General features: G+C 43.2%; 1 protein-coding gene and 1 long non-coding RNA gene across 2 annotated transcripts; one reads left to right on the plus strand and one right to left on the minus strand.

Annotated features, from left to right (window-relative positions):
* The first annotated feature begins 34,962 nt into the window (after positions 1 to 34,962).
* ARRDC4 (arrestin domain containing 4) lies at positions 34,963 to 44,303 on the plus strand. The gene is made up of 8 exons (XM_080397238.1): positions 34,963 to 35,435; positions 36,676 to 36,742; positions 37,036 to 37,183; positions 38,999 to 39,101; positions 39,818 to 40,074; positions 40,649 to 40,811; positions 41,346 to 41,500; positions 41,618 to 44,303. Exons 1-8 carry the CDS (start codon positions 35,093 to 35,095, stop codon positions 41,672 to 41,674), a joined length of 1,293 nt encoding a protein of 430 aa, XP_080253364.1. The 5' UTR covers positions 34,963 to 35,092; the 3' UTR covers positions 41,675 to 44,303.
* Positions 44,304 to 44,876: 573 nt separating this feature from the next.
* On the minus strand, positions 44,877 to 110,478 carry LOC308067805. Its single transcript, XR_013929743.1, has 3 exons — positions 68,519 to 110,478; positions 56,949 to 68,451; positions 44,877 to 44,942 (listed from the first exon to the last, which is right to left on the minus strand). It is a non-coding gene; the product is annotated as an uncharacterized lncRNA (long non-coding RNA).
* Positions 110,479 to 144,179: the final 33,701 nt, after the last annotated feature.

Here is a 144,179-nt window from a genome sequence, read left to right on the forward strand (position 1 = left end):
TCCCACTTCTGTTCCACCCCAAGTGTGTCATCCAGTGTGTTTTCTCTGCTCAGGGTACCTCATGCACACTGTGCTGTGCTAACTTCTTTGTCCTTTTTGATTTTATTTTTCACCTTTCCCAACCACGACTCCAAAGAATAATATTAATCTGTCAGTCTAGAAAAACGTCTTACATGATAAATCCCTGCTTATTGGCAGAGTAAGATGGTAGACTATTTTTCTCTTGTAAAAAACTTTTCTTTTAATAGCCTGAAAACTAAGAATAGAAAATAAAGCAATAGTGATGGTAATGGTGAGATTGTGCTGCTAAATCAAAGCATGAGAATGTGAATACACCCTCAGGAGGGAGATCCTACAGAATATAATAATTTGGTGATACACTTCTCCCTGCCCAGCTCTTTGGGGTAACTCTCTGCATAATCTCATTCTGGAATAGCATTCCCCCACCCCTCCCCCCCCCCCCCCCCCCCCCATTGTGGTCCTACTCTGCTGGGACAAGCAGTGGCTTCCCAGGTAAGGCTCTCCCCTTCTGTGCTTGCAGCCTGTTTCTCCATAGCAATCAGTGCAGCCCTCAAATCTTGCCCCCACAGGTGACAAGTCCAATTCTGGAGAGGTTTATTCCAAACCAGAACAAAATATTCTTATTTCAAAATAAATACATCTGTAAATCTCCTGATTTTAGAATAGAGTTTACAAAGCAATACAGAGAATACAAGGTCAGCACCTCCTAAGCACCCCTCCCTCCCTCCCCCTCAGTCCTATCCATAAATAACAGTGCAGCTATAGGAAGAAGATGAGAATATTATGGTTTGTTTTTTTTTTCCCAAAAAAAGCCATCAGTTTTACCAAATTCCCTCCAGTAATTCCCTGGACACATCCCTTTTACCCTGCTACCCAGGCGTATGACTCCAAACCATTCTCCAATTAAGTCAGTTCTGCTTTGCCTGGTTGTTTGCTCTAACCCACACCACTTACAGCTATTTTCAAAACTGGGAAGCAATACAAAGCCGCATTTTGTATGATCATGCCATATCCTGCAAACACAAGTAATCATTAAAACAATAGTCTAGGCGCTACAACTGCTAGCTTCTGACTCCACTGTGACACAGGCAGATTTTTTTTCCACCAGAGGATATATTTTTTTTCATTATGCGACACTGAACAAAAGTCATGAGCAGTTCCTCTGATCAAAAGACATCTCTGCTAGAGTCTGAGGCTTGTTCACCCTGTCCCTTCATGCTAGCCACTGTTCATTTCACTGATTGTTCGCTCTGCTCTAAAATTGGCTCTTGAGAAAGTCAAAGAAAATTCTGCACTGCAAAGTAATACATTGAGAACAAATGTGTTGTTTCTATCAGTGGAAAAGGAATTGAACTGTCCCTGGGACACAGAAACCTCATACACAGCAGTTAGCAATGCCAGGATCTGTTAATATTTTGCCTATACAATCAATATGGGTATACCTGGCCTTGTTCTGGTGCTAATCAGTGTTGTAAATAGAAACAGTACTAATTTAAAAAATGCTTTGCTTTTATTTAATAGATCAATTACAGTCGGGGGGCGCGGGAATAACCAATATGTCATAACCAGTTTGAAAGCCTTCTAAATCTTAAGCTCATTTTCTCTAAAGATCTTGTGACAATTCATTTAAACACAGGGTCAGGGTAGGATTTCAGTTTCAGCGCTGCATCACCTCTATCTGCTCCCCTCACTCTTAGCATCTCTGCACTCTTCTAGTGATTTCAGTCTGCTTCGTATGCAGCTGCTGTGCCATAAATAACTAGCCACTTAACACTTTATAGTTAAATTACTAAATCAGCCTAGCCTAAAAGGTAGAAGTGTAGGAGGTGAGTTTTGTGAGGACAGGAACAGTATTTGCTGAATGTACTTTGGATAACTTCATAGCCATGAATGAGAGTGCTTTGGTTTGAGAGAGCTACAGAAAAATGTATCTGTTTCGCATGAGACTTGGCTATTTTTTCCATGGCTTCCATGCTAATTTGGAGCAAAATCACAAACATTTTGACTTTTTCTATTAAAGAAAACAAGAGTGTGTCTCTGAGGCAGTGGGAACCATGAAATGGGGAGCTAGAGTCTAAAGTTGTGGCTTCTTTTTAGAAAACTGAAGAGCAGCTGGGAACCTCAAACCCCCAGAAAAGCCAGGAAACCTGAACCACTGTCCTTACAGCTTGCTGACTTCCAACATATGGATGTGTGAAGGAAAAAGCCCTGCTGTAGCAGCCCATGAGAACCCTGAAAGTCTTGTGTTATAAGCTCCCAGCTGACCATCTACAGCTCCTGAACAGAAGCCATGTCTTGTAAAACCAAATGTCCATTCAAGTCTTTCCACTACAGGGAAAAAAAAAAAAAAAAAAAATAGGCACCTTGGGATCTGACGCTACCAAAGCTTCCCAGCTCCTCATTTCTCCCTGGCTTGCCAGATGCATTGCAATGGAAACAGAAGCCAACAAGGCTGGTGCCTCCCAGCACCTCCCCAAGCAGCTGTGACAAAGTTGGCTAATCGGAAGGGAAAAGCAGGCTTTCTTGTAACTTGGACAGCATCTGACCCATCAGTTTTCTTTAATGGAAAACTGTTCCTTGAGGGGATTGCACAGGCTCCAGTCACTAGTGTCATGATAAACACAAGGGTAACCATAAGCTCTATATCATGTTTGGGCATAAAAGTCCATGTCCTTTACTAGAGAAAAATAAATCATTATCCAAATTTCACATGTGGTGAGACTGAGGCACCAAGAGGTGAAGTTTCCTAGCCAGCGTTGTTCACAAATTCATGGTCCAGCTGGGTCTGATTGTCAGCTCTCCTGACTTCTGCTCTTTTAGCAGAGGCTGTGTTTCCATGTCATCACTGCACACAGGTAGCCACAGTGGCAAAAGACCATGGACTTTACTTTCTCACCTCTTGAATATTCAGTATCAATGCTCAAATATGGCTTCAAACGCTCTAAATACTCTGAACTTTTTATTTAAATGAAAGAGTGCTCTTCAAGGTGATGGAAGAATGAGACCCTTACACTTTCTTTGTCTGGAAAAAAAATTGTAATAATTTGAAGAAAATAGCCCTCCTCATTGATTAAAATGGAATAATTCAAACGCCGTTAATAGCTATCAGTTTGGTGATTGGAAGGCCCTATTTAGTGAGGCTAAAGGATTAAAGAGGAAACAATCTGAATGCCTCAAGACGAGCTCCCTCTCTCACAGCACACCCCCTCCAAAACCTCCTCCTCAACTCCATGGCTGCCTGGCTGACTTTAAACTGCCAACACCGACAAAAAGGGGATGTTGCATCTTTTATAAACAGCCTTTTGTTTGCCGCTCTGACACCTGCGAAAAGCAAAATTGTTATTTTCTTGCTGCTTGTTGCTAGTTTGATGCCCGCTCTGGGGCCCTACATCAGAGACACTGTTCAAAACAGGTTGCAGGGGTCCGTTTCCATGCTGTCTGCCGATGGTGCTGCCTGAAGGAAAACCATGGAAACGGAGTTTGACAGGCTCGTGGGGACCCACGGCTGCCAGAGCCGCTGCCTTTGAGTGCCTGATGAAGACATCACAGAGCAAACACAACATTAAAACACTGCCGGCTGCTTTGCATCACTTAGAATGCAAATCTCTTTGTTCTGCTCGGCCCTTGTGTTTGGTAGCCAAGGAATCTGTACCGTCATCTAACACGGATTTGATGACCTTTTTTTCCCTCTCTGTGCACCCCACCAAAAAAATAATAATCATTTGTTGCGGGAGGGAGGCTTGCGTGGGGATGTACATGTGAAATGCCCCTGTTTTTTTCAGTTCCTGGGATTTGTATGCACAAATTAAATGCCCATATTGCACAGCAGAGCAGGCTGGGTTGCTTTGTTGCTCCCTGTGCATTATTTGACTTGGATTCATTTACATGGCAACTCGCAGGGGTAAATTTTATATCATCTTTTTGTCACAGATTAAAAGGCAAAAGTAATCCCTTATTTGAGCAGCACGTCCTTTCCAACCCTTCAAGCCGTACAGATGAAAACAGAGGGAAGAAACCCCAGACCCTCCCACCCCCATAATTCCAGTTTTATAACTTTTTACGCTAAATTTGAGCTGTGTGGTTATTAATTACCCCCTCTCTTTGTAAGTAGCCTGTATTTTAGTTGCAGTTGCTGATGGCCTTGGTCAAGGTCAAAACTGAAATGACCTATGCCTTGGTGCTCAGATGCACCATTTTGGTAGCTCCTGACAAGCTGTGCTAAACGTGGGACAGCCAGGAAGGCTTTTGTGCTGATTGGGAAAACCCTGATGAATGTCTGCAGAAGGAAAGAGCTGATGGGGGACAGCAGACAAACTGACTATCCTCCCAGAAGTGGTAATCTATCATTTCGTTCTTCCTACGCAGCCTAACACGTGCATTACTCACACTGGGAGAGGGCTATCGTCGCTAAACTGGCAGCAACGCCCAACTGAGGGCTACAGCTTGCAATCAGGAAACGATTTAAGCACATGTTTAAAACAGCCTCTACCAAGATTCAGTAAACCTAAATCTCCATGTAAGTCTAAGACCATTCTCAAAGGCTTTCCTAAAAATATAGCTAGAGGCCTTATATAAGTAGCTTCTCGGGAAGCTGTGGGACGCTTGTGTGCAAGGGCCCCAGAAAGCAGCCTGTCACTGGTCCCTGGCTGGACTGGAGGACTTGGCAGTGGATAAGCCATCTTCATGGACATACCTCGGGGTTACACCAAAAGGAAGCTACTGCCTCCTGCCCAGATCTTTTCCTAATAAAGCCAGTGGATGTTGGGAATAATCCACAGAACGGCCACAGTTTTGCCACCCTCATTTTTAGTGGGATCAGCTCTAAAACTGGGAACACAGGATAGACCTGAGACTAAAGACATTTTCAAGTCGTGGCCAAGTCCTTTTCCTTTCCTTACCACTGCCACAGTGGGTGTTGGTCTGTCATCTGCAGGTCCATCAAAATTAAGCATCTTCATACAAACATGGAGAACACTGGTCTGCTTAGACAAGGTTTTCTAGCGAGCAGCTCTTTTCTGCTTCCAGTATGGGTCCCAAGCTGCTTTGAGTCTCTTTTCCAGCTACAGCCTGGGAAAAGACATGCTTTGCAGCATGAGTTACCTGTGCCTGCAGAAACTATTATTTGTGGGTGAAATCAGTGTGCACTTACTGGAAAATACAGCTACAAATATCCATGCAAGTGTTGCGGCGATGTCAGACAGTATTTTGGCAGTCGCCAAGGAGATCCAGGTGCTCTTGTTTCTCTCTGCTTCCTAAGCCCCTTTGGGTTATGCAAGTCTTTCCCCTTTCACACCTTTCCACCCTTTTTCTTTTCAGGCTGACTCCTGGAAAGACCTTTCATTTTATTACGGACTCACTGATTGGGCTTTCCTGGCTCAAATCCCCCTGCAAGACTTTGCAGAAATGACATTAAAAAAAATCACCATTATGAGGCCAATATTTTTTTCCTGCCCATTGATGTCCTCTGAGTTTGAATTGCAGTGTTTAGTTTTGACTGTTAGGCAAAGTTGGCAGTTTCCCGACTAGCATAAAGTCAGGTCAGAAAAGAAGAATGAAAACCAGAAAGGTGCCCCAGAATGTCTAAGCAGAAGACAATCAAATTTCTGTGTCAAAAAAGGGCAAAACTGAGGATGTGGGACTTGCATGAAAAATCTTGTAGACAGTTATTCTTTTCCTCTTCCTTTCTCTCACAGTGGGACAAATTCCACTTTTATTTCAGTTCATCTGTAAAACATGAGGAGCCAGCTGAGCGTAGCGTTGGTTCGGAATGAGGGCAGCTGACAAGGGAAAGGTAAAAGGAACTTGTAACTGCTGCAGTTCTCTCCAAGAAATTATTTCAACTTGAAAAAAACCCTATAACTTCCAAAGGATAGAGGAAGGCACTAGGACATCACCTAACATTCCCTGACGTAGGAGACTCCAAGGTATAATTAATGCATTAGTCATTTAAATATAGGCCATCCCCTCCTGTTGTCTCAGGTTTTATAGAGGTACATGATCACATTGTCCTCTGGTGCTGGCTTATGAAGGACTGCAAACGAGGAGGCAGTTCTATGGTTAATGGTCAGAACTTGGGTGCAGGTGGAAAGGCAGCACATGAAAGAACAGCTTGGATAGAAAAAGAGTGGGACCTGCTTTAGCTCATACATAAGATATCTGGGGCATTTTGGGGGTGAATTCTAGCTGCCATATTTCTTTATATCTGTTAGAGACCACTGTGTGTTACTTTGATCCAGGGATCATGATACTCAAAGAGTAAAGCCTGCATTTCATATACAAGGTACTTTCCAATTGTTCCTTACTTGTCAAAGACTTTGGAAATGAATCTTAAAGGCAAGCTGTAAAAGACTAGTTCATCAACAGTGTGTGACACTTCCCATGGAGTGCCCTGCTCCTCTCCAGCTGCACCTCCTTACACCTGGAACCCTAGCTCTGTTTCTCCATCTCCTTAACATGGAGAGGTATCATGGCACAAGGCATTTCCCAGGGAACTGTCCCCACTAATAGTGACACTGCATAAGTGGAGCCTGAGTCCCGTCAGTGGGGAAGACCCCTCCCATCCAGACAGCAGCACTGACCAGAGTTTGGGACTCCCAGTACGTTACAATTTGCAAGTGCACAGCTATTAGACAGAGAGGGATATTCAGAGACAGCCTAATTAGTTGCATTTTCTTTTCTAACCTCAGTCAAAAACCAGTCAGACTATGCTTTAGATTTTGACATCCTATTAAATGCAGAACACAGGCCAATAGCTTTCATTTTCCCTTGTGATGCTACAGACTCTTGTTTTTATAGTTTGACAGAGAGACATAATTAGGCCTCAAAAAGGACAAGTCTAGACTATTAGTTCTCCACAGAGGCTCCCTGGAAAATCAGAACCCACAATTATCCCCCACTTTCCCACTGCGGCAAATTTGCGGGTATCTGTTCTCCTGCCTCAGATATCCTGTGCACAACCTTTAAGCCTGTGACTTTACAGTTTTTTCACTTGAAGGGCACAAGGGAACAGACAGGGAAGGATGATGCCAGTGTTGGACTTTCCAAAAGGACAAGAGCAAGTTAAGGACAATATATGGCAACACTAATGCTATAGGTGTGAGTGCTTTTAGCAAAGAAACTTACTGCCATATTTCTGCCCCCTTCATTGCCACCCAACAGAATGGGGCTATGAAAAAAAAGAGTTAAAACTTTTTGTCTCCATCACATGTAAAATGAACCAGACAAATCAGCAGACTGAGCATGATTCCTTTCCTGGTAGCACAGCAGCCGTCAAGGCATTTAAGTGACACTTGTTCACTGGAGTCCCTGTCCATTCTCCTCTGCTTCTGAGTTACCTGGAGCTTTGGGTTTTGTTTCTCAACAATCAGGAAGCAGATTCGGTCTCTGGCTACTACAGTCTCTCCCTCACATGCAATTCCTTAGTCTTTCTTTGCCAAGTAGTACATACCAGCTCCCTCTCGCTCTTAGTTTCCAAGTGCTTGGATGGTTTCTGTACCTCTCCTGTTGAGCTGCAACCTTGGGCGCACCCGATTCAAATGGGCTCCAAGACTCAATACGAGCATGGAGCACTGGTCCTTTGTTTGGTTTTGAAACAGCATCATATTTAAGATGCATCTTCAGTTTATAACCCCCAGTAATCCTCATATCCTGGTGTGCCTAGCCAGCAGTCCCTAATTCTGTGTAAACTTTCCACAGTTATCTTTATTATATCACACATTACTGTTTTCAAGCCATCTCCGTAATCTATCGGCACTGTATTGAATTTTAATCCTATCTTCCGAAGTGTTACTCAGCACATTGGCCAGGAATTTAACTCACAAGTAGCATCAGCTTCTGTTCCCCTCTTGCCACCTGCTTCCCATCACTAACCTTGGTGCACAGCCTGTTCCCGTGCCAGGGCCATGCAGTGCAGAACACACTGATGGTGCCTGTGGTTTTGTTGCAGCATTGTGAGATGTCAAACCTACTCAAGACTATTTTGCCCCATGGAAAACCCTGGACACTTGGTACTACAGAAATGAGCAGAAATTCTGGGCAGAGCTTATTTGCCTCTCAAAAAGTGCAAGAAAATGTTTTCCATTTCTAATAAGCAAGGTTTATTCTTCACTTTGGTCATGGGTTATCACGTCCCTACTAGGATACAACAGAAACCAAAGCACTCCATCACCCAGGGGTCTGCAGTTGCTAGACATCTCTATCACTGACACTGGCACCTTTTCTGGGCCAAAAGAGCATCAGTTCCGGAGAGCTGTGCAGACACCGACTACAGCACGGTGCCCTGAAAGGAGTCAATTAGCCCAGCTGGTTGTGCTCAGCCTCTCAGTGCTTGGTGGAAGTAAAATGCTTACACGATCCCTCTGCCTACAAGGCCTTGAAATCTTTAGGGGGCTTGGCTTTGCTGCCTGGTTTTCCATTGACAGGCTGATAGAGACATCGCAAATCTCTCCAAAGGCCAGTCACTAGGCTTCTTTCAACATCAAAGGGTGTCAATGTTCACTCTGCCTTGGAGCCTGGGGCAATATAAATCACACATGAATATGTGAACTGAGTGTTTGAGGTTAAATTCTCTCTGTATATACATACATTTCTCCTTGGGTAACTGATATTATTTTATTGTTTCCCCATCCACATTAAATATTTTCTATAAATATTAATATTCAAATGGAAAACAAAACTTTAAAAAAAAAAGTATGAACTTGGGTGTTGTGAGTTAAATACATTGTCATTTTCTTGGAAAAAAAATCAGTAAACTGATGGGGTTTTTGTTGGGCTCTTTCAATGTCCATAGTTACATTCATGTTCTCTTGGACTGAACTGAGCTTCTGGTCACAGGGATGTGGACCACCTTCCCTGGACCATCTCTGGTGTGTTTCTTCCCAAAAGCTTATGACCCCCAGCCGGGCTCATGACTGCCCACGGAGCACCTGCTCCCCACACTGCTCCTACCTCTGCACAGCACACAGTGTGAGCCAGGCTGCACAGATGCCATCTCCTGGCTCAGGTCATCAGCTGGAGAAGGCAAAATGCCTGGGTGGTGGCTGTTTGGAGAGTCTGATTCACCCTGACTGGCACAGTTGTGGCACCTCTGCAGGGGGTCTGTACCACCTCCAAACAGGAGACAGGACAGCTGGGGCTGTCAGTAAATTACATTGCACAAAGATAGCTCTCATGCCTGCCTAGCCTTCTGCAGACAGGGCCCTGGCAGGAGCTCCTATGTCAGTGCTACATCAGCACATTTGCATGACGCCTGCACCACTGCCAACTGGCCCTGCCTGCTCCGAGCAGCAGTTGCAAGCACCTGATGCTGCTGCGGAGAGAATTTGGTCCAGCATCTTGCAGAGTATTCAACAGATCATCCTGTGGGAGACAGTGCCAAGTCCCCAGGGGTTTTTCTGTTCCCGGGAAAGAAATGGCTATTAAATTCAGGCCATTGGCTACTCAATAGATTTGCTCAGCCCAATCCTCCCTGCATCTCATCTGCACTCTCAGCAGCCGGTTACATCCCCCTGGTTCAGCAGAGCAGGGAGCAAAGCAGACGGCAGCTCGGCAGCCTCTGCATCCTCCTGCAGAGCACACAGCTTGCTCTCCCCACCGCGACTGCTGTTCCACAAACCAGAGAGGGACTTTTCCCTTGGGCAGCCACCCAGCCAGCCTCCTCCAAGGCTTTGCACCAAGGAGAAGCGGGAACTGGGAAACTACCTGGTCTTAAACAGTGTGGGTTTAATGAGGTATTTTTTTTATGACCTCTGCAGTAAATTGCCTGTGCTCAGTATTGTGTTGGAATAAGTAACACCTAGCAGAAATTGTAGTGAGGCAGTAATTGCAGAGCAGCTAAGATCCCTGTGCTATCAGGCAGGAATTTTCATTTCATACATTAGTCACAATTTGCTGTCATAGTTGCATATAATCAGTACATCCCTTTGAATGCGAAGAAGGAAAAAGCACAGAAAGCTGCCAAGCACTGGGGAAATGCGTGGAGTTGCTGTGGGTTGTGTGGACCTGCCCATCACTCCTCCAGCCAGCCAGAGGCTGCATTGCTGCTTGAGTCACATACTCTTTAACACAATCTCACGCATTAAGACAGGAAAAATGTGTTTGCCTGACCATTTCTGGAAGGTTTTAGTGAGCATCAGTTGGATTATACACCAGATTTTCCATTACTGCCATTGCCCAAGCTGCAATAACAGCAGATTTCCAACTATGCTAACACAAGTATTGTTTTCTTCTGGAAAGCTGATCCTTGGAAATATGGTCTCCTCAAAGGGATGGAGGGGAGCATCTCTCCACTTTGCTCAGTGATGCCTAAGCACAGGCACTTACAGCATTACAGGTACCTCAGTAACAGTCATTTTTGTTTCATGCTACACTGGATCCCTTCCTTCTCACACCAAAATCCTCCTGGCCCTCAGGACCATGTTTGTATTCTGATTGCTGTCAAATGCACCCAGCAGTTTTCCTATCTTCAGAGCTCTGAGATTTTGGATGCCATTTCCTGAGTTGGTTCTGAGTTATCCTCCTGCTGCTTCTCATCATTGCAGCCGTCACAGCATGAGTGAGGATGTCACTGTGTGATCTTGGGAAGTCATCAGAGCACCCTGGCAGGAGACACAGCCACGTCAGGGACAGACATGCAACCTGAAAAGGCCATCACTTCTGTTGTGTGTTGGTGAAACAGCCTGTGCTTTGGCAAGCAGGGGCAGGCTGGTGTCGTTAGACAGAACGCAAGCTAAAAAGTCAGAGCTGATGGTCAGAAAAAATCCTGCATCACCTTATTTAGTGCAGGAGATATTCATCACCTCAATCCTTTAAAGCCAGCAACTACAGCTAGAGAAGAACTATGCTCTGGCACACATGATCTTAATCCTTTTTTGGCACAATAGTGTTAAGAGTCAACGTTTCAGGCTGTAACTACTGGGGGAATTGTGCTTCACCAACAGCCAAAGTATTTACACCATTCTGGTCTGTACTCTTAGATGTTAGATGAGCCCATCACTCTGGTACCTCCACACCTCAGTCCTGTCTCTAGCTTTTCACACAGCAAAAGAGAATGGCTTTCCCTGAGATTTTAAATGTTCTTAAAATGACCATCATGGGATTTTTCATTCATTTGCATCCGCTACTGTGAAATCATGAAGGGAAAATCTGTTTCAAATAGCGTTTGACTCTTTCTGGATATTTTTTACAGCACGCAGCCTGCTCGGCTGCGGTCAGGGAATGATTACCTCACAGAAGTTGTACCTTGTCCATTGACTCGCTGGGCCTATCTCACGTCTAGCTTAAAATCTGCATAATGAGAAGAAAGCCATTTTCCTTGCAATCCATTCTCCTGTTCAAAGCTTCTCATGTGCCAGGTTGTTGTTTTTTAATCACACAAAATGGTATATATTAATGAGCTCTGAAGTTACATAAAGATAGATCTAAAGCATAAAACCACTAATATGCCCTGTAGCATTCAGTGCTTTGAACACGGAATGGCATCTGTGTGAGAGTGTGATTGCACACAGCTATGGAAAGCAGTGCCAAAAAATGAGGAAATGCTGAACAAGTGGTGCGAGATTGGAAAAAAACTGGGAACAAAGATATTCAATTTGCATAAAAAGGCCTAGTTCGCTAGCAGCCCAAATTGTGCAACTTTATGTTTTTAAATAATTATTTTCTGGTTCTGCTGGCAACATGTAGATTGTCTTTTTTCTGAGAGAAAATTTCCCTCTCCCTCTAGCCCCCTAACAGAAATAAAGGGCAAGCCAGTTCCCAGGTCAGATGTGGCTACTCCAAACAGGACAAGTTTCGCAACCGTGGAAAAGTGCAAGGCCTTTTCTTGTCTTTGCGTTCATCCTGAGCAATTTCCTTCTCACTTCCAGATGGTGCCAATTAAGAGTAAGAACCCCTGCCCTAACAGTTGTTAACAAAACAAGCACAATCTGAGACTTCAATGAGTAAAACTAGAGTCACATAATATGCCCAAGAGAAGACAAAATTAAAAGAACGATTGCAGTTGGCAACACTTAGGTTACTGTGCCTTAAAATGGTAAAATGCTAGAGCTTTTTTAACAATTTTAAAAAATTGTAAAATGCTAGATTTTATTTTTAATACTAAGGGCTGCCTTCTACTGCTGAGCTCAGTGGGATTATTTTGAGGCTTAAAGATAAGCGCTTAGATAAAACATTCCAATCAGTGACTGAGGCAGTAAAGCTGAGGCATATGCAATTCATATTAGAAAGTATTTTTTTAATATATCATTGAGTTCATTTTATTAATCAGTAGTTGGTAATCAGTACAGCATCCATGCTTTCAAAAAAAAAACCCCAAAAACTATCAGTCCTGGTCAAGAGGGGCTCACCATCAAGATGTAACTAAAACAACCGGCTAGAAATAGAAGCTACGTGAACTCAGGCTATAAACCAGATTCACAGGGTTCATGTCATGGGTAGGCAATTAACTATTTTCACAGACTACTTGAGGATGTAATGGATGATCTGCCAGTTGAAAACCTCACATCGAGGATGAGCACCTAGCTAAAGAGCATCCTCTACCACAGCTGTGTGCAACTTTTCTCAATTCACTGATTTCTGAAAATATTCCTGTGGATGTTTCTGCTCTTGGGTAGCAAACTTTAAGCTTGCCCTGTTTGTATTAGTTATCTTTTCCTGACTCTGCACAAATAAGTTGGGAACTCTGGGATTTGTGAACCACAGCCTGAAAAAGTGTCATTTTTCTCAACAAAGTTCTGAAGTTGATGGAAGACTTCCTGAAAAAATCCCTGTATCACAAAGGGAGTCCTTCTGACCATACAGTCTATAAATCCAAAGAGACTTGTTGGAAGTGCAGCTGAGAGGAGTTAAACCAAGCAAATGTTGGATAAACTTTTCCTTTAATAATTTATTTTTGTGTTGGGAAAAATACTGCAGTATTTTTATATTTGAAAATGCTTGATTTTTTTGGTACGACTGTATTCAAAGCCTGAACACACACCAGCTGGTAGGATTCTACATCAAAATCCATACCATGCCCATCATAGTATAAGCCTGTTAAAAATGAAGAAGAAATACAAATATTTCAGGCTATTTTTCCATGCTAGTTTACAATATTTGCTTCCTTTCTTCCATGAAACAGCAGTATGGAGCAAGCAGGTTTACCTTGTTTACATCACACAAGATGCATCCAGTCCAAGGATGAAACCTGCTGACCGAGAGGTGGCACTAACGAAACACACTGTACTGTAATAATTAAGCGAGGGGTGGGCATTTTCCTCCCCTGTCTTCAGATCTGATCTGCACAAATGTTGCTGCTCTGAGTACACAACAATAAACAAAACCCAGTTCAAGTTTCTCAGCACACTCTGTACTGTTTGGGCATATGCTGTATCGCACTTGGTCTTTATTAAAGAACTGGCAGTTCCGCTTGCAAGAGGAGCTGTAACCCTGGTGGGCAAACCTCTGAGGTTGCCTCTCCATAACCCAGGAGCACTGTCTTTCTCTTGAGACACCTATATTCTTCTGTAATTGAGAAACCTGTGCACGTCTAGGTTCAGACGCTCACTTGGGAATGGGACCACCAGCCACAAATGAGAAACAGTAGCAAGAATCACTTACAGCATGAACTGATAAAATCCTTCATTTTAATTTTGCATCCAAATGTAAGATGACCCCAGCAGTTTGTAACTCAGCATACACTATAACAGTATCGCCTCCCCTCTGTTGAAGAGATGGACGCACGTGGTGAGGGGTGCAAAGGCTCTGTGGGCAGCCACCTCGTCTGCCAGCTTCATGCAGTACATGCATAGGTACAGCTTTGGGATTAGGATCATGTACATCTATAGGTACAACTTCACCTCAGGGCAGGGAGAGAGCCACAAGTGGGGTTGCCCTCCATGGTACCATGCCCTGTCACAGCAGTAGAAACATTGCAGTGGATCAGAAGAGGTGAGAACTAGCGAATGACATGAGAGACTACAGAAGTGATGTGGGGCAGACCAAAGGTCCAGCTAGCGCAGTGATTTCAGATGTCCAACAGCAAGTAGGGGAAAAGAGCAGGTATCACAGGTGAGTATTTTGTGGCACACTCTCACAGAGGCTTCCTGAACAGGGATGCAAGCAGATCATCAAGTGTAACACCCACCAATTTCCAGCTGGAGTCTCCTCCTTAAACCTCCTGTTCTCCCCACCCTGAAACCACCAAGCTTATCATGTGGCTTGGGCAGCAAAGCAGACGTGCTCCCAGACTGTCCTTCAGAGAATAAGCCTCTGCCATGGCATTGGAAGATCCAGGGTAAAACCTTAAAACGCAAAACTCCCTTTGAGGGACATGTAGCTACTCATAAGTCCTCATTGCCAAGGAGTTTTCTGAGAAATTCATAAAGGCCATGCCAGTTCTGACAGTCAACTTCTGCTTCCCAAACTGAAAGAAGATAAAACCGGGTATTTCTCAGTATCCCTTATAGTTTGTGCAGCCTTCCAGGTCCTTCATTGCTAGTGTATTTGCTTTGTCATTTATCACCAAGGTGAGACAAGACACACGAGAGATTCAGCAGGTCACAAAGGAGCAAACAGAAAGGAGAAGCTGTTGCCATTCATGCTGAGAGCCTTAAGATGGGGGGTGTGGGTGCGGGGGGTGAGTGCTGTGGGAGTTTGTGTGCATCTGGACAGAGGGACCGAGAGACCCTTTGGTGATCTGTTGTCACAAAGGTCTGCATTACTGCTGAGATGTCAGGCAAGTGGTCATGCCACAGATGTGCTAAAGCCACTGTTAAGTTTCTCCACAGTTGCTGCTAACCAGCACCAGTGCAGAGCCAGCTGCTGTGGATGGCTGAACACAGGGATGGGTTTCCCACAGAAAGTCCAGGAAGGCAGGTAGGAAAGATCCTTTGGTTTAGGAGGAAACCCTGGTGTTTTGTCCAGATGCAAGGAGTCTATTTAGAAAGCAGATTAATACTGTACACAGGGGTTCTGAGCCAGCAAGCTGAGCTGTGCTTCGTACTGCAATCAAAAAAATTAGTAGCAGCAAAAGGTTACATCATCTAAGTCTTAATCCAGAGATACACATAGTAAAAAATGTGGCACATGGTTAAATGCTTTGCTAGGTCAGAGACCTAATTTGCTCCCTGTCAGTAGGGCTGCTCTCTATCATGGATGTTGTTGGGGCTAATTAGACTCTGCTCCTGGCCACTGCAAGAGCAAAACCCAAGGCATGAATCCTCTGGCACTTCTAAGTGCTGTCACTGCTTTGCAGATAACAATAAATAATAACAACCTTTGTGTTTGAGGTCTGTGCTCGGGGTGGTTTCAGGGGTGATCAGATGTGGCAGGGACCTTTCCAAGCCAACCAGGACAGCCCTAGCCCAGTGCAAAAGATGCCCCAGATACAAATATAGATGTAGAGTTATTTTGGGGCACTTTTTTACCTCCCCTCCACCTCCGTTTTCTAAGTATTCGTGTGGATTGTGTCTCCCCAGTTTTGCACTTTAGATGCTAAACTGTCTCTTTGTTGGGTCTGATTTTAGGCTTGCAAAGTACATTTGCTATTGCATCACTAATTTGCATGCACAATTAACTTGCACACACCTGTATCATGGATGATGGTCATTAAGGTGCTCTCCTGTTCCTGGATACACCTACTCATTGCAGCTGGCTTGCCAACTTGCAAAGAAGAGACCACCTTGCACCAGTCCACATGTGCAGTGCCTGTTCCTGCTTCCCTCATGAGCATGCAGAAGCACCACTGCCACACAGACAACATTAATAACGTCAAAATGTTCGCTGCACACGCAAATTTGACACATCATTAAGCATATATTTCCTGCATGAAATTCTACAATTGCTTTCCCAACAACAAGCTCCTTCAGCACGGCCACCGCTTTATTCTCAGAGATCCTGGTTAATTTCTGAACCCAGCTGAAACATCTTCTATTCGATCACCTAATAAGGAAGCTTCATTTGCCTAAGTTACTACAATCACGTATTAAAGACCAACAACATCTGGTTATTAACAAGTGAAGTTTGTTTGCTTGTCTGCCTTCCCTCCAGCCTTTTGAAGCTGTTTGCAGCCCGGCAGTGCTACGTCCCCCGGCCGAGGGGCCGGCAGGCATGGCTGAGAACACTAGATGGCACTTTGCAGCAAGGAAGGTTAAGAGCTTATGCAACTAAACGAAGACCTCATTTATTGCCCTCATTTACAGGGCGAGACTTTTTGCTCACCGTGTCTTTGCTACCTCGTTGGTCCTAATTCAGCGTTTCGTCCACGGAGAAAAATCTGATCGGTTCCCAGACAAATTCTCGCCTTTACTAAAGGATAAATCTTTGGCGACGTGATTATTTCATGATGAGCTCTAGCCTATATTAATATATCAAACTACTTTGTGTTTTGCTTCAAGTTGGAGCATATGCAAGGAGCATCTGTATGATAATGGCTAGGCCAGATACTCCAAAAGCTGTAAATCTTCCAATTAAAAGACAAAAACAGACCCAGAAATGACCTTGTTGCCATTTACCAAACTGCAGCATCAGATAACGAGGGTGCTGCTTCAGGTTTATAGATTCCCCCTGCCTCTTATACCAGGCTGTGTCTGTTACTTCTCAGATTATTTCAAAGGGCCAGATGTTGTCCTCAGTTTCTGTCTGAAACTTGCTGGCCCAAGGGGAGCTGAGCAATGCCGCGTTACTCACAGCCACACAGCGACAGAACAGAGAGAAAATGGTCCAGCCTGGCACAACGGACTCCTTGAAACAGTGACAGGGAGACATGCAGGTGCTTCAGACTCTCCTCTGGGTTGACTGAGGACAAGGAGCTGCCTTTTTCCCTGCTGACACCTGGAGCTGGTACGAGGGCCAGCATTCATGTGAATGTGGCTCCTATTATTTATCCCTGAGGCTACATTGGAATAGTAACCCACAGCCAGCCTCAGCCTGCCTTGCAGAGCAGGTATGTGAACATGGGTCTGGAGCATCCTTCTCCTCTCCTGGAAGCTGAGGTTTCACCCCACCCCCTCCCCAGTCTGGCCTCCAGGCAGCACCCAGCCCAGCCAGTGCCCTGCATGCAGGGCAGGAAAGCAGGCCGAGGCCATGGAAAACAACTTGCTGCTTATCTATGTCGGTGCAAGGGTAAATGGCCACCGATTACATGGTAAACATGATGTGCAGAAGGCTTAAGGCTGCCCTCAAGACACATTGAGAAGCTGCAAGTGCCCACCCTCCCTGCATGCGGGCCCCTCTGCAGAGAGCTCAGGCCCCACAGCATCTGCCTGGGGATGCCTGTGTGGGCTGTGGTGCCACACCAATGGCGGGGCATTGCTTACAGGGCAGTCAAGGCAGAGCTGGAGAGCACCAGCCCTGCGCCCAGAGGAGCAGAAAGGCTGTGTCCCACTGGGCTGCGTACAAACAGCCACGCTGCCAGCCTTCTTGAGCTGATGCCCTTCCTCACCTTTTCCTCCAGACATCTCCCAGTTAACATCCAGGGTAAATCTCCCACTAGTGCTACTTAACCTGTTCCAGAAACCTTTTTCATTCCTTTTATAGCCATTATTCCTTCATTCTTTTGATAAGGCATCCAACCTGGCTGGCTGTCAACTATTGCTACTGCCTTAGAGGAGCAGCGCTCCTGCCCAGCCTGATCTTTTCCAAGGTCTTTCTTAGCTACTTTTCAAAACAGACAACACACTTCCCACCTTTTGTAGCTTTATCTCTCTCTTTCAAATAAAAGATTTTGACACTTTTGAAGTAATCATGTGGCTTGTTTTTTTGCCCTCTCATCCTTTCCTAGCTCCTCACCAAGGGCAGAGTTTCATTGCTTGGAAGTTTTTCTTCTCCCTTTCTCCATCAGATCACTCTACCGGGTCCTCTTTTTTCCCCTAGACATCAGTCAAGAAAGCAACTTGCTTTCTCCCAAAATTTCAGCTATGAAGTTTCTGAATTAGCCAAGCTGTTAGAAAAGCTGGTCACACATCTGCACAGGCTCCCCTTATTCTAGAAAGAGCTAGACAATTCTCAAAAACAATTCCAGTTTCTGGTGCTACCACAAATATTGTCCTCCCCTAATTTAGTAGTTTGAATTCACATTATTCTCTCTGCTTTAATATAATTTCCCAGATCCTCAGACAAATTCCAAGCAAATTCAAGAAGACTTGTGTCTAAGGACTGAATGGTCATCTTGAAATTGTACCCCAGCCCTACAGCTGTGGCTAAACAGCACCAGTAACTACCAGCATGCCGCTGCTGGCCTCCAGTGTTGGCACTGGCTTCATCAGCAATGGCAGAGACAACAAAACAGAGACAGACGATAACAGAAAGGTGCTGGACTGGAGCCTGGATGGGGTCACACATCAGCGGCACCAGTCCAGCATGAGACCAGCCTGGCTAACTGGCTGGGGAGGATGAAGGAAACCTCCCGCTCTCAGCCCTCCCCGGGAAGCCAGACGCAGGGGCTGGAGGATGGCTGCTCCAGGGGCTCCTTGCTGCTGTTGCTGACGCCTAACGCTCACCACCTCCCACACAACACCCATGCAGGGCCTCATCCAGAACAGTCTCTGCTTAAAAAAACCCTCCAAACCAACCAACCAACCAACAGATCATAGCATATTCTTCCATTCTTTCTCATCACAGACTATAGCCCTATTAACCTAATAAAGACACTTCAATCTCTTTTCAGTTCAGGAGAATTCTCCCCATTGTTTCCAAAGAAATCTCTCTGGATGTACTGCCAAGAGTGTGCGCTTGCTGTCGCGTTCCAAGTTGCTTTGAAATAACAAAGAATTATCCTTACAATTAAGATCAGGCTGTACAATTTAGATACGTGCCTTAAAAGAGTTATTATTCTCTGCCAGAGATGTATTGTTCTTCCCCATTTAATTTTATTTACTTTTTTAGTGGATGCAACAGTTACGCTGTCATTTATCAGAGAAGAAGGAAGCAGCAGCTGCAGAGCTGTGTATATAAAATAAACACAATGTGGATGAAGCTATCAGAAGCTCAGATTTCAAGGAGGAGAGGGGGAGGATTGCTTTTAATAAGATCTCATGTCAGTAAAGTGAGATGGAATGGCAGGGTCTTACCCTATTAAAAATAAGAGTGGGAACAACTTCTTTTATTTAATGGAACAGCAGTGTTAGCTGTGTGCGTACAGACAGAGGGCTTAATTTAAAAAGTAAAAGGCAATTTGGTCATTCATGTTCAGACTTTGGGCACTCTGCAAAGCATGCCAAACGGACTCATTTCTTTTTAACCCTTCGGCTGCAAGACCTGTACAGCATGGAAAAGGCAAAGCCAGGGTGTATTTATCCTGTTGAACAGGACTTTTCTTCTCCCTCAAGGTGCTGTGCAGGCAGCTGGCCGATCCCGGGAAAGGCAGGTGGGAGGCAGGCATCGTGCTCCCAGCTCTGACGCTGCTTTGTTCTGTTAGCTTGGGTGAATCGTTTCACTTGCCATCAGTACAAACACAGATGCTGATGCTATCAATGGCTGCGACTTGCTTGTTTATTCCTCTGTATTAAGACGGTGACTAGGAACCCCCCCAAGCATGAGAGCACCCGGACCAGAGGGCTGTAGGAGAGCCAGCTGCAGTTGTATTCTCCAACACAACATCACATGCCGGGACATGACTCTGCCCCACCCCTCGCACACGCACGCAGTGCTGGGGAGCAGGAGCTTGCCAGGATGCCTGAAGTGCTCTGAGGATGTACAGGCACAGTGACAGGTCTGTCCTAAACCCAGCAGGGGCAAGTGCAGACTGGGGCTTGGTGGCCTGGCCCCCCCAGCCCGGTGTTAAGGGGAACAGTGGCTCTGGGGCGTCTGTCTGGGCAGTTGCACCTCCTGCCTGAGTGCACCTCAGGCTGTGCATCAGAACCAAGGGGCACAGGGAGCCGGGCCAGCCAAGCACGAAATCAGGTTGGATGAAAATCCTTATCACAGGTGTTTTATAATAAAGCCGAAACCATTTTGTAATAGAGCTAGATTCACCCACAGGTGAGAACAGTAATAACACACATGCTTCTGCGGTATATCACTGTCTGCTCAAGCAGCACACCTCACTCAAGATGGACCTGTACAAGCCCCTGGATGACTCTGAAACAAGCAACCACAGCTATATTTTCTCAAACATGTGCATACACACACGCACAGTTCTATTGCAGGCATTATTTCAGTAATAGCATAATTGTGCAAAACATGTAAGTATTTTCTGTAATTGTATAATCAGCATGTAATTATATAGAGTAGAAAATATAAACATATATTAAACAGGTGAATGCATTTATTATCCAAATACAAATTTCAGTGGTAGCTGAAATCACACCAGTCTGTACATGCATGTGTAATAGAGGATTGGAATTAAATATGTTGCATTCGTATAAATACCTGGTACAGCTAAGGCCACCTTTGGACTAAAACTAAGAGATCACAGTGACAACACATATAAAGGCACCAGGAGACTGCAGAAGTGCATCAGCATTAGAGGCTTGCTGCTGGTTTGAGGGATCTCTCTCTCGCTCACTCCACTCTGCTGAAACATGAATAGCCGTAACAAAAGGAAATATTTAGAGCTGCTGTTGTGCAGCTACACCTGCACGGTGAGCCCTCCTCGTGCACTGAGTTTGGTGACCACAAAATCTGACACTAGAGATTATGAAATCATGGTCTAGACCTCTTTGGCCCAACAAACTGACCTGATAAAAAAGTATAGAAATTTTGAAGGAAAACATGCTTAGATCTTTGACCTCCTTTTACTCCTGCTTCTCCTGACATCAGCTGTAGTCGGCCACTGGAGGCAAAATTAGGCCTCTAGGGTTTTATGTCTCATCTAGAAGAGCCATATTCCAGAAAAACAAACCCATTAGCCCAGGCATCTTCCAAAAGAAATATTTTATCATATGGAACGGCTCAGGGATTCAGCCTTCAACGAGGGCTGTGCTTCGATCACAGATGGGATCTTGGGAACTGCACTAAATCACAGATGGTATATTTCTTCCTATAATTCACAAAATGGGCTATTTCCACTGCTTGCTGGGTGTTTTTTTTCCCTTCTCTGATTTTTATATTTCGCACATGGCAATTGTAAACATGGATACAATTTTTTAAAAGGGCCCTTGAAAACATTTTCTTTTAATGGTGCATGTAATCTTTTCCTGTTCAGTAAATCTAACACCAAAACGTCACTTCTTTTCAGAAATTAAAACATACTTAATTTTAATAGGATTGCATTTATGTTTTATATGCTTTGCTTATTTATCTTCTGTGTCATTTCTGTTTTCTTGGATAAGCTTGACGTTCCCTTGTTATCTCTTGAAATAGTGCATCAGCCATGAGCTACTGCCTAGACTGAGACATGGCAGCTTCTGCTGCTGCCCACTCATGGGCACGGGCAACCGGTGGGATCATGCACTTGTACTCCTTACAGTTTGTGTTACCTCAATTCTAAACCATGACTAGCTGAAGACAGCAGTGTAGCCCAAATTAACCCCATCTGACTGGCCCTTGAATGGGGCAATGTATTTAGGCACCCTGTAAAATCCCTATGCAGTCAGGGGAAGAGGATGGAAGGAGGGAAGGGGGAGAAGGAGAGAAAGGAGCACCCCCTGGCACATCACATTCTTTGGAGAAGCCTCTCACTCTGTTGTCTATGTAAGGAGCCTAAGGCAGGCAGGTACTTCACTAAAGTTGGGGAAAGGAAAGGAATTTGGATGTCCTCCAAACAACTTAAGTCTTAAAACAACAGATGGAAACAGAGAGATACGAGGGTCCACGAACAGACAATGAGATTGTGATATGAGTTTGCATAATACACGCCTGGCTCTGCACATCAGTGCATCTCCTCTTTCTAGCTGCTAAGTGACAGCAAAAAAAAGCCAAAATTACATCTAATACTTTCCTGAAATTGCTTCATTGCTTTTCCATGTAAAGTGCCGCTATAGCTGGCACAGAGTTTTTATTTGTTTGCTGGTAGGAGAGGAAGGACAGCCTATACAATATGAATAAGAGAAAAGGCAGCTATGAGCAAATCTCTCCATTCAGCCACAATCCAAAAAGATTTAGAGCTCCACATGTTGATATCAGTATGGTAACAACTGGGCTCCTACCATCATCGTGCTGCGATCCAACCTCTGGGGATCCTCTTCTATATCCATTTAACTTTTCCACCTCATTTGCTATCACAAGATGCTCAAACGCTGTTGTCATTTTGTTTCTGTTTTGTATTTACTGATGTTATCAAATATTACACTTAACTGGAGGGTAATCTAGACAGCATTTCATGCCCTCTTCAATACAGAGATGCTCAAAACACTTGTGTGTCAGCCCCAGAGCCAAACAGCAAATCAAACGAAGACTCCATGCAAAGCAACGGTAATCTTTCCACTGGGCTTTGAATCAGCCTTTTGAAGGCTATTTCTAATTCACATGAAATCAGGATTTAATAATCCTTTGGCACTGATTAAGAGGTCAGTATTGTGATGACACTGAATCACACTCAGACTGAGTAGGTGTTTCCCATCTAGAAAGTTAGGCTTTCAGTGTCTTGTGCCAATCTTCTTGAGCCTCAGGAACTGCCCACGGTAATTCCCCTGGGGTCACAGACCATGATTTTGACCCAGCTAAGAGCAGCTCCAAATCCCACCACCCATGCTTGCACCTCAGACATGATCACACCTATTAGTGCATTCTAATTATACAAAATGCACAACCTCACTTCAAATCCTTGACAACATATGTCTCTCACATGTCCACCACTTTTTTGATGTGCATCTAACACAAGGTCGCAGAGGGAGAGCAAGCCACGTTTGCTACCTCAGATCACGCAGCACTCACCCATACAAACTCACAGCATGACAAAAAGCCTGATAACATGGTCCCCCCATACTAGATCAGAGCGAAGGCCCAGTGTCCCATCTTTGATCAGGCCAGTGCTGCTGGTCAGGTAAGTCAACAGCCTGCTCATTAGACGGTCTACTTTCTGTCAATCAGAAGTTAGAGACTTCTTGGCTTAGTGGCAGCTTCTGGACCACTGTGTTTCAGAGCCAGTAAAGCACCTTCCCTCCACTCATTCTGCTCCTCACTTAACATATTTCTGTGGCCTCTACATTTTTCCAAAGCCTCCCATGGCTTGCTCCCCTAGTTAAATATGCACTGTATTAAATAATATTTATTTGTGAGAGGGGTTTTTCTGGACTTTTGTTGTATCCTGCCAATGTGTCCCTCTTCCAAGTCTCCCTCATGTAGAAGTGGTGACATAGGCAACTGGTTTGGAACTTTCTGGCTAACAGTGTGAGAAAAGCCAGGGAAGTGGCCTGGCATCTATATTTTTCACACATCTAGGACACTAAGTAGCCAGTGAAAAGGGTAGTCTTCTGACTGCATCTCTACAATCTTCCCACGAGGGAGCTCCGCAACTGGAATGGCTACTCCTCTCAGATTTTAACGCTTATACACTCTCTCCCATACTGCCCAACTATTCAGCCTTTACGAGGGTGAAGCGGATATGAGCCTAAACATTTAGATGCAGTGAGTTTGTAGTCATGCCACACACGATTTAGTGAGTAACTGATGCAAGGCAAAAAGATGGCAGAGCTCTGTGATCTAACAGCTGTGCAAACAGGCTAGAGAATTTAAAATTCAGGAAGCTGTATCTCCAGGAAAGCATTTAAGAAAAAAAAAATTCCCTAGTGCCACATCTGGTGGCATCAAATTGTCATTATGACATGGTATTTAAGATGATTTAATGGGTTTATTGCCGAGTAAGAACCTTGGAGTTTGCTTAAACTGCTGTGCATTAAAAGGATGTAACTCTTTAAATGATATTCTGACAAAGTACTGCCTAAACAGTTCATTATCTTTAAGGAACACACACATATGTACATCAGCATGTGTGTATATGGAAATAAATAGATCAATAGACAGAAAGATGAATAGAACTGCACATCTACATGCACATGTATTTAACAATACACTACAGCAGACTCACATGTATTGTGAGAGCTATCTTTTGGAAAAATTAATTCACTCCCCTTTCTGCCTCTCTCTTCTACACCTCACACGTCCATACAGCAGGCAAGATTTCTGTCCACCTTAATTACTTCTCACTCAGGGCACTGAATCAATGGGTGGTTTTGAAACAAAGGATTCAGCTACTAAAAACAGCCTGGGAAAGTGCCTGGGAAAGGTCACTGATTATAGATGACTTCTAAGAAAAGTGTCCAGCAAAAGAAAAGGTGTCTCTTTTCTTGCTGAATATTTTTAATGTGACTTAGTGTTTCTCTCACCTTTAGTTCCCAGAACAGTTCTCATTTCCTCTGAATGTTCTGACTTCTTATCTCAGGCCTTTTCAGCTTGTTGATTTTAAATTCAATCTGGTTAATTCAAATTCAAGGCACGCTGCTCCTGAAGTCTTTCACCGTCTTCTGATTCCACAGAATGGGACTGTTAATGGTATGGGGTTTTGTCAGTAAGGAACGGTGCAAACTTCCTTTTACGCTTATGCCTTTCATACTAGATTGACAGGACACATGGCAAGCCAGTCAGACCATCTCGCTTTGGGTGTCTTAACTCAGGTGCTTCTCTCTCCCCTGACTGCATACAGAAGGGAGGTTTCCAACCGAAGGTGCTCTGATGTGCACCTTGGATAGATGCCTTAAGCGAACAATAAGGACTGCCACCTGCAAAACCGTGTATCGTGTGGCGGAGCAGATTTTATCCAATCAGACAAATTCCTGAACAATTCCATCAAGTCACCATGAGCCTTTCTATCATCTACAGCAATTTTCCACCATCAATGCATTTGCCTTTTACCATGCAAATAAACTGTCAAAGCATAGTCTGCCTCTGCTAGTCAGCACTGTGTGCATGTAACACAAAAGTAAAAAAGGCAGTTTTTTTCTGTTCCAGACTGAATTGACTGTTCTGATACCAGAAGTGACCTAGACAGAGTAGCATGGAGCTTCACACATCCCAAGTGAGCCATCAGACCTCTGCAGTGACATGCCTACACTGGCTAGCTCTTACTGATAGTCTGCCCTGCAACACTTCGCTACCTGTTTACATCCCTGACTTTAATTTCTATGTATCTACAACAAATTACATTTATTTTTCATTTATTTTTTCCCTAGGAAAATCCAGCTTTTACAAAGCAGGAAGGAAGATGGAGTTTGTTTCTTCTGAAAGCAGCTCAGCTTCATTTTAGAATTGGAAGGGGTCTTCAACAGCCAAAGGGTCAGTTTTTCTCTCTCTCTCTTTTTTTTTTTTTCTCTCCAGTAAGGCCTTGATAGTGAATAATTGGAAGAGGGGGGGGAAAATCACCCTAGGTTGTATATTGCCACTTCCTCTTGCATTGCAGTTAATGCAAACCTTTGATTAGCCTGCTGAAGAGACCACACATTCAATAATTTGAAGCAAAAGGTTAATGGTGTTATTACAACTATTATCCCTTTTAAAATCATTATCCTCTTGTTTTTTATGTCTATATTACCTTCACCTTTCCATGAACCCACTTTACCAGCTGTTTCCCTCTGTCATAAAGTTTGCTGAACATCATCCTAGGAATAGGATAAATGCCATGTTTTATCAATCAAGCCTAAGGGAATTCTCAGCTTCTCATAACCCAAACTGTAAAGGGAGATTATTACAAAGTTTCTATTTTGATTTTTAAATTGGCCATGAGTGAAATATACACTTAATGTCAAGGTGCAAAATGTTGCAATTATGACACCATTTTTCTTGGGAAGTTTTACAGACTAGCAAAGTATGAAAACTGAAGACTTACAAGAGACTGACCAATTATAATTAATTTAAAATTGGTTATTTATTAAAAGGACAAGCAGTCCAAAGCAAAAATGCACAGAATGACCAAAACAAAGATTAAGAAAATGTGCTACATTGAGGTGATAACCAGCCCCATTTCTAAAGCATCTTCCCAACTTAGGAACCTAAATCCTACTGACTTTCAGGAAGCCTTATGCTCCTATCCTTCATGCTGGAGAATGCGAATGATCTTCCTAAAATTTCAGAATAATATTGACCTCAAAATCCATGGCAGTGCCTGAGACATATCTGAAAATGCTCCTTTCTTTCCAGAGACACTAAGAGGACTCAGACTGCCTAATTTCAGACACCTCAGGTAAGTTGCTCCATCAACGTTTGAGCTAAATATTTATTCTTTGTAAGTTAACTTCCCGGTGCAGTTGTTTTACAGTTGGCATCTTCTACAATCCATTTCTGTGTTTCTCAGCTCCTGCAGATGCCAATAGCCAGTGTCTTCATCAGTTAAACACCAAGACCAAGATCTGGCACTGGGCCCAGAAGACCTTGTCTACACAGAAGAAATTTCCAGTGAACTTGGTGAAGTAAAAAAAAATCAGGTGTGGAGGAAATTAAAGGCCTTAAAACAACCAAATTTATTAAGTGTTCAGATTTCATTATGCCAAATAAAAATACCATATTCTTCCTGGAATTTGAAAAGAATCTGTTAATGATAATGCCTTTACATGAAAATACATTATTTCCAGAACGGCAACAGTGCAGCACTTAGTGAGCTTTTAGTAAAATAAACGAAGTGCTCTGTGATTGCTTCCTTTGAACATGGAAAAATACAGGTAGTGCATACTAATGTTTTCCAACAATAGTGTCTATCAGGGAAAAGCTGTGATCTGTACAGATATTTAAGCAGAACAAAATGCAGGCTCTGCCTATACTGTTTTTATAATCATGGATGCACAGGAGAAGTCAATGCCTGTATAACTTAGAGCATTGGTGGCAGCAGAAGTGAGATGCTTTCTTTTTCTCTATTTTAAATTCTGAACATTTTGCTACCAACTTCTGAGTGGTAATTCAAGAAGAAAAAAGGGGGAAATCTGCCACATGAAAGATGTAATAAGAAGCACATTCCCACCACAAAAGTCCTATGATTGACATGGTCTTGTCATTATCATTGAAAATAATCTTCTGGTGTGTTATAATGACAAGAGGATGTGTAATGTTATTCTGATACAAGGAAGGACTGTGTACATTCATTGATCCAAAGAATTCTAATTCACCCCATACAGGAAGATAAGAATCACAACAGCAGGCAGTTAAAAAGTCCATCTAGCCCTGTATCCTGGCTCTGACAATGCCTAATACTTCATATTTCAGAAGAAAGTGGCAAAATTGCTGCTTCATTGTGCACACTTCTAAAAATGAACAGTATGAATACTAAGTGTGTTCTTATCTCCCATGCTTTTCACGGCTAGATGACCGTTATTGGCTTTCACAACAACAGTTACCGGGGCAAGTGAGTTTTATGTGTGTTCTCTTTTTCTTTTATGCATATATATTTATGCATATACATATACATGCATGTCTGTAACACACAGATAATACACAGGCATGCAATAACTGAAACGACAGAAAGTCCTAACATTTTCTTACACTTAAGAATTATTTCTCTACTTTATTTTAAAAGGAAATACAGGCTTAACCAGCTATTACCAGCCCAGCTTTTTCATTTTTGTTTTAATCACAACTTGAACTGGTTACCAACAAATTTCTCCAATAAATGTCTAAATATCTTTAAATGTGGTTCATCCAGTAATGGTTTTAAAAAGCCACCAGTTTAAACAGAGATTCCCAGTTTTGGAAAAATGGGTCTCATGATATAAGGCATAAAAGATTCAACATCTTCAGCTTCACAGCAAAGGAAAGGTTTGGGAGGGTGATGACTCTTGATAGATAACTAGAAAAAGTCAGTAATGGGAATGATTCAACCTCATGCAAAGCAGAAAAACCTACTGTTCAGAAACTTAATTTCTACCCTGAATTAAGACACCATTCCCTTGAAACAAGATGAATAAAAAACCAGAGGTGACTGGAAAGAATATCAGGGTTGCCATGTCCTTTATGACAAGATTCAGTACCTTTCTAGGACGCATGCTCTGATCCAGCATTTGTGAGAATCTTTGCTTGTACACACATGAAGAGCGAGGAGGATATGACTCAATATGTCCTGGTCCCCCCAGGGCCTATGAAATTATTCGAGAGAGACTCAGATTCACTTCCCATAATGGGACACACTCATAAAAGGTGCAGCTCTACCCTAAAACAGTAATTATAATCAGATTTCATGCCTTGCAGCATCAGCTGGTTACCCATAAATGTAAAGGACTTTTTCCCCCCCTAGATATTTCAGCTTCCATCGCCAGCGGTGCTCTACCTCCCTCCAAAGCACTGGAGGCAGGAGCTCTACGTCCTCTCTGGGACACCAAGAATATCTTTATTGACCTGATGACATGCCTTGCTTACAGGTCCGAGGTTATTCTGGTCACCAGAATTTATTTAAAGGTTGTTAAGGAGCTGAGTTGTTTTGAGGTATGCATGATTTTCTGCCACCTTCTGCCATCCAGGGTTGATTTCTTGATGGGAACATGTGGGGAGACCCTGCCTCCACACACCTTACCAGTGACGGTGCCCTGCTTTCACTTGTTCCCTTCCTGTGCCAGGCACCGCAACTGTACGATGACTGAAATACTGGCTTGGACTTTAAGTCTGAGTAAAGGCACACAAGGAAAACTTAGTAGCTTGTGATACGGGGTTAGCTTGGCTAGATGGACTTCACTTTTGGCAGTCACTATGGAAGTCCAGACCTCAGTGTTATGAAGAAAGAGGTTCCATGTCATGGAACAACTTTGGCTACTCCAGGCATAGCAGGTGAAGTCTGAATGCATTTGTACAACTTCCCTAAAGTCATCCTTTCTCTTGTAACATCCAACAACCTGACATAGAGCATAAGCACCTCATGCCACATATCTTTTTAAGGACAGAATCATACTGCGTCTATATTGCAAATCATGCTGAAAGAGCAGTAAAAGCCAAACAACACTGGTTTAAGGTAAAGCGCGCATTCCCATCAGCAGAGCTCGACTGCAATCCCAGGCTGCTTCCTGTCCTGATGATCACGCGTGCTGTCTCAGGCTGCTGACTCCACTTTACGTCCATTGTAGCTCTTACTCTACATTCCCTTTTGGCATAAAGCATTCCATTATCTCCATTTTCTGCTGAAGTAATATCTTTCCTAAGCCTGGGCAACAACAGCAGCCATCAGAAATGGTGTTGTGAAAATAAATGCTTCACATGGAACACCTCTACATCTGCTAATTGCTGTGTTGCTGGACCATGCTGAGAGCTGTACACAGCCACCAAGGTGGCTGCTTCAACCAGATGCTGTCCAGCAAACAGCCCGCTTGGAACTATCTTTACAAAGATATCGGAGATGCCATCTGTGTTTTCTCAGAGATATGATCCCACGTCATTGCTTGGTGTGAACTGGTAAGGCTACAGTCACCACAAGGCACACATTCCTGTTTACAGGAATGCTCTACCAAACGATGAGTTCAGATCCAGGCATGCACTTCCCTTCAGTGTGAGGTTTTCTGGTATGAGATTCGAGTTCATCTCAAGTTCAAACTTTTTCAGATTAAATTTTTTAAAAGGCACTTTATAAAACCCTCAAAACCCTCAAATTACAGCCCCTAGTAGCAACCAGCTAAAGCAGGACATAACGAAGAAGGCAAATGACTGTCAATTCCTCTTTGCCTTTCTGGCTATTCCTTCCCTTGAGCTGGAACACCAAACCACGACCCACACATGAATAATGCAGCTGCTGTTTCAGAGCTGATTCAACAAGAAAAAATCTGTATTCTCCCTGTGTCAGGTATTTATAGGAATAATTCTGACCACCTTGCTTTGAAGTCAGAGTCACTGAAATGCAGACAGGTACCTGTTACAATTGAGGAAGCTCTTCCTCCAGTGGAGCACCTCCAGAAGGCCACTCTAATTGTGCAGGTGCCACTAACCCCGATAAATCTTTCTGTCCTCAGGCGACAACAGGATGAAGGGATGTTCTAACCACATCCATCCTCCTCTACTCATGCTTCTCGCAAAGCCTGTAGTAGTTGTAAACATCCAAAGCTACCCTGGAGCAGTTCTCTGCTGCCCAAGTGAGTGCTGGATTTAGATCACTGTTAGGTAAGGGAACTAGCTGCAACAGATCCTGCAATCTGATTCACTATATTAACATTTAAGCAAACAACAGATCACTCAAGTGTTTTCTTTACCAGTGCACGAAACAACATTATGTCCCATCCTGCACTGGGATACAATCCCAGTGCGTTGGGCTAGAAACTGGTTTGGGACCCTTGCCCTGTGGGCAGGCTTGCTGCTGCCACCTCATGAGACTGTTCATCTGGAGGTGAAGGGGAAGGTCCTGGCACTGTGCTGCCATGGAAAGTGGAAAGGATCCCTTGCAGTTTGCACCACAATCTTTGCTTCTACCCTAGCCTCTTGACCCAGGGATGAGACACACCCTTCCCACACCTTGGAAGGTAAGGATACAGTAGGAGGCAGCTGTATAAATGAAGCACTCAGTGCTTGAGCCTTGAACAGCTTGGTTCTCAGCCATCAACCTAATGCAACCTAGTCTGCTCCTCCTCTGCCTCAGATTTCCTACGGTGGCTGTCCTACTGCCATTTGTGATTTTCCATTTCCAGACATAACCTTGTATTAGGATTGGTCTTTGACCTTCAAGACAATTGTGCTTTGTCTGACAGGCTGTGTGAACAAACACCTGCCGAGATAAAGCATGCACCCCTAGATTCCTGGGCCAATATCTCAGTATTTGCTTTTTTCAACGTACCACATACAACATGATTCTTAAAAATATGCTTACTGGTGCTTTACACATTGGCAGTAATGACATATCAGGCTGGCTGGGCACTGTGTTTGCAGCAGCACTTGGAAAAGCGTCTCTGGCTCCTTGCAATGTCCTATCTGTAAATGTCACTTAATTGTCTAAGAAAAATTTGGCTGGCCTTTCAATTACTGGTAATAGAATAAAAGCAATAAAAGACTGTACGTGACAGCAAGCACCACCAATACCAATTCTTCGCCTCCTTATGCTGACTGGGAGCGCCAGGGAGAATTCACACGCTGCTCCAGGGCTGCATTTTTCGTGCTGATAAAGGAACTCACTAGTAAAAGGCCAAGAACCAGGGAAAGAAAGGAATCGTCTCCCATCTCTCTCTGTCCTGACTCCATAAACAAACCCAGAAAGAAGAGTTCTGGGTATCTTGAAAAAAGGCCCTATATTCTGAGGGCTTTTGTGGAACTTAAAGAGCCCATAATACCTGCTTTCAGGTATTTCAGGGGTAAATATTGCTCTCAACCAACTGCTTTCTAACATCTGTCAGGCTCGCTGAGACAGTTGAAACTCTTTACAGATAAAGGACGAGGCATATGGGCAAATCCTCCCTACCATGCAGAGAGAAGATCAGCATGGAGTTTACACACTGTCCAGTGCCTCTATGAGGCCTTCATTCAAGCAGAGCCTACCTCATGGCTCTTCCACTGAACTCAGCTGCAGCTCAGTCACTGTTCTTTTGCCCGTCGTGTTTGGTACTGGATAAGAGAGACACTTTGAACGGATGTTACAGTACAGCAATCTCAAATCCGCAGTTTGTAAATCAGCTGTTAGCAGCTCTCATAAACACTTCTCAAAGTCCTCCTCCAACAGGAGAAATAGCTGTTCATTCTCTAAACTGTCAGGGTATTGATTAAGATCAGAAAGGCTTAGTTGGCAAACTCCTGATGTTGGTGCCTGGCTCATGATTAAGAGCTCTGTCTCAGTTCCCTTCAAGCAGGAAGAGGACAGCAAATACTGATCAAGTTTTTCACTTCCTCCCCAGTCACAGCTCAGATCCCTGAAAAATAAGAGATCTTCTTGGCAGAGGTCGCTGTTGCTAACACCACTTCCTATCTTGTATCTTTCATGAAAATGGTTATTTATGTATCAGGTGTCCTTCCTGTTGTGGAAACTTGGAATGTACACAATACTTTCAAAAACTCTTCTGGCAGGTTGAAGCCCTGATAGCCTATTTTCAATATGTGCACTGAAACGAGCTAAAAATAATTACATGTAGAAACTTAGACTGTCAGCTCCATCTGAATTCAGTGATCTGACCACAGCAGTCATTTCCAAATTAACCAGCAAAGCTCGGATATTAGCAGCTGCTGTAGGAAAATGTTTGCCTAGTTCTTTCATTTCAAGGTAAGTCTACGATTACTGCTAGAGCTGTTCGCAGCTTTGTGGATACTCTCAAGTGAAACCCTTCTTTGTGTAGTCTTAACTCTTACAGGCTAACTTGTGCATTAACTAACTGTTCAGGCAGCTCTTTCTCTACGTAGTCCTGAATAAAGTGGCAAAATAAGTGAGATGAAAATATAATCAAACATGTTAATGTATCTCTTGCTCTTTCACACATACACCCACACACAAACATCCAGTCACACACATACACCCACAATGTCTGAGTGTTCAACTTCTGTTCCTTCCTTCCGGCTTATCTGAGACTAAAATAGTGCCGTGGTGATTTCCACGCTACAACTTCACCATGTTGGTCAGTCAAAATGACTCATACACGAGGAAATATTCTCAAGCTGAGTGGATAAGAAACCTATCGCTCCGTGATGATTTCAACAAATTCTGGCCTTTGAATCCTGCTGGGAAAAAAGTATATTAAAGGGCAAACAAACACCTGGAACAAGTATCATCTGACTGCAACAGAATGTTCCTATTAACTGTGTCCTCTATGGGCTAATTGTTCGAGTTATTCAAGCCTCCTAACTCTCACTAATTCTGTATAATGTTTTGTTTCATGAGAAATTGCTCATGTTTATTCATTTCCCTATCTAGCTCGCTTGCACTTGCAAAGAATAAACAGGAGGCAACGTTTGAACAGTCACCTAATACCCGTAAGAGAATTAATTACTTTTATATAGGATCTAATTCATGCAGGAAAAAAGGGAAGGTGTGGGATTTTGGTTTGTGGGGTTTTTTTATGCTTCCAAAATCAGTGGCAAGAAATTGCATACACACATTGTACCTAAGCAAATTTAACAAATAAGTAAATATTCAGTACACACATCCAAGCACCTTCAGCTGACTACAAAACTAACCTGATGCTTGCTAATGTAAAAAACTGGATATAAGGGAAAGATTTGTGCAAAACTAGACATTCAAGCTGTATTAGTTTAGTTCAACTAAAAAATAAAAAAGGTAGCATGATTTTATATACCACAATCCCCACTTATAATGCAATGCTTCCAGTTTCTATAAAAACGGTTTCAAAAAGCACAAAGGGATATGATTATCCAAAAATTCTTTAAACATTCAAAACAACCATCATAGGATTATTTTCTCGAGTTACATAATTCTCCATCACGAGCTGGTGAACCATGGGCAAGGGTACTAATAAAGCCTATGAACTCACCCCATCTGTTACCGCATTACTCTTCTCTCATTGATTAACACAAAGGTGTGCATTAGTCAAGAAAAGGTATTTAAAAGGCCTACCTCATTCTCAGCAAGGACAAGCTCTTCATCACAGAAGTAACTCTAAATACAAGCCTCCGTTTCGTGGGACAAGCATATCACAAATGTATGCCAGGGATTCTGAGAAAGCTTGTGTTACCTTGTCAGTTATTTAAAAGCCAAGGCTCTGAGTCTGGAAGACATCTTTTGCTAATTTCAGTAATTAGCTGAGTCAGCTGGGAAACACCAGGCTGGTGTTTTTCAGTGCTCCAGAGGGATGGAGGAATGCAGGAAGATGCAGCTGTCAGAAGCTTCAAGCAGGCAGGTGACTTGGACCGGGAAATGACTCCTTCATTACCAGTGGAAATGCTGGCAGATCATTCACCATATGCACCTTCAGGAAGATGCACTACTACCAACTCAGGCAATCATAAAGTATGAGACTTCATAGGACAAAATTAATTTTAGTATCTGTCCAGCATATGCAAAGCATTTTGTTTTGTAACATGTATTGTGTTGGCTGGGACTGGGGCACGGTGCTGTAGCAGCCTCACCTCTGTTGGGCACATGGACCTGGCTGTACTCCTCTACCAACACAGACATATTTGCCACTTGCTATAGATGCTGGGGGGGTTTCCTAAATTTGTACTTCTAAAGTACTGGAAATAATAGCAAACTTTACATTTATTCTAGTGGATAAATCTTTCAAGCATTACCTATAGATCATTTATATGGAAAGGTTTATGCCATGCCGCTCCGGCATTAACAGCATGCAGCTGTGTATCCATCCAGCTATCCAATAACAAAACAGGGGTTTGCAGAAACAAGCTCTTGAACCAGGGCACTTCTACATTTACAAAGCGCAGAAGCAGCCAGTATCTGTGCGGAGAGGGAGGTGTCCAGGTGATCCAGGATGGCTCATTCACAGACTGAACCCTTCACCGCCTGCTCGCCAGCGGGGCGGGCAAGGGGCTCCTGCCGGTAGTACAGCGCTCCTGAGGTAACCCCGGGCAAAGCTGGGAGAAACAGCGGCACCGCATTGTTTCACATCCCTGGACAGCCCGGCTGTCTGCAAGGAGCATCTGGGACCGAATGCAACGCGGCGACCAGGCCGGCGCTTGCTCCCTCGGCGCCATGATGGGAGACGATGCCCACCGAGGCGCCAAGGCTTTCCCACAGCACAGGGCCCACCGCCCTGCAGAGACTGCAGCCTGGCGGTAGGGCTGAGCAGGCAGGACCCCCGGAGGGCCCCGATGCCCGGGCTCGCCCCTGAGGGACCCCGCTGCCCGGGTTCTCAGCGGGAGGACAAGGAGCGACCCCGGCCTGGCTTCGCCTCACCGCCCCGCCCCGCCCCGCCCCGCGCGGCCCTCTGGCCCCGCCCCTCCGTCCTGCCCCGCCCCTTCGCTGCCTGTTTACCCACAGGCTGTGCACATGGTAGCTGTGCCGTGCCATTGGCCCTGTCGCCAGGTACCTGCGGCCACTCTGCCAATCAGGGCGCTGTCCACGCGCGGCCACCCGTACCCGATTGGCTCCGCCGCGGTGATCACGCAGCGTGACGCGCTCAGAGCGTGCACACGCCGAGGAACCAATGAGGAGGGGGCCCCGGGGCAGCCCGCGGCGAATGGCTGGGTGAGGAGCTGAGGAGCGGCCAATGAGAAGCGGGCCGGGGCGGGACTATCCGCTGCGGGCGCTGGCGCAGACGGGCAGGTTTTAAAGCAACCGTGGACGGCGGCCGCAGGCTTCCCCCGCAGCCGGGGAGCGATGGCGGCGGCCGGGCCGGGCCTGGGCCCCGGGGCCGGCGGGACTGTGAAGACGCTGGCCCTGGTGCTGGAGGACGAGGCCCGGCGCGGCGGCGGCGGCTACTGCAGCGGGGACACGGTGTCGGGCCAGGTGCTGCTGGAGCTGGCGGGCCCGCTGCCGCTTCGCGGGCTGCGCCTGGAGGCCGCCGGCCGGGCCCGCGTCGCTTGGAGCGAGAGCTCGGGCGCCGTCCCCGGGGCGGGAACCTGGGGGGCGGCGGTGCGGGCGCCGGGGCCGGGGCCGCGACGGGAGGCGGAGGTGCGGTACCTGGACATCCGGCAGAGCCTGCTGCGGGACCCGCCCGAAGGTGAGGGGCGGCCGCGACGGGGGGAGCGGGGGCCGCGGCGGGGGGGTGCCTGGCGGCCGCCCTGTGAGAACCGACGGGACCGCCTGCCGCCGCCGCGGGGTGAGACCGGGGGGGCGCGGGCGCCGCCTGCGCGGGGGAGGGCTCCGGGGCCGAGTGCCCCTACTCCCCGGGGCGGCGGAGAGGCCGCGGGGCACCCGCCGCGGGAAGGCGGCCGCCTCCTATTCCCCGGGGGGGGGCGGGGGCGAGGGTTGAAGCGCCCTCCCGGGGGGGAGCCGGCACCGCAGCGTGAGGCCTGGGCAGGCGCCCTGTCGGCGGGGACGGGCACACCTCCGGCTGCTGCGGCCGCAGCCTCCACCGGTGCGCCCGGAGGGGCTTCCTGCAACTTCGCCGAGTCACTGGGTTCTTCCCATAAACGGCTGGAAAATGCGGAACAAGGCTGGCAGCAAGCGGGTGGCGCTCGGCCTGTCCGACGCTCCGTGCCGGCTGCCGGCGGGGGTTTGGCTGCCCTGGGAGCCACGGGCGGGGGTTTGGCTGCCCTGGGAGCCACGGGCGGGGGTTACACCCCCGGCGCCTTCGTGATCGCCGGGCTCTGTCCCCAGCGTCTGTGGAAGGCACGAGAAGCGGCAGCTCCTCCTGCAGCGGGTTCGGAAAGCGGGGGCAGCCCTTCGTTGCCTGGGTCTCTAGCTGGCGGTTTAGTCACTCGGACACTGCAGCACTGTGGCTGCATTGGAAAATAAAAAGGAAAGGGTGTTTTGTTCTGGAAGGGTGAAACGCATCTCAGGTTTATCTGCAGGAAAAGTAAATGTAGGCCTTTTAAAAATTGTGTAACAGGAGGCCCTCTATGAATATGTCGAGTACGTATATTAATAGCAATTAATAATGCTGACCTTTTTAGCACAAAAATTAGTTAAATTGCTAATTGAAAAAGTAGATTAATGGCTGCCCTGGGAAAAGGAAAAGAAACTTAGTTTATGCTTTCCAGAAGCCATTTTGGATTAGAAATTGGCCAGAGTCCTGAACTGAAACTCAAGGTCTCTGTGTTTCCTTGATTTTTTCATTGAAATTGCATCCCAGCATAAATAAAGCATGGGCTCCAATCCAGAACCCACTGGGATCAATAAAAACTTCTCCTAGTCCCTTGCATCTGGGTGTTTTTATACATAAATAATTTATAAAAGCATCTGCTTTGTTCTTCTATTTATGGAATAACTAAAACATACTACTCATTTTTATCCTACAGGTGAGGAAAGCTTAATTCTTCTAGATGGAAGACATGAATTTCCGTTCAGCTTTCAACTCCCTCAAGAGTAAGTTAAATAATCCAATCTGAATGGATTGTGCTGGACACTGCTCTTTGTGGAACATTAACGTAATGTAACTGGACTTGTGGGTGTTGGTTTTTTTAATATCAAACAGATAGGTCAGCGTTATATGTTTGTCTTAATCAGCCAGCACATAGACATGCCTTGTTCGCTCTGGTTTCCCTAAGGCCCTAAAAGTACCAGCTGTAAATTGGTAAACATTTATGTACACAGGAAGCATTGACGTTTGGAACTGAATTATAAACTTACGGTAATGCTTTCATGACGGCTTGTTTCAGACCTCTGGTGACCTCTTTTACTGGGAAGTATGGCAGTATCCAATACTACGTGAAAGCAGTTCTGGAGAGGCCTGCAGCACCTGATCAAAGTGTACAGACAGAGCTTCAGGTCATTAGCCATATCGACGTCAGCTCACCAGCTTTATTGGTAAGAGGGTCCTCCACTCCTCCCCCCTTTAAAGCCAGCTGCAAAAAAATCATTTCCAAGAAGCATTCACATCCAGCCATAACCATTTCCATGTTATTCTGGAGTGTCATTTTCTGACTTCTGAAAGCATATAAGCTCCCTAAGCTTTTCTCTATAAATAGATGATCTTAGGTTGTGTGAATAGCAAACAGAGTGGCTTTTTTTAATACCATTGATTACATTCCTGCTGGCAGAGATGCTCTTGCCAAAAAGTTGTGCAGGCTTCAGATGCATAAATAAGGCTTAATAATAATAATGCACAAGCCTAAAGTAGTTACTCTTACCAGAGCAACTACATTCACAGGGCTGCAGTGTCCTAAACTCTACAATAATAGTAGGTTGAGGAACAGTAATTATAGAAGAGTATTAATCATGCCCAGCTTGTCATTTATGCTCTGGCCATTATGTTACGTATCCTTCCATTTTGCATGTCGTTTTCTAACATTTAAGTGTGTGCATGCAGCTGCTTCAGAGATCTTTTCAGTTATTTCCTTATGACAGATTTGGCCACATTAAAGCATTGAGTTTCTAATAATCACTAGAAATACTGTAGAGTAGTAAGAAAGATCAGGCATTAAGTAATGAGAAAATAGGCAAGATGGAAGCTAATGAGCTGGATTCTTTTATCTCAACCCATATTATGAAAATAATATAAAATTATACCTTGCACTTTCATGATAGCAACTGGATCTAAATGGTTATCATTTAAATATGAATGAGTAATTTCTATTTTATTTAAAATCCTAGGATAATTTTAACATTTCATCATGATGTGAACATAGCTAAGAGATGTTTTGAACAGGGCTTTTTTCCTCTTTATATGCTTACATTGTAATCTTTCTCTCTAGAAGGAACTTAGAGAAGTATTTTGGCAGTGGCATCTGTAAGCAGAATAGTCTTTATATTCAGCAGTGTGTGTTAAGAGTATGGAGACAGCATATCCAGATACTGCAGGGATGAAGTAGACCATAGATAATTGCATGGGAGAGGGCTGTGGGGCACATACTGTAGGCAGCATCTATCTTAATTCATTCCAAGGCTAGCACCAAAAAAGTGCAAACCACAAATTTTAGACTTTATAATGATACTGACTGGGCCTAGTAAATTGTTTTAAGTAGCTTGAATCCTGGCTTGGACCTTTGATGCGTACTTGTGTATGTTGTAAGTTTATTCTAATGAAAACTTTACAGACAGTGTAAATGTCATCTAATGTGACAGCCTTCTGCGAATAATTAAGACAGTTTTTGTCATGAGCCTAAATTTTTTGGGGGTTGTGTGGCTTGCAAGTTATGAAGATGCATCACTTTAACCCAGCGTGTGTACATTTATCCTTTCTTATGAAGGATACAAAGGTAAAAACAGTTTACCTGCTTAACTATTAGTTGGTTGCAGATGAAACAAATTCTGCATTCTTCCGCACTGAGGAGCGTGGGCATAAATACTGCAGTACTCCGTCAGACCTTTAAAAAAATCACACGTATAAAATTTGCTATTCAATCTTTTTGAAGACAGATTACATTCAAACTCAGATTGGTCTCTGTGTTACCTAGTTGATAGGTATGATGCAGACTGGGATTTTAAAACAGCTGTATGATCAGCTAGCCAAACCTTGGTTCCATTTTACGTCATGGCAAAACTCCAGTTGCATGGAGTAATACAGTGATTCAAATGAAGTGGATTTTAGAGCTAGATTGCAATGACTGATACGCATAACGTTAAACTGCAACTGATTGATAGCTTTATGCCATAAAATGAAAAATGCTCTATGTTTTATAGACACCTGTTCTAAGAAGTCAGGAGAAGATGGTTGGCTGTTGGTTTTTCACCTCTGGGCCAGTGTCTCTCAGTGCCAAAATTGAGAGGAAGGGATACTGTAATGGTAAGAGTAGTTACCTTGAAAATGTGACTGTTAAGCATCTAATAGGTTTTTTTTTAATCTCTCTGAAGCCAACACTTTATAGTTGAAAGAATAGTTCCATTTAGTAGGTAGTAAATTGAGATCTATATGAACTTGCTTTAACAAAAATAATCTTGCCTTTCCCCTCACTCCCCCCTTGGGAATATAAATTGAAAGGAAGTCCTGTTAGTCAGTAATCTTAATGAAAAGCCATGTACATTTGAGTATAAAGAACAACAAAACGTTTTTATTTGGGATAAAATACTTAATTGGGGATGTAATCAGGTTTTTATGTCCTGTTTGTGTAGGCTTACACTTCTGTAAGAATGAGCTTTAGCAGCTTCTTTGTCATCTTGGTAACATTAGATACATTGAGGAAATAAAACATTCTGAAATTCAGTTAGTACTATATAAAAGGAAGATTGGCATTTAATTTGCAAATAAAGCTTTTATAGCTTGTTCATATTACGGTTAATGTTTCAAAATGAATCATTATTTATACGTAAAATATAGTAGGTGGCTATAATTCTGTCTGGATACCACTCTGGGGAAAAAAAACAACTACCTAGCTTGAGGAAACTAACAAGTACTGTTCTCATAACATTGCAGATGATGTACATGCTGCGTAACATGCTTTGATACTCCCAGAGGAAAGTTGGTAAATACAAACTATTCATTGAACTTTTTCTGTCTTTAAGGGGAAGCCATACCAATCTATGCAGAAATTGAGAACTGCTCTTCTCGTTTGATTGTTCCAAAAGCTGCCATTTTCCAAACACAAACTTACCTGGCCAGTGGGAAGACAAAAACTTTCCGACAGATGGTTGCCAATGTCCGAGGAAACCATATTGCCTCTGGGAGTACAGATACCTGGAATGGGAAAACTCTGAAAATCCCACCTGTATCCCCCTCTATACTTGACTGCTGTATTATTAGAGTAGAATATTCATTAGCTGTAAGTATGGATTTTTATTACAAATGTACATATTCTAGACTACTACGTTGAGTTGGGAACAGAAGAATTTTCTCTACTGAGCAGCTATTAGATTTTAAATTCGAGAACAAGAAATATAAATAAATACCACATACCGTATGAGAGGCTGTAGATCATTAGGCGATTCTGAAATGGAGACATAGGAATAATGGAGACAATGGAAAAACGTTTCTGAGGAGGAAGCAGCTTAATTTTAGACCTGCAGAGGTTATTAGGGGAAAGTAGTTCAAGCTGAATGGGTTTCTTTAGTGACTCTTGTCAGAAATGGAAAGATGGGACTGAAAATCAAGTGCATAATTATTTTTGTCAAACTGTTTTGTATTTTTTCAATCTTATCTAGAGACAAGGTATGGAAAGGAGGAGGTTGCTGGAAAATACGGAAAGCTGCCAAGAGTATTAGCTAAACATACCTGGGATGAGAAACCTCATTTTTAGACAAGCTGCAGTATAGGGAGTAGGGTAGCGTCTAGGAGCAGCAATTCAAATGGAGTCTTATGATGTTTTTTTTTTCTTTCATTTGTGGGTTGTCACATAGGTGTATATCCATATTCCTGGTGCTAAGAAATTGATGATTGAAATGCCTCTGGTGATTGGCACTATTCCATGTATTGGATTTTCAAGCAGAAACTCCAGCATTACCAGCCAGTTTAGTATGGATATGAGTTGGCTGGCATTGACCATGCCAGAACACCCTGAAGGTAATACATACTGAACTCGTCGTAATACATCATAGTACTGTCTACAACAGGAGGATAGCAGTGCCCAGTTTAAGGGCGCTTCTAGGGATATAGGCTCATGACTCATGAGAAGTGAGGCATATAAATCTAAGTCAAGAACCAAAAAGATTGGTGAGGATACCCCAACTCCAGCCTTTAAGTCTTTCTTTATCCCTGTCTAATTTCAGCTGAATTTAAAGTAACTAACTTCTGATAGTGGGAATTCTACTTTGGAGGTAGGCACTTTGATCATTACTGAATATACCTTGATACAGTACAGGTTTGTTGCTGGAGTAGCCCTAAAAGCATCTGTAATGTTCCTGCTGAATCACCCACCTAAGCTTACTAAAAACATAATTCTAGTTACAGTATTTGAGTACAGTGCACTTGATACAATTTGACAATTGTACAATATTTAATTACTACAGTCTTCCTGGTCTTGGATACTGTAATACATACTTGTCTTGCTGTGAGTGAACAGTTTGAAATTTGACAGGAGCATCTCTTGTGTTTCAGCACCACCGAATTATGCTGATGTAGTGTCTGAGGAAGAGTTCTCCAGACATGTTCCTGCTTATCCACCACCAATTGACTGTGAGGAACAATTGTGTTGTCCTGTCTTTGCTTACATACAAGAGTTCCGGTTTCAGCCTCCACCTCTTTATTCAGAGGTAAAAAAATAAACAGCAGGTGGTGGTTTTATTGTCGGATGGAAAAAAAATATCAAAACCCGCATACAGAAATGTAAGCATTATAGGCAGTAATTGTTGCTATTATTCTCTCTGTAGATTGATCCACATCCAACTGATGTAGAAGAAATTCAGCCTGTTTCATTCATGCTCTGAAGAGGATTTGTAAAGAGCATCGTTGTGATGAATGTCTTAATCTTTCTGCTGCTTAAGCTGATAGTGCAGCTAAAAAGGAAATGGTTTTCGTTTTCAAAACTTATGTCTGTGTACAAGAAAGGCAAAGGAAAATGGAGAGGGAGGTATGAGCATGTTTGGTGATGGAAAAGAATCTGCTGGATTAGTCTGCACAGAGGATATTGTCGGAGCAGCTGTGCTCAGGATACTTGAGAAGTACCTGAAAACACTGAATGCTTTCTAAAAAGTGGATATACTACATAAAGTACGAGGAGGAGCTGTAAGGATCTTCTGAAGAGAAGAATTTATATTTTGTTCGGAACACTCTGGAAGAATTTACATCGTGATGTTGAGAACTTCTGTAGTAGAACTTGCATAGTAGAGCAGAACGTGGCGTAAGAAAACATTTCCAAAAGATTCCAGTGTTCAAGGGGCTTCAGTTTTGCATTGTCTGCATCCAAAAAAAGGAACACTACTAAATGTGAAGTCTTCGCTCTAGGTTAACTTTGTATTTCATGAGAACCTGCTCTTCTAACAACTGCCAAGCGGTACTATTTCATCATTCATAATGATTCTAAAGACATCATGGATGACAGAATAGCTATTACGCAATATTATGAAGGCAACCATTTACTGAATGAAAGATGCAAGTATGTAAAAGAGAATTGAACTTTAATAAGAGCTTATGCACTGTGCTTTCTTTCAAGGGATTTCTTAAGGGAATTGTTCTAGCCTCTTCTACTGTGAGTTCTTTTTCTGCATCTTAAGCCTATGGATAGCATGGTAAGGGGAAGCATGGCAAGGGAGAATCCTTTTGCCAGCAGCAGGTATACTCGGCAAAATGGACAATACTTATTTATTCAGAAGCCTTTATAAGCCTACCTCTGTTTTGGATATTTACTTCTGGTCAGATTTTAGGCCAAAATAAAGTCTCGTTAAAGCTCCCGTATACTTCAAGGTTCTACAAAGGACCCTAAATGGTTTCTGTGGTTAGTGAATGCGATAGGAGTCATAGGGAGAGGTGTAAATATACCCAGAATAGACATAGCTTATAACTGAAGTGAAAGCAGACATCAGGGGAACAAAATCCTCTGGTAATGGCACAAAGCTTTTCATTACTCCTGCATTTTTGTGTAGAGATCTATTGTCAGGGGCTGCACTAGTCATTTGCTATCCATACTATTTTTTGTTAGTGTGTTTCCTTGTTTGTTTTTGCTGTTTAATTTTGTTTTGGTGCAATACTTTAATGTTTTCTTCCTCAGGTCATTTAGAATAGTGAGAGTTTGTTGCTGCTAAGAGTGAAGGCACAGCATTTTACTTGGCCCTTCTGCTGCCTTCCTTTAAAGTAGAATGTTTGCTTCCTGCCAAGCATTAACTGGAATAAGTAAGCCACCATCAAGAGATCACTTAAAGAAGCAGAAACACAGCATTCTCAGTACACACGTTTACAGTCAAGTATTTAAACTACAGGGGATTTCAAACTACTAGAACTACTCCATACGTCTTACAGAAGGGATTGGGGCTAAAATCTGGTGCTTCATGTGGTAAAAACATTGTACTTTCTGATCACTACAAAAATAGTAATTGAGTTTCCTTCATTTCATCAATAACTGCAGTTAAAAAAAGTTTAAATGTTTTTTTACGAAATCTGTCTTCATTTAAGAAGCAGGGATTTTTCTAGAGGCATACTCGGATACATATTTTTAGTCTTTTAGTATGACTTCCTTACATTGTCTTAATTTGTAGCACATAAAGTCACTTTTCCATCAGTGTAAAAGACTTGCTGATTGAGATTCATGTTTCCAAACTGCAGTTATTTTTTTTCATTTGCAAGTTTTAAGTATTGTCTTCTATAGCAAATGCAGCTTTAACCAAAACTTGAGTGCATGTTTTAGAAAGGATATCCTAAAAAATTAGTATTTAACTTCAGTCTGGAGATGTAGCTCTCATGCCTTTCTATTTAAGTGGTGGCGTGCCCATACAATCAGTGCAGGATTTTCATTCACATCACCTGGAAAGGGAACAAGCATATTTTCCTTAAACAGATACCATTATAGTTACTTGAAAAGTAATGTGGCTGTGTATTAACTTGCATGTTAAGAATTCAGAATACTAGCTTGAAGAACATTAGGTGCTTTTTTGGACTGTAATACCCAATAGGTGATGTGTGCTACCTGGTATAATAAGGGTCAAGCAAACAAGAGCATGAAGGGTAAAGATGTGCTTTCCCCACCCCCCCCCAAAAAAAAAAAATATCTTTGAGTTGTTTGTTATTGTTTGCAGATAAACTGTGGCCTTAGATTTTTTGCTGCAAAAAAGACAAATAGAATGTGTTTCTTAGGAAGCACACATGGCCCTTCAAAGGAGGGGTGAAAACAAGATTAAATTCTGCTCTCTGACACTTGGCTTAGTGCAGAAATTGATCCTTAAAATAATTACTGTTTGCACAATAAGTTCAATATGCAGGGGCTTTGTTTTTTTAACTGTGAAACAGTTTAAAAAAGACAAAATAAAAAAAAAAAACTTGCTGTTTAACATACAGGAACATGATTGTATTTTGTACTAATGAATGAGCCCCATGGGTTCTTTGTTAATAAAAGTGTCAAACCTACATAGTACTGGTTCATCTCTGTTTTGGTCTCTCTAAGACAAATAGCTGCGATGTCAAGAAATATCTGCATTCTACCAGCTTGGAACACATAGGTTGCTTAATTCTTATCTGGGAGCTTTGCCTTCATCTGTCACTGCTTTAGTTCCCTGAACTATACATAACCAAGAACTGGGAAAATTCATCAAACCTGGCCTGTTCCCACCTATAGTTAATATATAATATTCAGGACTTAATTGTGGATATCATTACCTATAATGATTGAAGTGGCAGGATGTGTGCTCCAACTGCATTTCTCATCTCATGAATTAATCTTACAGGGTATTTTATTGTGTTTCCTTTAGACATTATTATCTTTACTACGTAGTTCATTGGTCTAAATATATCCGACATAGTACAGAATGACTATAAAGCAGAGTATCTCATACCACGGGAAAGCAAATGACAAAATGATGTCTACCACATAGCTTACCTGAGTCACAAATGAGATGATGAAATCTCTGTCAGGGTCCTGCTCCCTAAAGATTTGAGGAACAACAAATGGAACAGTTGATTTCTTGTTTCCACTTTTGAGGGAAGACAGGTGGAGATGCTGTTCAGGATCACATGTTCAAGCGCCGGAGCTTGCAGAAAGGGTCATGACTAGAAAGGAAAACGCAAAACCTCAAATTCTGGTCTTAATTTCTAAAATGCCTTCTACTACATAATCCTAAAATATCCTAAGTTCACAGCAGCAATTCCACTTCATCCACTGTTAAGTTTTATAGGGGACTATTTCTGTTGACGCACTTGTCTATTAACATATGTTCAGTGTTTAAACAGGGAGTAAATTATGTGCTCTGCCATACAGGGATAGAGCAGATACGGCAGGCTTGTGTTTGCAGCTCTGGTACTTCTGATGTTCGTATGGGAACACACAATTCACATACAGAGTAAGAGAGATCATTTAACAACTCCTGGGACATGTTCCAAACTATCAAAATAACATGTTCCATTACTCCACCACCCAATTTTAATGGTAACTCATTTTGTAAAATCTCTACTATATTTGTATACATATCAATAAAGAAGTGTTTGGAGAGCACAGTTTGCAGACAAAGTTGATTTAAAGATAACCAATTGCTTTACTACCCCAAAACCACCAAAAAGCAGAAATGCCTACTTTCTAGTAAAATTCTGATTTTCAGTACTCTCCTTAGGGTAGTAAATGAGCACAGGGACATAGAAACCAGGTACCAAACTGCTGTGTTTTCTAAAGCTGAGTTTATAGTATGTTAGTATCAATATGGATAGTACAGGTTACTGCACAAAGTAGATCCTCTGAAGAACTATGATGAACCCAGTCATTCAATTTTAATACTAAAATTTTATATGTGGCGTAGACAGGATGACAGTCTCATTCCAAATTATGTAGTGGCCGTAATTTCTAAACAATTAATATGAAATGATAATACGCCAAAGCTGTACTAGACCATCACATTACTGGCATTTCTGGACAGCTGACTAATAACGGTAAGTCAAAATCCCGCAAAGCACAGTTTTACATGGAATACAAAAAGGCAACTCAAGCAGGACTTTCCTAGGGTAGCTGCTCATGCCAGCAACATGCTGTGGGCTGCCTTAGTTACACAGGGCATACTCCATCTGATTAAGTACGACTGTATTACTGATAAATCTCTGAGCACCCATCCCTTCAAAAGAAAAGAGAAAATCCTTAGTTTGGGCTTACATTCAACCATCTGGCTGCCTGTAGGGTGAGGAGAACATGAAACGTAAGGTGAAAGTGGGAGCAAGTGCTGGTGCTTGACAGACACCTACAAATTGATTGCCTCAATCTGAAGAATGCAGAGCAGCCCAAAATACTTTTATACAAATGCACAAGATAGTTGCTGTGTCAATTGGTGGCCGAGTTTCTTCTTATTTGTGATCTCAAATAACAAGCCACCTTGGTCAGATTTGGATACCCAGTTAGGTCAGTTATATTTTTACTTGGCGCTCAGCAGCTGTGACAACCGAACATCAAGCATCACCCAAACATCAGACCAGCCGTTCTGCTTTGCCTCTCGCTTTACTCAGCATCCCAGACCTTTGCGGGCAGCGTTGCCCCGCTCTCCACTCTCCAGCAAAACTGCTCGTTGATGCTCTGCTTACAGCATCAGACTGGGGTGGCAGTCTCTGCGGGCTCACGCAGATGGGGAGAGCAGCGTGGGGACGTTTCTAGTCTTACTAAATAGAATGAGAACAGAGGTAAAAACAGTAGGCAGTCGTCAGTGTGGGGGCTGTGGGATGGAAGGTGGCCGAGTGGGGAAATGGGGTAGGTATGGAAAGGAGAAGTGGTTGGTGTCAGGCAGAGGACACTGACCCAGCAGCGAGCACTCCTCTGGGAGGGTATTTAACCTGAACATCAAAAACAACCACTCACCCCCGGCTCCTTTCTTTTACTGGCAGGACTTGGTACCAGACGCGGTGACACACAATGTGCGCAGACAGGATGCAGATATTTCAGCTAAACCCAGCCAAACATTTGTGGCTATGAAAACCTCATTATTTTACAGTGCCTTGGAAGAGCATCAGCCTCCCCATAAATAAGGCGTTGGGCACAGAGGGAGGTGGCTTGCCACCGACGGTTACAGAGAACAACAGAAGGTGATTGTACCTGTATTTCAGTGCCCAGTTGTGTGGTATTTATATACATGCACAAAGACTTTTCCAAAAATGAGGAGCATATCTTGCATACATATAATAGCAACTTCTTACAAATTAACTTCAGCAGCTGGGACTGTAATTGTGACCCGACCTTCTGTCATACACGTCTTCAGGTCAGACCTTGCAGCACCGTGTGCTGTGCACAGCGGTACCGCAGTTTTGGGGAGCACGAACGCACACTTCCCTCAGCTCTGCTTCAGGGAGAATGGAAGAGCAGGTGTAAGAGCTGATGGTGGGAAATGAAGCACGGGCAACAGGGGAGTATTTTGACTGCAGTCTTAAACAGGATTGTTCACAGCCAGAAAGATCCCAGGTTTCCTAGGCCAGTCCTATCTGATGTCACATCTAGAACCAGGTTATGTCAGTCACAACATATCAGACCACAGCATGAGGAGAAAGTGCCTATTATTGCTAAACTAATTAGATTAATCAATGCAAGAAAGAGAGGACAAGTGACAAAAAGTTACATTTTCATTTAAATAATTTAAGCCCTGAAGTGCTTTTCTCCTGTGTCTTAATGTGATGTGACCAATGCACTAGCCCTTAACAGATTATAAAGATCCTAAAATGGAAAATACTCTGCTATCCTGAGTGTGAAAGGGGAACAGGAATGGAAAAGCATTAACTGATCTGACAGATTCTTATACACAGTGTCTTGGAGGCAGAGAGAAACATCTGAGAAGGTTTAGTGTCCATACAGACCTACCAAGTTTAGCATGCTGTGTGCAAGGCTGGTACCACTTGCCCCAACAGCGGCATTTCGGTGTCAGCACATCTCTCCCTCACCCTGAGATCCTCGAGCAGGTTGGCCTGATCCACTACCTATCTGCAATGCAGCAATCAGATCTGCTTAGCACAAGGAAGCAAGATCCGAAAGAAAAGCCGTAACACGAAGGGGCCCTCCCAAGCTGCAGCCAGTCTCTCTCCCATCTCACGGCCCAGAGCAGCTGTGCTGTCATCTGCATGGACGTGAGCTTACAAGTGAGGGGCACAACCTGCTCCTCCGACCCCACACAGGAGTCTCGCACATCGGGGGCAAAGAATCTGAGAGGTCTGTTTGCAGGAGGTGTTAAATAGGAAGGTCCCCAGGAAGGGCAGCTTCGCAGGCTTTTCTCATGTGATCCCACCTGCCATCGCTGGGAGAGGACTTTACACTCATCCAAACAAATTAACAATTCATTTCCAACCCTGACATGAAGATTAACCCTGCCAATTAATTCCTTAATCTCTTGCTGCCGCCAAGGCTCACAGTTGCCATGTGGATGCTAGTCCATTGGGGCCTGAAGCAGGGCCATTCTGTTTAATTAACGCTGCGTTCAGGATATGGTGTAGCTGATATTCAAACATATTCTAACTATACAAACCCGAGCTGTATCTTACACTTCACTGATGCGCCAGACAGCGTTTGATGGATAACTCAAAGAGGGCAGAGATTATCTCAACGCTTATGGCAGCTTTTGCTGCATAAAGGAGATACATTAACCCATACAGAGTCATTTAGCCGTTGTAAAGTTGCAGGAAATGCTTCTTGGTCATTTCCACGATAGATGTGATAGCATTACAAGTTCAACGGGATTTAAAGTGGTTTTTAAGATATTTTAGGAAGTAGTCAAACTTGATGATGAGCTGGTGCTGTGACAACAGCAGCCTCCAGCTGAAACACAGGCACACGCTGCATCGAGAAAGGTGTCCACCCAGGTTTCTGGCAGAGAAGTTTCGCTCTTATTTTGCAGGTTTGCGTGCCTGTGACAGACAAAGAAAAGCAGAGAAGCTGGCAGTGAGAGCAAGCAGCGAGCCTGGAGACTTGAGAAGAGCACAGGGAAATCGTTTTCGGGCAAGGCACTGTGTGTATAAAGTGTTTGGATCCACGAGCACAGGCAAAGTCTCACAGTATGCAGCAGCATTCAGAGAAACAGTGTTTTGCACCTTTCCAGGAAGCAGCGAGAAAACAAAACTCCACGAGACTATGTCAGTCGTCTTCCTCCTGCCTAAAATAACTGCCAAGCTGTTGGGTTTTGGCTCGGTGCTGGAGGGAGAAGGAGCAGCCGCACTGCATGGGGAGGCTGCTTCAAGGAAGAGGTTAGACTCCTATCCTGAATTGCCAGGAGCTGGGAAACGTGTGAAATACAATAAAAAGAGAAAGTGATGCTAAGTCACCTCAAGGGCTCTTTGTAAACCAGCTATAACAAATTGGGTCAATTCTCCTTTGTTTCTATAGGTTTTGCCATATATAATTAAAAAGAGACTGCCCATTAAGGTGCTTTACGAAGTTAACTAATACTCAATCAAATCTATGAATAGTATTAAATTAAAGACTACAAAACCTCTCTGGACATATAAACCAGGAAATTGCAGGTACATAAAGTAAGCAAGCAACAAATTTAGTGACTGTTACAACTAGTCTGGCGGGTGGAACAAGTGGAGGTATCGCAGAACTGTAAGGAGCCTATGGATTGTATAAACACCCAATGTAAATGGTGTTTACAGGGAAGCACCAGGAAGGAGGCGGTATGATATACTGGACAGGACGCTCTGCTCCACGTAGAAGCTAGGCAATGTCTGGTTTGGGCGTTTGGTCGGGGGTTTGTTGTTGTTGTTTTTACATATTGGGGTTCAATGCTCATTTATACACTGAACTGCTTTAGCCCAGGAAGGGTCAAGGTCACCCTGTTGCAACAGCCAGCCAGGCAGAGTGAAAAATAAAGCCTGGGTTTCCCTGCAGACCTCTGCCCACCAGCTCCTGACAAGGCGAGAGAGACACCTGCCGTCTGTGAGTTATGAAAGGGGAAACAGCATCTGATGCAAAAATTGCATCGACCTGATTGGAACAACCAGTCCACCAGCTGGTACAGGTACAGGTACCCATTTCCAAGGTCACACTAGAGAGTTTTTGTCTTCTTTAGTAGATCCTTTTTTTAAGATGTGCAGTAAAACCAAGAAAGGGTTGAGGACTGGAAGAGTCCGAAGAACAGATCACTATTTACAGAGTGGAGGCATCTTCCAAGACACTCTGCCGTGTCGCTGGAGAATCAAGTCTTCATGTCCCCAGGGTTTGTTTCCGCAAGATTTGTTAGAAGGACAAAAAGCTCGCATGATCTGTCGCATGGGCTGTTGCTCATGACGTGGTATTTTGTGCAGGACTCAAGCTGTCCTTGTTGATTCTTGGCAGTGTTTCCATCATTAAGCCGCTTGGTACCGACTCTCACTAGGATTTGGGGCTAGTGGTGTGTATGGCAGAGGGGTAATTTGCTGCGCTCTACAGGATTATTTGGCAATTCCTTGTTTTCTAAAGTTGTCACACTCTTCTAGGCACTTCTACTATAAATAGCTCTTGGGTGGGTGCCAGGTATGTGGTTTTTTCCAGGCAGAAGCCCAAACCAAGCAGTGAAACACTGTGCTATCAAACATGGCACACAGCGGAGTGCACTGGTGTGTGGACACAGGGAGAGGGAGGTAAGCTGTTGGTTGTGCACTGCGGGAGTCGGTAGGAAAGCCCAAGCAGTGCTAACAGCACCATCCTGCTCTCTGGTACTCAATTTATGCTTAAAATTATTTAGCAAATGCAACTTTTTCAAAGCCACACCGAACACTGGCGGAGCTCGGAGTCCTGCTCGAACCGCATACGCACAGCCTGCCCCTGCGCTCAGCTGAGCCGCTGTGTCACCTGCAGACGCATCAGGACACATCGCAGGCTGAATCCCCCCAGCCCCTCTGCACCCCCCACCTTGCACCAACCTAACACAGAGCAGCTCCATGAGAACTCAGCCTCCCACTTATGCTCAGATCATCTTTAATCAGCAACCGAAGCAATCATTTGCATCTCCTGTCATTAAGCCTTCTGTTTGATCACAGCCAAGCAGCCCTTATGGGGATCTGGCACAGACTTACAATCCAAGCGTGTTGGGAAAATGACTTCAAGGCTATTTAGAGAGGATTCCCATGCCTACAACAGTTCACAGTTCAAGGGGATCCCCATCTCTGCCTGCAACACACACTGTTAAACACATGCTGCCAGAAAATTTTGCTGAGGGAGGGAGGAAGCAGAAGAGAATGGCCTGACAAGAAGTTCAACAACATCAGCCTTGGCCTGGGATGTTTTAATTTAATGAAGAATGGTAACGCAGGATGGACCAGGCTCAGTTCTTCACTGTCCCCTCCTTCTCTCCCCCCATGCACTCTCCATCCATCTCCAGCAGTGCCACTTTTCCCAAGCGTAAGCGTTACCCCCAGGCCTGAGCCGGCAGCGACCCCTGCCACCAAACTGCACCTCCACGGCTCCCTCCCTTACAGAGGGCTGCGCGCCAGCCGCTGTTATCTTGGCTACCTCACAGCTCCGGTCCCCGAGCAAAGACTGGCTATTCTATTGCCCGCCCTCAATCGCTCACTCCTTCCCTTCCCCCTCACACCTGAACTGCATTGATCTTAAAATCCCTGCACAGAGCAGGGGGTGGCAAAGGAGCCGGAGGAAGGTCGGGAACAAGGCTCCCTGTGCTCGCAACACAGCTCTCCTCGCCAGCTCAACTCACTTGAGCCAACGCTTGAACGAAACCAACAAGGCTGTGTCCCAGTCTCTGCTACACTAAGTGAGAAGCAATCTTGCCATCGCTGGCACGCGTTCCTGGCTCTCTAGCAGACAGAGCTGGCGGGAAGCATTGCGGGATGCCAGGAGATGCCCCTTCTTGCATTGCCCACCCCTCCACCAGCAGCAGGACAACCCTTCTGCCTGGGGTCTGGCACCAGGACGCACAGCTCGCACACTGCGGCGACTGCTCCTGTGCCAACACGTGTTTGAATAATGGTATTGCCAAGCTGAAGCCTGCAGAGGCGTTTGCTTTTTGCTCCCATGCACCTCTGGAATGTCTTCTTTTAATTGATCTCACATTTGGGGATTTTCCTAAAATACTTAATGGTTTCATGGCCTTGCTTCCAAGGAGGACTTTTGTTCTCTTTTAAACAGACTTCAGTGCACAGTAATGTCACTTGTTTTCTTGAAGATCTTGGGCTTTCTGGGCTCTAGAAATCCAGATGCTGGCTTTCCTGCTGTCATCCCTTGGCATCCTTTCCTTACTCTCATCTCTTGGCAATGAAATGAAACCAATTTGCAAGAAAATCTACTGCAGACGTTGTCTTCAGCTGAGTGGAAACTCCCAGTTCCTTTTGCTGTCGCTGGCTCAGGAACATTTGTGGTTTCTGGCACATCCCTAACAGGTATGAAACTTGTACAACTGCTGAATCATGGGCTGTGCCGGGACTGACGCAACACACCACGCAGGCAACTTTCAGAGGTGGCCTTTGGCTGAGAATTCACTGGGAGGAGGGAGAGGTGAACACTGAACACCTCCATGGGTATGCAGGCGTGGAGGTACGGGCCACTGGCCAGCAGCAGCCGGGAAGAGGTGGCCCTAACCAGAAAGGGGTGTGTGGCTCATGCGGCTCAGCCCACGGAGGATCGGGCAGAGCTCCTGGGGAGGACGGCTTGTTTGTAATGCTGCTCTTTCCCCGTGTGATGGCTGCAAAGGGGGTAAATGGCATCACACCTGTCTGACAGCCAACAGCAAAGGCAACGCCACTCCTACATACCCAAATACAGATGTGTAACGTCCCATTCTGTCACCCTACGCATCCCCGGTCTCACTTCTAGCAAACTATTAAGGAATATAATTAGAAACGCTCTCTACGATTCTTTAATAGCTGAAAGGACCCACTCAGTGGAAAGCATCTGAAATCAACAGCTGGAAATCCAAGCTGCTTCTCTCTGTGTGTCTTTTAAAGCAGAAGGGAAAAAATTGCTCCAGACAGACCCTGCCATCGCTAGGCAGTGAGAGAGCATGCTGGGCAGCTCCTCTTCGGAGGCACATGCAAAGATACCTCTACTGAATGAGCAAGGCTGCTGTCTTTTGAAAGGATGGAGGTGTAACACAAAACGATCAGCACCATAAGAACTTCCTGGCCACGGTGATCTGTTGGTAATGGACCGCAAGTATGTGGTGGAGTTTGCATTAGTATAAACAAGCAGCCTAGTAAATTTATGCTGCATTAGTCAGGATAATAGCAGTCACGGCCTATTGTAACATAACCAGAATTCATTAGGTGCTTCCCTGTCATCCATATGAGTAATAGCAATAATAACAACAATTAATACTTCAAACACGAACAAGTTCGTCCTGCTCTTTTAAAAGCAAAAATATTGCTGCCCTTATTTTAAGGATGGGAACCTGAGATAAGCTAGGAGGGTGACCTAATCATTGTTATTCTTTGGAGTACAGGATCACTTACCGTGTTTTGGCGCCTGATTCATTTAGGTAATTATTTTTGCGATCCTCCCATAAGTAGAACAACAGAGACAAAGATTTGGAAATGGAGAACAGACATAAGACCATGTTGCTTTGTAGGATACTGGATACTCTTCTCATTACCTCTGACTGGTGGCAACAAATACAGGAGTTTTGGGAAAGAAAGGCAGAATATGATGAGTGACTGCATCCTGCTTAGATCTTGGCTCCAGACCTAGGGAGCGCCACAAGATTCATGCACATTTTCACTCTACCCTAGAGCTCTTGGTGTCAGGGACAGACACAAAACAGGAGCAAAGATTTTAACACATCTCTGGAATCCAGTCTCTTGGGTCCAGAACCAGCCCTGGTGTCGCTGGCTGGATACAATGTGATCTGGAAAGGCGAGAGGGTCACACACCTCAGTTCCCACAACCAGCATGAGGAAACATGTCCCACCAGGCAGAGTCAAGGCAGTCGTTACCAATCACTTCGTACTTCTAGTAAGCCTGTCCTGGAAAACTCTCCAGAAAACTGCTTACCGATCAGTCTTTACTACATCCTGCTTTTTGTGCTGAATCCACCTAATCCACAAGTCTCCTACCACTTTTACGTATGTCACAGTTATTTCAGATAGTAGAAACTTCCGCTTTTAGCTTCAGACACCCAAGCTCAGCTTTCTAAGAATAAAGCCTTTATACCAAATACTCCAGACACTCCATAAGCACTACAGTAATCATCATAATACATATCCATCAGTCCTAGAGTCAGTCTACAATCTGTATATATAAGTGTGATTTTCCTGGGGGGTGCAGATGTCAGCGGACTCCTAAATCCCTGTCCTGCTCTGCAGCACCAGAGTGGGACAGGGGACAGGTCAGGAGCTGCACTAGTTCCTGGGTAGTGAAGGAACCATTTCACCCTGTGCCTACGTCAGTCACATTTCAGTAACGCTGGAGGCTGCCAAGCTTGAGAAAACCACAGTGAAGGAGGTACTCGGAAAGCTCTTGACTCAAACGAACTTATCCCTGACTCTGCTGGAAAGGCAATTGCCTCTCACCGCGCCCAGACCTAAGTCAAGATCCCGCCAGGGCGACAGAATGCTGTTCATAGGGATATTCCTCACATGGGCAGTTTCCTCCTCGTGCTAAGCTCAATCATCCTCAAAGGTCACAGCAGAGACCTTTGATGCTGGTGTGTGACAGTAGGAGACAGGCAACAGTTCATGGGAAGATCCACCCTCTCCCAGTCCGCAAATTTTCCCGTTCATGCCAATGCCCTTACTTCAGCCTCAGGCTTGGCAGCAGGCAGAGCCGCTTGGCTATCTAAACAGGTGCCACAGGCAGCAGAATGACTGACTTTGGCACATGCTGCTCCAAGATTTGTGCAATCATATCCAGGAGTTTTCAAAGCTTTTGGATTTTGCAAAAGAGTTTGCAAAGCCGCAAAAGGTCTTTGAGACCACAGCCCCTGAAAAGTCAGCTCAGCCGTGTCTCTGTTTCTTGCTTGCTGACAAAAATCTAAAACATCACCACTGCCAGCCACATACGTGCTGAACTGTGGAAGAAGCGGGCTGTTTTCCTCACCCTCCTGCCCTGTTAACTGAACTGGCTGATGTTGAGGGGGATCATGTACTTCCTTTGCAGGTTGGGGCCGGTGGACAGAGTGAGGGAGGATGGTGGATTTTCAGATTTGGTTTGGACATGCAGTCCAGCAATGCCAAGTAAAGAAATCTCGTTGGGTCTGAGCAATGAACATGCCTGACAGAGAGCCATGAGAGGGGAAACCCCAAAGGGAATTAGAAGCACATCCAAACTCCACCAGACTCAAGTAGCTCTTTTCCAGAATCCCACAAGTCCAATCGCTGGTCCCAGAGGTATTCCTGCCCTGACCCTCACTCCATTACATTGTCAGTGTGGCGATTTGCCCCACCGTGCTTTACCTGAGCCAGCTGCTCTGGAGCAAAGGCAGGTGGTACAGACTACGTCTGACTGCAGCACCCTTCCAAGCTTGGGAGCCCACAAGTCTGGCATATCCCCAGTGCTCTACCAACCTCACCTAATTCCCAGGAAGAATCTTCTGATGAAATGGTGGACGCAGCTTCTTGCCACCACATTCAGGTCCCTTAATTCAGGAAAAGACCACTGTATCTCCCTTGTTTCTGTTTTCTCTCTTTCCAGACTACAATCCATCAGTAAGGGTTTGGACAGCAGGGAGAAGTCTGGCATTTCATACAAAAGAGTGTAAAAGAGAGTGTAATGATCTTCCATCCCCCAACCCATGCCAATCCCCACCTTGACACCCTGTTCACCTTGTTCAGCTATGTCTGATGACTGACTAGGCTGTAACTTCCATCAGCCATGTTAAAACCAATGCTTCTGGGCGGATTTCTATTTCAAGTTGCACTCAGAAACAGTCCACTATTTGCAGAACTGGTGATAAAGGGGTCGAGTGAACCCTGCCAGCATCCAGATGACAAAGTATTAATATAATACATAAACAGTTACCGTTGCATGGCACCACACACCCTGTCACAGCCTGCAGAGGCCCCTTTTCTCCTCAGCAGCTCTTGCCAACAGCAGACCGCTTTGCTTAGCTCCTGCACTGGGTCTGCCCCAGCGGGAGGCAGTTAATTGTCTCTGCTCCACACACCCATGGCCTGGGTGGCCTTGCTTTGGAGACCAGCTGAATCGAGCTGTAGTTTTGCCACATAAGGAATATAAAAGAGCAGCCCTGTTCAGCAGGGGACTCTGATGGATCAGATTGAAATAGCAAACTAATGCTGGTCTATCCAGGCCACTAAGAATCAGAAATCAGATTAGGGAGAAGTCACTTACTGCACTGTCCTCCAAGCCAGCATTACTCAGGGGATATAATGGAAGTGGAAGGACTATTAGAAGTGAAATGACCAAATGATGCTAAAACACAGGGTGAAGTCTCCACAAAGGTATACTGTGTAAAGGGTACATGGTTGGGTAAGGACTGAGAGCAGCAACCTTTAATTACCTACAAACATGACACCTCCGTTGCTCACTTCAACTCCTGGAACAGGTAAGGATGTGATACTGTGCTACATAAAGCTTCAGAAATCTATTTTAAATAGTCCAGAACCCAAATCCGCAATCCTTGCAATTCTGCGTGTCAAGATCACTCTCCTGCAGGTTCAGCTCACAGCTGATGTGACCCTGCTCCCAACCCTGCCAGCCAGGAGACTCCTCATGAGGGTCACCCATGGCTCCCCATTCAAAACAGAAATCAGCTCCCTGCAGAAGGGCTTTTGCTGTGCCCTTTTATCAAACAATAAGAAAATCCACATGTTCACTTTTTGTGTGTTGATCTGCCCCAGGTGACAGCACTGGGGCACACAGGGAGCCGGGATATTAGAGGGTCTGGCTCAGCAGCCCACCGGCCCGGTGGGCACCCAGTCAAAGACAACAGGTGCTCACTGGATATAGATAGCTGAACTCCAGAAAAATCCAAAAAACAAGTGAACCGCCAAAGCTCTCCCCCCTTTACTATCAGCTCTATTTTGTCTTAGAGTACAGGGGACCACAAAGCTAATGACCGGAGGGAATAAAACAGAGTTCTTGATCAAAATCCAATCCTATTATTTCCCAGCTTGTGGAACAGAGACAAAACAACATTTAAGTGTCTGTCATTTACTACTGACCTTTGAACAGAAATTTTCTGACAGCCCTTGTTTGTGTTTCCGTTGGCAATGGGCTGTTTCACAGATTGCCGGCTGTGTGCTGCAAACGTGGTGAAGCATATGTGAGCCCACAGAGGTTTCAGTTTTTGCAGTCATCTGAATCCTAAATTTAAATATCATTTAACTCGCTGCCGTGTTAATGCTTCGAGAGTCACACAGGCCAACTGAGAAGACATAAATACTTCACAGGCTGAAGTGGTCATTGCTTTGTGCAAAGCAAAGCAGTCCAGTCCTTTTTGGTCCCGTGGAACTTCAGAGTATGAAACCAGCAAGATTAATCCCCCCAGTGAAAGATTAGAGAGTCAGTGGTGCTTTCTACAAGTGCCAAACACACCTCTGAAAAACAAGAAAAGTGCCCCAAGTAATTAAAACTGAATATTATCATTATTAATTGCAGTCAGCTGAAATCACGAGGACCTGAGAGAGTGTAACGACCAGCAAGTCTTCCGGATTTGACAGGGTTCAACACTAAGCATTTTCTAACTGGCTGAAAATACTGAGATGAAATTTTTGAAAAGATGTGAAGCTTAGAAATAATACTGCTTGGTGAAAAAGTTGTTTGGAATTTAGATACAATTTAATAGAACAATCTTTTGTAGAACATTTTTTAACATAGTCTGTGATTTATCAAATATAATCCTAGAGAAGTCCTTAATTGTGTCTTAAACTCTACTTAGCAGTTTTAATTATTCTATTAAAAATAATAATTAAAAAAAACCACAACACTTTCTAGGTTAAATAAGGTGTTAAAATAAAAATGAGGCCCTGATTTTGAGAAATTTTACAAAATTCTCCTGGAAGAAGAATTTCAACCGCTGGTCCTATGCCACTTCGTACCGGTCTCACACTGCTTTTTTTAACGATCTCATTTGTGAGGCTGCAGTAACCTGAAACTGTGAAAACAGGGCTCCTATAAAGAGGAAGAAGAACCCCACCGAAAACCACAATAGGACTCAGAGAGGATGGAACCAACAAGTGCTTGCATCAGCCTCACGTGTCCAGGATGCCGTGTTGATACTGCCGGGGTGCGCGGCTGCACCCAGCCGTGCTCTCAGCCACGTGGCCGGTGCTCACTGGTGGGTCGGCTCGGACACACCGGCTGACGGCCCCACGGTCACACAGCTCCCAAGAGCCCGGGAACTTCCCGAATTTCACACAAGCTTGTACAGCACCAACAGCAGTGGTGGGTGCTCAAAGTGAAAGGGGAAGCAGAGATGGGTTTTGGAGAAAAGTTATTTCCTTCTTGCAAAGCACATCTGTGAGGGTCAGGTTACTTCACAGAAAAAATTCTTCTGGGAAACAACTCAGCAGCCCCAGCAAGACAACTATCTCAGTGCACTGTAAATAAAAGCCTGACTTTTGGGAAGTACAGTTTTCACTCCTGGAAAGCGTTAGGACATGTAAGATGCATCTACAGCAGCATGGTGTGAATCCTCTCCTTTCCAAACCTGCTGGCCGCTTTGAGATAGAGCCACGTGAGCTCCGACGGCATCCCAGAAACAACACCATGAGTAAGCACTGGCTTTTTCTTTCCTCAGATAAACCAGATGAAAAGACACAGAAGGGACCCTCCCTGGGAAACCCACGGGTCTAACCCCACCAACTGCCCCAGCCATGCTCAGCTCTGGCTGGGGCTCCTGCTCCCAACAGGAGTAGAACTGCAGAGCTCCTCCACTGACTGCACACCTCATCCTTCTGATACAGCTTTGAAACCACATCCCTCGTCCATTCTTTTCACCCCGTCTGTGCAAGAAACTCACAGAGACTTCAGGCTTCCCTTGGAAGCACAGTGGAAATGAGGTGCCTGCTTCAAATGCAGGGTTCTCTACTATGCTAAGATGCGTGCCACAAAAGCGCAGCTGTGGAAAAACTGTCCCTGGACTACGTTTTTCAAGCTGGAAGCCTGTCAACAGTCCTGCAACTCTTACACAGGGTATTTTCTAGGTTTATTTATCTTCATTCCTTCTCCCCCCATCTCTGAAGTATTTTCTTCAAAATCCCAAGACACTTGCCGGTTAAAGAATGAGTCGTGTTTCTGGCGGACTATGGGTCATTTTTCATCATATCCAGTGTGGCAATACGGGGCAGATGCTCACTGATTTGAGTTATGGTCCAGACACACTAATCAGTCTGATCTGTGAAGAAACTCTCGGTCTTTCAAAACATTCACATGGTTTCCTACCAGCAGATCATATTGCAACAGGAGTATGTGTTTTTGTATTTCTTCATACTGTGACACTGCTGGAAAAACACATTTCATGACCTCAGGATAAAGGGGGGAGGGAACTAAAAAAAATACAATAAACAGATGATGCCCCTCACCCACCCTGTATACTTTAGGAATCTCCTTCCCCTGCTCCCTTTTTCACCTTCAGCTTGTGCGCTTGGATGTGTTCATGTCTCTGGTGAGCTCAGAAGTTGCAGCACCAGGCAAGCAGCTTGGTAAAGCCTGATTTGCAGCCTGAATACCCACCCAGCTCTCAGAGGACATGAGGACCACTTCCCAGGCTGACCACTGACCCTGGTAACAGGCTGCTTTACATATGCTGAAGAAAAAAAAAAAAAAAAAAAAAAAAAGAGACCAGCTGTACTACTGCAAGGCATCTACAAAGCCAGAAGCAATCTTCATCTTCCTGCTTACTGGCACCAAACAAGACAGAGCTATTAAATGGGGCTTTTTTTTGGAAAGGAAATGCTGCCTAGTGGAAGTAGAAGCTTCTCAGCGAAGCAGCTCACAAGGGCTCTCATCCAGGCTGTGTTGCTTTGACCACATTTTGCCAACACCACTGAGAAGCCCTGAGCCAGCGGTGAAAGGTTACAGCACATTTTATGCCTTGCATGAATTTTGAACAGCAGCGCACAAGTCCAGATAGCGCCAGCTTTCATTCAAGAGAGCTGGCTCGCCAGCCACAGCCCCAGAAAGCCTGCAAAGTTATAAACCTCCGTACCTGTTCCTGGGAGTCTCACAGCTATGGGTCTATCACACGGAAGCAGAGGAGTGTTCTGGTTTGTTTATGGTTTCATAGACAAAGACCAGAGCCAGAGACAGGACAGGAGGAGTGAAAAGGGATGGCAGGTTCTGAGAGAAGGATATGTCCTGACCTGGAGCAATCAACTCTCACTCATCCTTTAGCACAGCACGGTAGCAAGGCAGTGCCACTTAGCAAATTCTAGATGACAATTAAGACAATCTTTCCCTACAGGATAAATGGGATTTTTCTCTTCCAAAAATATGTTAGTGAAACATTCCTGACAGTTCATCTCCTGTTCTTGGTGTAGGAAGATGTTGTAGGCTAATTACCTGATAACACAGGCTTAAACAGACCAGGAAACCAGCAGATTTCTCCTTTTGGTTATATCTGTAAGAAAGGGGCTTCTTTGTTGCTCTCACTGTGTTTTCCAGTGCCACTGTTTTAGAAACCTGGGCACCTAGCTCCTGTAGACACTGCCAGCAGGTGGGGACCAGAAGAGGACATAAATGCTTCAGAACTCTTGTGCATTTGAACCCAGAGGGAGGTAAGTTCATGAGTCACCTTTGGGGAGTCTACGCCCAATTAGTAAGCCCTGGATGGAATACTGGAAGCACATCTCAACCTGGACACTGGGACTAAATCGAACGGGAAGGAAGAGAAGGAAAGGGAACCAGTGCACAGAGCACACAGAGTATCGGAGACAGGAATGCAACCCAGCAGGCAGATGTGATGGATGCAGGAAAAAGTAGAGAGAACAGGATAGAAAACATGGCCCTGCACACTCATACTCACAAACATAACCCTTACTTGCCTGGGAACAAAGGAATCAATCTTGCAAACTGTATAAGGATTAGAAATAGGCATCTGAGCTTTCCTTTACATAGAGTTATTAACCTGTAGCATTATTTTCCACATCGTACTGGGACCATTATGCGTTTTCCCAAAGTATCCAGGACTATCAGTAAAACTTTGGATTCAAAAGTATGGAAACAATCCACTTCGGTTTTCCTTTCCATAGATGTCCAGTGCTCTGGTCCTAGCAAATGACCTAGATTCCTTGGAGAAGAAATTTAATCACTTGCAGTGAGCCCATGCGGAACAGATCACAATATTTGTTCTCTGATCCAGTCACAAAGACGTCATCAAGCTTACTGCATTTTGACTTCTCATGACTAATCTGCACAGAAATATCATCCAAGAAGCTCTTTACAGAGAACAGGAAAGCGCAGATACTATACTCAGGTTTTCAGCTAAATGGGCATGTGACGCTGTGCTTTAATTTTATGTTAAATGTCCTAGCCAGAAATCTCACGTGACAGCTGGTCCTGAGAATTCTGTAATATGATAATGAAATGTCTGCCTATAAACAGAAGTGTTTGTATTACAAGTGCTTTCCCATGGCATTTAACTATGCAGCATGAATCAGAGGCAGGCACAGCAGCAGGTTTTCTTAGGTCTAAGCAAGTATCTTATTGTATCCCAAGAGAAATAGAACAGCAACATGTGATCTTTCCCCAGCAGTGTCGCACAGCACAGTCCTAGCAATAAAAATAATTAGATCTCTTACATTTATACAGTATATGTATCTATTATTCCAAAGAATTCTCAAAGCTATTTACTAACTACGTATCTATCATCTCAGCATTTGAGATTGCTGCTATATCACAGGTTGGCTGCAAACAGCAAGGTCTCATGTGGACTTTGCAGAGCGTCTGGCACTTCTTTTGGAAAGGAATGCGAAGACTGGTACCAAAACCTCTGGCAGGAGAAGAAAATTCCCATGCCATTAAATCCAGCCACTTCTGAAAGACAGCTGTGTACAGAACAGAAACACAGGAGTCCAGGACAGCTCATGAGAAAAAGTGCCACAGCCAGCTGGAAGCACGTGTTGAATTCAGTTGGCTGGGGTATGACCTCCAAGGAGATGTCCACGCTACAGACTTGATCCAACCAGTGCTCCCCACTCTCCTAATACTCACCGGCCAAAGGCTTGCTCAGGAATCTACCAGCAATTTGTCATTATCTAAGTTTCGAAAGGTTGGGATAAACCTGACAGCAAAAGGCAATAAGGCAGGGACCCCGGCCGCCAGCTCTGACAGCGTCTGTCCTCAGAGCTTCTCGTGTGGGTGCAGCACACAGGCATGGGGGGGTGGACACTACCCCCAGGCTAACAAACCCTCTCCAAACAGCAAAGCAGGGCAGATGATCTGACCGGCTCCTTGCAATTCCCCCTCCTAGCTGGCTGATCTGGTGTAGAGCCTGAGTTGACCCAGACGAGCAATGTACTTGTGCTCACATAACCTCGCATGTGAGCTAACAAACTCTGACAGATAGTAGCGTACTGGCTGCATATAACTCAGATAACCAGAGGCCTGACTCTGATCTATCGACACCGATCTTACCCCAGTGTAGTGCCACTGGTTTCTGTTGAAATACAGCCAAGGTTGGACCGATTCAGGAAAAGTCCAGATGTAATTTTGCCTACTGAAGGCAGGACTGCATTTTAAGTGAGAACAGATTTAATTAGTGCTGTTTTAACATGATGAGTTGAAGAATTAGGAAAGGGGGGAAATAAAGACAGACAGAGCTCCAACAACTATAAATTTTAATCTCCCCACTGTGAGTTTAAAAAATGCGGGAGAGTTGAGGAAGGGAAGAGGAATTACCAGAGGGAAATAATGTCTCTCCTAACAAGATAATGCGGGGTTTGGGAAATAAAACCAGATAGAAAAAGCCTGGAGTTAAGAACCCTGCTGCTTAAAAGCAGCACTGAATTCCCATCACTGCAGGTTATAATGGAGTGGTTCTGCTTTGCTTTGTATTTAACATTCTACATTTCACTCCTGTTCACAGACCTCTATGGAAAGCCAAGTTTTGATGTGGGATTACGGTGCAATGCCTGATGACCACATTAGCCATCTGCTCTCTTGCAGGTCCGAGCACAAGTCCAGGTCTTTCTCAGCCAAGAGTCGTTGGCTAAATGAAGTGACATTTCTGATTTGCGTGTCAAACTGTTTCCACTACTGCATGCACGTGAGCGTAGCTGTGGTTTGCTGTTCAGCACGGTTGAATTGCATTCAAGACCTGCAGGAAGAAGACTTCCAGCCGAGACCAGCCGCTAACGGCTCACCTGGCAGAGCCACTGCCCATGGCCTAGGCAGCACTTGCCAACTTCAGACATGGCTTGTGATGAATGAAGAACACACGCAACAAGTCTAGCCACAGCTAAACAGACTCAAACACCTGGCCGGGAGCCAGCAGATGCAACACCACGCGTTTTACAGCATACTGGGAGAGGGAGCACGATCATCTATCTCCAGCAACAGACTAGGCTCAGCATCTTTGCTCTCTTATTTATGAGAAACATGGTCTGCTCAAGGTTCACGCTCCAAAGAACTAAAGATCCACTGACATAAACTCCAAATGATACCCAAAATTAGACTGAAACACATTCTAATAATTGGCAGCAGGCAAGAACTTTTATCTGCTTTAAATCAGAGCAGAAAGGAATGAAACAGTTCCAGGTGGATCTGCTGTGTAGCGGAAATGCCTTAAATGCCCAGAGGAGCACAATATAAAAATCGAAACACCCCGATGTAAAGCCTCTGACGTCAGAGGAGCTGTTTCCTCCAGCCTCAGCCAGCTTTAATAAAAATCCACTGAGAAGTTCCAGAAGCTTTGGAGTCCAAAAGACTTATTCAGTGTCTGCTATAAAAACAATTTTGAGAACTTATTTATTGGAGCTGGTGGGTAGCCCTGGTGTGCTTCCTAGTGCCTCCTGTCACTGTGGACAGACCCACACCCGACAGATGCCCACCCAGCCAGTAACCAGCCATCAGCTGCATGCTTGCCCTTAGTCCCCTGCTTGTGGGTAAAAAGCAGTAAAATAAATTAATAACATTTAGTAATAATAAAAAATAAAAATAAATTAATAAGGTGCATTTCCTGGAGGCTGAAGTAATCACTTCTGTCTCTCACAAGTGCAGTAGGTGCATCCCACCTACAAGGACCACTTCTGTCATATCACATCGCTCTGCAGAGCTTCACAGTCCCCCGTGTTTCTCGGTGCGCTCCCAGGCAGGTTCGGTGGCACACGGGCTGTTATGTCTCACAGCTCTCCCTGTTAGTCACAATCCTGGACATTTTCCTCATCTTCACGTCTCCAGTCCTTCTCCAAAAGACTCAGCTTGCTTACAGCTGACCCAGGTCTGGACATTTTCCTCCCCACCTGAGGGAAGGACACCCACGCGGGGTCAGATGAGCTATTTAATGGCCTCCTGACATTTTTGTAAGGTATTTGAAATGTGGAAAAGTACATAAAACCATCCCGCATGGGGGAACTGCCTGTACCGCTTTGTGGTGTCTCCCACCATCTCCACAGAACAGGAGCGTGGCTGCCTGCGTGCCCTGTACCAGACACGGAGCTCCCTGCAGAGCACACCAGTACACACACCCAGCCTGCACCATGCCCACAGCCCGCAACGAGAAGTCGGGCCAACTTCCCGAGTATTTATAGATCTTGAAAAAGAGCCAGAACCCTCTCTCCAAGAGGATGCGCAATTTAACATTGTGCAAAGTCATTAAGCCTCCCAACAGCAACTGTACAGCCCTGATCTGGCAACAGGGCGTGTGAGCAGCCCACCAGGCTGCGTGAGATTAGTTCACACATACCTGCAGGCACACCTATGCTGGGATCAGAAATACAAAGCAAAACAATTGCTAAAAACAGTGCAGACATAAATGTACTCTTAAAGTTTAGCATAGGTCTTTGCTGACAGCAAAGAAATCCGATGGTAGAGACATGAATTTGCATTTTGCATTGCACAACAGTTCTCTGCTCCTCCCTTTATTTATCAGAAGGGAATATTTTACAGTTTCTCATTTTTATTTTCTGTTTTTATTCTGTTCTGAAGGAACCCTAGGCTTCAGCCCTCGGACACATGCTATCCCACATGCAAAAGGCCTTTGCAAACAGCCCCGGCTGTTAACATGGGTGAGGTTGGGGGTCTAAATTAAAATAGTTCTCTTGTACCCTTGGATTTTCTTTAGCCTATCTGATGGAGGAGATTAAGGCAATCTAAGAGGAAGTAAAAGTTCACAAACGGATGATTTGTCAAGGGATTTCCACAGGTTAGCTTTTATTTAAAGCTTTCTCAATCATCTTATCTTACTGGGCTTTAAAACTGGAACAGTCACCTTGGCGCCTACATCTAGTCCCTGAAGTGTAGTTATAAACATGGCTGGGGAGGCCACTTCAGTTACCAGGGCACTTGACAGCCATCTGCTGTGCTAACGAAGGCAGATAATCAGCAGGCAGGTGAGGCAGCCATCACAACCAGGCTGAAAGAAGGTCTATGCACTACAGCCCTTCTTCCAAGAGTCACGGGCACTGGAATCCAGCAGATGCCCGATTTTCAGCTTCTCAAAAGCAGTTTTATCAATCTCTGGATTGTAAAATAACTTTGAAACACGGATTAAGCATAACAGGCAGTATCTACTTGGCTCTGCCAAGAGTCTGTTACAAGATCCCAACCCTGAATTCCCTTAAGCCCCTTCTCAGCAGAGCTGGCTCCTGTCACGTGGCACCACGTGTGCAGCAAGACGGGTGATTTTTAAAATTTGACCAAGGATGTCAGTGCCCAGAGTTATTATTTGCACTGTTTCCCCGCTCCGTTCCCACACACATGCTTCTACAGGGTCTGAAATTTCTGGATTGAGAGTATTATTTCTGTTCCAAGGAACGTTACTGCTGGTTAGGTTAGTTAGGTCAATGCTCTCGGAGAGTTTCACTGAACTCACTGGATCTCTACCAGAGACGAACCTGACCTGAAACGTCCCGTCTGGGCTTGTGAGTGAAGCCATTGACATGGCTTCATTCAGCTAGACCGTGGGCACCTGACTTCAGGCCCTCATTTGCACCCTAAAACCTTAGAGGACCTTTGTGAACAACTGACAAAAAGCAATGCCTAAACCTGCCAGCACAAGGTGCCTCACTGGGAGCAACTTCGATGCAGACCATGTTAGCACTATAAGAAATGCTATTTGTTCTTTTCCCTTAACATCTTTACTGCAGTCTTAGCAAACTGCATTTCATCACTGCCCGCTACTGCTTTAACAAAAACAAGTTCTTTTAATTAAAAAGTGGATACAAAGCCTGAAACCCCAAGTGATGGATAGACAGATAGACATCTTGACTGAAGGCTCCTCGGCTGTTTCGCTGCTATGCCATTTTCTGACTCTGTAGCAAAGATCTGTCTCCTGAGTGGCAAGTAGTGAAATGTATTTGATGTCTGTAGTTATCTGCTGCTCAGATTCAAGTCATTCCAAATCATTCCCGGTACCACACTATGGAGATCTTTCTCTGCCACGAGGGGCTATATGCATCCAATCTCCATGCATTTACAGTTTGTAACTGTAGCTGTCTAGTAATGCTCTACATATGGGCTTGAAAGAACATTATTGACAGCATATTGCTTAAACTGGGTGAGAAACTACTTCTCAACCTGTTTTCAACCTCATAATTCAGCAGTGTCCAAATTAATTTTATGATAATCTCATGCATCAATAAATTCAACTCACAGGTGGCTGACAGAACCCAAGATTTTGAAAATTATGTGCATTCCCCTTCAGGGAACAGACACGGGCAGAAGCAAAGGCTTGATTGCAGCCTGTGTATTTTTAGACACGTTAATTAAATCTGCCACATCATTTTAGATAGATGGCTCTGCAACTTTAATCCCAAGGTGCTGCCTTTCAGAGGGATTCCTGCGGGAGTCAATTATATTTTGTTTGCATAGTGTTAACAGGTGGTACCTGCAACTCTAAACTCTGGGCATGGAAATGAAAATCTGAAGAGCAAATTCTGTTCACTTCGCTAAAACAAATGTAATTGCAAGCAAATATCCAAAAAGCCCCGCTGGGATAAATTACCTTTCTCGGACTCCTCAGACGTATAGTTTGCCCATCTATCCAAGGCCAACTGGTGGTCAAGCCTTGCTCCTTGCTCAAAGAGAACTAGAACTGGTTCCTTTTTTGTCCCCAGACCTCACTGCTTCCGGTTTCTTCGCCTGTATTGGTCTGCCAACACCCAAGTCTTCCCTCACAGGTATGGGAAACTGATGAATTATCTCTTTCAGCAACACCTCGGTGGGGCTGAGGGAAAATTAAAATAGAGGGGGACATCTCAGGCATGACATTGTACACACAGTTGAAGCTCTGAACTCACTGAGGCAGAACATAGGCATGACAACCAAGACAGCAATTGAAAGAAGTATTTGTGCATCAGTTGAGATTTTTGGAGCACCCAGTGGAGTTAGATGATGCTCACTAATCACTCAGTTAAAAATCCCTTAATTTTGAAGGCCCTGTAACAGTGATGAAGTTACATTGCTACCCAGTACAACAGACAACTGTTAGAAGGCAGGTACCCAATAACTACAGGAGTCAGTATGATTTATCAGTATTGTCAGGATAATGGCACGCTGGGATCGAGTCCCTTCAAAATAACTTGACATGATTTCTTTGCTGGTCGGGCAGATTTTAGGCTGACTTGATCTGACAATGAACATCCCAAGTCCTCTCCTCTCATTTTGAGGGCATTTCCTTTCTTGACTAATTTTTCCTCGGATTCCCTACGTTAAAGCTGGTCAAGCCCACAGCCCATTTAGCTGAAGGTCCTCTTTACTCTGTGGACACAAAGCAGCAGTTATCTAGCATAAGGATGAGCCTGTATTTTGGCTGTTCCTAAACTGTGATGGGGGAAGATTCCTCCCTTGTTTTCCTGTAGTTTGCAGTTTCCATACTGTATGAACACATTGCTTACTTCTGACGCTCGGCTTTTTTGGTTACTGGATACTGCACTTGCAGTTTCATCTCTGATCAGCCAGTGAGTGCTCTGTCCAAGCTTTTAAACACTACTGTTAGTCTTGATTTATGAGGTGTGCATCTTCCAAGGCCACAGGTCGTCTTCAGTATGCTAATCTCTGTTAAAAGCAATGAGTTTTCATCCTAAATTCACTGTCAAAGAAGTTTGCTTGGCTTTAGAAGTCTGACTTTAGCCAGAGAATTTTTTCCATATAAATGGTAGAAAGGTTTGATATAAAACCAGGCATGAATTAATAATATAGTCATATCTCTCCAAGTCTTGCTGATTTGGAAGACCTGACAGGCAGGACAGGGCTGTTCTCTGATAAGGGAATTGTCAAAACAGGCCAGACACTATCACAGAAACGAGCAGGAAAAAGACCAGTGAGGCTACAGAATCCATTCCTTGGAGAAAGGGCAAAATTCCTGTTTGCTGCTGTACAGTTTTTAGTGAACAGAAGTTCAGTCTAGCATTATAAGTGACTCAGACGTGAGACATCCACCACATCCTTTGGGACAATATTCCAGTATCCAGTGAAAAGTTCAGCCTGAGTTCACCTTTCTCCTGATTACATCCTTTGGTCTTTGTTACATGCTCTTTAGGTCACCATAAGAAAAGTTGCTGTCCTCTTTTCCATTTTCTTCTCAATCCTAAAATAAATCTCCTCAAAATATTATGTTTCATATACAAAAAACCTTTTCCATGTTCTTCTCAATCCTAAAATAAATCTCCTCAAAATATTATTTTGTTTATCTCTGCTAATTACATATAAAAATTCATTTTTGCTCACATGACCAAGGTCAAGGAACACAGTGTAACATATTCCATAAAAGAATGTCCTTGTGGTATTTTCAACATAACTAAATATTGGAAGGACCTTTATAAAGCCCCAACTTTCAATCAACAAATCAAAGAGACTCACCCACATTGTCTGGTGGCTTTGGGAAAAAACCTCAGCCTGCATGAAATCCGTGGGAGTTTTATCACTGATTTCAGTGGAAGCAAGATTTTTCAAATGGGAACTTGATTAAATAGACTTCCTGTGATTCTCCAACTTCCAGAGGTGAGCTGGATTTGAACCACAAGGACAGAGCCAAGTTGATCCCCATGAAAAACAAAAGCATGAATGCAATCTGCAATTTAAAGAGGAAAAAAAACCCAAAACCCAGATCCCTGAAAACTGTGGTGAGATAGATGTTGGTGCATGATTGCAGGGAATGCCCTGTCCTTACGGCAGGTAAGATGCACTTCCCTCTCACATAGTACCTAAGCACATGGCATCTGCTCACGGTTTCTCATGTGGGAGTCAGATGCCTTCTGGTTCCTCAGACTAGTTCCTCCACACAGGTCCACCAAAGGCCACAGCATCTCTCATGACCATGGTACCAGGTACCATACGGTGCTTTGATGGATGTTGCATTGTCTTCCTTATCCAGGCATTACGGTTTCCACATTGCTTGCCCACTGCCACAAAAAGCAAGGTGACAGAATATATGCGACAGCATCACTGACCTGGAGATACCTCTTCCTCTCCAGAGCTCTCTTTTATCCATTCAAAGGTGTTTTAGCATATCAAGTCTATGGAAAGCTGCCCAGCAGCCCTGCAGTCAGATCAGCAAGTCATCTGGGCCCATTTGGAAATGGTGACAAGCAACAACTTTCAGACCCAGCACCCAAATACCCCAAGAGGCCGTTTCAGGAAGGGAAGGGGATTTGGCACAGGCACCATAATCTTATCAGCTCTATTGTAATTCTGCCAAATTCCCCTCCTTAGGGTTTCTTTTACTAGAAGTTCCTCCATACTCAGCCCTCAGTTCTGTGTCATTTTGCTTGCATATCAAAGGGTGAGTTGAAAGCTCCAAGCGGGAAGGCAGATGCGTATATGCAAACACAAATGGCAAGTCCCTGTACTTCATTGACTTTGGGATCTGAGGGACATGAAAAAGCAGAACAAAACCAAGAGAGTAAAGTGTCCAGCCAAATTACATCTGTCTTCCCACTATGATTCCCAACCAAAGTACTTGGAAACCCCAGGAGAAATGTCATCCAACACATTAAATTCTTTAAAAGAAGAATGAGAATGGAACTGTAAGTCTATTTCACCCCATATAGTATGATTTCAGGCCAGTTCCTGGCTCAAATTTATCATCAACACTGAAGTGCAGGGCCCAAACCATTGAGATTCATTCCATTGAATCTGGATTTTTATTCCCATTCACACTGCCGCTGGAGCTTGGGTTTGGGTTTGATACATTAGAGACCAGAGACTCGGGGTGATCTGGCTTGGACTTCAAGGACTGAGCCACTTCTCTATTCTGTACCTTAACTGAAACAAGAATATAATCTGAAAGATACTTCCTTTGACTTGCTTTATCTCCAGTGGAAGGGCACACACTATTAACAGATGGAGCTTATTTAATTTAATAAAGGCTGATTTTAATCAGACTTAGAGTCCATAGCAATTAACAATGAAGTCCTCAGTTTCTGCAGAGGTCATCAGTCATTTCCCTCGAGAGACATGGTGGGGTGCAGGAAGATGACAGCCAGCCCACACTGGCCTGTGTGCCTGGGTCAGGGAACAGCAACACGGTCCCTGCGTGCTGTTCAAGGAGGGCAAGCCTCAGGAATAGCCAATCCAGCGATAAGGACTGCCCAAAACCACTCTGCGTCGGGATCAGGCTTTTTTCTGAGCATGTCAAAAAGCTGCACGTGCCCCTGACAGCCCACACAGGGAACTAATGCAGAGAGGCTCTGCTGTGAAAATGCAACTTTCCAAGTATTTATGAGCTTTAGCTATTTTTATGTTTATACACAGCTTCCTGCATGAAGGCTTATGCCTGAGGGTCAGCGGACGCCTGGGGCCACGCTTGCAAACCTGCTAACTGTGCCTGCTTCACTGATGTGCCACCGACAGACAGCCCAGCTAGAAACAGAATCAAATATGGTCACCAAGCAAAGGAGGCATGACAGCCAGGGTTCAACACCCTCTTTGTGGAACTGCTGGGGAAAAAAAACCCAAAAAAACTAAACAGAAAACCAGCCCAAGCTACAGCAGTTTTCAGAAGCTGAGCAACTCAAACCCTCAGGTCGTTTCTGAGATGACTTAGCAGGAGTACCTAAGCTTGCAAAGTGACCTGGTGCCTAAATCAGACCCGCAGTTATCCTGCCTGGTCCCCTGGCACTCACTCTTCTCTGCTTTGAATAACTTTCCTTCCCAATAATTTCACTGTTACAGTCAATGAAAATACCCACCAATATTCAAGACCAAGAAGGCGGCTTTTGAAATAATAAATGGGAGAAATTACTGTCCCAAAGAGAATATGAAAAAACCAACAGTGAGAACTGTAAATACTATAAATTTGCTCCCTGTTTTCCCACTACATTAATAATGTTAGGATTAATGTCCACAAATCTGTATATTTCAAATGCCTGAGAAGAAGAGAGATTGTAAAGCTGACCTGTTCCTTTGCCAAGTCTTTGATTTCTGCATTATGCTTCCAACAGCTTATGAAAAATGTAATATAGAGCTCTAGACGGTAAACTGAATTCTATTTTTTCCAGCATTCAACACAATTCAAAGCATAAAAACAAAGCACAAGGTGGCATGTCCCCCTTTTCTAAAGGTACACATCTTTTCCTCTAAAACAACAGCAAAAGAAAACCTTTTATTTCTGCTGCCTTGCTCCCCTTCTGGGAAGAAAAGGAGAGGTGCTGTTGTCCCGTTAAATAGCAAGTCCACCGGCTCAGATAAGGCAGGCTCGCCTCTTGAATTTGCATGTGAAAATTACCCTGCTTCAGCTCTGGAAATTATGCTTGTAGGTGTAAAGAGAGTAGCTTTTCTGCTTTGAAGTTTGCAAGGCAGCAACGATGAAGGCAGGAATTAACTCAATACCGATTACCAGCTCTTGGTCTCCTCCACATCAGACTTTTGAACACAGAACAGAAACACACTGAACAGCCAGGTTACGCTTCTTTTTGCGATCCAAAGCCCTCAAAGAGAGAAGACGAAAGCTGTGTTTGTTCCTGGAGCCCAGCCTTTCCTCTGAGCTGTCTGTTACTGACTCAGGCTTGTGTTGGAAAAATACATCTTCAGAGAAGTGCCAACATCAAACACACAAGAGATTTTACAGGTACACGTATTGAGGCCTCTCTGTGAAGTGCTATTTCCCAATGAAAGCATGACCACGGGAATGCACTGGAATATATTAATAGTAAGAGGGGCACTCACATTTTTCTTTGGGCTGCTAGGCTGCTATTGAATATGGGCTAAACTTCCTCCCCCCCCTCCTTAATGGCCCCTTAATTATCATCACAAAGTTCTAATTTGGATCCTCCACCAGGAAATCACTTAAGCATGCACTTAACTCCATCTTCTTTAAACAAGCAAGCAAACAAAAAAGCTCGTGCTTCACATACTGCAAGCATTACCCATACTGAAATAGCTGGTTATGCACTTCCCCAAAAAGGAGATGCAGTGCCAAAACCAATCCTGAAATCCACCATCCCTGGAGCAAAAGGCATCAGTTAACAAATGCACAACAGCAGTGCGGAGAGGGAGGCACATCCCAAGGCTGCTGATTAGATAAGGTCTCACAGTGGACAGCTGTAAGGTGGAGGGAGCTTCAAAGGTTTATGCAGACCTTCTTGGTCCCCTAGCCTAACCCACACTCTTCTGCAGGGGTAACACACAGCCCTGGCCAGGGCGAGCCTTGCTCTTTGCAGTTGTTGTCCTAATTTCTTGAGGACTTGGGCATTGCTCTGTAATGGATATCAGCCTTCCTGGTGCTCTCTGTGCTTGATAATTGCCATTCAAACAAAGACCACCCAGAAAACAGCTGGGAAAGGTTCAGGTCCACTGACATTTTTCTCCCCCACTCCAGCTATGACTTGCATACACATGAATGATTATGTCTCAAATGGTCATAAGAAAAAATAAAACTGTGTGGAGGGAAAATTAAATTATTCCTTGATATTTAATAATGATCCCTGAAAGACAAGTTGTTGGATCAGCACCTCAGTTTATGAAATTAAAACCTTTGGAAGATTGAACAGCTAGAGAAAGAAGAGTTCTGGGGGAAAATGAATGCCTTCAGCTTATGATTTTGCTCTTTTCCTTTTTATAATTTCCTCAAGCTGAAGAGGAAGAATACAATAAAGTAGATAATTCTGCAGCTTGAAGAGTATGCTTGGGAGTTCAGTCCCATCAATGAGTAGTGTATTTCCTGACAGTATATATCACAATTTTTGAAAATGTAATAGAGTCGGATAAGCCAATCAAATGAGAAATGTGCTGAAACACTGCCCCAAATCTGGAATAAACTGCCATAAACTGACTGCTTGCTGCCTTCTACCTTGTTCAGTGTTTGTTCTCACTCATCACAATGTTGTCTCTGAAGGCCAGTACTAAATATCATTCCCTGAAGATCAGACAGCCTCTTAGCAGCAGCCCACCTTTCTTCTTGGCCATTATTTGCCTGTCTGTTCTGGTGTTTACCTTTGATGTACTCTTGACAGCAATCAGGGTTAGGCCCAAATGTTGATGGGCTCTTTTGATCTTCCCATGCAGGCTTAGCAATTCCTGCCAGATAAGGACGTTGGTGGCTGCACCAGGATGGATGTGAAGCATCTCACCCTGTGCCTCAGCCAGATGTGTGGCTCTGTTACAGTCACCAGCTACACAGGCAGGATGTTCAGGTCATGGTTTTGGGGAGACTTACGACCACTCTAAGGAGCAAAAGACCCCTCTTAGTCCTGGCTCTGTTATCTAAGTTAGCAACCATCTACCACCAGCAATCTTTGATCAGCCTGTGTAAAGAAGAGGTTAAATTGAACCAAGGGCTGATAACTGAGAACAGGACTGTGGTAAGTTCCCAGAGAAAACAACCTAAATACTCAGGCTGAGCATCCAGCTTAAAATCCACACTGACATCTACTGAAATTCTGACAGCAGACAGCCTTTTCCCTTTGCTTGCAGTATGGCATGTGTTCAGAGTGCTCTCAAGGCCAAAATTCACTTCCTCAGATTGGTTAATTTGAGTTGGCCCATTAAGTATTCCTGAAACAGTCTTAGATAGTCAATTGTCATCTAGAAATGTTCTGTAGATAGAGCTCCAGCAGGAATCCTTGAAATAAACTGCAGTAAAAAGAGAAAATGATAGTCTATAATAGAATCACACCATTCAACATAATAGAAAATAAAGCATAATCAGTGATTTGAAGAGCGACACACTGTACTAAGCACTACACATTACTCTTTCTCTTCAAATGATCAAAATTGCCAGGATTTTCTCATATCTAGAGACCAAACAACCCCATAAAGAAACTGCTGAATATCAAGAGGAAGATTTTTCTCTACCAAGAAAAACCCTTTGGCAGCATTAAAGTCTTGCAGTCTGCATCTGAAAGGCTGCTGACAATATTCAAAGGAACAATTGTAGATTTGACGATAGCCATGAGTAAGTCCCATTACACCTCTAAGCCAGCTTCTCAGCCTCCGGACCTCACCAAAGGATCATTTCTAGAACATAAGAGAATGAGTAACATTAAGCTCAAAGTGAGAGTAAATCTACCTGATGTATTGTTGAACTTGTCAAGCCTTTGTGATAAATTACCTAGAGCACGAGTCACCATTGTCAGGGAACAGCATTTGTTGCACAGTATGGTCTCGCTGCCTCTAGCACAGCGCACACATAAATCTTGTTAGTGAACTAAGCATAACTAATGCGGCTTTGTGTAAGCAGTTGTGTGTATGATTTGAGTATTTAGGAATTCAACCTTCCGAAACAAACTAGCTTTCACATGTACCGATGGTAGCTACTTAGTCAAGCCAGTAGCTGCTAAGCAGTCTTGTGATGTCAGTTTTTAAGCAGAATTCCCCTGATGTCATGGCATGACCTCGTGTAAAGAAATACAAAAAGAGGTCTCATTATTCCTAAATGCTTCATGCTCCAAGCTCTGGAGGTTTATTATTATTGTGCAGAACAGTCAGCCCCTAATGTGTTCACCCAGGAGAAAGCGTACAGAGATCTGGTGTTCCCAAGAAGCTATTTAAAGCTGAGTGTGAAAGAAGCAGCAATGCCATCTTCCCTCCTGACAAATCCCCCCTACCTTCTGAGAGCAAATCAAACATCTAATTGAGAGCATCCCAGGGCAACTGGCTCCCTTCAGTGCTGGGCAAGAGCCTGTTCTGGCATCAAAGTCACTGTGTATGAGCCAGCCATTGGCGTTCCTGTACCATAAGGAACAGTAAACAGTAAGCAACAGGGGATATGAGAAGGTCTGCAGGACCTCTGACACTAGCCGTGAGAATCTGCAAGACTTAACGTGAGAGCTAACGTAGTGCCTGATTTTTCCACTGCACGGATGCCTCCAGGAGCTTACGCCATCAACACAGCTCCACAGTTTCTTCCTAGTACAATAAATATTTCTGCAGCACATGTGAAAACTTGTACTGGAGACACTTTACTGTGTTATTAGAGAAAAGCTTGAAGGGTTTAAAGGTCCTGCCAAAACTGAGGAGAACAGACAGATTCGCAAGCCAAATACATATTTCTACCAGAGCTTTGATGTTTATGTTACCAACCACTGAACGGCCATGTAACTGTCTTTTGATCAAAAATGCCTGGCTCATCTTGTCTAATGCACTGCAAAGCAGTCTGTCTAAGTCACCCGTATGAATTACCCCCAGATCTGAGCATCTCACGATCTTTTACTTATGAATTGTCACAACACTCCTGTAAGGTAGGGAAATTAAGGTTTGCAAACAAGAAGAGGAGGCTCAGAGATGATCTGTGCCAAACTTCCATCAAAATCAAAGTTTACCTATGCAGATCTGCCAAAGGGCAGGGAGAAGATATAGGGAACAAAATACTGTTAATTCCCTCAGCTAGTCCCCAAACAAGAGACTGTTCTTGCTCCCATCTGGAAAATAAGATGTATTATTTTGTTCTGTCTATGCAAAGCTGCATTTATTTGTTGCAAGGTCAGGAGCTGTCAACAAAACAAAGATGAAAAAACCTAAAGCTGTTCCTCTGCTGGTCTACCATCCACCTCGGCACTGCGGGGTCCCCCGCCCTGCCTGCGCTGTGACACCTGACAGACGCAGAACCCCCCCTTTGTGATTCAGCTCAAGAAGGGGATGTTCATGTTTTACATCAGATTGTTGAAATTAATCCACGCTTTCTCATCCTTCTAACGCACTACACAGCTCTTCAATCGATATGCTCCTCCCTGGGAGGGAGCAGGTACATGTTCCAAGTTCCGCTTCGCTGTGTACCATTGTGTGGTGAAACCGGAGTCTGTCACCCTCTTGTCATGTTAACAGAATAATATAATTTAATCTTTCCAGGCAGTTTAAATGAAGCTGCTCTACCCTGAAATAGATACACGGGTGTACAACATGCAAAAGACAGATCCTTCGATAAACATTTTACCCGTGCGTGTATCACACCTGGGGACGTTAAAGATGGCCAGGGTCGTGTGTCCCCCAGCGCAGGAAGCTGTCACCGCATATGAACGGAACCAAACTACTATTTCTTTGTGCCACTTCTGGAGGCCAAACAGACTGACCTGCAGGTTTCCCTTTGAAATGCTTTTAGTTTAGCAGAGGGCTAGCTTCACTGCATGAGACCTCCCTCACATACAGGGGCGCCCATGCCACCAAACACTGCTCTTCTCTCACTTCATCACACAGGAGAGATTATTTACCTTCCCTCCATGCTCTCACACAAAACATATTCCACCCTCATGCTTCGTCCTGCACATGACACCAGGCATCCCAAACTTTTCCCATTAGAGTACTTCTACTCATTTAAACACAGGATAACTTTTCTGATCTGCTCTCATCACACAGCGGCTCCTCATCCTAGTCATGTATGATCATATATTTATGTACGATCATACATTTATGTACAATCATACATTTCCCACTCCCCCCTCACTGCTTTGCTGGGAGCGCAGCTTCATCACAAGGGAAAAAAATACCCACAGTGAGCAGCCATTTGTACTAGAGAAATAAAAGGCATAAAATATTAGTTAACAGGAATTTGGAGCACAACAGTAGATTCATACTCAGTATATGGCCCTTCACATACATAAAACGAGCTGAGCAATCTGCCTTTTGCAACCCTGCACCGGTTATAAAAAAATGAATTTCTGTTGTTATAAGCACCTACACCTATCACAGAAAAATGGTGTGTGGAGCCCCTGGCATGGCATGTCCCCCACACCGGACAGCAGGTCGGGGTTCCCAGTGGGGAAGCGGGATTTTGCAGAGCCAGTGAGCCCTGACCATCCCTTGCAGTGATATAATTGCTGCCTGCCTGAGGGCTTTCTAAAGATGTTTTTCAAATATCGTCAAAAAAAAACTTACTCCAATTTCCTTTCACTTCAGTTTACAGCCAGACAACACACTTGTCCTCTCCAGAGAAAGTTGCAATCAGTTTGAAAAACCTTACACATTTCTGAGTTGGAAAGTGCAATCCCTCTTTAAGCAAATACTTATTTTCTACTCCTCTAACATACTCTTGGCAACACCACTTAGATTTGCAAAGAAACTGCCCCGGTCACCTGAGAGGCATAGTTTGTGTATTTGGTTACAAAAGGCCAACAAATGGTGGGTTTTCAATGCCAGGGAGACCCTTGGAGCAATCAGTGGCTTGTAAAAGAGTGTTTCTGCCTGGTGCTCAGTGGTTTGGGGGCTTTTATACATTTGTAAGTAGTTTTTTGCATTTGTGGTCTTGTGTGACAAATAACGTTGCTGGAACCAAGCAGCATGACTAAGTACAACACAAACTTCCTTGCAAGCCTCTTCTGGCACAGCTGAAAATTCACCTCCAACAAGGCAGCTGTTACAGCGAGCACTTGGGCAGCTCTGAAATGAAGGCCAGGCACAGGCTCAGCTGTAAGAGCTGAAGTATGAGACTAAATAATCTCTCCAGGGATTAAAACAGATTGCTAACTGCAGAAAGCCTCCCCAGGCAGTTTTAGGGACAAGCGACCAGGGCAATTGCCCAGAGCCGTGGTCTATGAGACGGCGCAGCTAAGCCACATTGAGTGCTAGTCACTCAGGAGTGGTACCTGCCTTTAACCGCTCAGCATCGTTTCAAGCCTACAGGCAGCTCCACCTAATCAAGACACATTCCCTTTTTGTATTTTTTTTCTTTCTATTGGAGGTTTCCTGATCATGAGCAGGACAAATCCCCCACCCGCGGTAAGCTGTGGTCCCTGCTAGAGGAATGACACTTGTACTACTTCTCTCCTTTCTGGAATTTATGCAGTTCAACCCCACAGCAGACCGTTACAGCATTTACTCTGACATCCTGTATATCACCACCTCCTAAAACCCACCCATAATCTTGTACAGAGGCCAAAACTTGCATGTGGAAAAGCCCCCGTGCAAGAGCAGCCCCAAGTGTTATAACCCCTGTTCACATCGCTGACATTCGGCAGGCTTGGAAGCGATTCATGAAGTTGGTTGTTGAGAGAGAAGGGTCTGCTGAAGTGGTTTCTGATCTCACTTTGAAGAATGAAAAGTGACAGTAATGCTGAATAAACAGCTTAACAAGTGTCTTGGGTTCTGCTCTGCAAAATCTGAGACCTGCAGGTGTGGAGTACGTTGAGCCCTGGGACCCACATTTCCAAACGGATGGCTGCTGTTTGAGGGGTGCAGAAATCTGTACACATGCCTCCACCCCATGCAGCGAGTGACAATCAAGGGAGGAAAGAAAAGCAAAGAACGAAAGAATAAGTGCTGCTCTGGAGCTGCCAGTCCTTTGGGGGTTGCAAGAGACTGGAGCAAATGTTTCAGGTGCAAACAGTGCATGGAGATACACAACCTTAACAGCTGGAGCATGGCCCTGTGGGGTAGTATTACATGATCTGTATAATACTCATGGCCATGTTCAAATATGCTTTCTCTGCTCAACCATCAGAGTCTTTACAAGCAATAGAGTGGGTACATTGCAACAATACAGCTTACTGCACAGTGCAAGGGGGCTGTAAGCCAGCCTAGCACTCAAGAGATGGTCAGGCAGTCAAGGGCAAATGAATTGCAGCAGCTCTGTGCTTCAGCATCCATCAGCAGAGCTGCCACAACTACTCAGCTGCAGACTCCTAGCCTGCCCTGGTCACACAGCAAACTCTGTTAGCTAAACCTCAATAAAAGAGATTGTCAGAAAACACAGCAAAGGCTGTTCCAGTTCCCCAGCACTACAAGGACAGTCAGCTCCCAACACAGAAGATGCTCCCTGACTTTCCGGTATTCATTGAATTGTTCCCCACATCCCAAAGCAATCAGTGGAGAACCGGCCAGAAATTTTCAGGCAACACACCATTTCAGTGGAAGATGCTCTTTTGCTGAATCCAAAACATTTTGTCAGAAATGCCCTGTAAACTTCCAACACATCACAGCGGGTCCATGAGCATGGATTTCAAGAGGGCTACTGGATGCTGGATGGGAATCCTGTCTTCTTCAGGCTTTGCTAGCAAAGCTGGGCTTTCAGGCTCTATGTCAGGAAGCTAAGCATCTGGAAAAGCCGGCAGCAGTGGTGCCGCAGTGGCACACAGGAGCTCACGGGAGCTGAGTGCTCCAGATGTGGCTGTAGGGAGGGAGCACAGCTGTGCAGCCACGCAGCACGAGGCTGCTGCAGCAGGGGCATCCCCACTACCTTTTCCTTTAGAAACATCATGTGCCAGGAGTTCTGGAGTTTTTTCCCTCAATCCCAAAACTTCTGGATTTGAGGCATTTGTAAACTTTTGGCTATATTTTGTGATAAAATCAACTTTCAGAAAAAGGGAGTGAATGCTTCATCACCAAAAACATTTCAGAGAATTTGACATTTTTAATGACAGGATATTTGCAAGATTTGCCTTCGACTTTGGAGTGAGTGCTGGCGCTGGACTTCTCGAAAAAGTGGGAACTCTGTATTTCGCTCAGTCCTAGCCGGAGGACTTGACCCCAAAAAACTTTGTAGGTACTAAAGAAGTGAGAAAAGTTAACGATAGATAGAGCCACTGAGATATTGATTTTCAGAAGGAAAAATACTTCCAATTCTCTAGCCTCATCCTGCTGACATACAAGAAGCTGTACTAATTCTCGATAAAATTAAGAAAAGAATGAGGTGCCTTTCATATGAAAAAGACTGTAACTACAATAGATACCGACCATGAATATAAATGGGAACATATACAAAATTAGGCCAGGCAAATTAGCCAGTGCTAAAAGCCCAGATATAGCCCGCACATGCCAAATGTTACACTGGAGAAATCTTGTAATTGCTTTAAGGACAGGCTTAAGATACTGTAAGTAAAAGCCATTCAATAGGCAAGCAGAGTGCATAGCAGGCAGCTACCAGGACTATCATCATATAGAAAATGCTTCTTTCCATCTCCATCTAGTGGGTCAAACGAGCTATTGCTTTATCCCGCGATGTTTTTACGGCGTTGCGTGCGGAGATTTACCCTCATTACATAACAAGCCTTTCAGTCCCCTAATTCTTTCCCCATGGCTCTCTGCTATTTCCCTAGCTGCATCTCTCTCCCTGTCTCTCTCTTCATAACAAAAGAGTGATTCTCTAAGCGTCTCCATTTTGCTTAATGGTATTCATTGCACATTAGGGCCATTTTACAATGAGATTTACAGCAATGTCACGAACAGAGAAAATCATTGTAAAATAACCACGGACAACATTATAAAATAGCAATAAAATCAGCAATAACGCACAGCTGCGTATTTATGTCTGCCACCTGTTCACTTCACTTAGTTGTTTTTTTGGTGTTTTTTTTTTTTTAAGCCACCTCTAATCAGATCAACCAGTTCAGCAAAGGAATGATCTGATAAAGTTTCACATGAAATGTCCAAATTTCACACAGCCCTCCCAGCCTTTATATACAGACAAAGGGAGAGCATTCACTGTACACACACATACATGTACGTCAGGCACGGAAACAGAGAAGATACATCACCCGTATTGCTCACGTGTGACAGTTATCAAATAAGCCCCTCTACATGCAACACACACAAAAACATACATCCACACAGAGAACACACTATAAATATACATCAGATTACATGTTGTAGGCACACCTATCCATCTGCTTTGGCAGAGTCCTGATTCTGTTTCCAGACTACAATCTATAGGTCCCGTGTGGTACAAGTACTTCTGGGCTGCGGCCAGCAAAGAGCTGGCTGGTCACTGGGATAATTCCTCTATGTAAGAAGAAAAAAAGATGTCAGCTTGATATCCAAGCCATGAATCATCAGTCAGTGACAGTGGGTTCAGCGTATCCCCACCACTGGATGATAAGCAGAGGCCAAAGGGGGTTCAGACCAGCACCCCTCAGGTTGGGTCACAAGGGCTGAAGAATGTCTAAACAGCGAGGCTGAAGGGTATTAGTTTTGTCCTTTAGACCAGCTTCCAAACTGGACCGCCCATGAAGGGCTGCACTTAATATTTCAGCTACAAATATATCTTCTACTTAGTGCTGGGATGGTCTGCCAAGACCATCCTCCTCCTTGAACAAGTGACGGTGGACTGAGACCAGCCACTCCTTGCTGAGAGGATTTCATACAATTTGCAACTTGCTTTCCACCTCTGGCAAACATCTCTACATCCAACACTCTGAAATAATTGCTGTGGGATCCGTGAACAACCTGGTGCATTTAGATATCCCAATTTGCTTTATGGATCATTTTGTGATGAACAAGGGCAGAACAGCCGCCTTGGGTAACATCCAACCAACAGTGATAAAAAGCAGCCCTGTGTGCTGCACCACCTAGGAGGAACGTGTGAAAGGGTCTGTCAAAAAACATTTGGATAAACTATCAATAACCCTTCTTGTGCAAACCACAAAACTCTCTGGAATGGAAAGCACACATGGGCTGAATTTTAAATGTCCTATCCTGACACAGTCAGTGCTGTGGCAAAACCGTTAATGGTTACACCTCAGGCAGTTTTGTTTGGATGCTGCGGCTCTGCCTGTAAACACTGCTGTCTGGTTAACACACAATTTTAATGGTCACCCCTGAATTAGGAGGCATTTTTTATTGCACTGACACAATGGGCAAAACATCAGAGGAAACTGCAAATGAAAGTAAGGGCAGAGCTGATGACAATTTTCAACTGAAACACAGTTTTAACTGAACAACACTTCTCACAGGGGCCTGCTGTCTGTGAAAGAAGATGCCTCAGCGGGGGGCAGTGTCTGTGTGCGTGTGTGTGCGCAGTGAACAAGGCTTGTGCTCTCTCCCTTTTCCACCTGCCAGGTTTCCTGATCCCAGTTCCGTCTTCCATGATCTAACAAAACCAGGTACCCACAGAGTGACTGCAGTGTGTCATGAGAAAGCAGGTCCCTGCAGGTAAGGCAGTGGGAAGATACAGCGCCTGAATTACAGCTCTTCTGAATTTCAGTCTTACTCATTTAAGCGCTCCAAGATTTTGGTCTTCCTCCTAAATATTTGGTATATTTTCATTTTTACCAGAAAACTCCAAATTGTCTGAGTTTAGTAAAACTCAGCCTCTTCCAGCCAAGAGGCACAGAACAAGTCTGTCCTAGTTAAACAATAATGATATTATCACACAGCAAAACACCATACGGAAGAGCTGCTTAAAGCCATATTAGCCCTGATTTTATTCATCACTGAGTCACACAGAGCGAATGAGGCTCCAGGACCATTAGCAAATGCTTTCTTTCTCTGCTCCTCAATTCACCCACCCCTGCCCTGAGCATAATGAAGTTTTCTCTAACTCACAAGCTTCGAGGCTAAATACATTAATAATTGTAAAACACTTTTCTTTCAGTAGCTAGATGAAAAGGATATAGAAATTAAAACAATGTATACGAGATTATTATAATAGGGATGATATGAAAGCCCTTGTGGAAGTGCTTGAAGGCCATTGGATAAAATCGTTCAGTGATGACCCCAAAGCTATAATGAGCTTCTCATCTTGTACAGTTCTCCAACGAATATAATGTGATCGTGAAAAAAAGGAATATCAGCCTTTTGTGGACTGCAGCCTGACGGCAAATCTTTCCTTATCAGAAGTTCTGCAGGTCAAAACGGGATCAAGAATCTTCGTCACTCGCAAGCAAATAATTACCCCAAAGGTGAAAGACAAGTAACTGAGGACCTGTCCAAATTACACAGAGCTAGCACGGCACAAAGCGTAAGATTTCTAATGTGGTGATCTTTCTCATGGTTATTTGTCACAAGTATTCCTTTATCTGATGGTTTCTGAGGAAAAGAGAAGGATCAATTCTGGCAAAGAAATCTCTACCCTGCAGTTGAATTTTCAAAGCTATGATGGATCATATGGACATTGTATAGAAATGAAAGAAGGTCAGGAAACACATGCAGCCTAGCAGTCAGTGTTGCATTTGAGATGCATGAAGGATCAAGCAATGATAAGCTGGATACTGTCTTGAAGTTAATAGGAAAGTACACAAAGCAATAATGAAGCATTACTTCAAAAGCATGACCCCACTCCTGTCCACAAAGCCACACAAATTAAAACTGAAGTTTCAAGTAAAGCTTGTGAGGAGTGCATGTGTGCAAGAAGGGTGGATGTAGAAATTAAAACCCACCATTCTCTACTATTTAAATGTCACCATTCAAAAAACTGTGGGAGAAAAGAATCAATTCACCTCACTGCTTCTAACAAGAACTTTTTTAATGCAGAAACCTTTGATTTCCTATTCTATCTTCAAATTTTAAATGCTCATGGCATCTTCGGTTTCAGACATCTTTTTTCTGCACCAAATTAGCTCACCAACACTGGGGGTGGTTCAAGGTACGTTAAAAAAAAAACAAAACCAAAAATCAACGGAATTCATTTTGCCATCACCCCTAGTCTTTAAATATCATTCCTTAGGCAGACAGCAAGCGACCTGATCACTTTCAGCCACCTAATGTACATGACTGCTGCTCTTTGATGCTACCTCTTGTGCACACTAGATCACAGATACGTAGCACTGGGATGGTATGGGAAGGGTGCTGGAAAATGGCTTAACTGTCCACAAAGCATATGATAATCAGGAAACTTAATGCTGAGTTACGTAGCCTGCTAGCACCAGTGATAAAGTACAGCTTGTGACAACATGCTGCTCTGAGTTAGCAAATCACAGTTTTATTGCTATTTTATTTGGCTGCTGCAGAGGGAGGCATTTAAAAGCTTAGGTCAATATCAGCCATTTTTAGAAGCGACAGACATCCGCAGTTAAGAGGAGCTTCAGCTGCGAACTCAGCTCTTCAGAGTCAGGCCATAAACGCGCTTCTCCGGACAGACACCCAAAAGCGGAGGCACTCAAACCCAAGAGCTACAGCTGGAATAGTTGGCCCAGGTGTTTATTTCTCCCCGAGTCTCTCAATTTATTTACTGAGACTAGAAGATGGACTGGCCGAGCACAGATGAGTGAATATAGCAGATGAGTGAATATAGCACTCCAGGCGTTTTGTCATTCCAATCACGTTCTCAATGAGCATGACATCATTCCTTATCGTGGCAGGCGAGACCCTGAGGGAAGGAAAGAACTAACAACTTTGACATGCCAAGGACCTGATTCACCCTTGCTTTACACCAGCTTTCAGTGCCCCTGCAATCCAGTCAAAAACTGTGTGAATCAGAGCTGTGATTTTTATCAGGGATCTAGCTGGCTGGTTATTTTAAAAACAAAATAAAAGATGTAGTTTGTAGTTCTGCTTCTGCCACTAAGGACGAAAACTCAGAGTTGTCTTCAGACCAGGTCTGAAAGGGACTGGCTTCTCCCTGGTACAAAGGCATCATGCTGCTGAAGGCAAGGGAGTCTGGATCTACCTTAAGGACTGCAGAGATGGCTTAACTCAGTCCACCTTCGTCCCACTGCTTACTTCCTTCTCCACTACATTTTTTCCCACCTAGTCAAAAGCTCCAGATTTTGTCTAGCAAGCACAAACGAGGGTCACAGCTCCCCTTAGAGGTTCAACTACTGCAAAAAAAGTGGCTTTTCTTCCACTTTTTCCCTCTGGTAACTTCTCATCACCTATTGGGCTGTCTCCAAGGTCCTCCCCTGTCCTGCAGGGCTAACTACCATTTGCATCCATGTCAGAAACACAAGAAATACCTGCAACCATCCTGAGGCAACAAGGGGTGAGTGAACCTGACAGATTTTAACGAACCTGATGTGTCCTTATCACCAGGCTTGCAATAGGGACACAGAATCTCAAAGCTAGTAAAACTCCAGGAAAAAAAAAAATAAAATAAAGCAAGCAAAAACCAGAAGACAAAGGGAGAGGACCACCCAGCACAGAGGGGGAAACATACTTCTCTGAGAACTGCTATCAAAAGCCACCACACACCCCGCCGTCTACCACATGCACCAAGATGTCACTAGTAGCACGGGCTTGCGGTTATTTTCCTCCTAGATGTAACTGCAGCTCTGACTCTCCTCCTTTCCCCCTTAATCAGGAACCTTAAGCACATGGCGTAAACAATGATCTTGGCCTAATTTGCAATGCTTAGCTAAGATTTGTCTGTATGTAAGTGCTATGTCAGTGTATTTGCTGTAGGTATTAAGACAGTTAGTCATCTTTGCTGCTGAGCCTACAGCAATATTTCTACAACTTCAAAGGCCCTTACAGAGAATAATATCTTTTGGCTAATTAAATCAGGATATAATGTAACAAAGGGGTTTTTTTTCTTCTCTTCCTTGAGTTTCTGCTTTCATAACCTAATCAGGCATTTTACTGGGTGAAACATCTCTATTAAGTCTCTCATTTCTCAGCCACACGATACAAAAACAGGATGATAATTGAGGCTGCATAATTGATGTGCGCAATGACAGAATATAGAAAAGGGCTCCATTAGCCAGGTCACATCATTAGCATACATTACGTTCAACAAGATTGCTCTCTTCACCTCCTATTTATTAATGGGTTAATCCAGTCCCATCAGCCTGAATACATCATTGTTTAGGTCCTTTCCTGTAAGATACAGTAGTTCAGTTTTACATTAGGAAAGAATTGCTGCCAAGGGCAATAAAATCCCATAAGTGTCAGAATTGCAGTGGTGCTGTTTGCAGAAGCTCTCGGTTCCCCCAAAAGCCAAGGCTGCAATAAAGTCTGCAGCACCAGCACATCCCTGGCAGCACAGGCCTAAGCAGAGAGTGAACTCCTGCAAGGACACGTGCGAGCTGTTGCCAGATCAGACCACACATGGACTCCTTGAATGATCATCTAGTCTGGCTTCCATTTCCTGTCTTGGCTACCACATTCCTCAGCAAGAGGGAGTTTATTTCCTTTCCCACTGTCACTGACAGAGAGATTAGCTTCTGTACAAAAAGAAATTCAAAGCTAAAATGATGTTTCACTCTTATACGTGCTCTGCCCCCCTACACTGGTGAGGATACCTGGTTACTGCATTAACTACCTCTTTGGGTGAACCTGCCCAAGAGGGTTTGCTGTGGGGTCGCATGCAGCTGCCCATCACCCGAAAGCTCTGGACGAGTTCACACCTGCTGGCAGTGATGCAAAGGTAAGAGCCTGATCTCCCACAGTGTGCTGGTAGCTGCTGGAGGGAAAAGCTGTTCCTAGACACAAACCAGAAAAACCTTTAGGTGCTGTGAGGGTGCTTTCTACTTTGGTTCCATCATGAGAAACTGGTTTACATCTACAGTACAACTTGGTTACTTCTAGAGAAACTGGCCTTATATATTTGGTATTTATTTAGGTGCCTTAAGCTAACCTGTATCAATACCCCTAATTAACTCACTGAGCATTGGTGTCCAAAGAATAAGACAGCGTTAGTGGAATAATTCAGTCGTCGCAAGCGAAAAATGAAATGGGACCGACCCCTAATCCCGGACTGCCTGCCACTTTCCTCTTTGTCTGAAGCCCAACGCTTGGTTAGAAAGTCCCTCAGGCTTCACACCTGACAATTCAAAGTCAAATCTTGGCTGAAATGTTCATTCCTGAGTTAACTTTTTGCAGTAACTCGTCCATGATGTTCCAAACTGCTATTGTGACTGTACCCTTTCAGTTGATTGTTTAGCACATGGAGAAACCAACTGAGCTCAGAGCTCCCTTGTGCTAGACACGGTACGGGTAGCCAGATAAAGGACAGAAGAAAGCAACCGCTATTATTGCCATTTTACATCTAGGTTCAAAAAAAGCTTACGTGACTTGTCTAGTCACATAGAAAATCTATAAAAGAAAGGAAGTAAAGACAGATATTTTTGATTGTAGCCATGCTCCTTACCTGTGCTAATTAACCTGCCTCAAGGCAATAATTATCCACTTCCTTTCCTGGCCTATCGTGCTCCCCTCCACCAGAAACAGAACAGCAACAGTGAGGCCAATCTCTTGGTTTAGGCATGATTCACCTATTGTTCCTTCAGAAAGAAAACAGTCCTTGTAAATTGACTTTTTCTTATTCTGGGAATCTGCAAATGAAGCTATTGCATTGCTTGTCTGAGTGACACCCCTACAATAGACACTCCCAAGACCACACAGTTAATCATTGCTGCTAGGTGCGCTTCTGCCTAACAGTGCAGCCTCCTCGACTTAGCTACTTGAGTAGAGTAGATGCACAAGCCATTCTCATTTTCATATCTCATTCAGAAAATGTCACAGAAAGGCTCCTGCACTCGAAGCTGGTGATGCATTGATATATTTACTAGCATATCATCATCAGTACTGTGGCTGAGACATGAACATAATCAATCTGCTGTGTTGGATCTCTCAGACATGTTAGAGTTATGTTAATAAGACAGCAGGTTGTCAGCTTTTCTAGTGAAGTACCAGAGCATTTTTTTCAACACCTAATAGTAGCAACTCAGAGTTCAGAAGGCCTGGAATAAAATAAATGCTTGTATCTCTTAACTAGCCTTTCGCTCATACTCCTTTTCTCAGAGTTGGTATGGGACACAGCACAAAATAATTACTCCGAAGACCTCCACCAGAGCAAAGCTCTCATAACAACAAGCCAGTGAAGCTTTCCACCTATCCAAGATGCTGCATTAAATCATATACAGTCCACAAAAGTCTTCAAGTGCCATCGTAAAGTAAAAAGGAATGTATATAGTCTTGTTTTAAATGAAGTGGGCATTGTCATTTTGGCTGGTATAAATAGGGATTTTGTTGCTGGACCCTCTCCCCTAGTCCTCTATCACAAAATTGCTGTAGCTGTTTTGCTACAAAAATATTCTCCTACATTCAGCTAAACTATTTGTCTATTTTATATTTATTTTTAATGTGTATCATTTAAATAATTTTCATTCTGGTTTTGATCAAAAATAGTTTGTTTCCAAAGCAAACAAATCCTCACTGAAAGTATTTTCCCTGTGAAAATCCATGGGTTATGAGACCTGAAATCACAATCAGCATGACACAGCACTGCCTGATTTCACTCTTCAGCCTTCCTGCCTTGATTCAGGTCTCTACCTAGGCCAGCTGATGGCAAGGGAATTGCCCCAGGGCTGCTCAGCACCATCCAGGTCTGAATCTCTCAGCACTGCATTAACTGAGCACTCCATTGACACTCAAATTACGGACCCTGCTCTGCTTTAAGACGGGATTTACTCAGCAAATTCTGGCCGATTCGCATGGCAGGTGGCCGAGGGACTGACTGTGAAAAAATCCAGAATCTGGAGATTTGTCTTGTCCTAGAAAGAGTAGATTGGGATGCTAACTGCCAGTCCTGACTCAATAACCATATCACCAACAGAGCTGTATGCAGCAGAAAATAAGGGAGGCTGGATGCACAGCTCCATCTGCCTTCTCCCCACTTCTGAAAGGAGTAAGCAACCAAGCCTGTTCATTTTCCCATGTGCCCAGGATCCTGTGTACTCACACACTGGAGATGGCTATGTAGAGCTGGTATTTCTTACTCCCACACTGAGTCAGATTTTAGTCCTGAGGAGAGTGGTTTTAATCTCTGGTAAGGTCAGCATAGCTTACCCAGAAAGGAGAAAAAAAAAAAAGAGAGAGAGAGAAAAGAAAGGGAAAGGGCTCTTTTAATTGCATTAATTATGATACATTCTCTTTTGTTTCTGATCACTGTTGCATTTTAGGATCCAGGAATGGTATCACTGAATTTTAATCAGAGATCTGAACAAGCTACTGAAATATGATTAGTTTTCCTATCTGACACTGTGATTAGTGCTTAGGAGACATCTGCTGTTGCATAAAATCAAATCTTCCTTTTCTGTCTTCCATTGTGACAACGGCAGAGCTTTTCTCTCTCTCTTTTTTTTTTCTTTAAGTAGGTGGAGACAATCCCAAAAAACACCCCAGCAAGGAAGCACAGCTCATCTCTCAGCCCTGCGTGCCCTCCAAGAACACCGACGCACCCCTCCGCCGGTTTTTGCCCTTTGCAAGACCTCTAGGCTGACAGATTGCCCGCTTTTACGGAGGGTGGCATTTGCATGCGCAGGATGTGGCCCTTCTCTGTACTGCACTGGGGCTGCCAACTCTTCCCATTCTCATGGCTCGACTCTTCTCATTGTCCTTGTGACACCTGGTCACAGGAATCGCTTGAACAGCCTACAGCTGGGTCTCTGCTCCTGCTAGCATGTGCTGCTGAAATGCTCCTTCAAAACAAAATGTGTCGCTCTCATCTAGGCAGGTGAAAAGGCCTTTTTCAAGATGACTTCATCAGAGGGCAGACAGTGGCTTTAGGCTACGCATTAAAAGACTGATCTTGTGAGGTGCTGATCTCAACCAGGATTGAGGGCAGCACTCAGCACCTTGCAAAGACAGGATCCAGAAACTAAGGGTAGCAGCAGAGAGGGAGGAGAGGGAGAGAAGAAGAAAAGAAAGATGAAAAAAAAAAAAGCAAGCGAGAAAGAAAAAAAGGAAAAAAGGTAATATTTTTCACATCTGACCTCAAAGCTGCTGGGACTGCTGTGAGGTATTTTTCCCACTCAGGTTAGTCTGTTCTAAAAGGCTGTGGGCATCAAAGAGAAAACATTATAAAATATCTGTCTTCCACTCGCCTGCGTTTTGCCTGTAATAGGTCTCCCACTTACACTGTTATTTTTTCCCCCCTCATCTCACCATAGAACAGAGGACGGCTGCTCACAAGGCTCATTAATATGCATAAAGTGCAGTATAATTAGTTGCCACAGGTAACCCTTCTATAACTGTGTGAATTGAGCTAATGTGCAAATATATGAAGCACTGCAAGTAGGACGGTGTAAGTAAAAGTCCCCCATTTCATAAAAGGAAATATTTGAATAATATGCAAATGCACTGGATGTTATTAACAGGATGTCAAGGTTTGACAGTCCATGTTATTGTGGAAATAAATGAGTTTTGACACAAATAACTTAGATATGCATTGATTTTTTGAGCAAACGTTGTAATGAGATGTTATGTATTGTAGTGCAGGTTTATACAGATTTTGATGACTATTAGGGGAAAACATAACAGTGGATCAATTATTAATGTATTCATTAATATGCTGCAATGTGTAACAATAATTATTTTCTTTCTTTTCTCCCACCCCCCCCTTCAAAATGCAGTTCCTCTTGCATTTTTAATATACCTGCTTGAAAGTATACAGAGCAGAGTCAATATAGCATTCAAATAACAGACATTGGAAAAGATGAAATTGTTCCAAAAATAAGAGAGACTGTACCCAAGAACCACTGACAAACACTACATGAATGCTCCTTATACTCTGAATTTCTTCATTATAACTCCCTGGAGGAGGCATTAGCTTCTGTTCTTTCAAGGAAACCAGTTTACATTCTGAAGCCCATCATCAGGTCAATACTTCCTAACGTTGGTCAGTGAGCTTATGTGAATTTCCATTGTGCTGGCATTTGCTCCTGAGAGGCAGAGGAAAGACGCTTCCAGAAAGCATTCAATGCCTAAGGACAAACATCTGCTGAAATAGCTTGCTGGCCAAGTTCACCAACAGGGGAATCTGCAGTTGATCCATTCTGTTGAACCTGCCAGATGTCCCTGTTTTGTGCCATCCCGTCCTGATTTCTAAAAGGATTGTCATAGAGTCCCAATAGGTGTTTTGGAGTCCTGCACGGCAGGACTGTCAGAGCCCTGCTCGCTGTACCGGCTGCCACATTTCAAAGAGTGCTCCAAAGGGCGTTAGTGTGTGGAAGGGGACAGGCACGTCAGCATGGGCAAGCCCATCAGCAAGAAATCCTGAGCTGATGGGAAGTGGTACAGATTTAGCTTGACTTGTTTTGGCTTTCCTGCAACGCTATTTCCATAATGCTGGACTTGCATAGTCATTTCCACTGCTGCAAAGATGATGCAGTAGCTGTGAAATACTCCTTCACTACAATGATCACAGACAGGTGTCCCAAAAGGCCAATTCATTTTTAAGGATGAAGATAAATGATTGAGCCTTCATTTCATTAAGATATTAATTCCTCTGTCACTTGACAAAACTTACCTGTGCCGTAAATCCTCCTAATTTGTAGGATGTCTTCTAATTATTCTCAGGTTAAGATGTTCTGGCCTTAAAAGGTTACACCATAACAGGATCGGACAGAGAAGTGAAACTATATTTCTGGACAAACTTTTTCCCAGTCATTTCATAAAAAGTAACAAAATAGCAGTTGTTCTGCAAGGTGGCCATCTGGAGAGAAGTAGTCAAGTTTGTGAGTCTTGTTTTTGGCAATTGTGTCTAAAAAAACTGGATTATTTGGGGGCTGGTCAAGAGAGGTCCTTCTCTCAGGTTAAGCTGGCAAGTACTATTGAGGATTTTGGGACTTCTTGTGAAAAATGGGCACAATCGACTTCTTTAGTCACCTGAAAATGTAGTTTGCAAAATTCCTCAACCTTGCCAGAATACAGGACACCCAAAGCTCAGTCCCTCCAGCAATCTTCCTGCCACATAGGAGAGAAGCTCCTCGCTGCTTAGTATTAAGTTTGTTAGAAGGTACTGGGAAATATATTCTGGCCTGTAGAGTGTGGAGGCAAGTGAAGATGTTCTGTTGACCTTTCTCCATAATGGATGGGATTCATCTCACTTAACTTTAGCTCAGTTTAATGGCCTCTTGTCTATGGTGATTCACCCTAAGTGACTAAACATACCTCCAGATAGCCCTTTCCCTCTCTCTCAATTAGCAAGAGGTGAAGCCTGGATGAATAGCTCAAACTTGATACCAACTTTCAGACAAGTTTCTCGTACGGCTGCTAAACTCAATGACCGAGCAGTTTCCAAGACTTGGGAAACTGTGGCAAGTAAACCTCTTCAAGCTGATCTACTATGATTAAAAAATACTGCACTAGGAAACAGTTACATAAACCGACTCATTCACCAGGAGCTTTAAATTTATCACACTTTCTCAGACTCTGATCTGAGACACAAGATACCCTCGGAATACCAAAAGTTTTGCTATGATGCTACAAAAGCAGTCATACTGTCTATTTAGTCCTGCAATATGGACCACCATGAGTAGGTTTAATTGCTTTTAAACTGTGACATGAACATATAAATGCTGGAGACAAGGAGGGAAAACAGCCACAGAGAACTAACCTACGCCCGGATACCCCAAATCCTGAAAGTGAAAAGGGAAGTCCAACACCAGACTTAAAATCGTGGCCAGAATCAGGGGTCTAGAAGAACTAAAAAGCACATCTGCTAATCGTGTGCATGTCATAAACACTGGGATAGGTAGAGATTTACTGCTTAAAACACTCATTTTATACAGCCAATTAGCATGCTACCTAAACCATTATCTAGCATTACTGTGGGTATCACAGTGCACAATGAAGAGGTTCATGTAATTATAACATGATCTAGATGACCTCTTGTACCTGCAATACCTGCACCTCTTACACTGACTAATACTGGCCAATGGACCCGAGACAACCCTGAACTGTTAAGCTACAGACAAGATTTCAAAAGTGTTTCCAGCCTTCAAGCATCCAAAATAATAAGTCATTTGAGGTCTCGTGTTTTTGAGAACAGGTACTGATTTTCAGGGGCAGATTAGATGCCTGAACATTTGAGGCTTTTGCTTTGGAGATAATAACTCTCTGATGGATTCTGCTCACAGACAATCATCATCGCTGGGTAAGTGAATCTGAAAGCAGCATGAGTGTATAATTGACTGCACACTAGGGTCTGTAGCTCAGCATGGCAACGTAACCAAAGAACAGTGAAAAACTTCAACTGCCAAAAAAATTGAAATACTTTCCTTAGCCCATAAAAAACAGTCCCCCGAAACTGAAGATTTTAAAACTCAAAGCCAAGTTTTCACACGACTTCCAAAGCTAACAAACTCCCTCTGAATCATTCCCCTTTTCTCTCAGATATTTTTAAAATTCTAATATCACTGTCATACACAGGTGAAAATAAAGCTGTCCGTTCCTACTAATGCCAATACTTTTATAGGCATAGCTTTCAGTGCTACAGAACACATTCTGGTTATCATTTGCATTTATTTATAAAGCTGTTGTCTCCCATCACCAGGTAGCATCACATGTTGCGTATTTGTGTAATGCAGCAGAAGAGAATAACTGGGATTCCTGCTAGAAAACCTAAAGAAATCATTTCATGTTGGTTATTTCCAAGCCAATAATAATACTGTACAAAAATACAGCACTTTTCCCACAGCAATATTATGAAGTCTGCGAAAGATCATCTCCCAGGGAATGGACTGACAGCTCAAAATTAACCCAGGCAATGCCAATCAGAAAATACTTTTGAGTAGTAACTCCTACTTATTACTTTGCACTTTTTTGGAGAGAGATTTTTGAGTATTTTTTAAAAGAAGGAAAAAATCTTCCCTGCTCTTTAGAGGTGTGGAAATCAAAGCAAGGAGATACGAAGTGAACTGCCAGTGATCATCTACGTGCAAAACAGGGACAGATCAAAGTCTTCTGGTCATCAACAAGCGAGCAGTGAGCAACACTGCAGCATGCTGCAGGGCTCTGGTCCCCACTCATCCAGTCAGGGCACCTGACCAGGATATATTACAGCTTTTAATATTCATGCACCCACATTTATTTTGTTCAGTAGAAGGCAAAGTGCAGGTAGAAACAGAAGACCTGGGGATGATGCACAGCTCATTTTTGCTCCCATATGCAGCCTGGAAGCACACCTAAGTCTGGACAGCTCAGAGGCGCTCGCAGGTCTCCGCAGCCTGGGTGATGCCTCTCAGCTGCTCCTCCACGCAGCTCACCAGCCAACAATACATCCCTTAAGCTGCCTTGTCTGATTTGAAGAGACATCTGACTCACTGTTTGCTTTACCTGAGGCATCTCTCTTCCTACTTGTCATAGTGATACAAAAATTTAGGCCGTTTCCAGTCAATGATATCATTATCATCATTACAGCTCCATCATGTAAAGAAATAATGTTCCTCTGTCCTAGCAAGGACTGGTCCATAAAGAGCTATATATTTTTTTCCCCTGCTGAATCACTCTGGTTTGCTGTCTGAGGGTGAGTGAAGAGGAATAGGATCACTGTATTTTCAACATCCCAGTCCGTCCAGTGGCTCCTAGACTGTTTCAGATCTCAGATTAAATAACTTGATTTCCACAAGCTGACCCTCAGTTATCTCTGTGGCTTGTGTCAAGGTACACCAAGGCAATTGCATGCACTCCATGAAGGGCGAAAAAGCTGGCAACACAATTCCTCTGAGGAGGAGTTTCCAGCAGGGAACAAATTAATTCAGAGCATCAAGAAACACTACAAGACTCTCCACTCTATCCTCCTTTCCCCTTGTAGCTGCAATACATAGCTACAATAGACAGAGCCTTGTTCTACAGAAATCAGCACAAGACTAAGAACCTCACCAGAGTCATTCCTCTGCCTGGGTAGTTTCCTACAGAAAGGTCATGGATAGATAGTCAGACAGCTAAGGGCAAAACTTTGATCTATAAAGAAACTTTTTTGATAATTTCTAATTATTCAGTAGAATAAAACACAAAAAAGAGATATATTTTAATCCAGATATGAAGTCTGTGAGACACTCTCTGGTTTTATTCTATTTGAGCTTTAATTTTTTTTCCTCCTTTTACTCTCTCCATCCTTAGTTCAGAATGAAAAACAAAACAAACAAACAAAAATAGGGCCACTGTACAGGGAGAAAAAAGTAGGAACTGAAAACCAGGCCAGAAAGATACATCATTTATGTTCAAAATTTCTGGGTTTTAAAGTAAGTCATCAGTATGTTTTGAACAACTTTTTTCATAAAACAGATTTACCTTTTATACCAGGTACAACAGACAAGCAGGCAAGCAGACAGATAGCTGCAGTCCTCGATTTGAAAAGCTTTGCTCAGGTTCTTGCGCTCTCTAATGTGATTGCCAACAAGGAGTGACAGTTGGTACCATCTGCAGTGCTGTTTTTCTGATTTGAATAACTTCTGAGATTTCCAATGAGACAAACAGGTCATTTCAGATTAGACATCAAACTTCACTGGCTTTTGGTCACTTCTGCCCTGGTTCACATTTGACTACAACCTGTCACTTGCAAGTCGTCTATCAACTAGTTGTTCCTACCTCCAAAAACACCAAGTTCAAAAATGCATATAAGTAAAGCACAGGCTGAACCTCTGTATATTTTAGAATACTTATTTAGATGAAGGAGGATATTTAAGGAAACATTTTAGAGCCCTTTTTATTAGTCTACTACTTCACAAGAAACCTGTTTGACTTATTTGTGGGGGGGTAGAATTAAAAAAAAACCACAAACTAATATAATCGAAACAAAACTATATTAAAAATGATACTAAAAATTCGGTGTCAGGCATAACAATGCATGGTAATGTAATGCTGGTGTGCAGTTCAGACAACCTTTTTCCCCTTGCTTATCAGACGGATGATAGATGGCCCTCCATTAAAACTGCTTGCACACAGACAGGCCTCCAAGGTCTTGCCTTCAGCTCATTCAGTAAGTGCAAAATAAGGGAATCAAGAACACCGGAGCACCAAAGGTGAATATTTGCAAAGATGTAACGACTGCCCATGTAATGAAAAGCCTGCACTGTACACAACAAATGGGCACAAATCTGAGAACACAAAAGTAGCTTTATATAGTTAAATAATTCAAGAGTTATTCCTGTTTAGAAGCTGATAACCTCAGAAAACATTGACAATACAGAAGAAGTAGGATACCTGCAATGTCCTGTATCCTGTACGTGCAACATTCACACATGCATAACCCCAAAACATTAGCGTGATGCTGCTGGAACAGACCTGCCTTGCTTTGATGACTGGCTGGTCCAGGGCTCATTTCTAGGACTGGCTACAACCATCAGCTCTCTCTGCTTCTGCGTCTTTAACATCACACATCACCTTTAACATCACACTTGGTCTTCGATTAGTGTCTCACCTTGCTATTCTACCTAATTTCAGACCATTTTCTTTTTATTTCTAAAATAAAAGAATAATTCAGTCATCTGAAGACATTTCATATGACACTATTTGCTTAATGATATTTAAAAAGAGAGTTTAATTGCTTAGGCCAAAGTCTTCAATTGTGTTTCAATACCTTCAACATCAAATTCCACATTCTTTTGTGGACTCAGGTCTAACTCGTTTGAAAGCCTGGACTATGAAAGAAGAGAAAGGAGAATGACTGCTTAGGCCTTTATAATGCACAGGGCCCCTCTCTTCTATACCCAACAAGAAAACACTAAGGAATAAGTACGTTTTTCAAAAAAGCTTCTTGTCTTGATATAGAAACACACACACACACACACACAAATAATCATCATCACCCTTAACTTGCCACTGCTTATTTACCCGAGTTGAGATAAACGTATGTCTAAGTCATTTCAGTTCAGCATCAAAACACTGGTTCTTGATAGAACTTCACCGACAGATTAAAGAACCTCTTACAAACTAGCATTTTCCTGCTGTGGAGGCACTTAACACCGAAGACAACTCATCTCTCAATCTTCTTTTTGATAAGCTAAAAAGATTGAGAGTATCACATAGCAAAGCATTTTCCCCAGCCCTTGTATTACTCCAGGCATCTCTTTTCTGTCTCCTCTGCATCTTCTCCAATTTACCAGTATAGTTTTCAGAATGTGAGCATTAGAAGAATCAGATTGAGCGCAGTACCACTGGCTTCCTAAAGACATGGGTGAAGTTGCCTTCCCACTGCACTGTCACCCTGATTAAATATCCATGAATCACGTAGCCCGTGCAGAATTAGCACAGAAACAGGGGGACTCTGCAGACACATCCATAGAGGAGCACAAGTACATGAAAGCCAGATGGTGCCACGTATTCTCATGGATTCACTGAAGGTTATTAAAATCTGTACATTATTGTGGGTGGGATCTACTCTGCTCTGATAACCAAACTGCAGCTCCTAGAAGGAATTTGCTTCGCAATCCCCTGTATTGTTCTGACCAGCCTTGCTGGAACTGCATGCCGACTTTTTGTACCGACATTGTTACATTCCCTTCTTTAGCAAAGGACTGACAAACATGTATCTTAATCATGTTTTCATGGCTGCTTTTACGGTTTAATGGCGTGTTATAGTTTAAATGGTCACCAATTGAATGGGCCTTGTTGGTTTATGAAATAGCTGTTAATATTAGATTGCACAGTTGGGAATATTACAGCGTGCACTTGTGCATTAAATATTAATTTGTCTGGTGAGAGCTGAGACTATTTGAAGTGTAAGAATTGAAATTTGGGCAGGGCTTCAGCATGTTGTTGCCAGTGGCTTAATGATGTATGCAGTGTGCGCTAGCCTGAGTCTTTGGGGTACCACAGCCCTCAGTTAAGGCCCTTGGCCTGTGTTTTCCATTCTGTCCTTGATCATGATGAATACTGAAATAAAGACGTACAGATTTCTATTGCCCAATCTTTCTTTTAGCCAGGCCAGGGCTTTTTCCAGATGATCAATCTATCCCTGCTCAAAGTGGGTCATGCAACACAGTGGCAAACATAATTTTTGCTGCCAGAAGACTCTTCATAGTAAACTATGGGTCCCTGAGGATAGCCTATTGCCAGTGTATGCTCTCCTTTTGTGTAATTCTTATTAGAACAGTCAGTGTAAGGTTGTACTGATCTCTCAAGTATCATCAAACGAAATACAGAAAAAACCAAACTCAAGCACAGGAAGTACTCACGTTGAAAGGGTCTGTTGTATATGCCAATGTTACGCAGAAATGGGATGGATGCACATGAATAACTCATGAACTAGCAGTTTTTAACTTTGGTGACTGCAGGTATTGCATATTAGCATGCAAATTGCTAATATGTAAACCTTGTGCAGCAGCATAAATACTGAAAGCCCTTCCACTGCCCAGATACCTTCAGATGGGCACACTGTAAACTGAATACAGGAGATTAACTCATGACACAGCTAAAAATTAACATATTCCATTCCACAAATCCAGAGTCTTATTTTTAATGAAACAAATACAAAATCAAGGGCTGAGTGAAGTTGTTCAGAGTTCACTCAACTTAGCTAACATGACTTAAAACTGAACTTGATGCCTTGGCTAATCCATGAGTTATTTTTTCAGCTGTATTCCTCCTCCTGGTGTTTACCCACTCATACATTCATAAATGATCTGAATTCTGTTCACATAAAAGCCATAACCTAAGTGTCTGTTAGACTGTGGAACACCTGAGACACTCCCCTTAACCACATCAAAGTTCTGTCTGACAGCCAAAGTTATTTCAGGGCAAGTTTTTTAATATTATTTCCTATTTACTTGCCTTGGTAGGGAGCTGGGACAACATAATAAATGTTTGGGACACAATTCTTCCAGAAAAAGTTAGACAACGCCTCAAGTAGCAAATAGGTACCTTAGTAACTTTACATACAGTCCTACTGACTTCCTACGGACTATCTAAATGGTTTAGCTTACACACAAATACACATTGGGAGAGTAAGACCATACTATCCTGGAGATTGCAGAGGACTGGGGTATTTCTCTGACTCAAACTACTATACATTTAAAAGCTTCATAGTATTTTACTCTGAAGAACATTCAATGCATCAGCATCTCTAGGTGTGGCTAGTAAACTTTTCAATGCATGTTAAGCTGCTGTGCTGAAAAGCAGTTTGTAAAACTGCGTGAATCAACACTGCTAGCGAACTTCTGGAACCTGCTGCCACAGGAGGCTGTGGAGGCAGCCAGTATCTGCAGAGTTTAAAGGGATTAGAGAAATTCATGGACAACAGGTCCATCAAAGGGATAGGCAGCAATGTACCCTCTCACATCTTTAATCCAATGATTACAGATGCTGGAGACGTATGAAGGGAAAGGGTGGCAGAAGGTGGCTAGTCACATACTACTCCTGGACAACAAATTCTGGGGCAGTCTAAGACATCCAGGCTAGACGAATGACTGGTCTGATCCAAACTGTATTTCCTAAAGGCAGTTATTTATCGCATAGCTTTTTTCTAAGTTTTTTTTTCTTTTCTTTTTTTTTACCTTGCAGTTGAAGCCATTTTCAAGGTGCTCAGACTGTACTTAATAGGAATACTGTGCTCCTGCCAGTATTAGAGGGAGCCTTATGGTGAATGATCCCAGCATGGCTGCAGGTGGCTTTAATATCAAAAATGCAATAGCATTAGCAAGAGCAGCACTGCCCACTTCATCCAGTTTCATGTCACTTCTGGGGTTTCTGATAGAGTTCAGGACATGCACAGAATATGCAGAGACCTCATACAGCTGCTCTGATTTCTCTCTCCGTCTGGTGAGTCAAAGTCCCTCTCAGAGGAGATCTCTCAAGGACTATTTCTCTGATATTTCCTGATTAGCATTTCCAGGAGCAATTTTGCTTTATCAGGAAATTCAATGAATAGAGTTACTGATAAGCCCGAAAGAAACTTGTTTCCCATGTTTTCAAAAGTGACTGATGATTTTGAGTACCTCTGCAGCTGGACACTTTAGGATGCTTTAAAGGGCCCCCAGTTTTAGAGGTCAGAAGTACTACAGAGGGGGAAATTTTTGCCCTCTTTCTGGCACTGCAAATTGTGTACTCCTTTCTGCAAAGAAAGGAAACCAAAACCAACAGCCTTTGGAAAAATCTAAAACTCAGATTTTGCGATGAAGCACAAGAAGAATTAAGGGGGTAATTATAGCTGCCAAGAGAGGAAAGACTTCAATACATGCCTTCAGGTGAGCAGATACTTCAGTCCTGATGAAACACATGGCTTTATCTCAAACACACCTTTGACATTTCTAGTGTATGTGTTTGGGTGGGGATGGGTGTAAAACAGAGCACAGTTCCTGTAAAAAATAGAAGCAGACTTCAGAGCTCTATGGGAAACACATGGTGACACCAGATAAAAGAGACAGACAGAAAATAAAAAGAGCAAAAATTCTGCCGAAGGGGAAAATCACAACTCACATCCTCTCCTTTGGAGATGGCTCTGTATGATTATAAGTGCACTGTGAATATGGCTGTTCTGATAAAAAAGCCTGCGCCATTCACACAGGAAAGTTCTTCATTGGGGGGTGGGGAATGTTCTTAGCTGTTTGGGTTTTTTTTTTTCCCCCCCCAGCTAAGCAGCTTTTGGGTACAACCAGCCATGCAACATGCAAAGCCCTGCCTACAAGCTAATACCCAAATGCACACCCTGATTCCTAAGCGCATATTCATTTGAACCACAGTGACAGCCTCATTTAGAAACAAATTAGGGGTTAACTAAGAAGTCCATGACGGAGGCAGAATCGAGTTTCCCTTTTCCCCTCACTGTCTGTTAGAATTAGAAAGTGTCTATGAGCAGTGTGTGTCAAGAATATGAACATGAGATGTCATTTCTCCTGCCTCTAATTGAAGCCAAGATAAATGAAGTGGAAAGGCGGCGTCCAATCCAATCAAAACATGAAAAAGGTATTTTGACATGTAAATTACAAACTTCCTGTGTATTTTGTCTCCCCAATTACACCCTCCCCTGTCATGTTTTTTTAAATTATATCTTAATCTCCCAGTCTCCTAATAATTATGTCATCATTCTTGGGCCTTGAACACTGTGTAATGGTATTTTATAGGATGTGCCATTCATTATTAACTAAACTTACTCTCTGTCCCCAGTGATGCTATTTCTCATGGTGTTCAAATATGCATTGTGTCAGTTCTCTCTTTGTAAATGTTAGGCCAGTTCCACTCACTGCTTCTTGATTAAATGGTATGGAGTAGGCAAGATACTTTCAGACAGTTTATTCTGCCCATCATTATTTTATAGGGATGCACGCTCCCTAGTATTTTTTTAATGGAATGGGTGAATGGTTCCAAATGTAACTTCCCAGTCAGTTTGGATCACTGAAAGAGCTTCATGGCTTTCATGGTGTAATTGACTGTGTTTTCTTTCCACCTCTTGAAAGAAGAGACAGTATTGGCTCAAATTAAAATGCACAGTAAGGGATCAGGAATAAGATCAATGCAGTATATAACTACACCTACATGAGAGTATTTCCATCGACTGTAACAGTCTTTACATCAGATCTAACAGAATGACACCACGGATCAAATTCATTACATCTATATTTAGACATTGTGAATGCCACATCTAAGGTAGTTGGCAAGACCAAAATAATCACTCCTAGAATGCTATTCATCTCAGTCCTTTAAATGTCTATTTTCAGATTAGATTAATCACACCTTAGAAGTGCCTTTTTCTCTCAGAAGACTAGAACAGGAGTCTTCAAGACTTGACTTGTTCAAGCTGCAGAAGTTCATTAGAAGAGAAATCCCACCCCAAACAGAAAAGTTTGGAGTCCCTGAAGTTAAGGACTGCCACAGTAAGGGGGGACAGATGACCGCAGGGAGAAGGAGAATTAAGGTAAGTCTTGTTATACTTGATCTTGTTATTAATGCAATTGGTAACAGGTTATGGATGAACAGCACTCAAATAATAGTTGCTTAGGCTTCTGAGCAAAGTCTATCTAGAACACCACTCAAACCATCAAAGATCCAAGAATGGTAGCTAATTAGACCCAATATCAGACGTTGCATAAGCATGCCACATTTCTCTGTTCTAGTGATTATCAGATGAAAAATGTGTAGCTTTTATGATACAAAAACTAATATTTAGTTAAATATAGCTAGTTCAGCAATATAACAACTCCTGATTTTGAGAGCACAGAAAGTGCTCTCCAGAGGTGACTTGCACATAAGCAGCTGGAAAAATTACAAAGAAAATTACTAACTTCACTGTATTTAAAAGTGATATTAAACAACTGTCTACACATAGAGTTTTATGTTCTCAATCAAGCTTTCAGCAAGGCAGAGAAGCCTGTGAAACGCTTTCATCCCAGACTTTCTGTTACTGAACACAGCATACACCACACAAGTCAGTCCTGTTTTTCAGCATCCACCTGCATGACAGGAATTTTGCCCAGGATTTGAACTGCTCCTCAGTTTTGCCTAAGCTCTGTATAAGTGAGTAATGATCCCAGTATCAAAGATGCAGTTTGCAGGTGGGAGTTTGGCTTTGGATACACCTGGGCAACCTCTGTTTATTTATTACTGCAGCCTGTGAGTGCATCAGAGGAGCTGCACAAACTCCTTAGTGGCATGAGCTCAGAAGCGAAGGGAATGGAAACTTCTATTGAGTTTCAGCATCCTTTCTCTTTGCAAGAAGAGCCGTATCGCTGGAAGAGCTCTGGTCTACAGCTGCACAATAAAAACCAGGAGCCCGCTCTCCCTCCCTCGGCAAACGCGCTGCTAGAGCTGGGTCCCACCTCATCAGGCCTGGGAACTGCCTCTTCCCAGGGCCTCCCAACACGGACATCTCCTCTTTACTTTAGCAAGGTCAAAAAGTATGCAGCTCAACAAAAACAGTCAGTCACCCCGGGCTTACTTCTTCCTGGCGTGTTTTCTTCTGTCGTTTTCCCCAGGCCTGTTGAGTAATATTTGACCTGAGGTGAGACTGCTGTGAACAGGGCAATCTCCTCTTCCTTCACACAGCCTACAGAGGGTCTCTACGTCTCTCCTCTACTCTCCCTCTTCTACAGTGCCAGTTTTTTTTGTTTTTATTGTTCCTGACCTCTCTGCCTGCACTTCTGCTCACTTGTCTCCAAAGCACTCCAACAGTAACTTCTGTTAAATTAACCAGCAAGCTGGCTTTAAGACTTAAATATCTAAGCAGAGACTCCACCCGCTGAGGAGATGCCACTGTTCTCAACCTGCTCTATGCAGACAAGCCTACAGGCACTAAGCCTCAGAAGACTCTTTGCAACCATCCATGCCCTGCTGGGAACTGGCTTTTTATATATTCACGGGACAGCATTGCTGGCCTGTTCATGCTCTGGCACCTTGTGCAACAAAGCCTGGCTTCCCTGGGGACGAGCAAGCCCTCAGATGCCACTGTAAAACACGTCCTCCAGGCTCAGCCACAAAGCCTGGGCCCTCTCCTGTCAGGCATATCCAGCGGCACACACACAGCTTTCATCCAGTTCCTCAGGGAAGGGCTCACTTTTCACCAGACTGGACAGTTGGTTTTACTGAAATAGGATTGAGACAACAGAATTGCATTATTTTAGCCATCCTGTCATCTGAAGGTTCCCCTACCTGAATGGAAAGCAAGATTTATTGCCTTTCCTTCATCTGAGCTGCAAGTAGCCATCATGCTTTCTACCACGCTGCCGTTTCATAGCATAGGTTCACCAGGCTGTGTGAGTGTCAGTCCCAGATGTGCAAACACACACGCATGTTTGCTCTTTGGAAAGGAAAGGTGAGGTTCCTGCCAAGCTGGATTTAATCCATTAGCACAAGATGCTCCATGTTCATGTAGCTGGCCTTCTAGCACTAGATATAAACAACGGGCACTCAGGCATGGTAGCACCAGTCTCACCTTAATTAAAGGCACCTAAAGTTACTGAGAGTCCTTTTCTTCAGTTGCACCATTCTTTCTGCACAGGGTTCATCTCTCCATCTAGGAAGGTTCCCACACTGACATAAACCTCACCCATCTCTTGGGGTTCTCCTTTAAGTACAACACATGTTTCTGCCCAGATGAGGCTGTGGATAGGGTATCATCTCTCCTCTTGGTACACACAATAACACAAATTAAACTGGGTCAGTTTGTCTATGGCCAGCCAGTTTGTTATGATTTTAGTTTATCAGGATGATTTTAAACAGATTTTCTAATTATTATTTTTTTAAAAATTTAGGATGTAAAGGCAAGTCAATCAGGAAAATATTAACCTCATAGATGCCAGAGCACTCATTCAGGTATGGCAGCAAAACCCTTGACCTATGTGTTGTGCCTTTAGATGGAAATGCATAAAAAGAAAGTTTCCTGTAACAGCTTTTCTCCTGGCACAGCCTGAATGCATTTGCAGTGTGAGTTGTGTTGTTACTATATTACTGACACAGTCTGACCGTCCCCATAAAAGTACTGCATGTACCAGGCAATGACTGTTTTTTATGCACCCTGGTATTCTGAAAAGCCTTCGTGTGTCCTTCTCCCTTTCCACAGGCTCTGAATATACCTGCACTTTAATAATTTGTCATGTGCAGCCTAAAGTGCTAAGCTCCCTCAGCCACAGCTACCAGACCCCTTCCAGAGCAATACTTCTGTGTCGACGACAGGAGAGCAGGCAGGCCCGTCGGCACTGAGCCACTGCACTGCCAAACAGGATTTGTACCCAGTCACGCTATGTGAAACACAAAATAGGTCCTCTTGGGCATGGAGAAAGATGCTGCTGGTGAAAGACCTCCCCTGCCTCCCCCCCTGGCTCTCCCTAGCTCCTACAATCATATCACGTGTCTGGCAGCAAACCCTAGGCACAGCCCCCAGGAAGGCAGAGTGAGCGAGAGCAGAGTACAACGGAGGATTTAGCAAAATAAATGCAGTAAGAGCTTGTACAGAGCTTTCCTCACAGGGTTTCTTTCACAGACACTAAACATGTAAATAGGGGATAGACACACACACATCTATACACACCCACTGACCTCAACCCCTGAAGTAACAGGATGAAGAACCATTTCTCGCTGCATCCTTACCTATCACAGCCTCCAACAGCAGAATTAGGCACGTTGCCGATATGTTCACCACTATAAGAAAAAGTAAAATCCCACCATATACCAGCCTGTGACAGCACCCCCGGCTCTGCAGGGACACCCCTGCAGCTGGACAGCCAGGTTCACCGCAAAGAGCCCCACCCCCACCCCCGTCACTGGAGAGCCACCGAGACTCCCCTGGTCTCCTTTTGGCCACAGCATCCTCGACCACAGGCACTACGGAAAGGGGCTCCACCTGCTCTGAAATTGCAGACCTCACTGCATAAACTTTAAAAACTGTGGATCTCATTAAACTGCAAAAGCACATAAGCATGCAATAAAACAATACGGGAACTCGCACCTCAGGCTTCTGATGACGAACCATTCCTTCTTGTGGATATGCTATTTTAGTGCATTTTTTCTCTTATTCATTCATACATTTGCATTGTAGCATTGATTTTAATTCATGTGTATATTTGTTAGAGTGGACTTAAAAATAGATATAATTTCAAATATATTTTTACCAGTAAAGAATTTAAGAGAGGGGGAAGAAAAAAGAGAGAGGCAAAGAAAAATAGCATCACTCTTCAGTGAGCTACAGACCTGGTCAGAATGTGCTTGAAATCTGAAATTTTCATAGATTCTTTTCATCCTCAGAATTTCATAAGGAAAAGCTGTCATTTTTACAAAACACAAAGAGTAGGGTTTGAATTAAAATACAGTTGTAAATAAAAAGCCCTTTATCTCCATCAACATCACCCATACAATGGTGGTTTTGCCAATAAGAAGACATGGAGAGTGAAAACAGTGGATGCCAGTATCTCTGCAAATCCCTCCTTTTCTCTTTTTTTTTTTTTTTTCCCTATCGAATCCTGGATTTTAATTCCAAAGCACAGAATTCAACACATACAAATTCAATACTACATCAAAAAGCAGAGTTTGTTCCTACTGGGCCATATCCTCTATTGATATTAATCAATACAGATCTCTTTAGCCTAAGTGCATTTACATTGTGAATTCAGCCCCTGGGATCCTTAAGCTCACATACAGGAAAGGTCTGCTTTTAATTAAAAAAAAAAATAAAAAGCTTTGCAAATGTGGGCTTACAGAGGGATGAGGCCCCTCTGTAGGTTTATTCCAATATATTTGTATTTTCATAGCTGGAAATTCACAGCCAAACCAAAAGCCTGGAAGGCCGTTCTTTGGTTGAAACATTCTTGTGATAATTTTGGTTTTGGCAGCACCCATCTTCTGGGAAGCTTGTCCCAGTTTCACCAAACTCTTCGCCTTTGAGACAGGAAAGGAATCAATGTTTAAAACCCATTATTTTGATATGTACAAGCCAGAACTGAACTACAACTGTTTTGTTTGGCAATTTCCTTTAATTTTATGTTAAATGATTCAAACCATCCTTAAAAGCAAAGCATGTATGGAACAAAACAGTTGTTTTGGAGAGAAATAAAAATTTATTTTGACACAAAAGAGTCTGCTCCTTCCTTTCCACTGTTTGATTTCCTAACTTTTTTTTTATTTTGCTTCAAAAAAACATATTTATTTTAATTTTGTTGCACTGCCAGAGAACAAAAATAATCAATTATTCACACTGCTCTAGATAAACCATGCATAAATCATGAATAAAACCATACATTAATTCTTTCCACTGTAAACTACTATTTGATGAAAAGTAAAACATAAACAGGAGTCTCAACTTATTCTCTGCCTCTCTTTGTCTTGTTATTCACTTAAGATTCAAGTGTAACAGCTTGGATCTTGGGACAACCTTAGAGCAGCTATGCTCCTTCCACGTTGTTATACTACCATCTACTGATAAAAGGATGCTACTTCTCTGGGATCTTATCTCCTGCCTTAGTCACCTTGGTGCAACAAGCAATATTTCAATTCAATCAGACTTTGAAAATGAGCATTAACTGCTACTTCAAGCGTTATCACCTGAACACTCTTTTCTGCAATACGAACATATTCAGAGTAATCAGCTGCACTCCAGACCCCTTGTAGAAAATAAGATATTGGGGGGATTTATATTTGCTACTCCCATTGTTTCTTTCAAGGGAAAGAAGCTAAGGGATGGAAAATGATCATCAAAAGCCTTTTGCCAGCTTGAAGGAAGAAGGCTGGGTCAGTCTTTTATTAAAGTGGATCAACATTAAATTGCTAGTTTAAAGAAGCTTAAAAATACACTACATTTAAAAACAAAACAATAGCAAGTTTAGTCTTATCAAATATTAATTGTTTCCCACTATTAACATCAGGAAAGGCAATAGCTTGGCTTTTTGCAGTGTTCCTGCACCCCTCTAGGGTGTTCTCAGTGCTTCCAGCGAGCTGTCCCCAGTCAACATCCAGGAAAAAAACCCTCATATGGGATTACCATTCTGTTTGACTAAGGAATGGAGAACAGAGACAAGAGCTGAGGACTCTTTGCGAGGTCTCTGGATGAAACAATTGGACGTGCCACTTAATTTCATATCACTTGCCCTTCTTGGCTATACCCAAAATAGAAAGAGTGGCAGGCACCTTTTATTTTAATCAGTGCGCTACACTGATTTGGGGGTAATTAGATGTTAGTAATTAAGAAAAGACTGCTGTGACGGATGTTTTTACAGGTTGCATTGTTGATTCAAGAAATAAGACTGTTCACCTTTAAGTATTGTCAGTCACATTACTTTAGCTGGGTAGAATTAAATGTCAATTTTATCTGGCTTCATCACTGCTCTTTAATCAATGTCGATGCATCACTTCCCCCTATCATTCCTCCATCAAACACTGACCTGGAAATCTGACACTGAGCTTTCCAACACCAGCTCAGCTAATTAAGAACTTTGTTATTCCACCTTCCATCTTTTAGAGAAAAGTAAGAAAAGTGCCAAAGAGCCTCTTGCTTTCATGTGGAAACGCATCAGCAGGGGGTTAATAATAATTATTAAAATGACTGACAGCTCAGGCTATGCTGTCATTTGGCCCAGCCCTGTAGTCATGGAAAGGTAAAAAGCTTAGAGAAACCAGGCCCTGAATTACTACAGTGAATAAATGGGATTTTAAGGGGGGAAAAAAAAAAAAAACAACCAGAACGGCTTCTTACCCTCAGACTACAGGAACAAACCAAGATTGTCTTGTAACCTAGAAAGGTGCTGATATTTATCTTTGCATCTAACCCTTTCAGCATGGTAGCCGTATCCTCATTAAATCACTGGGTGTGCTAAAGATCAGTAGCAGGAGCACTCGGAGACTTTCCAAAGCAGTCAACCACGGACAGTGTGGGCCACCGGCAAGGAATTAAAAGCAGGGCTGAGCTATATCCAGATGAGTTTACTGGATTTTCCTGCTACACAAGCAGAGGAGACGGCTTAATGCTTGTACCCGCCACAGATTCCGGGAGTCCTAAGTACAGATTAAGATCCCAGTATTCTGGGGACTGCACAAAACCACAGCCCCAGTTCCACAGATCTCACAGCCTGACTGTGACAAAGAGCAACACCATGTCAAGGCAACCTGCATGTGGTGGTGCATGAAAAACAATGGGGGGGGGGGGGGGGAAAGGTAAAAGCAGTGAAGAATTCTGGATTAGTCCCATGTCACTGCCTCTCTGTCTTCAACAGGCTTGTAGTGGCAAGCAAGAGAGGATGCATAGTTTAAATATTACAAAAACACATACTTTTGAAGATCTTCACTACCTTTCCCTGAGTCTGTGGGGAACTCATAAGGCCAAATACTGCAAAAGTGTTTGCTGGAAAACTTTGCTGATAGAGAATCAATTAGTTGTGGCCTGTCAGAAGCAGACATAGATTTGTCAATACTGAGTAAGAGTGATAAGCAGGATGGATATGGGCTGTGAAGGCTCTTCAATAAAATGACGCTCAGAACTAGCAATGAGGACTCAAGAGGCAGAGCCAGGTCAAAGCTTCTTGAACATGGAATCCAGCAGCATGGCAAATCCGAGCAAGAAATCTGTTTGTTCCTGCCATGCTTCTGGAAGGGAGATACTAGGTGCATTTAGTGAACAAGAAGAACAAGCAAGGCATATATTTGGCTGATATAATTTGGCTTATTCAACTGCAAACAATATCAGGAGGTTCAAATTTGGTTGGTCGAACCGCTCAGAGGTGGAGGAACAAAAGCACAAGCACTTGGCACAAACCATTGCTTATATTATCTCACCCAAAAGACCTGTAGACCTACCAGTTCAAGCAGACTCTGAAGGCTTTCACAGGATTAGTTGTGTGAGAAAGAACATTTTTTTTTGCATAAGAAATAAGAATCAAAACTCCAAATACATTTTAAGGGCCAGATTTCCAGTGAAAGATTGAAAAAAGATGCAAGTGGCACTCTATCTCCTTTTTCAAGGCCAGCATTTTCTTTCAGAACATTGCTTAGGGAAAAAAAAATGCTGAGTAAACCATGCCGCTTAGAATGCTCATCATCCATCCCAAAGTCCTCTCCTAGCTCCAAAGCAGCTATGTGCAGCAGCTCCATCCTGACCCAATCCTCATCCTAAGTCTCTGATTTTAGTAGGACTCTGGGCAATTCTAGCTTTGGTGGCACTCAGTTCCCAAAACCAAATCCTAACCCACAGCAGGGCATGGTTAGCCTCCTCTCAGCTCTATTTAAAATCCACCGAATCACAATACACCTGCAGGGCAGTTTTAATTTCCCAAGTTTTGAACCTTTTAATTTTTTTCAGTCCATGAGTGGGACATCTCAGGGATAAAATGCTGAACGGAGGCACTGAGAGCGTACATTCTAGTCTGGGCACTCCCACGCACACCTTTTGAGACTGCTGGTTAATCGCTTAATCTCTCAGGACCTTAGCCACTCATCTGGCAAATGAAGGTGCCTCAACATATAGATTTTGTGAAGATCAATTCTTTAGTACCTGTGAAAAACAGAATTAGAGTATCTACAAAGGGACCTTGGTAATACTGCTGTGTCTTAAGTACCACCTTACAGATTGCACTTTTCCTGGAGAGCAGGGATGTTGATTCTGCAAACTGTAAGCGTATACTTAAAGTTCAGCTGATTTTTCAATGGCTTGTAGAATCAGTGCTGATACATCCATCACAGCTATATCCAAACATACACCTGATGAAATAAATATCTTCTCAGTGTTCATATTATCATCCGGTGTTTTGGGGCCATCTCATAAAGGCGCTTATGTGCAACAATGCCTAAGCAAAATGGGTTGATTTAAGAGGGCTGAGGGAACACTTAGCTGAGAATTTCCTGGCTTCAGTTAGTTCCAGTCAGAACCTTAAGATTATATTTCAGTGTCAGTATATTGTTTTTATTTGCTTTATTAAATTTTCTTTAACATGCATTGACATTTTCTTTCCCTTGTTACTCAATCTCTCAGCTGTAAAGGTTCCATTTGCTGAATTGTTTTGCCATTTGTATCCAAAAAAAATGTAAATGTAATAGGAATTCTTAAGGATTTTTTTCACCAAGAAGTGAAATCAAGCCCCAGGTGCTGCTGCTTGAACTCCAGTCCCAGCCTGGGCAGACTAATCAGGAGCTTTTAATTCAAAGGCAGCTGTACCCACCAAGACACAGCATTTGTTCTTTCAGGCCATGCAGTTACTCCAGTGGGGCACCACTGGCTGCCACCGAAGTCCTGTTTAAATTTACCACCCCCTCTCTTCTAGCTGTAGCAATAGTAGGGTTAGCAACAGCACTGCTGTTACTGATAGCAGCTATGTACAAGATCACATAGTGCCAAGTATCCTAAAGGCAACTTGGATTTCAGCACATGCAGTATTGCACCTGTAAATGGGGGGGGGGGGGGGCTATGTGGCGTTGTGATGGGTACATCTCTGCTTTATGCATGAGACATAATTTGGTCCTGCACAAAACATTATTTTCAACTTTTCAAAGACAAAGGCAGTTAAGGTTTCAGGTTTGATTGCAAACAAATGTCCAAAGAAGACATTGTAAAGAAATGTCCAGATCAAACAGAGCTTTTTACCAAGTATATAATTGTCCTAAAGTATCTACACTTTCTGTAAGTTAGACCAGCGCACTGACCTCTAACATACTTCCAAGATACTGCGTGAGGCTTTGCAGAGTCCCAGGAATTGATGCTGTAACTAGGAGGGGGTGTAACACAGGGCTACAGCAAGGGTTATAGAAAGACCACTTTATCAGGGCTCTCTTGCATGCAGGATACCTCTGGGGTCCAGCCCCCAGCTCCAGGGCTGCACACAGGTGGGACATGGCACGGAGCAGAGAAGTCACAGTACAAGGCCTGAAATGTTGTGCTGTCACTGGGAGCAAATAAAAGTAAGCCTTAGCATAACCTGTAAAATAGAGCACAGCGGGGCAAAGCCAGTCTGGGTGGAAATCAGACCTTCGCCCTTCCAAGTGATAGGGGACAAGGTTTAGGTTTTGGCCTCTCCAATAGTCAGGGAAGGGCATGACTCCCTGGCAAAATTCCCTGGCATGGGAGGTGAGCATAGTAGCTTACGCTGGCTAGCTGGAATCATCTTGTCTGTGCAAGAGCAGTGAAGAAATCTGTCTCATGCCCCTAGGTTTACTCAGGTCATCTGCTGGTCTCACCAGGATATTCCCACCTCATATAAATCCTCCTCAGTGACAAGGGAGTCCAACCACCTGGCAATACCACTGTTCACTCAGTGACCTTATTTTGAAACACCAGGCTCCAGAGACCTGTGGAGATATAACTTCTCTCCAAAGAGAGGATCCCAAATGATCTTTTACTTTATATCAGAGCCATGCTGAACATGTGAATAACAAACCACCAATGCAAGGAAAAATATTCACAGCAAAACCATCAATATTTCTCTCCTTTCTTTGCGTGCAGGGGCTGCTGAACTCCGGGAGAGCTGGTGATCTCCTGCACTATCGATGCCAAAGTGTAACCCAGAGACATAGGGGATGAGCAAGGAACAAGCCACAGCTTTCAGGTCTTTGCAGATACTGAGTAATTTAGACCTGCAGGTTTGTTCCTAATGGGCAGAGATTACACGATTTACTTGGCCAGCTGTACAGTTCAGGTGTTCTTCTGTTCAACCCAATTCCCAAACCACTAGCAATAAATCCCATGGTAATCAGTATTCAAGACACTACAGTGGGAGAGGCCCAAGCTTTTGAAGACAGAAAGACTGATGGAGAAGTTAGCTTTTTCTTTCCTATGGATATTTTCTGTTTTGCAGGGTCGAGAGAGTGAAGGGGATATAGCTAAAGCATGGCCAGGATTTCTAACGGCTACTACAGAATCAGCCCTATGAATGGGCACCAGTGCTATCTGGTGCATCAAACTCCATGAGCATTGTGTTTCATCCACGCTGTGTCTTTAAACCATAGCGCAAACATTTGATGTGCTTCAGGCATAGCATTTCGCTGTCACATTTGCCTGGGATCATGGCCAGATGAGCAAACCAGAGCGCCAGCCTCTGCTTTTTGCTCTGTGAGTTCTGGCACCAGTCCCAAGGATGCAAAAGTCCTGACACCAGTGTCAGGAAGCCACAGGAATAGGTCAAACATCAAGTGATCCTTCTAAAAGAAATCACTGCAGGTGCCTTTCATTCACCCTCTGCTTCCTGAACCTTGAGGGCACACTTGCTTTATGTTGCTCGGCTTTCTTTCTCAGCTCTAGAAACCTGTGCTTTTTAAAATGCAAACTGCAACTCTACTTCCTTCACTTCCTTCCAGCAGCTACAGCTTTAAGAGAAAGAACAAATATTGCAGGGAATTTTCCAGGGTTGGTAGTGGTTTGTCTCTGGCCCGAGGCTGTCCAGGCAAGTCCTGACCTGCAGGCCATGTCCTCAGGTTGGCTGTGAACTGCCTGCACAGGGATTTGCACAGGAGCTACATGTGTAAATACAGCAGTTCCTTTTGGCCTACAGCTGAAGGTGCTTGGGTCCGCACCATCTAAAGGACAGAGTTTTCTTTTGCAACTCCTGTAGGAGTTTTTTTTTTAATAAAATAAATATTTCTGCTAGTAAGGCCTGCCAGGAGGAACTGCTGGTCTTTTTATGTCATGGTCTAAAACACTGATCAGATTGTCACAGACCCAGGGCACCAGCCCCTTTGGAAAAGGACTCATGCCATGATGTATGGCAATAAATACCCACAAATGCTGCAGGAGAGCAGTGTCAAATTTATTAGGAGGGCAAAACTGTCAACATGCCTGCTAGGCTAGTCCTGCACGTCCCCTGCACTGAAGATCATTTCCAACCCATTAAAGGCTTTTTAAGACCCTGATTCAGTCCCTGCATAACCCTGCACAGCACTAGGCCATTCCCAGCCACCATTGCCCTGGCGCTCCCTCGGGCAGCGCTGGGAGGATGGCAGTCAAAGAGCAGGATTGATTTTACTGCTTGAAGTGAGTGTTGGTACCCCTACTCAGAGCCATCTCTTTATAAAAGCCAGAAAATCCCTCCTGGTCACTGCCAGACTAAGCCCAGTAACTTCTGCATGGGGCTCTCCAGAGCCACACAGCCAGGTGTAGCCCAGCCCATGGCAGAGTTCAGCTTTGATTTCCCCTTTAAACCATACCAATAGAGGGGAAAAAATAATTATAAATCCAGTTCTCAAGCAGCCTGAGCAAAGAGGTCCATTTTCTCTCCCCACACTTTGTAGAGCACCCCAAAAGGTGACAACCTGTCTCAGGCACTGTTTGCAGCATGTCCTGCAGGGCTGTTGGTGAATTTGAGCATGGGGATAACCTCTAGCTACAAAATTAGATGCAACATAGACCTACCCAGAGCACCCCAGACCTGTATTACGGACATTTGGTTCAGACCAAGCGTACAACCTCCTGCTTGGTCTACCACAGCAGTCTAGACATTGCAAGTACCACATGCCACTTTTTCTACACTAACAAACCCATAAGGGCAGGGAAGGCTGCAGGAAAAATGAGAACTACCAGAGCAGAACAGCCCCTGAGTTTTTGTTTATCACAGACTAATTAAAACAAAAAGTATACCATAACTCAACCCTTAATAATAGGTAACCAGATGTGTCATTACTTGACCATGCTGTATTGCAGCAGATATATATAAAGGTTATAAGACTATTTTTCAAAGCAGTGTGCCATAGCTAAGGGCTTTCTAGCACTTTTATAACAAACTTAGCACCTGAAGGAATTCTACCTACCACGGCTAAGGCAAGAGATTGCCAAATCTAATGCACACAGTCCCTCAACCCAGGAATGCAAATGCTGGCATATGACATCATTGCCTGGTACACTATAAGACACCATCACTATTCATAGGAGATACTTCCTGAAAAGACCATTTTCCTGTTGAATTATATAAAGTGTCCTGAATAAGGAAAACAGTGCCAAAACACCAGTAGCGGGCAGTTTTTTGTTTTGTTTGGGGTTTTTTTGGTGCAGTTTCTTAGCCCCACCCAAAGCACAAACAAAAAAAAATGTTTACAGAGGTAATAAAATATTACGGTGTGAACAATTTACGTAATTGCCAAAAGGACCAGGAACAAAAGTAAAAGGACAACACTGATAAAAGCCCTAGGCTTAAATCCAATAAAGCCTGTAGGCTTCAACACCCCATGGAAATCACTGTTCATTATATATCTCTAGATGACGGTACGTTGCTTTTGTCTGAAACCACGCAGCCGAACAACCCAAGATCCACATGTTATTAATTTCATCCCCCTGTCAATCACTTTCCAATCCACCCGACTGATGTTTTCCACCCTGATCTTCAATATCTCTTCTGTGGATTGAATTTTCAAGTGTCCAGCATTGATTGAACTCTCCCCTTTAAAGCCATCATCGGTACCAAGAGGAGCCACAGCAAATGCTCTCACAACTGATGGGCAAGAATCACCAAAGGCCACAGCTGGGCAATGTGCCTTCTAGCACAACACAGCTGGGGACAAGGCGCGCTCTGCACTGGCCCTGTCTCTGCTCCATGGTGCCATTTCTGACTCAGACAGCAGCGCTGCCAGCCAGGCAGATACAAGCACAAGGCTGTGGGCAATTGAATGACTCCAGTACTCAAAATGTGAGGGTTTGCGGGTCTGTCCTGTGCAGCATGGATGCATGCAAATAAATCCCTGTGGATAACCTTGGTTTTGGCTTGGTGGTTTATTTTAATGAAGTAAATAAACCAAACATATACATAGGCTTGGCTTAGAAACAAATTAAAAGCCCACAATGGTGCACACAAAAACTGTTTGGACTGCTGTGCCCTGCCCAGAATCTCCTGTAGACTGAAATATAGGCTTTTCTTTCTGAACCATAATTAACGTTTTTGCAATATTGCCTCAGAGTTCACCCAGGCCATCTGATGAATCTGACTAATAGGAGAAGATGCTTTTAACCTGTGGGCTGCCAGACGGCTGGGTACCTCCTTAGCCACATATATTTGGCTGTCAGGTTGAAAGAAAGGCAGCAGATTCAGGGTTAAGCACTATTCCTGTCATGATTGCCCTGAACTTGCCCAGTTAAATTGCAACAGCATGGGTCTCCATAATTATCTAATTGTTAGTGTTGTGCCTTTACGTAATTTATGATGTAGCATTAAAGCCTGACCTCTGGTTTGAGATGAAGTGTAGTACTGCTGACATCCAAGCTCAAATTAGTAGGTAAGTAAGCACCCAATTAACGATTATGCCACTGAGCTTTCATTTCAATCTGACCACACTGCTACACTAATCAGTTTTCTAAGCCTTTCACCTTCCCCATAACTAATAAGCATTTCTCCTGCTTTTTATGTCTGCAAAAGCCTTGTTATCCTCATAAAAAGCACTCCAAGACTGCTGCTTCCAGTAATTCCTGCATTAAGCCACTGGCCCAGTGGCATATTACCAGCTCTCTAGCCACCTGATCAGTAAAACCCAAGGCATAAAACATAGGCAAGTTGGCACTTTACAGCAGGGACAAAATCCTTGCAATGCAGAGGACTTGCCTTAGACTCGAAGCAGTGCAATTTAGATGAGAATTTGGTCCTGCCCAGAATCACATAGTTTCACAGGAGTTTGAGGATGCAGGACAGAGGGACTGAACATCAAACCATATCTTGCAGATAACTAAATTCTGTCATATTAACAAAACAGTGACAAGACCTGGACCATCAAGGCTCTGCAGTTTTAATCTTGATCCATGAATTACTTTTCAGTTGCCACGAGCCAGGAGCTTGCACGGAGGGGCTTTGCCTACACAGACAACTCAAGTCACATACTAGACACTGTATCACAGCTTGCATCACTGATAACAATGTATCGCTTTTTGAAAATCTGAGTTGCAGAGCTGAAGAAGGTGTGTTCGTCTTGGAATGAGATTCCTGATATTATACAGATATAACAAGGAGCCAAGACTTGAGGCCTCGGCGACATCATCTGCAGGTCTGCATGATGACTAGTTGGTGCTGGAACACAAGCCTGCAGTGGGGAAATAAATCCCCAATTCACTGCAATCCCATCCTCTTCATCATCGCTTAACCTGCAGTTTTCCAGAGTTCCTCTAATCTCTAAAACTTCAGTCTTCAAGGCACTTGCAATTTTTTCTTAGTAAGCAGCTATTTAAATGTGATCTCAACAATACAAGAGACAGCTTTGAAAAATCCAGCTTTTTTCAAAGGAGGAAAGCTTCATAGTCAAGCACTACCAGTGGGCCAGACGAACACTGCAGAGCTGCAATTAAAATGTGCAGAAAAGCATGATTCCAAACCAAGTGCAAGGAACCAGCATGTTTTGGGTGGAATCAATGCAGCTAAAAGCTCTAAGGCGTAAACAGGTGCAGTAAGCGGTGTCAGGAGAGAGTAAAAATAGTAATAATGATACATAATTAGTGTCATGCTTAAGGTTTGAACGTCACATCAGGGAACACAATAAAAAAATAATCTCAGCCACACACACAAAAAAACCCCAAACAAACCAACCAACCAAAAAAACCCAAACCCACAAAAAAAAAAAAAAAAAGAAGAAGAATGGTAGGAAAAGCTACACATATAGGAAACCAGTTGTGTGAAATTTGTAGAAAAGCTGACAGAGTCATATAGCTATAGACACTAATTTCCTGTTCCACTGTGGAGACAGCCCTGATCAGCTGGACTTAATATAGCCTTCTCCATGGCAGCTGGGTCAAATAGTGGCCTAAGCACTAGAAAATTGCCTGCCATGTGGATGAGTTTAGTGCACAATAAGCTGTGTGGTAAATAAACACGTTTAGCATGCTCAAAAATAGATAGCATGCTCAAGAGTTTTATGACACATCCAGATAGACGCAGCCAGAGAGTTGCTGCAAATTGGCTGATTCAGGATAACTCATTCATGTGACCCAGTTTTAGGGGCCCACAAGTAATTTTCTGCATGACACCAGAATGTTCCAATAAGAGCCACACGTGTGAGGAACAAAATACCATCAGTTCCTCAAAACTCTACGCATATACAGCAATCCTAATGGCAATGCTTTCAAAAAAGAAGCGCTAATTCAGAAGGCACAACTGCAAACTCTGTGTGGCTGATCATGCCCCCAAGTCATGTCATAGCTTCCAGCAGCTTTTAAAAGCTGCCTCCTCTTTCTGGGTCTCGCTCACATACAATATGGAGCTGATTCTCCAACCCACTTTCTGTTAGCAACTGTATCCGCCAACTTACACAACTGCCCATGTGTTTTTTTCAGTGGCACTAATGAGCACCCCAGTGGATTAGGGACTGGACTGCCCACTCCTCTCTTACAAGTTACCACAGATTTAAAGAAGAAAAACTATTAAGGAATCTATAAGGACTTAAGCCTGGGTTTTACAGCTACCCTTGCCCTGGCTGAGTCAACAAGAAAGCACTCTACCTGACTAATTGGGAGTCACTCTGCCTTCTGACATCCGTGCCTTCAGCTCTTATTCTAAGCTACTCAGAGGAGACTTGGGAATGTTTTAAATTATTGATGAAGATAGGAAACCTATCTCTGAAATGCCTTTGGCAAACTCTTAATATTCTGGGATTTGGCATCGCAAAAGACAATTGCCTCTGTCTCACTCATGCTGTTGATGTCTCTCACCCATTTACTCGCACTATAAAATTACAGTTTCTGATTAAGTCCATACCGTATGGAGAGGCAAATGGAAAGTGCATTGTTTATAGCTCTGAAAGCTTCTGGGTAATCTATCTCTGGCGCCGGAGCCTGCAAACCCCTCCATTTGCAGAATTTTCACTGATGACAGGAGTCCTCAGAGAAGCCGACCCAAAGCAGTCAGTTGTCATAAACATATTGGATAATTATCTTAATTATTTATAATAGCACCAGTAAGCAAGCCAGCACTGAACGCACAGGTCCTGCCCTGGACAGCTCACATTTTAATCAGACGTGAACGCAGTGTGCAAGACGCAAAGCAGCAGTGACATACAGGCTGCCAGGTGAGTTTATTAATATTTTAGAAAAGGGTTCATCAGTAAAGGAGTATTAATATTTTCAGACCCTTTGACATGAGAATATTAAACCTGACCAAGCATCACATGGCACAGAGATTTCCCCCCACACACACACATATTTAAAGGCAATATATTCCAACATGACAAAGCCCTACCGAAATCTTCCAATTATTTTCTTTCAACTCACATGGTTTCAGATTAACTGATTTGGCTCAGGCTGTGCTAACTGTGTCTTCAAAGTCAGCAAATCTGAGCAAAATCTCCTTCAGCATCTTGAGAGAGTTTGGGACCAAGTTACCAAATCTAGAAGGGTTAAGAGGCAGCTCACTTTCAGCTTTGGTGGCTCAAGACAGCATTCCTCACAAACGACACTAAGGTTGATACACAGGTATCAATTACACCATCCTCCCAGAAAAAAACACCAGCTACCCTTGTTATTATCAAAAAAGTAGGAAAGCAGCTTATAACTACTAATGGATGATGTTTCACCATCACCTTCCAGGAAGGGAAGAACAAAACCCCAAGGGGAGATCAAGAACCTGTCTGAAGCTGGATGGCAGCTTGGGGGTATGCCAGGAATGGGACCAACCTCTCTCGAGTCCCAGTCCTGCTCCCCTGTCGCCAGACACTGGTTTGCCATTCAATCAAGTTTCTTCAGGTATTACATGTAAACATAGTCTCTCAAAATCTGCCTAAAGATGTAGTCAGCAATGTGTACACATGAAAACACATACAGGTGTATATATACTACACATACACACATGCAGAGCCTAGTGTTTCTTCAGAAAAACACTTCTACCTGGATAAGGACACCTGCCCATATAGAAAGCAGTGACAGAGGTTGATTTTGCCTTTAACCTGTGGATTGTGCAAGGGCTGACTGCCAAAATGTGTTTTTTCAGCTGGTTGGTGTGCTGGTCATTCCTTAGTCAACCATCTTTTATTATCCATTAGCGTACATTAAGCTAAAAAAAACGGATTTGGAGCAGGGATCCCATTCTTCTTGTCTTAGCTAATTTTCTGTTCTCAGAGAAAGTTTATATTTTTCTGTTTGAAAGGGATAGAATTACTGCAAAGGGATCTGTCTGCACTGACAGAACTAGCTTTCTTTTCCTCCTCAACAGCTGGGTTATTATTAGAACTGGCAGAATAATTCATAATGAATAATTTGACACCTCTTTTTCCATACATATATCACAAGTTGCCCACATTTATTTGTTACTCCAAATTATTAACCGCAGACTTTCTGCCAATAACTCCCATAGGGGTATTACTGATACAATATATTCCTTGTCCCCCCCAATCAGGAAGTCCTTTCATTAAAGTCAGAGTGGGAAGCATTAATTACCTCTTATTTAAAGGTAATAACTCATCATCTGTAATCATTCCTCAGAGATAGATGCTAGTATGATGACCCAAACTACTGCAGTGTGAATTTAGCGCTGGATGCAGATGAAAATTCACTGAGAACACAAGAACGAACAGCTCTAGCCTTGCAGAAAAAAATTTCTGTTGGATTATGGTCTTTTCAGGACTGTTTGTGCCCATAAGAGATCACTTCTGTCTTCTCTAAAAGACTCAGGAGTCATCGGAGACTTTAAGCCACTGACTGTGACCATTGCACTGTGTAGGTTATATTTTGAAAGGTTAAGTGGGACTTAAGCAGTGAATAAACTTTGGTTTGGTGCCCAGAGAAAGGGTGAATATGATTCTTTGGTAGTATTTTATGCACATTCTCTCTCTGTGGCCAGTTTGTTTTCATTTATAACAGTACGAGTCCAATATAGCTCCAGGGACATATTTCTGCTAAGCCCCTAGCACACAATTAAAGAAAAAGAAAGCCCATGGACACATCCATTGAGCCTCCAACCTTGCATCTCCTCAGCAGAAGGACAAACAAACATTTCTGATTTCTCTAAAGGATAAAGCTTGCTCCAACACCATGTTGGTGGTGCATATGAAAAAGACCCAGCCAAGACAATCTCTATGGATATATTGCCCTTGACAGCTTAGGACAACCTCAGGTACCTACTGGCATTAATATACATCGAAACACTCGCAAAATTTCCAAGCAGGCTTGTAAACCAAAGACGAATACCAGCAAACATAAAGGAACTGCTAAGTGCAAACCCAAGTCACCCTATAGCATATGGGTACAAATACAACAACCAAAGGCCCAGTCTAGAGACTTGGAGACAAGAGCTCACATAACCTACTAACTGTTGCCTAGCCCCAACTATATGAAGGCTTTTAGTTAGTTCAGGTTCAACAGGTGAGTTTAAACAACCTGTTTAACACAAAACATAAGGCTAAAAACCAGAAGCAAGCTAAACATATTGGCATTCTGGCACCTTATGCTGAGTAATTCATACATAAGGTACTGCAGAAAAGAAACATATGGTTTTGGTCCACAGTGACTTTTTAAGCAGCAAATTTAAGAACTAACCTCAAATGTATATATCCACCAAAAACCTTCTTGTGCAGAGTGAAAAGAGATCATTACAACTACAGACTATCTCTGCCTTCACCATTTCCCACAGTGATTTAGATTTCCTTATTTGATTTTGCCCTGAAACAAAACCAGCAACGCTTACAAAATCTCATCTAAAAGATTTAGGGTGCTATCTATGTTCCAGCACAGCTGGACTTACCTCATTTTGACAGACTAACAGTACATGCAAATTTGATGTATTAACAGATAAAAAAATCTCGGGACAAAGGCCTCCCTTCCAAAAGCTAGCACCAGTTGAGGTCCAAACTGTCTACAGAGGAGTTGTCGTACTACAGTCACCAGCGCATCAATTCTCTCCTTGGTTGTTCTGAATACAGTCTCCTGCTGAGCACCATATGCATGTCTGATAGCTGCCATTAAAAATCATCATCGCACACACCAGTCCCTCAAATACAGTCAGTGGAAAATAAACTCAGAATCCCAGCGTGGTAACTGCTGGCAAATAAAGACTTTTAGTGCTATACTCAGCCAAAGTACACAGCTACTTTACTCTTGGCTAATGCTGCATCCTTTCTGAAACACCTAAACCTATGTGCAAAGTGACAGCATTGCTGCAGTTACATCTTTAATCACAGCAGTGGTTAAAAGCCAAAAGTAAGCTAAACATATTGGCATTCTGTCACCTTATGCTGAATAATTCGTATGTAAAGCGTTGCAGAAAAGAAACATATGTTCTTGGTCCATAGTGTCTTTACTATAAAATATTTAAGAATTAGGCTTGGATGTGTGCAGTCAATAGTAGCCCACCGGTGTGGTGTCAGAAAGTCTATCTGTACCTGTATATACTTATTCACTGTATTGATACCGCACGTATGTATTTATAGCAAAGATTTAAATCCAAATCACAAACAAATTGTTATTCAAGCATTTTGAACACTTCTTTACAGTGGATGTGGGTAGTAACCCACACTTTCTTATGAGCACTACATGAACCAACATGCAACGCTGCTCTTCCTCTGCAAACACCGTAACGGGGATATCAAAACACGCAGGCCTTTTATAGCATCCGATCTAACTTATAACGCTTTACATTTACACATAAGGCCTTTAATCTCATCTCACTGCATCACTGAGATCAGAGTCAGGTCCAGCATATCTGGAAACACACCCAGACACATGCACACACAGAAGAAACCTTTTGGCATATCTATGAAGAATAGGCCTTCCAAAAAAACATCCAGTATACAGATGAGCCCTCAAATTAGTAGAGAAAGCATGACGACTTCAGCAGTGGTAGCTGATGAAGAGACACACACATATACACCTCTGCCACCAATCGTGCTGCTAGGGCATTCATCAAATTAAGTACCAAGAGGCACAACACCTCTGATATCTCTTCATTTGGGGCTCCAGTAAATGAAGCACTAGATTAGGCCTGACAGAGGCCTAATGCAGCTTGAGCTTTTCCTGGTGTAATTAATTGGAACTTCGCCAGCTTGACAAATTGGAATGATGAATCTATCTTGTATGAATAGAAAAAAAAATGCATAATCAGTCAAAGATTTAGTTAAGACAGCTTCTCTCTGACTCCCTGCCATAGCTAAATCCATTAAGGCGAGGAAACATCACTTTAAGAAAAGGCACTGCTCTCCGTATGTTCAATTTATAACTTTTTGTTCTTGAATTTAATGGAGCAGTCAACCTGGACAGATTTGACTTTGGAGGGGCAAGAAAGGAGGAGGTGGGAAAGGTTGTTTTATTTTTAGCATTCTAATCTTCCCTGCACCTGGGTATTCTGGGAAAGAAAATAGTCACTTTGGTTTGAATGTGCATTCCTGGGGCTGGATTTTAAACCATCGGGGTTGCACGAGGAAATCTAATAGATGCACCACAATTTTGCCACCGAGATGACTCTGATAAAACTTGCTTGTCAAGTTTTTCCCCCTACTAACTTGTTTAATTGCTGGTAACATTTAGGCTTTAGAGGATGTGATAGATTGACTGCTCTGCCAGCACTGCTTTTTCCTCTCTAATTACCACCTAGTTGTAAAGGCCCTTTCCTGACACATTTAATGGAGAGGCAGAGGGAAAACAGGTTTGCTTACTTTTGAAATATATTTTTATCATTCAGCAGTTATTTTCCATATATTTAATTTAAACCGTGTGCTTCCCTCCCCTCCCTCCATCTTGCTTGTTGAGCCATAAGACCTGAATTTCACAGAATCAATTAAGCAGCTAATATCCCCATTTGTACTGAATGTTTAGAGAAATTTTAGATTTCCTCTTCAAGGCTGCGGGTTGCAAAATAAGTTACACGTTAGGGAAGAAAAGCTTATTGGTTAAGTGAGAGTTGACACTGATGGTTTTTATTTCAAACAATCTAGAATTCCTCCTAGGCTCACACATGCGAAAGCACCAGCAAATGTTTAGCTGACATAATGCAAATGACTGGCCATAGATTTATTTGACAAACAGTTGAGCAGACAGCCCTATATTGCACTCAGTTGTACCCCACACAACCCCACCGGAGCCAGGAGAATTTTGCTGGCAGAAACGAGAGCAGAATTAAACCCAAACACTGCGGTTCCCGCATTGAGCCATTCACTTTTGGCCACTGGCCAACCTGACAGCCACATTTAAATAAGCCACCTGCTGAGTAGGGAGTTTAAAGAGCTAAGTGCTCACGAGAGCTTTAGCCGTAAAGTATATTGAACTTATGCAATAAGGCGTGAAGTGAAAGGATTTCAGTGACAAGGAGTACTAGAGGCCATACTATGGTTCTGACCTCTTGTTCTAGGTCAGATGCAGAACAGTTTTGGTGATACTCCCCTTCCTTGCCCATGCTACCTAAAATATATCAGACAGAAACTCTGTTCAGAGAACCCCATTAGATACGTGTCCCAAGAAGTGAACTATACACAGCAAACGCTCAAATTTATTTTTGTTACCTCTAGTAATGCTATAAAGCAGGAATCCTTCTGCAGAACACAGTATTTCCCTCTGTTTAAATGTTGTTGCGATTTCATTTTTCAGAAGAACTGGATTAGCTGTGTCAGGGGCAGAAGTCCTTTCCCAGGAAAGCCATGAGATCCCTCTCTTGACCATGCACTACCTTACCACTAGGGCCTTGTCTCATCATCTAACAACCTCTTTTGATTTGGTTCTCACCCTCCTTGTCAATTTTAACAAAGATGTCTTTAAGCACCTAGATGTTGGAACGGGACCGCGCTCTTTCTGCTGCTGATTATGTGTGATAAAAGTAACAACTTCCTGCTATCACCAACCCAGCGACAAAACTCTCCCCAAAAAGGGAGGCTGAGCAAAGTGACAGGAAGGCAAGCAACTCTCATCTTCCAGCCTGTAACAACAGCAGATTGCAAAAGTGTTATTTGGCTCTTTCTTAGCCCCAATTTGCTCAAACCAAATCTCACTAAGTTCTAGCTGCAAACACTTCTGGGAGAGAGTCTTACTCTGCATCAGCCAGGACAGTCCCTCCAGCAGTCAGACTCTTAAACTTGTCTGCTTTTCCTTTGAAATTCAGAGGGGTACACCTGATGCATTTACATCCCCGTAAGTAATTCAAATACATATCCACACCCTTTCTTCATTTGCGCTATTACTGCTTAACTTTTCCCCTTCTCAGCCTTCGTTCAGAAAGCCCTGATATGGCCTTCTACCAGTGGAAACTACCAGCTTATTTTTTATGTCTTTACCATCAAACTGTCACACAAATGCCTTCTGACTTGGTGGCAACATGGAGGTTGTCAAGTCAAGTTCAGCAGCTGACTCACAGGCCATTACCCACACAACTGCCATTTCACTTTTAACGTCCCCAGTCTGTGTTTAAGACCGCGTATCCCCTTAGCCACGCTGCTAGGAAACACTTCCAAAGAACTTAATTCAAAGAAAAATATGTTATTTTCAGTGTGGAAAAGCTTCTATTTAGATATAGTACATGACAAGCAAATAATTTTAATGTCAAAGGACTTGAACCTTAACATATTACAGTGTAATATGTCATGGCATTGCTTCTACACAACGGGAATTTAAGGGTTAATGGCTTGCCAATTAAAAAGATGGAGCCAAAAGATCTAAGAAATATTATAGAAACATACTCGTCACAGAAGGTCCCACCCTCCAAAGTGGTTCTGCAAGCACTGTCCAGGCGCGACCTGAACAACAGATCACTGTTTCTAATCACCCCTGAGATCTTGCCGTGACGGTGGGAATGATGTGCCCCACGTTCACCATATCATGCTGTTTGCCCTTTGCTTAACAGGCAGAACAACTGAGACCAGCAGCCGGCTTCTTTACCCTAACACAGCTGTGGTTATGTTGCCTCGCACAGGACCACAGGAGGCTCCGGAGACTACAGCAGTAACCTGTGAGCTAGTTGTGCGTACGTGCACGTGCCCTGCACAGCACCTCCCTGCCAATCTGCGCGCACACCCAGCACCTGCCTTTGCCCTTAGGTGCTTCTTGTCGCCATCAGAGAAATACACTAAAACATACAACCTGCAAAACAGAGGTCTGAGCCTAAAATGTCTCTGTGTTTGGGTGTTTGGCTCCAGAGGGTATTTCAGCCTGATAGAACCGTAAAAATTCCAACTCAAGTTCTGAGTTCAGTTCTTCCCTATCTCAACACTGAATACCCAATCCTTCGTGCACATGCACATATCTGGCCCTTGTACAGAAGGTTTCTGTTTTACTGTAGAGATTCCAATTCAAGCTTTGAGTTCAATTCTTCTCTACCTCCACATTGAACACCCGATCCCTTGTGCACATGTGCACACCTGCCCCTCGTACAGAAGGTTTCCTTTTTGTTTATTTTTTTAACTATCCTTTCTACGCAAGGATGATCAATCGCCTGTCTCTTCCAAGTCATGTCCCTATTACAGAAGATCCTGTTCCAATAAATGATTAGTACATGCAGAATGCATTAAAATGAATTATAATAGCAATCTGATCCCCAGTGCCTCAGTAGAACCTTTCCATCACAGGTGACAGCTGGTTCCCTTGGGCTTAGCTCTGGAGAGGGAGCGTCAGACCTCAAAACTCAATCCAATAACTTTGTATGAACCTAACCAAGTTCACAGAGCGCGCAGTTCTTCCTTTGTCCCTGAACTAGGAAAGATATACCTCAAAGGGTATTCAACAAGCTGGTATACACCCCATCATCTCAAATAAATGTAAATGCATTTTTCCATATATTATGGATTACATATATAGAGGATTACAGCCTCTATCTGCCTATGGTGCTATGTTTTATTACAGGCCACCAAAAATAATTAGTTGGTGACCCAGAAAACTGATATATAAAATCCTTTTAATCACCAATACGGCTTTCAATTATATAGTGTAAACTTATTAACCTTTTTACTGCTGAGATTTGATTTATGGAATTCCAGCTGCATTAACATTACAGGAGGAGATAGAAAGTGTCTTGTATGACACATTGGGATTAACAACTGATCACTGGCTCTGCCATCGCAGAGTCTCACAGAGCAAAGGCAGCATCCTGCAAGTCCCCAGGGGCTCATTTCAATCAGAGCTGCGTGGAAAGTTTGGTCTGTGGAGTAGGACTGTGTAATTCCTGTCACTTTATATACAAACCACAACACACAGGCCAGCTGTGGCTTTCAGAAGGAGCAGAGGTTGTGTGGGCACTTGCTGCAGTAATAAACAACAAGGGCAAAGAGGGCTGCGTTTGTACCTCTCCTTACTTGCACGGTCAGAAATACTTATATATTGAATGGAGACACTTTGGGGAATTCTGCTGCATGGGAACCCTTAACAGCAGCTTTATTCAAACAAAAGTTTGAAACATGAAGAGAAGGGCTATTTGTGAGGGTGCATTTATAGAAAACAATTTTCAAGTATGTTCTTCTTTCATTTCAAAATTCATTCAAAACATTTTAACTGGACAAGTGTTTCCCCTTTTTTGTTATAGTGGATTTCCCTCCTCCCCACCTGGAAATCAGAAAGTTCCCAGAAACTTATGGATTGGCGTAAGAGGCTTTGTTCACTTTTTCCTGATACAGAAACAACACTTACTGCTTTGTACAAGGTCTTAGGGCTTCCTGGTCATCTTCCCATGGGGCTGTGCTTCTATAGATAATGCAGAGATCAGCAGGAAAGACAAACAGGCCACAGTGAAGCCCTGCTAATTAAAAGGCCAAATTACTAACCTGAACTAGATGATACATCAAGTTCCAATAATAGATACAGGCATCTGAAAGGTAAATATTACCATAACAGACCTGAATGAATCAGCCCAAGGATGGGAAGACCGGTATTTCTAGTGCACATACATCATTTTATTCAAACCTCAAGAATATACACTGAAATTATGAATCTTGCCATAACTTCAATTTTCGGTTCCCCTCCTGTTTCTTGGTGGCTCATTATTTGTTGTTTAATGACAATAAAATGGAATAGTAATGTTCCATAAGATAATTTCTGCTGCAAACACCTAATTACCTCTTTTACAGTCTCAGGAGGAATAAAATAATTAATATATCTCGGTCAAATTTTGCAAGTAAATATCAGGTTTCAAATTTCAAATCTTAGCCTTTTCCAATCTTAAAAACCTATTTTTCAGTATTTTTTAATATGTAAGCATCCCCAAATGACATAAAATAGCAAGGCGAAATAACTAACGCTCCCCACAAACTGAACCAAACCCTCATCATTCACTTAGGTTTTTGTTCTTCAAACTTGAAAAGCTTTGAAAATCGCCCTGAAGAGAGGCTGTGCGGGTAGATGCTTTGATAACCTGTGCAAAAGCCATAATCTTTATAGAAGGGAAATGCCAATATTTGCCATCATCTTTCTCAGGATTAACTGTTATTGAATGAGACCGAGTTTCCCACAGAAGCACTGCCTTGCCTGCAAAACGGGCAGCCCAGCTCCCTTCGGGCAGTCCTCAGGTCACTGGTTCTTTGCAGATATAGATTTGCAACGGTTCACTGCAACCCATACACTGGGCAAAGACCCCCAAATCCTGACTGCCTGGGTCATACCTGGCCATCCAGCAGATTTATCCCAAGGCCAGCTTTGATATCTCCTTCACAAGCTGAGATTTCTAGTGCAGCACAAAGCGTGCATTACCGCCGTCCTGATTCATGCCAGCTCCTCCCAGTGCTAAGGCCCATCACACAGACAGCAAGATTTTAAAATGTATTCTGTGAAACAAGGAGAATAAAAATCAATGGCACTACATAATCCAGTCAGTGCCTTTCTTTGCTCACAAATCTTCATTTGTTCAGCTGGGAAAATTATGGACCGTCTAGAAATAATACAGTAAAGGCGCTCAATGACAATTATAATGTAAAGACTAATAGAGATGGTGGTATCAATCTGGTATATTCTGTTCTGTGAAGCCCATTTATAATTTTTAATAAAAATAGTAACACTTTACGATAAGTGGACATCATTTAATGCTCAATTACTATGAAACCTTTAGAAATATATATGAAACGCAGCAGTTCTGTATTTATACCAGGAGGGTTCCTTGAGATTGATGTTATCATGGTGAATACTAGGCGAATGTCAAGTCCAACACCACTGCATTCAATATTCTTGCCCTCTGGGTCAGGTATCCTGTCCTCCCCCACCCTGACATTTGAGACGAGTCCTTATCTATGCGGAGAAGAACCACATGAATTATATACGTGCTGCATTTTTTAAAAAAGGAATTTGCAACACAGGCTGGCAAGGCCTTTAGCAATGACTGAGACATTTCTGAATAACAATTCAAAAAGGTATGGCTCCTAAACAGGCAGTTTTCTCCTGAAGGCCAAGAGGTTTCTAAATCCCTACATTTATAAAACAAGCATTATGTCAGATAAAGCACAAAACCATTACAGCAGAACTAACTTCAACTTACTGAAGACTTCTCTTAGCAAGAAAAATACCATAATCCTTTGTCCTCTATCTTCAGAAGCTCTTACACTGTAACATTCTTAGCCCTACCTTGCCATCACCACGTAGATCCAAGCCCTCAAACTTACTCAGCACAGGTGGGATTAGTTACCCTGGAAAGCAAAGTAGAATCTCCCTGATGACCTACAGCTGCCTGCATCTATGCTCTCAGCCACAGATGTTAGTGCTGTGACTCACCACCACTCTTTCCTGGCAGGTTACAGAAGAACTTGTTTGTCTGAGAGGTATTTGTGAGAGAAAAGAAGGGGATGTGATCAGTGAAGCAGCAAATTGAACCCTAGCAGGGTATGGCTGAACCTTGCTGAAGAAGCCTTAAACCAGAGGTTTCCACATTTTGTTTAGCTACAACCTCTATTAGCCACTGTTAGCAGTAGAGGTAAAAAAAATGGCTGGACTTGGTTTGGGAAATGCAGTTTGGGAAGCTGAATTCAAGGCTATCCTTTTTCCCCGGATGTATCTGCAGCCAGCACCCTTATCTGAATGCAATAATCCCTAACATGACTTTGTACACAAAATCTATTGCCTGAGGGTGGTAGTTAACTGGCTTCTGTGGGGTGAGGGTGCTGCCATTTGGGGTGCTGCCCTGCTCGCTTTGCAGCGAACACTAACAAGATTAGACAAGGTTTGAAAGATGGCAGGTACCAGACACAGGTCACCCAGGTCCCCAGTTTGCAACACCGCTAGGATCCAAAGACAAATTTACAGGACTACATCTTTTCCCAGGCAATAAATACTATCGATAGCAGCTTAGGAAAAGAAACACCAGCTGGAGGAAGGGGGACAACCTAAGTGCTCTGCTAGAACTAACATCGTTCCATTTAATCTTAAATCATATTTTGCATCCTCTGCTGGAACGCTATTTATCCCAGACCTCTGGGCAGCTTAGACACCTGGCATAATAGCCCATTAATTACTTCAGCATGGGAAATAAATTTTAATATCTTCCTCTTTAATGCTCATTACTAAACACTTCACGCATTCCCAAACAGACATCAATGGTTCATTCTTCCTCCTTTTAGATATAATAGGCTTTATTTTACAGTTTGACTTTAATCAACACCCACAAGCCTGGGTGGCATGTGATAATGTTATACGGTCACCCAGGGTCACATGTTCATTTAGGGGCTCAGGACAAGGTACTTGTATTTTGCAGCACTCGTGTCCTTATCCTGCTAAAGGTGATTACAACATCAAGTTTTGTCCAGTGTTTCAGTATCTAAAGATGAAAGGTGGTATGAGGTATAATGGTAGCAGGTCAGCACTTTCAATAAGCATCCATCTGTAAACAAGTTCCTTAAAATATTGCAGCAGTGTGAAAGGAAGCTGCATCCTAATTGGGCAGAGTGAAAAGCCATAGGGCTTATAAATATAATGTATAGGTGATCCGTCTTGCCAAAAAAGAGGAGGTTCGTTATATGAAGGACACATTATCCTTTCCTCTTCCTATGATTCAGCATGGTAAGTAGTCATTCCTAATTGGCTTACAGCTTAGTATGAAATATTAGAATGCCACACAATGTGATGACACAGCTGGATTCCTAAGGGAAGCCAAAGAGTGATCTGAGAACAGAAGAGGGACAAGAGCAGATGCGGGTGTGAAAAAAAAAAATAGTTGTAGCTTACAGAGTAGCATGTCATTCTTTATCCTCCTCCTCCTGTGTACAGCATGCTGTGTACAGCACACCACTCCCCTGGTAGAAAGGCAAGAGACCTGTCATTTCAGAGTTCCTAAATAAAATGTGGGGGGAAAATGTGATTGCTGGGAGTATTAAAACAGGAAGAGGCAAGCAAGCTGAATAAATCTGGGCAATAGCTGCCTTGTCATGAAAAATACACTGCGCAAATTTCACCTCTCTTTGTGTGTCAGATGATGATTTCCCCAAATTTATCCTCAACTGGATAGTATTTGCCAAATTATCTAGTCAAACAATCTGTGGGTCACTCACAAAAGCTCAGCATTCAGGAGACAAGCCATTTGAGTGGGCACCCAGGTCGTATGCTGGGAGCTTGTTTCCTGGTCCTGGCCTTGATTCAGGAAGGTAATTAAACAGCTGCCCACCTGAAGTCAATAGGGCTATTCACACACACTTAAGTGCTGCTGACGCCAGGCTGAGGGGAATAGACTTCTCAGGGGGAGATTTTCACTGCAAATACTAGCGCTAATTCAAAATTCACTTTCTACAAAGTCCTTCTCCTGCAGTCAGCTGAAATTAGCTATATCCACTGTTGTGCTTGCCAGGAAACTTGATAGAATATTGCCCAAAGTGAACATAAAGGAGAGATAAACACAGCAGAAATTAATAACAGGAGTTCAGACCAGTAGGTTGCAGAAGATGTGTTATAAATTTCATCCAGCTGTAATGCAAATTCTGCCAAATGATTGGGAACATCTCCCTTTTTATATCACTGTTTTGCTACATATTAATAGCAACCAGTTACTGATGCGGTATTAAAATATTAATGATATGGTCATAAACCTGAATCAGTGCCTAACTTGGCAGAACAACATAGGGCAACTTTTCAATCATGTGTGAACAAAACCAGTTTTCACAAACCATTTTGTTACTGCGAGACCATGTGAGCAGAAGTAATTGCATGGCTATTTTAGGCACCAAAATTGTTAGTCTTCCTTGGAAAATCAACAGCCCTGTCAAGGTGTACGGTATGGGCACCCAGATATTTATGCAAGGCTGAGAGAATCTCAAACCAGGCAGAAACAAAGTTCATGCAATTAATTAGTAAGATTTCATCTGCAACTGGTATGACTGACTTTTATATGTACATTAGAGACGATAGCCTTAAACCCCTGGGGACGGATTGTTTCAGCAGGATTTAGCTCTTTGTTCTGGACTGAGCTGGAAGATGCTCTCCAAGTAAGGCAAGAAATCCAAAGCAAAACCCAGAGCTTTTGCACTGCCTGATGTAAGAGCAAGTGAATTTATCAACTCTGCACTGTAGCATCTGTGACCACAAGAAAAATTTGGGAATGTTTAAAGGATTTAAGAGTCAGAGACTTCTCTTGCATGTTTTATATTTTCCAGTCTGCTACCCAAGCCACCCTACCCAGGACAACCAGGGGCAGGTGCCAGCTAAATGAGGCAGCCTTTGGGATGCTTGACTGGATCTGTAGAAGAGAAGCAGGTCTCGAAGTCTCCTTGCTTCTCACTTCAGCTCCCCTCCAATAGAACTGGGCTGGTCCATTTGTCCATTTCATTATTCACATTTGTCCCCTTCTATAAGGGGGCATAGATCTGAGCTCCTTTCAAACAGCTTTAATTGAAGCTACAAATTAAGGTGAGAAAGGACAGACACGGAAGGATTCTGTGTACTCTGCACAATTCCCAACAGCAGCTAGCACCCCAGGAAGAGCTGGAATACTAAAAGAATATTTTATTTCTACATTCCCACAGGACATAGCTAATGCCCTACACTCATGGCTAGCATCAATCGCCCCCTGCTCCTCATCAGGATCCAAAAGAGGCACTGGAGGAAACATACATATAGCTGACATTTTATGTAGATGTATCAATACCAGACCAAGTTCTTTGCTTTAAAGATCTTTCACTGCTTCTTCTCTGAGACATCGGTGCACAAATAAGGTGACTTTGGTCATAACTAACTGAGTTTTCAGTTTAGAAGTTCAGCAAATGGCATGAAATTAATTATGTCTGTCGTGGTTTAACCCTGGCTGGCAACCAAGTACCAAGCAGCCGCTTGCTCACTCCCCCTCACCCAGAGGGATGGGGAGGAGAATCGGAAAGGAATGCAAAACTCAAGGGTTGAGATAAGAACAATATAATAGGTAAAGCAAAAGCCGCGCAAGCAAGCAAAGCAAAGCAAGGAATTCATTCACCACTTCCCATGGGCAGGCAGGTGTTCGGCCATCCCCAGGAAAGCCAGCTCCATCACGTGTAACGGGTACTCGGGAAGACAAACGCCATAATGCTGGGTGTCTCCCCCTTCCTTCTTATTCCCCCAGTTTATATACTCAGCATGACATCATATAGTATGGAATACCTCTTCGGCTAGTTTGGATCACCTGTCCTGGCTGTGTCCTCGCCCAATTTCCCGTGCCCCTCCAGCTCAAGAAAACAAAAAGTCCTTGATTTAGTATAAACATCACCCAGCAACAACTAAAATCATCAGTGTCCTATCAACACTGTTCTCACATCAGAGCCAAAACACAGCACTGCACCAGCTACTAAGAAGAAAACTAACTCTATCCCAGCTGAAACCAGGACAATGTCACAAAAAAGAAGGGTGCTTTTTTTCTGGTTTTCTATTGCAGTCACATAAATGAGGACCCAAAATACCACTGAGATATTACTTAACACTGTTAGCACCTGGGAGGCAGGTCTGATCTCTGCAACAATATCTTTATTATTTGCTGACCAGAGTCACTGCAGTCACTTACAGCAATGATAATCTTTCTTCATTATATCTGCAAGCAGATGCCATCGAGGTGTGACTGACAATCATCCCTTTCAGAGTAAGTGATCATAGGGTTTTCCATTGCTTTCACATCCATTGGCTCCTTGTTTATTAATGACACAGTTGAAATTTTAGTGTTGCCTCTGCTCAGGCGGAAGATAACAAAGATTTCGTTGATTGACACCAGTCATTAGGAAAGTTTCTCTTACAACTCAAGTGGTAAAATGATGCAGTCCTACTGCAAATCAAGTTGCCAAAATTAAAAAAAAAAAAAAATAGTTTACAAGTTAGCCAAGCAGAAGAAAACTTGCCTGTGTTTTGAAAGTTCTTCTGGCAAGACACTGGAAATGCATCGAGCAGCATAAGAACCTCTGGCAGTCATTCATTTCTGGTCTCAGAAAACCAGCTTTTCAGTTCCTAAAAGAATTAATGCAAATATAGTATTTCAGGGCTCCTTGACATACCAGAGCAATCAGCATTAGTGGAAACACCAGGAAGGCAGTTATACCTCCAAATATACTTACTCTTTGGACAAAGTCTATGGTCAGCTCAGCTCCAGTTCATCTCTTACATCTTTCTCTCTCTTTTTTCTCTGATGAAAACCAATGAAGGACAGTAAGGAGGAAGACAAGATCCTCTCAGACTCTCCTATATGTGGCACAAGGTGCACGTGACTACAGATGGGTCTGCAGAGGCTATGGAGCCTGCAAGATGCCACCACAAATCTGCATCTTACAACTGTACAGAGCAGCTCCCACAACATCTCCCATATGTATAATCTACTCTATATAAAAAACAAAACAAAACAAAACAAAAAAAATTGTCTCTTGGAAGAAGACAAGTCAAACATAACTCATTCCTTTATTCTTTTTCTCTCTTACCATGCTTTACAGATGATTGTTTCATCTTGTTCTTCTGTTTCCAAGAAAGACGCTTCTAGATCCTCAGGCAATATTCAGAGCAGGCAGATTTTTCTTTGAGTGTTCAAGGCTGATCTGATCAATTAAAAAAAAAAAAAAAAAGGTTACAGTACATTTTAAACCAAATACCCCATAGTATAAAATCTCAGAGGTCATTCTATAAGAAAAATATTTTTTGTTACCAAGTAAATGCAAAGAAATGATAACAAGGATTCAGCACAACCCCCTTTCTCATGTGTCCTGTGGGATTTTTCTGCATTGTTCTCTCTGTCCAAAGGGTTTAAAATGCAAAAGTAAGGTTGCTGAAGTCCTGGGCATGTGAGTTCTGCTCTGTGGCTGAAAACAAAGTGCCGCAGATCACACAAAATTCTTTCCAGCTGTTCGGCCTCCCCACATTTTTGTCCTTTTTCACTCATGAAAGCTACGAATTCTCTCCAGCCACAGAATTTCTCGCAGCATGTGATGCACCACAGGGCCCCACAATCTTATCTGAGGCTGTTTGGGACCAGCTGCAATGTAAACAGTCTTCACCACCAGGACTCCCCTACAGCGTTTAGAGTCTCTCTTGGAACAGCAAGTTTCCAGTGAAGTACAACCGCTTCCTCAAGATGAGTGTTCCCTAAGGCTTCAGGAATCAGAGCTGACATAACGTGAAATTTGCTTCCCCCTTTACCAACCCTAGCTAAATAAACTCATCGTCTGTATAGTAGGACACACTTCATTTTCCTGTCCTTCATTTACTTCTCCCTCTTGTTGATTCCAAAAGGAGACCACATAGACCAACCATCACAGCCAATTTGATTTCCAATTTTCTGGGTAGCTTTGCAATCACACTCCATTTGTCACCTGAATGCAGTATCGAATTTGCAGCCTGGGTGTGAATGACTTCTGGAATTATCTCCCTTGGACAAGACACCAAAGCAATTCAAAAGCAAGTAAACAGAATGCAGAAATACCCCTGAACAGGATTATGTCAGGTTTCTAAATCCTAATCCTGTTACTTCAGCAGCTATCCATTTCTCTCTTCCTTCTTCCCTTCTGGCTAACATTTTCCTACCCAGAACTCAGTTCAGCATCACCACAACAATTAAATATACTCTGTAAACTTACTAGGACTGCATGAACATTTGGAGCCTGGCAAGCTGTATTGTAACACCAAAATATGTTTTTGACAGCCACTGACCCCAAAAGCTGATGTGATCAAATACATCTCCCCATGAAAGAAAGAATAAGACTGTAATCAGGTTTACCATTTTAAGGAAAATAAATCCTAATCCTTTGCCATTCCATAGTATTCCTCTAATTGCTGTTTCCTTACACATTCAAACATCTACAGTTTGGTTCCATTGTTTGAACGTCACTTGGAATCAAATCAGTGTTGCAGATACAACGTCTTTGAACCTTTTAGTCCAGCTGTGAACTTTGAGCTTAATCCTTTAGGGCGCCCTTGTCTAGCAAGCTTTAATGTATATTAAATTTTCTAAAAGGAGAGCTAAGTGGTCAAAGCAAGATAGTGCAAGAGTCTGTGTTTCATAAATTAATAAGCATCACCAACTGCATTGCTTGACCCCTTAAACTCTGTGAAATTAATATAAGTAGACAACCAAAGTGCACTTGGCCCCTGAAGAGCCTTGGAAGTTCACTTAAGCAATCCAAGTTTCCTTAAAGTTTTATAAGCCAGCTTTTAAAGCGAGTCCTTTGTACTTATTACTGGTGACAGTGAGCATTACAACAGCCAATGAACCTTTGCTGACTTCCGACCCCAATATGGTAGAGCACAGTTATCAAGGGAAATATCAGAATCAAAGCTTGTATATTACATTGAGGTCCTGACTCTTGAAAGAGCCCCCCATAGACTCTTCAGAGTACGTCAGTGAAATAAACAGCTAATATTCTCAGACATCTACTTATGATGTACAGATATTATTGTTTATTTAAGCACTTTTGGCATAGTACCCCGCCCATAAAAACTGAAGCCTCTTACAAAGAAAGCTGTGGTACTCATAGTTCCCTTGCAAGAAGACAAAATTTTAAGATCTTTTATTTAGCCTGGGAAAACCCTCTGTTTGGCGGTGGTGAGTCAAGCAACACTAAGTCTTCATCTTAGCCGATTAATGGATTTAAATTATTAAATGGCATTAGGTAGGCATGGTGAGGAATACACTGCCTTCTCAGCTCTCCGTGCAGGGTGAGACTGCCTTGAACAATGAAGAAAATGTGTATCCACACCTACTGTGTTTTGGCATTAATCTTGCAGTGACTTGTAATACTTGAGTTAGCATCCTGTAGAAATAAGATATCTCACCATTGCCAGCTGATTATATTTTTCATAATGTAAAAGGTTCTTGCTGAATTATTCAGGTGTTTTTCCCACTGCTTAAAGAAAAAAAAAAAAAAAAAAGAAAAAAAGAAAAAGACAGACACAGAAAAGCTAGCTAAGGCAGCCAGGTATCTAGGAATAAACAAGCTGACAGGCAGTGTGTCCAGTATTAGTAATTATTATTGGATTGTAAAGCCCAATTAATGATGACGTTTAGGCTAAACTTTTCAAACTGGCAAGCAGAATTTCAAAAAACATCAAGGTGATGAGAAAACACAAGATTATCTGCTGAAGGGCAGCAAACTCCTATTGCATGTATCCCCCTCCAGCAGTGAAGTCAGGGAGGGCATGTGTTATCTGTTCTCCCCACCTGTTTAGAACATTTGGGTGAAGCTTTTGGGGATATTCAATGGCACTGGTTTCCATTTGTCTGCCTAGACCTGGATGCTGACAGAGACAATAATATCACAGCACGGAGAAAATAAATACAAAAACATACATACTCATTTTATACATATTCCATACACATTTGTACACAAGAAATAAAACCCAAATAGACAGCAGAACTCAACTATTGGGAAATAATTTATGAAATTTCTTGCCAGAAAGATAACAAGAAGCAGCTGGAAAAACAAGGTACTTTTGAGGAATGTGGCTTACAGCTTCCACCTAAAATGAATGTTAGCAGGGACAGTGTGGTGACAGGGTTGCAATCCCTGCCAGGCAGACATCTAGTCTAAGAACAGATAAGTTTGTTTAGCAGTTCCCTGATTATTAAATATAAATTGGACCACAAGTGAATCTTGAAATACTTTGGATCTATTCTGTCACATGTTGCTCCACTTCAGTTTTTTTGTGAGTGTAACCAAGCAATGATTATTGAAGATGGAATCACATGAATTGATCATCATTGATAACACAGCTAATTTAGTATATCTGTATATAACTATGGCCACCTACAGTGGAAGTAGAGGTTTAATTGCGTGGACTGATACTGAAAGAAATGAAAGTGTATTCAAATGAACCCCATGCATTGACTGGCCGTATAATCTAAGGGACCACCCTAGAGCATAAGCAAGTAAATAACAAAACTGATGACATAAGAGAAAACTATTCCTACATTCAGGACTCCTTCATTTGAAAACCAGTTACTTATGGGCCTGCTGGTTGCTGCCTTTCCTCAGAGCTATTAGTCTTCTGGCTTGCAAGCAGATCACCAGCTGGTGTTAGGAGGAAATGTCCACAAGGAATAGAACAGGGCATTTCTTAAGGGACGTGACAAAAAAGGTCTGCATATCCTTCCAAGGAAGTAAGGTCAACTTTGTAAATCCCAAATTTTCAACAGCAGCTTCAGAAGGCTCTGGTAAATGCTCATTTAGCTCTGGTAAAATAGGATCTGCTTAAGAAAGACAGACTGTAACTGCTCACTAGTTCTCTTTTTGAGAAAACTATCTGTGTTACTCTGTCTGGGGTGGATGGAAGCGAGACAAATGTCTCCCAAATACGAAAGTTGCTTTCTGTATTTGGAACAGCTCAGTACTAGAGAACCTACAGGAGCCTGGAGACGAGATATTAATTTGTTTTCCACCTTTCCCTAGGAGCTTTCCAGGCTTACAGAGCTGATGAATGAGCTCTGTCTACCCAGTTCCCATATTCAGTCAGCCCTGTGACACATCTTTGTTGTTTGGTTCCTTGGACCAGAAAAGTCTGGGGAAGTCTCAGAATGGCCATCCAAGTCACTAAGGTCTTCTGCAGACCACATTTCATTAGCCAGCTGGAAAATAAAAGCCTCTTTTATCAAATCCCCTGGGGCTAACTCATATTGAAAATAATTTGTTCTTAACACTTTCAGAGGCAGGGTTTAAAATGATGAATGAAGAAGAATATTCTCTGTCATAGGGTTTTGTTTGTTTTTCAAGTCCTTAGAGTGAGTTTATGATCTTTGCAAGTCTAGTACTAAGAGCACCATCATTTTCCACTGAACTTGCCACGGTTGCCTTATGCAGAAGGCTGACTACGTCTTGCAAGAGAAAAGTACACATTCATTTGTTATCCTGAGAGTATATGGTCAGAGCATTTCCGTAACGAAGGTAATTAATTTGGGGTGAAGATCTAAATTTTCTTTTTCTTTCTTTGGACAGCATCCAGTACCAAATACTGCAAACCTGTTTAGGCACACTGCTGCCATACAAAAGGCTTTTATAATAACAGGAAATAGCCAAGGTATGTCTACCTTCATGGACTGGTTTTCTGTTTTGTTTTAAACTGCTGATCAACTTTCTCTTTGCAATGTCTGTGAGGGGTTTACTTTCTAAAGTTTTGGGATGTTTTATCTTCCCTTTCAATTTTGCAAATTTTCAAGTGCTTTTAGTTATTTCTCAGGAAGAACAGAATCAGGCTCTGAAATGTAATTAAAGCTTGTATAGTTTCCACTTTTTAGGCAAATTTTCTTAAATACCAAAAAATTAAAACATGAAAATTGGTTTTGATCAAGTGCTTAATACTTTTCAGTGGCTAAAAAATGCCAGTGTGTTATTAACAGCTTCAAAGTTCTCAGCAGAAGCGAGTACAACTTCTATGAATCAACAAATCCTTTTCTGACAATTTTATCTGTGAAGCTGAAAAATCTAACAGAAAATGCATAGGAAGAATGCTGTAGCAAGACTAACAATTAAAACCACAAATACTGTACCTGGATCAGAAATTCCACTCCCACAGTAAGTGAACATTAATTTAAAGGATACAACTTAGGAACTACGAAGAGCATTAAATGTATTGGCTGTTGTACATTACATTGTACAAACAAGTTTTAATGAGAACGAATACTGCCGGTCCAGCCCCACAAAGACCGCCAGACACATAACTCCTATCAATTTCCCTTGAATGATCTACTTGAGGGTGCAACCACCACTTTCTGGTTTAGACTTAGCTCAGATACCTCTGTGCAGCACTTCCTCGCAATCCACAGATATGCTTTGGTCCTTCCAGCCCACCGGCTCTTGAGACCACAGGTGTTTTAGGGTGGATAATTCACTTGCGATGGCCCTGGCTCTGGGGTCCCACCTTTCTGCCTTGCAGCCAGAGGAAGCCATGCTCCGTTTCCCCTACCTACCCATGAAGATGACCTTCACTTCCAGCCTCCTGCCTCCAGAAGGGCCAAAAGGGGAAATCCTGCCTTATCAGCTGTGACCACAATGGAAAGCCATGGCCATCTTCCACTCTTAACCAGGAAAGTGTTTCATTTCATGTGACTGCTTTGGATTGGGTGTGCATCTGCCTGAGGGAATGCAGTGCAACTTCAGCCTCCCTGTGTATGAGGTGGAAATGACCTGGGGGTAACCCAGGTGATTCTTTTCCAGCAGGTAAAGGAGGGCTTGAAAGGGGAAAAATTGGGATTGGACCTTAACATCTCCCTTATTATTGACATTAAAGCAAAAAGAGACACACAGGCAACATTGAGGGGCTAAAACTCCAACCAGTAGAAAAAGGTCCGGTATCAGCTGTAAGCTCTGCCAAATAATAAAGCCTAATTAATACAATTCTGCCCAGGTAGGCATTCACACCAACACTCCATTTGGGCTACTGACACTGCAGCAAATTCAAATATTGAGGTAGCCCCCAAAAGAAACCCCTCCTACACAGACTAAACACACCCTACAGCCCCTACAAAGGAATAAGACTTTTCCACAGCTCCAGAAATATTCATTTGACAGTTTCTCCTTCCTTGGCTACAGCTCTGGTAATTGATCTTCTCTATTATTTTTCCTCATTCTTTCTCTCTTACATTTAAATATGTCCTTCATATTTCTGGAGCACTTTTTTTTTCCCCCAGCCTGTATCTCCACTGTTACATTATTTTTTATCTCTCTCCTCTATTCTTCAAGTGTGAAAAGGGTTCTCTGTTCTCTAATATTCATTTTTCTTTTTTTATTCTCCAAGTACTTTCTTTCCCATCTGTAACAGCCCCTAATATGCACCTCCATTCGATTTTACTTACCCAGCTTGAAACCCTCTCATTCTAATTACCTTTTCAGTTTTCTTCTATTTCTCCCTTGAGATGTCTCAATTAGTGTACTTTTTCTTACTGGCTGTCACCTCTGAGCTACAAGGTGGGTCTAACTCCAACTTAAACCATGCAGAAAATAAATGAGGAGCCGTTCTTGGCAGCCCTGCTGAAGGTGGTGTTACTTTACAAACTAGTGCACCTCTAATAGATGATAAATGGGCAGAAAAGTGGCCTTGTTAATGCAGCAGCCCTTGATTTGGTTGCCATGCCGTGTCCTTTCATTACTCAAAGATACAGGAAAGGCAACCTATGCTAAGTCCTGGGTGATGTAATTCCATACAAAGAGAGTGAGTAGAGGCTAATTAACATAGTTCTGGTCAAAGCCTGAAATTAACTCTTGTCTTTAAAGACCAGAGCTAAAAATGTCATTTGTCTTGCCCATAATTATGTTTAGAGGTAATTATGGTAGCAGAATAACAGCAAGGAGTCTAGGAGTGTTTTTTTCTCCCCTTTCTATCTCTAGCAGAACTCTAAATTCTATTTCTGTCAAAGAGAACTGGATAAAAATGCAGGTGACATCCACAGTACATTTCTTTGATTAAAATTGGCACTGTCATATTGAAGTTCACACGGAGCTTTCAGAACCGGAGGAGTAAATTCTCTCCCTACATGCTCCCATATAATGGGAAAAAGAGCACCCTCCCCACTGCAGCCTGTACTGTGCGGCAAAGGGGAGATGTGTGCCCAGCTGATTAAAGTGCCAGGCTTGGGCCCAAGAACGATATCCACAGGAACGTGTCCAGGCCCATACACATGTCCCAGGTCACTTTAAATGACCCAAGATATCTACACAGCACCGACAGCAGCCCTTGTCCTGTATTAGCACAGCATTACCTCCAAATTAAAGCATTTGCTTCCTGGTCAGGTCTGACCATACTGCATCCAGCTTTCAACCCCATTTGTTCAGAGCCAGGATAGCTATCTCTGTATTCTGCAAAACAGACATACCCCAGATGTTTGAACCCACTTATTTAAATTAAAAGAAAAAAAAAAAGGTATTATTGTTGTTATTATTGCTGCTATTATTAAAATCCCAGCGGCATATGCTGCTGTCATCGTTCAGTTGTCCTGAGATCCATCTACCTACAGTGCCTGTTTCACCACCATCACTGAAATTTATGAGTACATCAACCATTAGTGGGTTGGAGGATTTATCTGTTAGGTATGGTAGCACTAATTTAAAGATTTCAAACTAAACTTTTCTAAACTTTGTATATTCTTGGATCAAAGCTTGACACTGAAGCTAAACTTCTCCCAAGGGTTTATTACTGAAAGAAACTTAAAATACCTGATATACCTAGACCTATTTATGTATACACTCATTTTTCCAGTTACTGCATTTATCTAAGGTGGCAAAAACATTTAGATTTCTAGTGCACTGGGCCTGAAAGGTCTCCATGTGATACAAAATGCATATATACTGGGCACGCATTATTGGATTGGCTGCTGGCAAACACCAAGGTCTGTAACACAAATGTATGCAGAGCGGATTCATTTGGTCCAGATTTCTCTGAAATTACTACATTTTACAGTGTGAATTCAGTGAATTCACCCAAGGACCCATAATATCATTTTTGGCACAAGTACAAACTAAGGTATAGCTGTGATTTCACTGAGATGATGATACTGCATATAACATGTTATAGAAACTTTGTGGAAGTAATGGACGAGGAAAGATCACCTGTGCAGACTTTTCTAATGCTTCTAATGGAACCACGTCTGCCATTTTTACTAGTATCCTTCATGGCAAGCAGGGAATCAGGGCAAAACTTCCTCCGAAAGGAACTGACCTAAGGGTCCCGAAGGCATTCTCCCACTGTGCCCCAGGCAGATCTTAGTCAGTCTTCAGAGATCAGCTCCACTGGAGTACCAATTTAAGCACCAATTTAAGCAAAGGGTATAGGAGTTCTGCCTCAAAAAAATGCCCAGAACTATTGGCACCCTTTTGAAAGCCTCATTGTAAAGTCAAAGGTGAATTCCAAAAGACCTGTATAGCCCTTGAGCTGTAACTTTCCAGAACTCCAGAAAACTTCCAGAAAGTAAGGCTCCTGTCCTCAAAAGTATATCTGTTTTTTCCCAACTATATCAGTTATCTAATAAAATTTATCCCTTCTCCCTGTAGATATCACCTCACATACCTCTTTAGACCTTCACAGCTATTGCATTACTACTACGGCCTTTACAAGTGACAAAAATATCTTTACGATGACATCTGCCAGTATCACCTGTCAGACACAAGCACCAAAGCCCCCAGAGCCCATCTGGAAAAGCTGCTTCTTCGCGTAATATTTTTGCACCCTTCATGAGATTTTCTTGCAAAATTTGGTAATGATTTGTTTAAACACAAAAAAGCTTAGGAATTACACGTTACTCTGACATCTGTTACATTCAGGCTCTCTTCGGGGTCCTGTTAATCAAGTTTCATCCATAACTAGGTGGAACTCCAGAGCTTCAAACCTTGCAATGTTACCATTTACAGGACCTTCACCGATGTTACAAGGCACGTCTCTCAATTCATAAGAGCAAAGACACTTTTCTGCAGCACAAGCAGCCTAGCTCATACTCCTGGGAGAAGTGCAAAGCACACCAAGTATGAAACAGAAAACCATATTGTGACTGAAGTGATCTACAGACAGCAAAAAACAACCCTGAAACAAAACCATATTCTGCCTCTCCCTGGCACAGCACAGAACTGGCAGAACCAAAGATGTGATCTGAAAATAAAAAGCTTTTGGGTTCATAGCTAGCTGCCAGTCACCAGGGGCACATGTGACACCCTTCTGACCTGCAACTATTTCACACTGCACCAGGAGCTGAATACTGCAGGGCCACTGCTAGGAGATGGCTATATCTCAGTAAGCACACATGGCCCCAACCATGAGGTTTATCAGTGTTTAGCCATGTTAGCCCAGGACTGGCAAGCCGAATTGCTCTACATGGTGAACACTGCATCAGGCTCTGAGGTTGCTTGCATCCAGTTACTGAAGTATTTTTTCCCCATCTGTACTGCCCTGAGGTTCGGTGTGGCTGGACCAGTGTAGCGTCATAGGGAAACTTCTACAACCTCACCATACTGGAGAGATCAAACTGGAAAAGATCTTAGAGGCCCCCATGTCTTTAGCCATGGAACAAATCTGTTTCACTTCAAATTGTTAGCTTGCACAGAAATTATTTATCCTTTCCTTTTGATACAGGAAGATCATAAGATGCTATGGCATTTGAACAGGGCCCAGCTGAGCAGTCACTGGCAGGGCACTTTCTCCTTGGAGATCAATAGGTCTGTGTCAGTAAGGTCATTCCACCACTAGCAGCATCTAGATCCACAGTTCCCAAACTGTACTACACATACCATTGCATAAAGCCATGCCAAGGTGACTTGCTACCACAAAAGGTCTCACTGTCTTTCCATTCGTATTGTTTGGGCATGACTGATACCAACTCTTGACTCTGAGCTTACAGGATCATTATATTCTTCTCCTTATCATCAATGAGACATCTAAAATAGTAAAATACTTTTACTGAAGCCCTGAATTCCTACTGAAAACAAAGATGCGTATTTGGAGGGTGAAAGAGAGGGTAGAAACAGAGGTCCTGGTTTCTGCTCAGCATCCAGCAGGCTGAAACCCATCAATGCCGCTTCACTTCCAGTTGTTAAGTGAAGGAACTCCTTTCCTCTATGGAAACCTTAAATCAGCAGGAACTCATTTGTTACAGCTGCTTCCCTGTTTCTACTGCTGTTAGAGTGCACCTCAGTCTTTCCAGTGCAGCACAAACCGACACAGACAACTCTAAAATGTCTTACATGGCAGCGCCAAATGCTTAGAGTTTATGTAAAGCCATGGAGCCAGCATGATAAGATCTAATTACCAAGCAAATTAGTAAAAAAACAGCTGCAAGGTTTGCAGAAATGTCTGGAAGTGCAGAGTAAATGGCCACAATTGATAGAGTTATTGCACAGGCATCCTGAGGGCACAGTCT

Source organism: Falco punctatus (assembly GCF_963210335.1).
Source record: "Falco punctatus genome assembly, chromosome: 7".
Taxonomy (NCBI): Eukaryota; Metazoa; Chordata; class Aves; order Falconiformes; family Falconidae; genus Falco; species Falco punctatus.

Coding starts and splice junctions, on each gene's coding strand:
- ARRDC4 (XM_080397238.1), top strand. CDS start 35,093: ATGGCGGCGGCCGGGCCGGGCCTGGGCCCCGGGGCCGGCGGGACTGTG. Junction 37,184..38,998: donor TCAGCTCACCAGCTTTATTG/GTAAGAGGGTCC, acceptor TATGTTTTATAG/ACACCTGTTCTAAGAAGTCA. Junction 41,501..41,617: donor CTCCACCTCTTTATTCAGAG/GTAAAAAAATAA, acceptor TTCTCTCTGTAG/ATTGATCCACATCCAACTGA.